The sequence below is a fragment of the Haematobia irritans genome, chromosome 2 (assembly GCF_050003625.1).
Source record: "Haematobia irritans isolate KBUSLIRL chromosome 2, ASM5000362v1, whole genome shotgun sequence".
NCBI lineage: Eukaryota > Metazoa > Arthropoda > Insecta > Diptera > Muscidae > Haematobia > Haematobia irritans.
Genome location: NC_134398.1, coordinates 141,488,944 through 141,633,122, shown reverse-complemented (window position 1 = coordinate 141,633,122; position 144,179 = coordinate 141,488,944). Strand labels below are relative to the sequence as shown.

General features: G+C 30.7%; 2 protein-coding genes and 2 long non-coding RNA genes across 4 annotated transcripts; 2 read left to right on the top strand and 2 right to left on the bottom strand.

Annotated features, from left to right (window-relative positions):
* Positions 1-24,157: 24,157 nt before the first annotated feature.
* Positions 24,158-24,995, top strand: LOC142226365 (uncharacterized). The gene is made up of 2 exons (XM_075296345.1): positions 24,158-24,551; positions 24,611-24,995. Exons 1-2 carry the CDS (start codon positions 24,451-24,453, stop codon positions 24,969-24,971), a joined length of 462 nt encoding a protein of 153 aa, XP_075152460.1. The 5' UTR covers positions 24,158-24,450; the 3' UTR covers positions 24,972-24,995.
* On the bottom strand, positions 24,573-25,991 carry LOC142226366 (uncharacterized). The gene is made up of 2 exons (XR_012719669.1): positions 25,015-25,991; positions 24,573-24,959 (listed from the first exon to the last, which is right to left on the bottom strand). It is a non-coding gene; the product is annotated as an uncharacterized LOC142226366 (long non-coding RNA).
* Positions 25,992-27,438: 1,447 nt separating this feature from the next.
* On the bottom strand, positions 27,439-106,077 carry LOC142226363 (ATP-binding cassette sub-family G member 1). The gene is made up of 7 exons (XM_075296344.1): positions 105,431-106,077; positions 64,390-64,507; positions 50,518-50,707; positions 34,795-35,625; positions 34,559-34,727; positions 29,408-29,508; positions 27,439-29,339 (listed from the first exon to the last, which is right to left on the bottom strand). The coding sequence occupies exons 1-7, from the start codon at positions 105,603-105,605 to the stop codon at positions 28,839-28,841; spliced, it is 2,085 nt and encodes a 694-aa protein (XP_075152459.1). The 5' UTR covers positions 105,606-106,077; the 3' UTR covers positions 27,439-28,838.
* On the top strand, positions 105,994-106,589 carry LOC142226364 (uncharacterized). The gene is made up of 2 exons (XR_012719668.1): positions 105,994-106,132; positions 106,198-106,589. It is a non-coding gene; the product is annotated as an uncharacterized LOC142226364 (long non-coding RNA).
* Positions 106,590-144,179: the final 37,590 nt, after the last annotated feature.

The following is a 144,179-nucleotide window of genomic DNA, read 5'->3' as shown; positions in this document are numbered from 1 at the left end:
ATAAACCGATCCCGAGATTTGGTTTTGGAGCCTCTTGGAGGAGCAAGTTTCATCCGAGTCAGTTTGAAATTTGGTACATTGTGCTAGTATATGGCCGTTATCAACCATGTCTAAATAGGTCCATATCGGTCTATAGTTATATATAGCCCTCACATAAATCGATCCCCAATCACACAAAAATTGGTCCATATCAAGTTCATAATTGTATATAACCCCCATATAAGCGACCCCCATATTTCAATTCTGGCTCTCTACGTACCGTGCAAAATTATTTGTAGACTTACCTACACATACCTTTTCTGCCTAATATATACCACGTATGGACTAACTCACAATTTAGAAAACGATTTAAGATACCACAACCCAAGTAATTCGATTGTGGATGACAGTCTTTCGTAGAAATTTCTACGCTATTCATGGTGGAGGGTACATAAGATTCGGCCTGGCCGAACTTACGGCCATATATACTTGTTTGTAACTGCTGTTTACGAAATTACATCCTGTCCTAGAAGAAAAAAATTAACTAAAAGTAAAGAAAAAAATCTTTGGCGCCAAATCTTGACAATTTTAATTATACAGTAGTGCATTCTTATTACTTTTGGGAATCGTTCGAGAATTTTCATTTGCTTTAGTTCATATTGAACTTATGTGTACGGTCATTGAACTTTATAACCACGTTTAGTTCATAAAATGTTTGAGACTTACTTAAAAAAAAAACGAAAATTTCATTGACCTGTGGAAAATTTCGCAAAAAATACTAAAATTTAACTACAAACAAATAATTTTTTTCTAATAAAAATAAGTTAAATTCAGCGTTAGTTTAACTACGGATTTTTTTTCTGTTTAATGTTCAAAAATGTTTTTTTATGTGTATACGGCAATCAGCACTGACCTGCTGATTTTAATAAACCACATGTGATAGCTTCTTCATGGTATGACTATTTATGTATTTAAGTAAGAGTGGAAAGTTCATCCCATAGTGCACAGAGGGCTCTGAATGGATCATAATTAAGATTTTTTTCTATAACGTTTCATTCCACACTATACGTGTGAATGTGTGTAGTGAGGAAAGAGAGAAACATTTTGAACTTTAGGTAGGGGTATGTGTGTATGTGTATCCGTACAATGATGCGTATATGTTCTTGATATGAATTCCAACTTGTTCTCGCCCCATATATATGGCATGAGTATAAAAGATACAAAGATAAAAATCGTACTTAGGGTTATATTTTGTTCTAGCCTTTGTCTATCCTTTCTTTTTTTTTTCATTCCATTGCACATATCTGTGATTTCCTTTTTGTATAAAGTTTCCAATTGTATCAAGCCCTCGGTCTTTGTGGTTGCAATCTTTCTTATTTTGGTCATGTAGAGCAAAGTTTAAAGAATAAACAATACATCCACTTTATAGAAATACTAAAATTGAACTGATAATGCACAGTGGTTAACATAGGAGTGAGTAATAAATTTAATATCCTAATATTTAATAATCGCAATAAGAATAATACCAATGTCCCAGCAAACTCTGGGTAAACACCGCATTCCAAGAGCTTTTGTCTCATACCCGTATGCTTGAGAATAACGAACAAATAGATGCTATACAAGATGATTGTTGTCCGAATCATCTTCAGAATATATATTTTGAATTAATTCTAATTCTTAAAATTTCACCATATATGGTACAATTTTCGTAACTGCAATTTGCTGTTAAAAATTTGTCTTAAAAAAATTATTTTTAAAACTGAGAAAGTCTCAGAGTTAATTGACAAACTGACAAAATCTGTTAATGCAATATTCACAATATTCACAATTTTAACAACATATGTAAATATATATAAGCAATTTTACTTTCTACACATTTTATTATTTGAATGAATACGTGCTGTATACAATCTTTTAGAACGTGACTTTTCATTCGCTATTTGGGACACTTAAAAGAATAAAGCGTTCGAGTATTTGTAGCAAATTTTAAATCGCTAAAGAATATGAATTTTAACCTAATTTTTATCGTAAGAAATATTTTTTGGTGTGCAATATTGCTTAAATTGGATTGTAGAGGATGACAATAATTCTTGCAGCGACTACTTGAATCGGTTCATTTTGATTCTTCGAGGCCATTTTCTCAACCTATTCTTCCTTAGATGATCTCCATTAAAGTCGCTCAACAACTTTCATTTGTCCGTCTTTCATTAAAGTTGCTTAAAACACCCAGAGGCCCTTCCTTAAAGAGGTCCTGATGAAGACGAGCTGTACTACCGCATATTGGATGAGAGCCTGAATGAAAAAGGAGCCCAGTATCTTGTATCTTCTTAAGGATAATGCAGGTCACTGGCACAGAAACTGTTACAAGTCTTCCGTAACTTTTGGGTCCATCTTTAAGGCCTATTCTTACATCCAGTAAAGCAATACGGTCACCTCCTAGGGTAAAATGTTATTCAGCAAGAAAATGTTATTCATAGAAAAAGATTTTGCCAAAATATTTCCAATTAAAAAGTTCATTGAAGCTGGAAACTTCTTCAATTAAAAATTCATTGATACAATTAACTTTTTAATCCAACTAGAAGCATTAATTTAGTGATTGAACATTTTCAATTAAAGACTAACTCAGTTAACAAAACTGAATAATGGAAGTTTTTCATTTTTAATTAAAAATTTATTTGAAACAAAATTTTTTTAATCAAAATAATACCACTAAGTCAGTTACAATTAACTTTTTAATCGGAAGACTAACTCAGTTAACAAAAATGAATGATGGAATTTTTTCATTTTTAATTAAAAATTTATTTGAAACAAAAATTTTTTATCAAAATAATACGACTAACCCCCATTTTCATGAAGCTCAGTTAGTGCTCCCTTAGCTAACGAAATTTTAAACCATACTATGAACATATCTGCCATCTTGCCTATATATTCCACATGCCATTTGGAAATTTAACTGCTGATAATTTTTCAGTTAAAGTTAACCGGAGAGAAGAAATTTGCAATTTACTTTCTGTTAACTGGCAGTTAAAGTCTAACGGAGCTTCATGAAAATGGCCATAAGTCAGTTAAAAAAGTGATTGGAAATAGTTACGTTTTTAATTAATTAATTGAGCAATCATCTAATTGAGTCAATATGGTCCAATTTTTGTGTGATTAGTACAAATTATAAATTATATCCCGAAAGAAGTAAAATCTGGGGGATATATATAATTATGGACCGATATGGACCAATTTTGGCATCGGATGAAATTTGCTCCTCCAAGAAATTTGCTATTCCAATAGGCTCCGGAGGTTACATTTAAGAATCGGTTTATATGGGGGCTATATAATTATGGACCGTTATGGACGAATTTTTGCATGTTTGTTAATGGCCATATTCAAACACAACATAGAAAATTTCAACCGAATCGGATGAAATTTGCTCTTTCAAGAGGCTCCGGAAGCCAAATCTGGGGATCGGTTTATATGAGGGCTATATATAATTTGGACCGATATGAACCAATTTTTGCATGGTTTTTATACCCTCCATCATAGGATGGGGGTATATTAACTTTGTCATTCCGTTTGTAACACATCGAAATATTGCTCTAAGACCCCATAAAGTATATATATTCTGGGTCGTGGTGAAATTCTGAGTCGATCTAAGCATGTCCGTCCGTCCGTCCGTCCGTCCGTCCGTCCGTCTGTTGAAATCACGCTAACTTCCGAACGAAACAAGCTATCGACTTGAAACTTGGCACAAGTAGTTGTTATCGATGTAGGTCGGACGGTATTGAAAATGGGCCATATCGGTCCACTTTTACGTATAGCCCCCATATAAAGGGACCCTCAGATTTGGCTTGTGGAGCCTCTAACAGAAGCATATTTCATCCGATCCGGCTGAAATTTGGTATATGGTGTTGGTATATGGTCTCTAACAACCATGCAAAAATTGGTCCACATCGGTTCATAATTATATATAGCCCCCATATAAACCGATCCCCAGATTTGGCATGTGGAGCCTAAAAGAGAAGCAAATTTCATCCGATCCGGCTGAAATTTGGTACATGGTGTTGGTAGATGGTCTCTAACAATCATGAAAAAAATTGGTCCACATCGGTCCATAATTATATATAGCCCCCATATAAACCGATCCCCAGATTTGGCTTGTGGAGCCTCTAAGAGAAGCATATTTCATCCGATCCGCCTGAAATTTGGTACATGGTGTTGGTAGATGGTCTCTAACAATCATGCAAAAATTGGTCCACATCGGTCCATAATTATATATAGCCCCCATATAAACCGATCCCCAGATTTGGCTTGTGGAGCCTCTAAGAGAAGCATATTTCATCCGATCCGGCTGAAATTTGGTACATGGTGTTGGTAGATGGTCTCTAACAATCACGCAAAAATTGGTCCACATCGGTCCATAATTATATATAGCCCCCATATAAACCGATCCCCAGATTTGGGTTGCGGAGCCTCAAAGAGAAGCAAATTTCATCCGATCCGCCTGAAATTAGGTACATGATATTGTTATATGGTCTCTAATAACCATGCAAAAATTGGTCCACATCGGTTCATAATTATATATAGCCCCCATATAAGCCGATCCCCAGATTTGGCTTGCGAAGTCTCCAAGAGAAGCAAATTTCATCCAATCCGGTTGTAATTTTGAACATGGTGTTAGTATATGATCTTTAACAATCGTGCCAGAATTGGTCCATATCGGTCCATAATTATATATAGCCCCCATATAAAACGTTCTCCCGATTTGACCTCCGGAGCCTCTTGGAGGAGCAAAATTCATCCGATCCGGTTCAAATTAGGAACGTGGTGTTAGTATATGATCGCTAACAACCATACAACAATTCGTCCAATCACACAAACATTGGTCCATATCGGTTCATAATCATGGTTGCCACTAGAGCCAAAAATAATCTACCAAAATTTTATTTATATAGAAAATTTTTTCAAAATTTTATTTCTAGAGAAAATTTTGTTAAAATTTTATGCGGTTCATAATAAAATTTTCATCATTGTCAAAATTTTATTTCTATAGAAAATTTTGTTCAAATTTTATTCGGTTCATAATCATGGTTGCCACTCGAGCCAAAAATAATCTACCAAGATTTTATTTCTATAGAATATTTTGTCAAAAGTCTATTTCTATAGAAAATTTTGTTAAAATTTTATTTCTGTAGAAATTTTTGTCAAAATTTTCTTTCTATAGAAAATTTTGTCAAAATTTTTATTTCTATAGAAAATTTTATTTCTATAGAAAATTTTGTTAAAATTTTATTTCTGTAGAAAATTTTGTCAAAATTTTATGTCTACTTTGTCAAACTGAATTAGATACGTATTGTATTGATCTTTTTTGATTTAATATAAACCACGTATGGACTTACATACAATGTAGAAGATGGTGTTAGGAGGTTTTAAGATACCTTGCCAGTGTTGCAGTGTTTAGAAGAAGTTTCTACGCAATCCATGATGGAGGGTACATAAGCTTCGGCCTGGCCGAACTTACGGCCGTATATACTTGTTAGTAGTCATATAGTTACACCACATGCCAAATTTAAACCGGATCGGATGAAGTTTGCTCATCCAAGAAGCTTCGGAGGTCAAATCTGCGGAATGGGTCTATATGGAGGCTATATAACAGGTTGGCTGATAACTCCCCGGTCTGACACATAGATGGCGTCGCTAGTATTAAATGCATATTATTTTTATATAGTACCAACCTTCAAATGATTCGTGTCAAAATTTGACGTCTGTAAGTCAATTAGTTTGTGAGATAGAGCGTCTTTTGTGAAGCAACTTTTGTTAATGTGAAAAAAATGAAAAAAAAAAGAAATTTCGTGTTTTGAAAAAATACTGTTTTCTGAAGGGAAAAAATACGGTGGAAGCAAAAACTTGGCTTGATGATGAGTTTCCGGACTCTGCTCCAGGGAAATCAACAATAATTGTTTGGAACGCAGTGGACGCTCGAAAAAGGTGGTTACCGACGAAAACATCAAAAAAATCCACAAAATGATTTTGAATGACCGTAAAATGAAGTTGTTCGAGATATCAGAGGCCTTAAAGATATCAAAGGAACGTATTGGTCATATCATTCATGAATATTTGGATATGCGGAAGCTCTGTGCAAAATGGGTGCCGCGCGAGCTCATATTTGACCAAAAACAACAACGTGTTGATGATTCTGAGCGGTGTTTGCAGCTGTTAACTCGTAATACACCGAGTTCTTCCGTCGATAAGTGACAATGGATGAAAAATGGCTCCATCACTACACTCCTGAGTCCAATCGACAGTCGGCTGAGTGGGCAACGACCGGTGAACCGTCTCCGATGCGTGTAAAGACTCAAAAGTCCTCTGACAAAGTAATGGCCTCTGTTTTTTGGGATACGCATGGAATAATTTTTATCGATTATCTTGAGAAGGGAAAAACCATCAACAGTGACTATTATATGGTGTTATTGGAGCGTTTGAAGGTCGAAATCGCGGCAAAACTGCCCCATATGAAGAAGAAAAAATTGTTATTCCACCAAGACAACGCACCGTGCCACAAGTCATTGAGAACGATGGCAAAAATTCATGAATTGGGCTTCGAATTGCTTCCTCACCCACCGTATTCTCCAGATCTGGCCCCCAGCGACTTTTTCTTGTTCTCAGACCTCAAAAGGATGCTCGCAGGGGAAAAATTTGGCTGCAATGAAGAGGTGATCGCCGAAACTGAGGCCTATTTTGAGGCAAAACCGAATGAGTACTACCAAAATGGTATCAAAAAATTGGAAGGTCGTTATAATCGTCGTATCGCTCTTGAAGGGAACTAGGTTGAATAATAAAAACGAATTTTGTTAGACCGGGGACTTATCAGCCAACCTGTTATGCCTGCGCCAAATAGGTAACAACTTCTTCGTACATATATCAGCAGTAATACTTTTACATGGGCGTCATGCCCAATGGAGGAAAGGACTTCGGTGCAAGCATACCAGCAGTCGAAAAATAAGTACTTCGTCGCAAACATACCACCTCTCTAAAAATAATAGGTTTACCAAACATAGAATCAAAAAGAGCGAGTAAGTTACTGCTCTCATATCTATTTATAGATTTTATTCTCTCTTATAAATTAGTTTCGTATTCTCGGTATTTTACTACCCCTTTCTCTCCCTCTGTTTATATTTATGGTACAATTTGTACTTTGAAAATCTCTATGGTGCCAGGAGGAATCGAACTCACACCTGTTGTTTTGTAATCCAACACACTATACCCTACTACACGGCATGGATTTATTTAATGACTTAAGAAAACAAGGGTATATTTTATTAGCATTATAAATTAATATGTTGCAATTTTTTCTGAAATGTAATGTTCGCTACTATTTACGATGCCCACAATCGCTAAAGAGGTTATTCCATTTAAAAATGTCAAGAAAAAGCAAATTTTCAACAAAAATTTAATTAATTAATATTTAATACGAATAAAAAAATAGAGTTTCAGGATTCGAAACCGGACCTCAAGATATGATTTTAATTACTGGTATTAATAAAAGGAATCACTTTAGGTATACACAGATAAGTTATTATTTTTAAATCACAGGTAATACTACAAGTAGTAAGTTTTTGATTACCGGTATTACTGGAAGAATCACTAGTGCTTACCGAGTTTTTGATGTGACAAGTTTCAGGTTGATAGCTTATTTCGTTCGGAAGTTAAGGTGATTTCAACAGACGAACGGACGGACGTGACTAGATCAGCGATCATTTCCTATCGAGGAAATTGTGTCGGAATCTAGAATAAAATGGGCTTTAAATAGCTTTGGACCATTCAAATCCCCCGGACCTGATGGAATTACTCCGGCGGAGTTACAGACAGTGGCTGAAAGAATTATCCCCTGGTGATATATAAACAAAGTGTAAACTTAGCATATATTCCAGAAAAGTGGAGGGAAACAAATGTCGTCTTCATACCTAAAGCAGGAAAAGCCTCTCACTCGAGTGCGAAGGATTTCCGACCAATCAGCTTATCCTCATTCCTACTTAAGACCCTGGAGAGGATGATAGACATGTATCTTAGAACTAGCGTGGATTCAGGTTTGCTCTCGAAACGACAGCATGCATACTCGAAGGGCAGGTCTACCGAGACCGCATTGCATGAACTGGTGAGCTTTATTGAAAGCTCACTATCTGTCAAAGAATACACAATCGTGGCGTTTCTAGACATCGAAGGGGCGTTCAATAATGTCCATCCGAGCTCGATATTAAATGGACTGACAACTCTGAATGTTGATCCAGGTATACTTAGGCTGTTAGACGAACTTCTAATGAAGAGACGTATTTCAGCCACACTAGGGCAAGCAAACATACAAAGGTATGTGAACAGAGGCACTCCCCAAGGAGGAGTTCTATCACCTCTTCTTTGGAATGTTGCTACACCCTCACAAAAAATCGCTTCTGTAACATATACTCCCAAACATATTTTGCTTCAAGCATATAAATTTTTGGGTATTGCCCAAACATTTATATATTTGATCTCTACCAATATATAATATGTTTGAAAGCATATTGGTCTAAACAATATATGTTTGGGTAGTCTAAGTTCCAAACATTTTGTATTTTTGCATCCAAATTCAATAATGTTGTCTTCCAAAAAACAATATGTTATTATGTGACCATATAATATGTTTGGAAACATTTTGCACCCAAAAATATTATGTGCTTAAAAAAAATTCTCCCAAAAAATATTGTGCTCAAAATTTTATTTATTTATTTATATATTTAAAATCATAATGAATTATGAAAATAAACAGGTAATATAGGTGCTAACAACATAGGTTTTCGACCTGAATGCTCAAAATTTTGTTTCTGCCTAATTGTATATTCCCCCACATCTTTCTCACTTCCACGAGATTTTTTAGTTCTTAGCACCTTTTTCTGTAATACAAACATTGTAGAAGAAATTATTCAATTTTATGATTTTTTTATTTTAAATTTACCTTTTGCCGGACGGGGATTCGAACAGCGGACCACACAGTTTGTAAGGATCAAAGAAGTAGCTGATCAATTGCCCAAGGAAAAATAAAATGTTAATTTTGTAATAACAAGCAACAACCAACAACTTAGTTCAATAACGCTCCCTGTTAAATAGCGCTCCAAGCTACTAAACACATATATGTTTATAGGCTATTTCTAAATTAATATATGTTTGCATCCAAGCATATTATATTTACAAACATTTTATGTCCCAAACATAATATGCTCTAACATATTAACATATATGTCCCAAACATGTTATGCTAGTTTATGAACATTATATGCTTGCACTCAAAAATATTGTGTTTAAAAATTTGTGTTCCAAACATATAATGTTTATAGCCAAACATATGAAAAACAGTCTTTTTCAACCGTGTATAAACAACCTTCTGGTTTCTCTAGAAAAAGAAAGGATAAAAGTGGTGGCATACGCAGATGATGTGGCGCTAGCAGTCAGGGGAAAATTCCCATCCACAATCAGAGATATTATACAGAGAGCTCTCTGGATGACTGAGAAATGGGCGAAAGATAATGGTCTTGGTGTAAATCCAGCAAAGACAGAAATAGTCATGTACTGCAAATATCGCAAAACTCCCAAGGTTAGGCCCATTTCCTTAGGGGGTACTGAAATTCCTTTTGGTGAGTGTGCAATATACCTTGGCGTTATTTTGGACAGGAAGCTGAATTTTAGGCTTAATATTGAAGAGAGGGCGAGAAAAGCCACGGTAGCTTTGTACTCGTGCAAAAAGGCAATAGGGAAAAAGTGGGGACTAAGACCAAAAATTGTGCATTGGCTATACACGGCAGTGGTTAGACCTATAATGCTATATGGTGTTGTAGTCTGGTGGCCGGCACTTCAGAAACCGACTTGTTTAGATAAAGTTCAGCGTATGGCGAGCTTATGTATCTCAGGCGCATTTAGTAAGACAGGAACAGACTCCCTTAATGTCATGCTACATCTATTGCCTTTAGACATTTTGGCCAAACAGTCAGCTGCAACAACGGCTGTGCGGTTGCGCGAGCTATCGCTGTGGTCGGAAAAAATGTACGGTCATAGTTCGGTCCTCAAAGTAATGCCAGATGTGCCTAACGTAGTGGATTACACCCTGGCAAAACCACTTTTCGACAAAGAGTTTGAAACTCTAATTCCCAACAGTGAGGCGTGGTGTACACAGACCCCGGGGAATAAAAGATATATAGATTTCTATACTGATGGCTCCAAATTGAATGGACAAGTGGGGTTCGGAGTATATTCTAAAGATCTGGAAATTCGAATAGCGAAAAGATTACCTAATCACTGTAGTGTTTTTCAGGCTGAAATATTGGCAATAAGAGAGGTGGTGAATTGGCTGAGAAGAAGCCAACAAATATTGGCATTAATATATACTCAGACAGTCAACCTGCAATAAAATCCTTGGACTCTGTGTTCCTTAACTCAAAAACGGCCATAGACTGCCGCAAATCTCTCAACGAGATGGCTGAGCAGTACAATATTCACCTAATATGGGTGCCTGGTCATAGGAACATACCGGGGAACTGTGAAGCAGATGTGTTAGCAAGGCTAGGAACTACCTTACATATTCCAGAGGAACTAGAATCTGTTGGTATGCCTCTGGCCACCTGCAAGCTCTTACTGCGTGAGAAGGCTGTTATGATGGCCAATATTCGATGGGAAAATTGCAAGGGTTGTAACGACACCAAGCAAATATGGCCCCATTTAAACTTAAACCGCACACTAGATATGCTAGTGTTCTCAAGGCGTCAGATAGCACTCCTAATATCTGCTACAACGGGTCGCTGCCTGATAGGCGAATTTGCAAAAACTATAGGTGCGAATTATAATGACTATTGTATAAGCTGTCATGACGTGGAGGAAAAGGAATCAATTAAACACCTCTTGTGTGAGTGTCCTGCTTTTTATGTAAGGCGTAAGCGAATTTTAGGAGCATATAGCTTTAGATTACTGGCTGACCTGGAAAACGTTAACTTAAGCAGTTTGTTAATGTTTTTGGAGCAATCTGGTTGGTTCCACAAAAGTAAATAATAGAGAAGGTTCAGTGGTTAAGACTAGAAGTGCCCATATGTAATAAGTACTTTTAGTTAAATGTGGTATCACATTGGACTGAATAGTCTAAGTGAGCCTGAAATTTAATCGGGCTGCCACTTTAACCTAACCTTAACCTAACCTAGATCGACTTAGAATTTCACCACGAACCAGAATATATATATTTTATGGGGTCTTAGAGCAATATTTCGATGTGTTACAAATTGAAAGGCAATAAAAAATATGTTAAATTAAGGGTTAGTTTAACTACGGCATTTTTTTCTGTGCATCCAAAACACACTGAATTTTGGTCACACCTTAAGTAGCGATGCTAATTCAGTGCAACGGCTGTTGAAATGGTGGACATCCGTCCTGTGGACATTCGCCCATATTAAATTCATCGCTTCTGCACCAATTTTACCCCACCGGATCCAAAAAGGACATTTTAACTACAGTTTTGGCGACGCCATTTTTGCAGGGTTATTGCAGATAACAAGCTGTTATGAAAATGAATTTGAAACTTAGTTCTTCATATTTATTTTATTTTTGTTTCATAAAAAAATCGACAAAAATATATTGGAGATTTTTGTGAGGAATTTTAATTAAAATTGGGAGTTTTTGGGGACGAAAGCGCTCTAATTTGGGAACAAGATCCAAAATAATACTGGCAACACTGATCGCTTGTCATAAATGCGGCTTTTTTATTTATTTAGGAAGGGGAATTTTGTTTATCTAAAATTTCATTCTAGAGGAAAACATGTTTTCTTTGTGTGTATGCATGAGTATGTATTCCATTCACCTACCTATCAAATATCGAGTGTAAAGAATGAGTTTATATATCATTCCAAAAGTAGTCATTTACGTTTTAGAACTGTTTTAATTTTGCCTTTTTGTTATAATTGCAAATTAACTACATGTTGCCCCATTTTATATTAAATTAAATTAAAAAACCATACAAAAGAAAGGAAACTTTAAAGAATTTTTGCAATGATATCATGCTTGTTTATATGCATGTGATTATTTTTGTAATTAACTAAATCGAAAGTTCATTGCAAACAAAGCACAGTGGAGGACATAGGAGAAAAATACTTTGAAGTTTAGCCTCATTAACTTTAGTTCTTTCTTCCTCTGATATCCCTAATTAGTATTGGATTTGTGAAATGTATTGCATTTGTGAAATGGAATTTATTTAAATTCACCCATTTCCTTACAAAGAAATTGCATATCCGATTTTTTTTTTCACTGGTCAACGTCTACATATAAGGCAGCATTTGTAACTAATCTGTGAGGTTGAACTTGTTTGCCTTAAGTCTTTCCTATAAAAAAAAAAAAAACAAAATCTCTAAAACTTGTTGCTGCTTGGTTTTCCTTAGAAAAGAAAAAAAAAAAAAACAAAGTTGACCATATAAGCAGGAAAGAAAAATCAAGTGCTCATGAACAACTACTCCTGCAAATGCTGTTTACGAATGTGTCCATAAATCCAACAGAAATTAGGTTGGTGGGAAAAATTAATGATCATTGTAACATAGCAACACAGTTCTCTTACAAATGGGTACAAAATTTTATTTTGCATTAAATTACAAGAAATTATGGTATATTATATGAAATGAAATATAAAACCTAAAATATAATAAATTGTAAATCTTCTTAATATTTAAGAGTAATCTAATCTTCCTAACACTAAATAAAAATATTGAAGTGAGGGCAAAGATGTCATGTCCTTCAAATACGGTTGCGAATTTAGCTTAGCACAGAAGATGCATTTCTCTGATATTAAGTTTTCAATAAAGTCTCTTTGTTCTTCTAATTAAGTGATTAAACTGTAAAATGGGTATCTTTACATGAAAGAAAATTTTGTGGAACTAATGTCAACTTGGCTTTAATATATCAGGAAATTCTTCAAAATTAATGAAATCGTCTTAAAACTATACTTACTCCAAATCTCCGTTTCTTTGACTCGGAATTCTTGATGTTTTGGTAAATTTTGCAGAATATTTTTCTTCAACTAAGAGGTACTTCACAATTTTTTTATAAAAATAAAAATTTTACAACAATATTTGGAAAAATAAAATGTTGACAAATTTTTCTATAAAATTATATTATGTGTATTTTATTCGTTTTAAGGATTACAATTTTAATTTTTTATTCCGAAGCCTTTGGTTAGGATTTATTATTACTTTGTAATACACCATGTGCGTCAATACTGCTGAAAAAAACAATGTTTGACAACATTTTCTATAGAAATAAATTATTGGCACAATTTTCTATAGAAATAAAATTTTTACTAAATTTTCCATAGAAATAAAATTTTGACAAAATTTTCTATAGAAATAAAATTATGACAAAATTTTCAGTAGAAAAAAAAATATTTCAAATTTTTCTATAGAAATACAATTTTGACGAAATTTTCTATAGAAATAAAACTCTGATAAAATTTTCTAAAGAAATAAAATTTTGATAAAATGTGCTATAGAAATTAAATTGTGACAAAATTTTCTATAGAAGTAAAAATTTGACAGCACAATTTTGACGAAATTTTCTATAGAATTGAAATGTTCACAAAATTTTCTATGGAAATAAAATTTTGACAAAATTTCTATAGAAATAAAATTTTGACAAAATTTTCTATAGAAATAAAATTTTGACAAAATTTCCCATAGAAATAAAATGCTGAATAAAAAATTTCTATAGAAACAAAATTTTCTATAGAAATACAATTTTGACAAAATTTCCTATAGAAACAATATTTTCTATAGAAATAATATTTTGACAAAATTTTCTATAGAAATAAAATTTTGACAAAATTTTCTATAGAAATAAAATTTTGACAAAATTGTCTTTAGAAATAAAATTTCGACAAAATAGTCTATAGAAATAAAATTTCGACAAAATTTTCTATAACAAAAAAAACAAAATTTTTACAAAATTTTGTATAGAAAAGAAAATTTTGACAAAATTTTGTATAGAAAACAACATTTTGACAAAATTATGTATAAAAAACAAAATTTTGACAAAATATTGCACAGAAAACAAAATTTTGATAAAATTTTGATATAATTTTCTTTAGAAATAAAATTTCGACAAAATTTTCTATAACAAAAAAACAAAAGTTTTACAAGATTTTGTATAGAAAAGGAAATTTTGTATAGAAAACAACATTTTGACAAAATTATATATAAAAAACAACATTTTGACAAAATCTTTCATAGAAAACAAAATTTTGACAAATAATAATAATAATAATAAAATAAACTTTTGGCAAAATTTTTCTATAAATATAAAATTTGACAAATTTTTCTATAAAAATAAAATTTTGACAAAATTTTCTATAAAAATAAAATTTTGACAAAATTTTCTATAGATAAAAAAATGTTGACAAAATTTTCTATAGATAAAAAAACGTTGACAAAATTTTCTATAGATAAAAAATTTTGAAAAAATAAAAAGAAATAAAATTTTGACAAAATTTTCTATAGAAATAAAATAAGGCCAAAATATTCTGTAAAAAAAATATTAAAAAATTTTCTATAGAAATACAATTTTGACGAAATTTCTACAGAATTAAAATTTTGACAAAATTTTCTATAGAAATAAAATTTTGACAAAATTTCTATAGAAATAAAATTTTGACAAAATTTCCCATAGAAATAAAATTTTGACAAAATTTTCTAGAAAAATAAAATGTTGCAAAATTTTCTAGAGAAATAAAATTTTGACAAAATTTTCTAGAGAAATAAAATTTTGACAAAATTTTCTATTGAAGTTAAATTTTGACAAAATTTTCTATAGAAGTAAAATTTTCATAACATTTTCTATAGAACTTTCTATAGAAATAAAATTTTGACAAAATTTTCTATAGAAATACAATTGTGACAAAAATTTCTATAGAAATAAAAGTATGAAAAAAATTTTTATAGAAATAACATTTTGATAATATTTTGTATAGAAATAAAATTTTGATAATATTCTCTATAGAAATAAAATTTTAACAAAAATGTTGAGAGAAGTAAAATTTTAACAAACATTTCTATAGAAATTAAATTTTGACAAAATTTTCTATAGCAATAAAATTATGACAAATGTTTCCGTAAAAAAAAGAATTATTACAAAATTTTCTATAGGATTCTATTCCTTTGACGAAATTTTCTATAAAAATAGAACTTTGATAATATTTTCTAAAAAATAAAATTTTGATAAAATTTGCTATCGAAATAAAATTGTGACAAAATTTTCTATAGAAGTAAAAATTTGACAATACAATTTTGACGAAATTTTCTATAGAATTGAAATTTTCACAAAATTTTCTATGGAATTGAAATTTTGACAAAATTTTCTATCGAAATAAAATTGTGACAAAATTTTCTATAGAAGTAAAAATTTGACAATACAATTTTGACGAAATTTTCTATAGAATTAAAATTTTGACAAAATTTTTTATAGAAATAAAATTATGACAAAATGTTCTATAGAAATAAAATATTGACAAAATTTCCTATAGAAATAAAATTTTCTCAAAATTTTCTATAGAAATAAAATGTTGACAAAATTTTCTATAGGAATAAAATTTTGATAAACTTTTCTATAGAAATAAAATTATGACAAAATTTGCTATAGAAATAGAATTTTGATAAAATTTTCTATAGAAATAAAATTTTGGTAAAATTTTCTATAGAAATAAAATTTTCTATAAAAATAAAATTTTGATAAAATTTTCTATAGAAATAAAATTTTGATAAAATTTTCTATAGAATTGAAATTTTGACAAAATTTTCTATAGAAATAAAATGTTGACAAAATTTTTGATAGAAATACAATTTTGACAAAATTTTTTATAGAAATAAAATTTTGTTGTTTTTTTGATTTCAGCTTAAAGCCATGCATTGACTAAACTTGAAGTGTAGCTTAACCAACAGAGGAAAAGAATGTTTGTCAAATTTATTTGGGCAAAGTCCTATAGAATGCAAGATGGTTGGATGGACGCACGTTTCGGAATTACCACATTCCTCATCAGCATCCTCTACTTGCAGCAAAACTATCAACCAATTATCAGAATAAATTCAGGCAGTTCACTATTTTCGGAAGGTTCAAGTGTGGTTTACTTTTGGGTTTAGTGAACTGCCTGAATTTATTCTGATAATTGGTTGATAGTTTTGCTGCAAGTAGAGGATGCTGATGAGGAATGCGGTAATTACGAAACGTGCGTCTATCCAACCATCTTGCATTCTATAGGACTTTGCCCAAATAAATTTGACAAACATTCTTTTCCTCTGTTGGTTAAGGTACTCTTGTAGTTTAGTCAACACAATGGTTTTAAAGCTGACATCAAAACAACAAATATGAAATAAAATTTTGACAACATTTTCCAGTGAAATAAAATTTTGACAAAGTTTTCTATTGAAATAAAATTTTGACAAAATTTTCTACACAAATAAAATTTTGACAAAGTTTTCTATAGAAATACTTTTTTGACAAAATTTTCTATAGAAATAAAGTAAGGCCAAAATATTCTGTTGAAAAAAGTTATTACAAAATTTTCTATAGAAATACAATTTTGATGAATTTTCTATAGAAATACAATTTTGATGAAATTTCAATAGAATTAAAATTTTGACAAAATTTTCTATAGATATAAAATTTTGATAGAATTTTCTATAGAAATTAGATTATAACGAAATTTTCTATAGAAATAAAATTTTGATAAAATGTGCTATCGAAATAAAATTGTGACAAAATTTTCTATAGAAGTAAACATTTGACAATACAATTTTGAGGAAATTTTCTATAGAATTAAAATTTTGACAAAATTTTTTATAGATATAAAATTGTGACAAAATTTTCTATAGATATAAAATGTTGACAAAATTTCCTATAGAATTAAAATTTTGACAAAATTTTTTATAGAAAGAAAAATTTTGACAAAATTTTCTATTGAAATATAATTTTGACAAAATTTTGTAAAGAAATACAATTTTGACAAAATTTTCTAAAGAAATAAAATTTTGACAAAATTTTCTGTAGAAGTTAAATTTTGACAACATTTTCTATAGAAATAAAATTTTGTCAAAATTTTCTATAGAAATAAAATGTTGACAAAATTTTCTATAGGAATAAAATGTTGACAAAATTTTCTATAGGAATAAAATTTTCATAAAATTTTCTAAAGAAATAAAATTATGACAAAATTTGCTATAGAAATAGAATTTTGATCAAATTTTCTATAGAAATAAAATTTTGGTAAAATGTTCTATAGAAATAAAATGTTGACAAAATTTTCTATAAAAATTTTTTTTTTGAGAAAAATTTCTATAGAAATAAAATTATGACAAAAATTTCTTTTTTAATAAAATTGGATGAAATTTTCTATAGATATAAAATTTTGATCAAATTTTCTATAGAAATAAAATTTTGATAAAATCTTCTATAGAAATAAAATTTTGACAAAATTTTCTATAGAAATAAAATTTTGTTTGGTAGTTTTTGGTTTTTCTCCAAATTGTGGTAGATTATTTATATGGTAAAATTAGGTTTAAAATCTACTTTAAATTTTTTTGTATAAAGTCTTCGGAATCCAGTTAAAAGTAACTCATTACTTTTAATGTCCATCCAAAAATGCTCTTCTAGAGATAGATTTAATTTTCACTTAAACAAAAGAAGTCTTAATGGAAATCTTTTAAACTTTTCTGCCTTTTTTCAAAGTTCAAATAAAAATCTTCTAACATGATGTGGAAGCACTTCCAGTCCCGACATACATCTACTTATCTCATCAAATATGAAAACTTTTTAAGTCGTTTACAATTTTCTATGTCGTCGTAAGATTTTCCTTTAATCTAAATCCATTGCCCTTTCCGATTTCTTTTGCTCCGCGATATCCATAGCTGTCATCAAGCCATTAGTAGTTCTTTAGCCGCTATGAGTGGCATGATAAAGTCAAATGTCTGGATGCAATTATAAACTGCCGTTCATCATCATGAGTTATCAGCATTTTAGGTTTTTCAAAAAACTCGTTTATGGTTTTCTAAGACATACACTTATGCTGAAAAAATAATAATAATTGCAACAAAAAAAAAAAAAAAAACACAACAAAAATCATAAAATAAGATTTTTCTTCAAGCGATTTCTTTATGGTCCATTTTGGTTGAGAGGTTTTCTTGGGCAATAATTCTTTTCGTAGGTTTTTGGGAGTAACCTTCAATATACGAGGGATCATTCTAAAATTGAACTAAACAATTTTTTTCTTATTTATATTGAATTGAATTGTAGTTTTGAAAAGAAATATTTGAAATGTTTAAATGTCGAAATCGGGCGATACATATATATGGGAGCTGTATATAAATTTGAATCGATTTCTTTGAAATTCAGTAACGTTCGTCGTTGTATCAAAAAACTCACCGTGTACCAAATTCATCAAAATCGGTTAATAAATGCAACCGGAATCCTGTGAACACCAAATACATGGACGGACACCAAGGGCTAGAGGCACATTTTTGGAAGATCAAAGTTATTATACCCTGACCACTATGTGGTTTAGGGTATAAAATACGCTACAGTGACTCGAACCTGGAGTTTCTCTGCTCCATACGCGTTAACAGTCACCTCAGCACATTGCCCCATCGACGAAGTTGTCATAAGAACATCTTACGAACGTTCATGAAATCGTGAACGCCCGTGAACGAAACCATGAACATTCCATTTCTTTTTTACCGTTTGTTCACGATTTTGGATGCATTTCAAGGTGCATGGTTAGGTTGGGTTAGGTATAGGGAAGTCCTTTATTTTAGGCTCTAAGTTACTATATACAATGAACCATTGTGATACCACGAATTTGTCTCATATCAATGAGTGCCGACCGATTCTAGGTTTAGCTCAAAGACTATAACTCTCAATTCTGGTTTTTTTACACGAATTGCTTCAACGAAACGATGCATAATGCTAAAATAATATTTGGCCAGTTGGAAGAAATTGATTGTAAACAACACCGTGAGAAGTTTACCTCTCTTGTATGGGTCGACAATAGTACAATCTTAACATTTTTCTTGTCTGGCGTTTTCATTTATTCACAATGTTTTTTAATTCGATTTGCACATGGCAAAACCTTAAAGCTACATTAATGTAATGGTTATATATCAATTGTTAAATTTAGACAATACCAAAGGGGTTATTGTCCATATATATGTGAGATTTTTTTTCATTTATTAACATTTCAAATTATTTCAAAATTAACTCATGACAGTGAATAATGCAATAACGATGCAAATAATTGAGCAACAGCCCACTGACTCATATGATTAACAAAACTGATTTAATGGCAATTCTTATCTTTAGAATGCAGTTTTAATTATTTTCTAATAACTATGGAAGGAGCAAAATATGAGGGCCATAAAAAGCTGTTAATACACAGATAAAAAATGTTTGTCATAAAATTGATGCTAAAACTAATATATGACTATTTTCTTAGAAACATTATCCAGCCTGTTGAAATTTTCTTTTCGAAGTTCTTTAGTTTATGGGCTAAACATGGATATTCATTGACTTTTTTTCTATACAAAATTGGGTAAAAATTTAATTTTTGTAGAAATCTTTGTCAAAATTTTATTTCAAAGGAACATTTTGTCAAAATTTTATTTCTATAGAAAATTTTGTCAAAATTTTATTTCGATAGAAAAATTTTTCAACATTTTATTTATACAGAAAATTTTGTCCAAGTTCTATTTCTATAGAAAACTTTGTCAAAATTTTATTTCTATAGAAAATTTTGTCAAAATTTTATTTCTATAGAAAATTTTGCAAAATTTTATTTCTATAGAAAATTTTGTCAAAATTTTATTTCGATAGAAAATTTTGACAAAACTTTATTTCGATAGAAAATTTTGTCAAAATTTATTTATACAGAAAATTTTGTCCAAGTTCTATTTCTATAGAAAATTTTGTAAATTTTTTTCTATTGAACATTTTGTGAAAATTTCGTTTCTTTAGAAAAATTTTCAAAATTTTTATTCCATAGAATATTTTGTCAAAATTTTATTTCCATAGAAAATTTTGGCAAAATTTTATTTCTATGCAAAATTTTGCCAATATTTTATTTCCAAAAAAATTTTGTCAAACTTTTATTTCCATATAAAAATTTTTGTCAAAATTTTATTTCTATAGGAAATTTTGTCCAAGTTATATTTCTATAGAAATTTTTGCAAAATTTTATTTATATAGAACATTAAAACCATACATTGACTAAACTACAAGTGTAGCTTAACCAACAGAGGAAAAGAATGTTTGTCAAATTTATTTGGGCAAAGCCCTATAGACTGCACGTTTCGGAATTACCACATTCCTGCAATTTTAAGCTGCAATAAAAACAACAACAATGCTTAAAGAACAAAACCAACAATAACAAAACAAAAAGAATGGGAAATTTTATTTCTATAGAAAATTTTGTAAAAATATTTCCTATAGTAAATATTTTTACAATTTTTTTTTTTTTATAGAAAATTTTGTAAAAACTTTTTTCTATAGAATATTTTGTCAAAATGTTATTTCCATAGAAAGTTTTTCCATATAAAAAGTTATGTCAAAATTTTATTAAAATTATATTTGTATAGAAAATTTAGTCAAAATTTTATTTCAATAGAAAATTTAGTCAAAATTTTATTTCTTCTCAAAATTTTATTCCTATAGAAAATTTTGTCAAGATTTTATTTCTATAGAAAATTTCGTCAAGATTTTATTTTCATAGAATATTTTGTCAAACTTTTATTTCTTTATAAAATTTTGTCCAAATTTTATTGCTATAGAAAATTTTGTCAAAAATTTATTTCTATAGAAAATTATGTCAACATTTTATTTCAATCGAAAATTTTGTCAAAATTTCAGTTCAATAGATTTTTTTTCTGTAGATTTTTTTGTCAAAATTTTATTTCTATCTCGTCTTTAATCGTATTATTAAATTAAGTGCTTTCAGGAATCCATATATCCGCCTGAAAGTATGCTAATTTTCAATTGGAATTTTTGAAAGGAGATAAGAAGTAATTTCCTCGGGAATTATCACATATTAGGATATGTTGAGATCCAATTACATCGTTTGTAAAAAACAAATATTTGTGCACTTATATATTTACAAGTTCCACTTGTCTCACTTGCTGCTGATCTAATTTATATGAGGCAATGCGAATAGCTAAAAGTGCATCAGTTTATAATTAAGAGCATGTTTAATGATTCTTTATGACTCAGTTATTTTAATTTTACTCGTTTTGATATTTCAACTGACACCTGTCGCTATCTGTATCATTATTGCTTCTCAACAATACTAGCGTAATATTTGCTTGCTTCATTGTACAACAAGCTTTTTGTGTTATTAACGATAATTATTTAATTAAAATAATTTATATACTATTATTGTAAAGTTCTAACCTTTCAAGATGTTTTCTTTTTCTGTAAGACATTTCCGTAAATTTATTGTATTCATTTTAAATTGCAACACCTTAAATCTTTGAAGCTGTGGGATTAATAATTAAGTTAACTCTCCGATGAATTGGAAATATATGTAAATATGAACAGTAAATATGCATTTCTAAAGTTGTTTTTTCATATGGATTAGGAAACAATCATATGGATAACGAGCAAATCATTTGCTCGTTATATAAAAGAAAATTAATAATAAATTAATAATGCAATTTTATTTAATATGAATTCTATTACCGTAGACTATTAACATATTGTGAAATCGTTTTCTTCTTGGAACTTGTTAAATATTTATGGATTTGAAATTCAATGAGTAATTGTCATATACATACAGTACTTGATGGATAAACTTCATAATGACTATGTGATTATAAGAGAAAGCCTAAAAGTATGCTTCTTAATTTTGTATTTGTTGACTAGCTATTAAAGAAAACAACTGTATCTAGTACTGTATAAACTAAAACATGGAAAAAGTACCGTATACAACAAAATTTGGAGCATCAACAGCAAAAACCAAACCTTAAATTCGTCCAGAGAAAAAGAAAAATACTAAAATAAGATGTTAGGTTAGGTGGCAGCCTGATGTATCAGGCTCACTTAGACTATTCAGTCCATTGTGATACCACATTGTGATACCACATTGGTGAACTTCTCTCTTATCACTGAGTGCTGCCCGATTCCATGTTAAGCTCAATGACAAGGGACCTACTTTTTATAGCCGACTTCGAACGGCGTTCCATATTGCAGTGAAACCACTTAGAGAAGCTTTGAAACCCTCAGAAATGTCACCAGCATTACTGAGGTGGGATAATCCACCGCTGAAAAACTTTTAGGTGTTCGGTCGAAGCAGGAATCGAACCCACGACCTTGTGTAGTCAAGGCGGGTATGCTAACCATTGCACCACGGTGGCTCCCAAAATAAGATGTTGATCGCACCATTTGAAAGTAAGGGATGGTGCATGTAGGTGAAACTATCGCGGATAAAATTTGGAAAGTGGGGAATTTAAAATAAAACAAGTAAGTAAAGTAGAAAGTCGGGTGGGGCCGACTATATCATACCCTAAACCACCATTACAGAATTAGTAATCATAAGCATTTGTGGGGTAAAATATAGGTCTGGGAGATAAACCGTAGTTGCATATTTAAGAAAATTAAGGGGTACATGTCTATGGGTGCTTTGTGTCAATCTGACTATAGCTCATAATCAATGTTGCCAGGGAAAATGTTCGGTTTACCCTACAAGGACAAAAAAAGTTCCCTACTTTCCCATTCATTCCCAAACAATTTTCCCTACTATATTTTTCGTTAAATTTAAAAAATTTTACAAAACAAAAATGGTTCTAACTACTTTATTATCTTAAAACATGAATATGCAACGTATATAACTTAGAATATAAATTTGTATTACCACCACGGTTGCCACAGTTGGTAGAATTCTACCCAAATTAGTAATCTTTTTTGTTAAATCTCTATAAAAATAAAATTTTGAAAAAAATTTCTATAAACAAATTTTTGTGAGAAATTTTTCTATAGAAATAAAATTTTGACAAATTCTATAGATATAAAATTTTGAGAAAAAATTCCACAGAAATAAAATTTTGAGAAAATTTTTTATAGAAATAGAATTTTGAAAAAAATTTCTATAGAAATACAATTTTGACAAAATGTTCTATAGAAATAAAATGTTGACAAAATTTTCTACAGGAATAAAGTTTACCACATATTGTTAAAGATCAAGCCTTGCCGGCTTCTAATTTCCTCCTCTAGAGCCACCAAAATAAATAAAGTAAAAATTATTACAAATTGTCTTCCTACGTCTACATTGTGGCCCTACGTCCCTACAAGACGCTAAATATTAGAAAAAAATAGGGAATTTCCCCTACTTCTAGCAATTGATATTGCGCCTACGGAGTTAGTATGCCACTAATATTGAGCCCATTATTAAAAAAGAGAAAATCGTTAAATTAGTGTGGGTAATAAATACAAATTTGTAAAAATCGAGCAATATTCTTATGTAAGAGCTACAAGTATGTATAAGCACGATCGGCTAGTACATCAAAATTTGAAATTTGAGTAACATTGGTTAATAAATAAGAGTAATATGGCCAAATTTGGGAAAATCGAGCGATGCATATATGGAAGCTATATCTAAATCTGAACCGATTTGGATGAAATTTTGCAGACTTGAAAGGCGATGGAAAAGATTACCTTTTGTCAAAGTTGGTGACGATCTGCTTGAAAAAACGCGCAACGTGACCCTATTTGTCGAAATCGGGCGATACATATATATGGGAGCTATATCTAAATTTGATCCGATTTCTTCCAAATTCAATAACGTTCGGTTAATAATTGCGACCGGAATCCTGTGAACAACAAATACATGGACAGACGGACGGACGGACGGACACCAAGCGCTAGATCGACTCAGGAGGTGATTCTGAGTCGATCGGTATATATTTTATGGGGTCTAAAATCAATATTTCTGGTAGGCACATTTTTTGGCCGATCAAACTTATTATACCCTGACCACTAAGTCGTTTAGGGTATAAAAATCGGTAAACTCGTTGGTGTGATTGAAATCGTGAGCGTGATTAATCTCGCGAGTGTGAGTGATATCAAATTTCTATCGAAGATTAGATAATGGCATAATCTTACAAACAGGGGGGTTACTCTGTATTGCGATACGAAAGCAAATGCGATGCGATAGCTAAATGCGTTAAGAGTACAATTCGGTACTCTGTATCACTTGCGCAAACGCTTTCGCAAAGTAAACTGAAAATATGGTAACGCTTTAGCAAAATAAAGCGAAAATATGACAACGCTGGCTGCACAATGTAAACAATAACGAAAATGATAAAAAGAAATGTCAAAAAATTGTAAATAAAAACATTTTAAACAATCTTCCGTTCGGTGTGTGTGTTTTTAAAACTTGCTAATCGTTTATAACAAAAACTAATAATTATGGATTCGATAGCGTTATGGTTTGAAGAAAATGAACATGAACGAATTACAAGAAGAATTTTGCGAGATCGGTCAAATATACTCTCCCTAAGTGACCACGGGTAAGAAAATGGAAACTCAAATTATGTGGCAAACGTTTTCGAATATTTCATTTTTATAGATTTATACAAAATTTTCGTCTTAATAAAGATGCGTTTATGTATGTATTAAACGCTATTAAAGACGACCTCGTCGTTCCAAATAAATCCACAGCCATTCCAACTCCAATAAAAGTGGCCGCTGCTTTGAAATTGCTTGGACAAGGTGGTTATCTACACCAAATCGGCCAAGACCATCTTTTAGGACTATCAGAGCAATCTATGTCGCGCTGCTTAAAAGAAGTTTGCGAGGTGATTGAACGAATACTTTGTCCCAAGCACATACAATTTGAGGTAACTGCGGAAGAGACCATAAAGTCTACCAAAGTTTGGAACGGACGTTGCTGTGTCTGTAACTTTTTTGGTTTTTCCCTAAAACAATAAACAATTTAGATACAAATATAAAAATTTAATTGTGCTTACTTACATATTTGTTACTTTGCGATTGCTATTTTGTTTGCGCACGATTTTTGCGATCAACGAACGAGTTTGACATACGCTTTCGCATTATAGAGTGCGGTGATGCCAGATTTGCGAAAACTAGATGCGCAAGGTAGATACGAAAACGAATTACTGAGTACCAATTACTCGATTCGCGACAATTTTTCTTACGCATCGCAATACAGAGTAACCCCCCAGATTCGAAATAGAAATGCGATAAATTTTTCACAACAAGTCAACATCGTGAGTGTGAGAAAAAACGATGGGCGCGAGCGTTTGTCACCAAAAAATCTCGTCGTGAGTAATCCTTTTAGAAAACCACCCCTCACGAAATTATTCACGATTACGAGGAATAAGTGTTAACTAATGACGCCTATATGGGACTGCTCTTGGGACCAGGTACAACAGATAAAGGTATGGGGAGTGTTAGACCTACATACTGAGATCCTATTCCTACGTCCTGTCAAGAGTACAATCATGTAAGCGAATGTGCCTACACATAATAATAAAAATTGCTTTGGATTTAAATTTCGTATGTAAGTATATGCGGACATAAACCTTTACATATCGTACCCAACAAATCAGCGATGGTATCGAAAATATAGACCTATAAAGTGGTGCAGGATACAATACGAGTATAGTCGGCCTCGTCCGACTTTAGACTTTCCTTACGTGTTTATACCCTGCGCCACACTGTGGAACAGGGTATTATACGTTAGTGCATATGTTTGCAACACCCAGAAGGAGACGAGTTAGACACATGGTGTCTTTGGCAAAAATGCTCAGGGTGGGCTCCTGAGTCGATATAGCCATGTCCGTCTCTCCGGCTGCCCGTGAACACATTTTTGTAATCAAAGTCTAGGTCGCAGTTTTAGTCCAATCGACTTCAAATTTGGTACAAGTATGTGTTTTGGCTCAGAATAGAACCCTATTGATTTTGGAAGAAATCGGTTCAGATTTAGATAAAGCTCCAATATATCTAATTTGCCTAATTAGATATATTATCTAATTTGCTTAAAATTTTGCACAAGAAGAATAATTAGTACTGTAGTTAAGTGTGCCAAATTTTATTGAAATCGGTTCAGATTTAGATATAGCTCCCATATATATCTTTCGCCCGATATGGACTAATACGGTCCCAGAAGCCAGATTTTTACCGCAAGTTGGTTGAAATTTTGCACTAGGAGTACAATTAGTAGTGTAGTCAAGTGTGCCAAATTTTATTGAAATCGGTTCAGATTTAGATATAGCTCCCATATATATCGTTCGCCCGATTTACACTCATATGACCACAGTGGCCAAACATTTACTCCGATTTAATTGAAATATTGCGCAGGGAGTAGAATTAGCATTGTAGCTATGCGTGCCAAATTTGAGTGAAATCGGTTCAGATTTAGATATAGCTCCCATATATAGCTTTCGCCCGATTTACACTCATGTGACCACAGAGGCCAATTTTTTGCTCCGATTTAGTTGAAATTTTGTACAGGGAGTAGAATTAGCATTGTAGCTATGCGTGCCAAATTTGGTTGAAATCGGTGTAGATTTAGATATAGCTCCCATATATATATATGTGTTTCTGATTTCGACAAAAATGGTCAAAATACCAACATTTTCCTTGTAAAATCGCCACTGCTTAGTCGAAAAGTTGTAAAAAGGACTCTAATTTTCTTAAACTTCTAATACATATATATCGAGCGATAAATCATAAATAAACTTTTGCGAAGTTTCCTTAAAATGGTTTCAGATTTAAATGTTTCCCATATTTTTGTTTTACTAACATTGTATTCCACCCTAAATAGTGCATTAGCCGACTTAAATTTTGAGTCTATAGATTTTGAAGAAGTCTATCAAATTCTGTCTAGATCGAGTGATATTTAAATGTATGTATTTAGGACACACCTTTATGACGGATGTGATATGGTATCGAAAATTTAGATGTACAAAGTGGTGCAGGGTATAATATAGTCGGCCCCGCCCGACTTTAGACTTTCCTTACTTGTTTTACTTCTAAATTAATTTCCCTAAAGGCGAGCATCGCAGATATCTCGAAATATTGGATATTAAATAAAAATTACAACTCACAAAAAGAAACTTTTTATTCCCATGCCTCAAATATAATTAAATTTTATTTCTATAGAAAATTTTGCAAAATTTTATTTCTATAGAAAATGTTGCAAAGTTTTATTTCTATGGAACATTTTTCAAAATTCTAGTTCTATAGAAAATGTTGCAAAATTTTATTTCTATAGAAAAATTTTTTTATTACTATAGAAATTTTTGTCATAATTGTATATCTATGTCAACATTTGGTTTCTATAGACAATTTGTGAATTAAAATCTACCAATAATTCTACCAACTGTGGCAACCGTGTATCTGCAATGTTAAAAAATCAATCACAATAACAAATTAGTTTTCTCCACAAAAAATATAAATTTTATTTAAAAATATTTTTATATATTCACATTTTACAATACTACAAATTTACAATAAATGTTACAAATGATTGGGGGAAAGGATTGGTCGTTGTTTTGGTATACAAAAAAAGAGGTTACATTATTAGGTACAGACCTATACTGGTAACATTTTATGAAGAATTATGTGAATGTGCAAAAACACGCTTAAATTTGACTTGATTATAGAGAATAGATATAGATCGCATATAAAAAATTGTAAATACACACTTTCCCTTAGACTTTATGATAAATATAATTAAATATATAGATTTACTAAAAAACGATTCTTTTTACCGAAAATTAAAAAAAAAAAAACACAGATACTAAATGATGACTTCGTATAACCTAAAAAAGTAATAATTTAGAATTGAATATTTTAGTATTTTTATCTAAATTTATTTATTTTTGTTTTTACAAAATTAATCGTTGTTTTGATTGACAAAATGACATAAAATAATCATCGATAGTAGAGGCAAGAAAGAATCCAATAAATCCACTCGAATGAAGCATTTATTATGATGTGAGGAGAGCACGAGAAGTTTTTGGGACTGTTTTCTCCCATTATATGTTGGAATGGAAATGAAGATGCAATTTGGTTTGAACTCAATTTCAAAATGCTTTTATTATTTTATTTTGGAGCATTTATTTGTCCAAAATGTAAAAAAAATCCGATTTGTTATAAATAAAAACATATTGTGATTGAAGGAATTTAAATACACCCATATTGTGATTGACTAAAATTAATACACATTGTGTTTGTATTTATAAATATATTTTTTATTATAAATAATTACATCTTGTGATTGGATCAAAATTAAATTCTATTGTGATTGAATGAAGTTCAATACACAATAGAAATTTAAAGGCCTATTGTGATTGACTTCAAATATCTATTGTGATTGAATAGTGTGTCTTCTCTAAGGCGTATCCTCCACATGGTTATGGTTTGCATATGATTGTGATAATGACAAAATGTTGGACGATTAATTTGTTCATCGTTGGCCCTAATGCTTCACACATGGAGTGGCTTAAAGCAATTCCCCTTGATCTACTTAAGGCATAATTTGGCATATTTTTGGTAATTCTGAATACAGAAATGTTCATATATAAAATTTTTGTTTCATATTTTATTTTTGTTTTCCATTAAAATCACGTTTCGCTTTCTGTTTTTTTCGCAACGAAAAAAATTCTTAAAATCTATAACAAAAAATCGAAAAAGAGAATTTTTGTTTCCAAAAATCCTTAATTTTGGTCTCATTCGCACAAAAAAAAACTTTAAATTAAAAACTTATAAATTCTTCTAAACCTCTAAAAAGAATAAAACCTTATAGACCCACTATTAGCCAAACACGCTTAGCGTGCTGTCTTCAATTTCCATTTCAAGAAGAGATAGGCCGACAATCTTAAAACTACAAAGATCACCACCAGGGCAACCACATCCAAAGTATAGCTGGCATTGACCATATCCAATTCCTCCAAGGTAGTCATGGGCGATTTAAAATGACAATAGGTTTGATAGCACTTCAATTTCTCACGACCAAAGCCATAGGTAGCCAAGGCAGTACCTTCGAACCCATAACGGATGTATGACAAATAGGTGATCCAGCGAAGATATACGGGAATTGCATCGAACGATACAAAGAAGCCCGAGAACAAGAGGAATGGTACAGACATCACAGGGGCCAAGAAGACACCGTTTTGGACATTCATGGCGGCACCCACTACCAAACCCACCGATTGGGCCACAAACGAGATCAGTAAACAGGCACCCAAGAACATGGAGAACCGCATTATTTCCCATGGTTGCGAGGTGAAATAGTAGACAATCGATACATAGATGGTACAGAATATAGCCTGGAAAGAATCAAACATAAAAACCGATTTATTTTGTTCATTGGTCTTTGCCAGAGGTTATAGCTTACTTGGAATGGTATATCCGCAACAGATATGGCCAGATAGTAGGATTTCAATGAATACCATCGATTAAAGTTTTCCTTTAGTAGCACCGGCATTTCGAGAGGGACTGAAAAAGAGAAAATTATTTGATAATCAATGAAAATGGTCACGGGAGTCATGAATTCCAAGTATTATGGGCCCACATTTTGATGATAATTTGTCAATTTGTTATTGATGACTGTTCAATGCATTTCTAGTAAAATTTGTTCGTCTAGCCTGTTCGACGCAGGTTACACATTGATAGGCAGCGAGAGCCACTCATTGGTCGGAATTCTAGAAGAAAGAATGGAAGTGACTTGCAAAGGAGAAATATGCCCCGCGTCCGAAACCACGCTCTGAGAATCGCAACAAAGAAACCTGAATATCACATACATCACGAGTTTAAAATGCTGAAACATGTGGACAAATTGCCCCTTCCCGACTGTCCAGAACCTTATTAAGTGTGGAAGAGTAGAACACCATCATCATGTCACAATTAGGACGAATCCTTCCGAACGGGTCACTCCTAAAAGAGAGACTATTCCATACGGATGCGATTTAAATGAAAATTCGGATCCTGATTAGATGTCTCTCTTGAATTCAAAATGGTCTGCTTTCAAACTTTGTTGAACCTTTGTCCACTTTCTATTGATACCTATTCACTGCCACATCTTCAAGAAAAGAAACTCCGCCCGTAATCACGGATCTAAATCTGGGTAATGCCAGCCGTACAGAGTCATTGCTCTTTTGAAAGACTTCAACGCCATTGGAATGTGGCACATGCCCTTCTTGCCTCCCCAGCACCTTAAAAAGTGAGGAAGAATAGAACACCATCATCGTGCCGCAATTAGGACGGATCCTTCGAAAGGGGCCACACCCAAAAGAGTGGCGGCATAAAGGAGGTACTGGTTCACACGGATGCGATTTAAGAGACAATACTGATCCTTATTGGATGTCTGTCTTGAATTCAGTGTTCTGGGTCCAAATTTTGTTGAACCTTTGTCTGCTTTCTATAGATACCTACTCACTGCCACACCTTGAAGAAAAGAACCTACGCCCGCAATCATGGGCATAATTCCAGGGCAGTTCTGCAGATTCATCTTAAGATCCTGAGGTGACATTTGATTGCCATTTCCATTTTAGCAAGCCAAGAACGTTGGGTGCAAAACCCATGGTATCAGTGATAACCGCAAAGACAATTGAAGTCTGGTCAATGACCTGGGAGAGACACAGCAGTTCAGTGTTCTGGGTCCAAATTTTGTTGAACCTTTGTCTGCTTTCTATAGATACCTACTCACTGCCACACCTTGAAAAAAGAACCTACGGCCGTAGTCATGGACATAACTCCAGGTAATGCCAGGGCAGTTCTGCAGATTCATCCTAAGATCCTGAGGTGACATTTGATTGTCATTTCCATTTTAGCAAGCCAAGAACGTTGAGTGCAAAACCCATGGTATCAGTGATAACCGCAAAGACAATTGAAGTCTGGTCAACGACCTGGGAGAGACACAGCAGTTCAGTGTTCTGGGTCCAAATTTTGTTGAACCTTTGTCTGCTTTCTATAGATACCTACTCACTGCCACACATTGAAAAAAGAACCTACGCCCGTAGTCATGGGCATAACTCCAGGTAATGCCAGGGCAGTTTTGCAGATTCATCCTATGATCCTGAGGTGACATTCGATTGCCATTTCCATTTTAGCAAGCCAAGAACGTTGAGTACAAAACCCATGGTATCAGTGATAACCGCAAAGATAATTGAAGACTGGTCAACGACCTGGGAGTGACACAATATTCCAACTCTGTCCCAGTACAGCAAACCTCCATTTGGAGTATGTTTATTTCCGGAAAAGAATCGATAATAAAAATGTACTCGATAGGACTACAAAAACCGCCGCAATGACAGAGGCATGGTCCTGGACCTACAAGTTAATAGGACGTTGTCATTCCAAGAAACCTGTGGAGTATATCCATGTCGAGTTCAAAATACTATCATTGAGGACACAATGCACCAGTCTGATTCGCCATCGCCTTTGGAAGGATACTTCTGAACGATCCAAACTTAAAGAGAGGCGGTAAAAAGGCGACACTGAGACTGGTTCCCTCTAAAACTGTTTAGGAAGAAATTCTAATCCTGAAGTCGCTGGTTGGTAGCGCGTGGTGCAAAGATCGACACATGTTCAAGATGCTGTGATTCAGGGTATGGAAGTATAGAACACCCTAACCATGGTTAATTGGTCATCGGTTGGTGGCAACGGGGATAGCGGACACAGGGGCCAACCAGACAGGTTCACACGCAAGAAGTTAACTGCTACACCTCGCTCCGGAGCCCAGTAATTCAGAAAGAATGTTCGAAATATGCTCACTCGTCTTGTATCCCAAAGTATCTCTGGCACACCATACCAATCCAATTGCCGATGGACACAACCAGTCCAGGTAGCGTGTTGCAGAATGAGTTCAATATGCTGCCATTGAGGACATAATACATCATACTGGCCCGCCAGCACTCTGGGGCGAATCCATCCGAACGAACTCCGGCCATCGGTACCCCGCAATCGAGAAATCTATAGAAACATCTTCCAGCACATGTCCGATATGCTATCAGTGAACGTATAGTACATCCCTAACATGGTTAATTGGTCATCTGATCGGTGGCAACAGCGATAATGGATACAGGAGGCACCGAGAATAGTTCACACGCAAGTCATTCTATAGGGACCTTAACAGCTATACCTCGCTCTGGGACCCACAACATGCCAATCAATCTCCTTATGGATATAACCAGTCCAGGCAGTGTGACGCGTGTTTTAAAAGTCTACACTGGCGCAGAATAGTAAACCTCTGACCTGTCAATTGCCTTATAAGTTTCTTCGTATGCACCCCAAGAGATGCGGGAAATGACTTACGGACCTTGTTTCTACCTTGTGGGATAATAGGAAATGAGGAAGCTGATGTTCTGGTTAAGGAGGGCGCTCGTGGAACGAATAATGTACTAGCGGACTTTTTTCCTCCACCAAGAAGGTGGTGGAGGTTGTAGGTGAAATATGATGAACTTTGGCGAAGACGCTGGCTCTCTCCGGATGGTTGCGAGCAAACCAAGTTGATATGGGATGAAAATAACCATAGGAACTGCGAAATTTTAATGCCGATGAACAAAGAGGAATTGCGGTCATTGATTGGCATCATAACAGGACATAACACATTTAGGAACACATGGTAAGAATAGGCCTTAAAGATGATGATATCTTTAGATGGTGCCTGGACCCGGAAGTTACAGAGGACACGTACCACTTCCTGTACCAGTGTCCATTATTATCCTTTAGAAGAAACAAGATACTGGGCTCCTTTTCCTTTCAGGCTCAAACAGATCTGCGGGAGTGCAGCTTAAGGAACATACTTACATTCATCAGGACCTCTGGTTGGTTGTTCTAAGATCTATTTTAAAGAAACCGAGCAGGTGGAAGTTTTGGGACTATTCCAAAGGGGACCGCATCGGAAGGAAGAAGATGAAGAGATAACATCGAGGAATCACAATGGACCTATATTGGTCTAAGTGGACATCAATTCAACACAAAATTGATGTCATCATCTACAACCTAACCTTACCTCGAAACTAGTCACACATAGCAGTGGTGGAAGTAATCTTGGGGTAATATACAAATGCTTGGGTACTGATTCTGTCCATATAATGATAGTGCGAATCATCCTCTAGCAGTGAAATAACTCGTTTCGGTAACGGGATCACTCTACTCACATTCCAGGCGTCAGAATGGTCTTACGTGGGAAATTGGTCCGATACTTAACTTCCTGTATGCAGACAAGCTTCAGCATGAGCATTGAATTTCCTTTGGGGCCCTACACCATGAAGGGTTTGTCGCTTTTTATGACGACGGTAATCAATTTCGAGATACTCTAAGATCTGCCGATTAAAAAATCTTAAGTATTGCTTGGGTTCCGTCAAAGGGAATTGCTTAATCTTACTGATATCCATTTTCAGGATTCCAGCATCAACAGGGTTAGCACGACAAATTGGTAGCAGCATAGCTGACGATGTCCCATATTCAACCAAGAGATACGTAACTACTTTTGAACCTACTTGGCTCATCACTAGATTACTCTGGAGTTCCGCAGCTTCAGATGGGAAATTAAGACGTTCATTATGCACTAGAACATGAAAAAGAGAGAGAGCGGTGGTCCACCCTATCGAAGCCCGGCGCCGTGGAGGCCTTCGCGCTGTTTTTTACGTCGGTACCATCGGCTGAGGAAACTCGTGGCGGTTCGCAGACTACACCGAATGCCTCTCCTTATCGCTCTATAACTCGAGATGCTCTAAGAGATCGCTTGCTTATTTCTTCGGTTCCATCCGCATCAAGTTATTTTGCTTAATGTTATAAATCTCTAGATCCAGTTCCCAGTTAATTTCGAGATGCAGTTCCCAAGGTCGAATTGATAGCAGAGTAGCTGACGACGACTAAGGGCTATATGAGTACCTATTAAATATACCCTACTCATTAAAGATCGCTCCGGACACAATGCTTGACCGTGGGTCCCATTTCTTCGGCTGGGAAGTTAGGACGTACCTGGCCTAGGATTACGAAGAGGGGGCGTGCAGCATTGATTACATCCCTAAATATCCTCACGACGACATTAACCTGAGAGATTGCGGTGGTGGCTCATTATATTGCCGATCGGTGTAATCTCTTAATACGTCCCAATTAGGGTGCCTTGGATTGATAAACGTCCGGTGTTCAGAGATTATGAAATGGGAAGGTCAGTCAATAAAAATAAGGTCAGTAATCAGAGAAAATACGGGTAAGCAGGTTATTTCATTTATCGGAATAGGAAATATAAAATTATATGTATGCAGTTATCCATAATCGCGCGGTGAACATTGATGGAGAATATTAGGCTGTCATAGCAAATTGGGTCCAGCGGGCATAGAGACCCTGCTAAGTTGCCTTTTTGAGATGGGAAAAATGCCTCAGAGTTCCATTATGAAATTAGAACATCAGATACATAGTTTTGGTCCTAGAGAAATTCTTCGTCCAAAAATGTAAATAGATCAATTTCTCAGTAATTGAAACAGTCCGTTGTCCTTCTATTATCCATCCCTTTAAAATATTCAATATCTATACTTACATGATAGAATTGTAATTGTCATGGAAGTGTACATCAAGAACAACATGTTGAAGAAGAGGAAACCCAAATTACTCAAGACCTTGGCACCATCATTACCAATATCATAATACAATGCACCAATAAGGAAGCCAACCAGTAAATGGGCAAACAAACGCAAGTACATAAGAGTCTAGAAAAGTAAAATGGAATCATATTCAAAGTGACTCTCAAATTTCAATCCTCCATTCATCACTTACCCAATCGCGGAAACTGAATAGAAGAGTACGTTTCAATACAATCCAAAATTGATGGAACTGTGAAGTGGGATAACGTTCCGGTGAGGTTATCTCCGGTGACAACAAAGCCGTTGTACAATTATCGGCCTTTTCCAATTCAATCATTGCATCGCCTTTCTCATTTGTGCTCACCACTGGTTCCATGGAATCTTTGGCTATGTCATTCACTAAATTCGATTTCAATATGCCATTGTTCAGCTTAAGATTATCCTCAAATTTTCCACCCGTTGAATTGGAGGCATCATTTTTATCCAAAATGGCTTTTAAATTTTGTACCTTCACCAAATCGTTGCGAGCCTTTAGACCAGCATAGTCAGCAGCTGAACGTATATCCTTACTACCATTATCGATGGCATCGACCAAACGTCTGGTATGATCACCATGTTCACCGCAAGCAACTTCAATGATATAACTGGCTGGATTGTGATAACTGGGACATTCCAAGTTCAATGTCGATAGGAACGGAACCAGCTGTTTCGTACTGCCCTGATATACACATTGGCCATCGGCCAAAGTATACAATTGATCGAACATTTCAAAGAGACGAGCCGATGGCTGATGAATGGTACAAATGATGGTACGACCACCCTCAGCCAACATTTTCAGCAAATTGATACACTGGAAACATGTGGAACTGTCCAAACCCGAAGTGGGTTCATCGAAGAACATAATTGGGGGATTATTAACCAATTCCAGGGCAATGGATAAACGTTTCTTTTGACCTCCGGAGAGATTGCGTGTCAATGTATTGCGATGCTCGCTTAAACTAAGAGTCAAAAGGATGTCGTCAATCTGAAATGAAGAGAGAGAGGGAGATATTAATCTCAATAGAGTAGTCATTTAAAGCGTCATCAACAAAAGAACTTAACATACATATGTAGGAAAATGAAACTTTGACAGCCTTATGCATGATACAAACTTGGTCATCGACATGGGATCCTTATCATTGAGACAAAAATAGAATCACGTTACACTCATTGATTTGACAGAAGATCTCGAATGGATCTTAGATCCTACTTTTGATCAACAGTTTCCCGAAATATCCCTATTGTATAGATCCTTACTATGGCTCTACAGCGAGCCATCCGATAGTAGGTTAATATTGAACTATCCAGCTACATTATTGAAAGATTTGCGGTTGTTTTTGAGTTGAGGCATACATACATTCAAGGAGTTGATTGCAACATAACTCTCAGAGTATATATTGAAGCTTAGACTATCTCATTGAGAGATTTACGATAGTCTATTCTAGTTTTAGAGTTGAGGTTTACATAGTTCAAGGATTTAATTGCAGCTTAACTCTCTGAGTCTCTATTGAAGTTTAGGTCATGTCGTTGAGAGATTTGCGACAGTCTATTATTCTTTTCGATCAGAGATACTTAGAGTCCAATGATTTTATCCCTACTATCTGGGTCTAAGTTTAAGCACTGATTGCAGCCCTCCCATCTGGCTCTACGTGTAAGTTTTGACACTTAATTGGAAGTGTCCCATTGAGGACTGAAAATGCTTTTTTCAGCTCATGTCGAAGCGTAAGTACTGTGTGATTGACATGGATTACAACCAACTTCAGGTTGCTATTATTTCTAAACCGCTCGTCTGGCAGCTGAGATATTTATTCTAGTGACAGTTTATTTGATTGTTTACAAGCTGACAGAAGCATTTTGATCTATTGCATTCAGAAATAAAGCTATTCGCGATGAAAATCAAACGTGATAGTGTGCTTGCGTTAGCATTATGTTAGAGTCCTCCAGAAATTAGATTGCTCGGTACCGTCATGCAGGCAGTTGCATCGGGTCCAAAAATGGTCTTAAAAATATATCAACAACACCAGAAATGATCCAAAGGCCAGATTTGACCGAAATCCAGGCCGCGGTAGTAGAAAACTTGCTCATGACCTGAACATATCCTGGGAGCGGATGCACTACATATTAAAAAAAACTAAAGCCATTGAAGATCTAAAAATTGCCAGAGCTCACCTAGGTACAACAAAAAGTTAGCCTGGCAAGAGCGAAGGAGTTGCTTCACTTGCACGAAAGTGACCAACTACGGTGTGTTTTTTACGGATCGTAAGGCATTCCGAGTCGAGTAGTTTGTGAACAAACAAAGACCTTGCCAAAGAGGTCAGCTGAAATCTGCGATTGGCCACCAGAACTCAAGCACATCCGATGGTAAAAATGTGATCCGCCGTAACGGTTGACGGAGACACCGTGGCCCAAGGGTCATTGATTCAACTATATACCAAAAGGTTTTTCAGCGGTGGATTATTTCCTATCAGTAATGCTGGTTACATTTCTGAGTGTTTCAAAGCTTCTCTAAGTTCTACGAAACGCCGTTCGGACTAAGAATAGGGCAGCACTCAGTGTTAAGAGAGACGTTGATCACTATGATTTCAAAATGGACTGAATAGTCGAAGATACGCTGAAATAACGGGCTGCCACTATACCCCACCTAACCTAACGACTGGTGGTCTCTCCCATTGACTGTGGGGTCAAAATAAATTCCGAATATTAGAGGAAAATATCCTAACCCCGGTATTGAAGTTCTGGGCAGACGGTCGTAGACCATATCTATGGTCTACGACCATGACTCGACTTGAAAATGAGGTTTACGCTATTCGCATCATTTTTACCACATAATGGCCACCAAAATCATTGGGCTTTTGTATCTTTTGGAGAGTAATTTTGGAGAGTAAGTTTGCCACTAACATTGAGATGACCGACACATCTCAAGACGGCTTCAGTAATGGGCCAAAATACCGCATTTCCCTTTCGTGCAGGCTTTGTCGGCTCCATTGACAATTCGTGCCAAAGTTAGCCAATTCAAACAATTCAAATATGATTCTAAAGCTTGATGTTATTTCCTACATTTTTTGCTTTTTAACCATAAAATTAAAAACAAGTATATACGGACGCAATTTCGGCCAAGCCGAATCTTGACCTCCACCATGGATTACGTAGAACATACATAATCGAATTACGTGGGATGGGGTAACACTTGCCGATGACAAGGTATCTTAAACTGTCTAAATATTGTCTTCTAAATTGAAAGTTAGTCCATATACAGAACGGAAGGACACACATTACTAAATCGACTCAGAATTTCACCACGACCCAGAATATATATACTCAGGAAAAAATTGGAAGTTATTCCAAAAACATTTCTTTTAAAGCGCATCTCGGATTCACCCATCGATTTTTTCCACTTCCGATGCAGTCCTTTTGGATCAGAAAGTATGCAATTAGACTATTTTATGTGAAAATTTAAGTTTTGGACAATTAAAATTCACAAAAAATAGGAATAGGCCGTAAGTTCGGCCAGGCCGAATCTTATGTACCCTCCACCATGGATTGCGTAGAAACTTCTACTAAAGACTGTCATCCACAATCGAATTGCTTGGGTTGCGGTAACACTTGCCGATGGCAAGGTATCTTAAAAAATCCTTAACACCGTCTTCTAAATTGTAAGTTAGTCCATACAGGGGATATATTACACAAAAAAAAATCCGATTAAATACTATATAATTCAGTTCGACAAAATTTTCAATAGAAATAAAATTTTGACAAAATTTTCTATAGAAATAAAATTTTGACAAAATTATCTATAGACATAAAATTTTGATAAAATTTTCTATAGAAATAAAATTTTGACAACATTTTCTATAGAAATAAAATTTTCACAAAATTTTCTACAGAAATAAAATTTCCTACGGAAATAAAATGTTGACAAAACTTTCTATAGTAATAAAATGTTGGCAAAATTTTCTATAGAAATAAAATTTTGGTAGATTAGTTTTGGCGATATGGACCAATTTTTGTGTGATTGGCCATTGGCTATATATAACTATAGACCGATATGGACCAATTTTTGCATGGCTGTTAGCGGCCATATACTAGCGTAATGTACCAAATTTCAACCGAATCGGATGAATTTTGCTCCTTCAAGAGGTTCCGGAGGTCAAATCTGGGGATCGATTTATACGGGGGCTCTATATAATTATCGACCGATATGGACCAATTTTTGCTTAGTTGTTAGAGACCATATACTGACACTACATACCAAATTTCAACTGGATCGGATGAATTTTGCTCCTCCAAGAGGCTCTGCAAGCCAAATCTGGGGGTCGGTTTATATGGGGGCTATACGTAAAAGTGGTCCGATATGGCCCATTTGCAATACCATCGGACCTACATCAATAACAACTACTTATGCCAAGTTTCATGTCGATAGCTTGTTTCGTTCGGAAGTTAGCGTGATTTCAACAGACGGACGGACGGACGGACATGCTCAAATCGACTCAGAATTTCACCACGACCTAGAATATATATACTTTATGGGGTCTTAGACATTAGCGTAGCTAGACAATTTTTCTAGGGGGGGCTATAGCCCCCTAGCTAAAAATTTATAGACTGAACTTATAGGTTCAATTATTGTTTTATTTCATAAAAAAGAATACAAAAATAGACATCAAAATAATATATAATAAAGCAACTAAAAGTAGTTCCACACTTTTCCCAGCAAAAAAAAATGGGATTTGTTTTAAAGGCACAACTTTAAAAGCACTTCCAAAAATGTCCTCACAAAGAAGTTAATTATATTAACTACACAGGAAGTTTTTTACTTCAGTTTTTTCATATTTTAATGCGTAATTTTTGTTTTCTTTTTTCAAATAGTTTAAAAAAAGAGTAAGAATAAATAGAATGGTAAAAATTATTCAAATTTTGCCACAAAAATGCTTAATCCATTATAGAAAAATCGATAATTTTTGAAAATATTCAAACAAGCGTTAGAATGCATTAAAAATCATAAAAAATATAAAAATTATTATAAATTAATGTTTCTTGAAGCTCGAGGTCTTTATAAATATTTATATAATTCTAACAAAAGGTCGACCAAAAATCAAATAAAAACGAATAAATAAAAATTATTTATTTGGGAAAATATCACACAACGATATGGATCACACCGTAAGAAGTGATGCAAATTTATTTCAACGGCTGTTGAAACGGTGAACATTCGTTCTATGACGAGTTCCTATTACATTCATCGCTTCTCCGCCAATTTTGCACCACTTCCGGACCCAAAAAGAACATTTTCACTTCTTTTTTGGTGACGCTTTTTTGCAGCATTATTAAGATATTAATTTACGAAAGAATAGTTTTAATACCAATTACTATTTTTTAATTAAGATGACTAAACCAGACTAAACAATATAATAAAGGAGCTTTACAGCCTGTTGATGTATGAATTTATAACCAAAAAACAGCTGTTTCTATGCATTTCAGTCCATCGATTGAACTCGCTCGACATACAGAAACAGGCTGTTAGTTATTCAACTAAACTATAAGTTCAATCACAGCTCTATTTCATAAATATCAGACTTCAAACATTGCCATCGGCAACTGCTACCACAACCCAAGTAATTCGATTGTGCATGAACGTCTTTAGCGGAACTTTGTGCGGTTGTATATACGTGTTTAATTTTTATAAAAATGTAAAATCGTAAATAGGTTTTCAAATTCTGGGGGGGGCTAAATTTTTTCTGGGGGGTCTAAGCCCCCTCCCCAGAGGCCTTCCTACGCTTATGGTCTTAGAGCAATATTTCGATGTGTTACAAACGGAATGACAAAGTTAATATACCCCCCATCATATGGTGGAGGGTATAAAAATAAATTTCATCCCCGCTGGGCGCTGTCACCGTCCCTATCCTATGGTGGAGGGCATGAAAAATTAAAAGAGGATATAAAAAAGCCACTCTGTATACATAAGCGAAACTAGTCCCATCCAGAAATTTTATTTTTTAGTTCTAATCTCGGGGTAAGTGGGATAATCAGGACTTTTCTATCAGAGAATTACAGAATATTGAATATCAGAACAGCGCTGCCGTTGACAATTTCTAAAAATTGGCGTAAAAAGTATCGCTAGACAAAAAAAAGTGAAGGAACATTTTGGTTACCCAACAAAAAAATTTGGAAGTTCTTCCAAAGGCTACCGTGGCGCAATGGTTAGCATGTCCGCCGTGCATACACAAGGTCGTGGGTTCGATTCCTGAAAGAGTGTTTGAATAAACGTCTGCTGCCTTTCCTGAAGAAACGCGGTAGTTCCGTACTGTTTTGGCCGGATTTGGCATCTTGCCATTACGGTAAAAAGGCCATGGAGTGGTACGCCGCCAATAACGTGCAGGTGGTTCCCAATGACAAGAACCCTCCCAACACGCCAGAGCTCCGCCCAATTAAGAAATACTGGGCTATTGTCAAGCGGAACCTAAAGAAGACCGAAAAAACTGCTAAGGACGAGCAGCAGTTCAAGGCAAACTGGCTTTCTGCGGCGAAGAAGGTGGACAAGGTGGCTGTACAAAATCTGACGGCAGGTGTCAAGCGTGAGGCCCGGCAATTCGGGCAAAGCCAAAAGCGAAAGCCTAACTGAATATTTTTCCTGAATTTTATACTAATTGAACTTGAAAAAGAAATTTAATTTGATTTTGTAAATAAACGATTTCACCGATTTATTTTCACCGTTTCCCTTGACCAAATTTTGACCGTATCACCCTTTAATTAGAGGGAATATTCCAATGCTTAAAAACTTTTTTGTTGTTTGCTCCAAGATGGGATTGAACCCATGACCCCTTGTATGCAAGGAAGGCATGCTTACCATTGCACCACGGTGGCGGATACGGGTACGGATATGATGGGTACGTCAACGAAAATTGGCTAGTGCGTCCAGTAAAATTATTTTGAGCAATTTTTCCATAGTGTTATCGAGCGAACATTTGTGACGCCTTAAAATATGCAATGAATAATGTTTGTAGTTGTTTTGACCCGGTTTGCCCATGAAGTGTAATTTCAAGAATTGAAATTAGCGATGAAATGGAGATAAAATGATTGTTAGGTTTTTAGATTTTATTAAAAAAATCATAATTTCATAGAAAACTTGTAAAATACATTTAATTTATATTTTACTTTACGTTTACGTTTTTCCCTAAATTTGAAAGCAATTACGTATATAATCTCTCTGTTGTCACTCAAAATAAAATAACCTTAGTGTTTTACTATGTAAAAAAACTAAATTTGCATTTCTTTTTATTTAAAATTACAAATTACTACAATTAAACAGACATTTTCTAGAAAAAGACACACATTCATAAATCTCAAAGTGAAACCGCAAAAGAAACAAAACAAAAAAAAACAAAAAACGTGAGCTGAAATGCTGAGATAGCCAAAGACATGAATATTTAATGGCATGACAACTAAATTGAGACACATCAGTGCTCAAGAAAGCCGAGTATAAACAAAATAAAATAAATAAATATCCAACTAAAATTTGGTTTGCCGACATATATTTCCGTTCATCTGTAAAATAATATCTGCTTTGCGGAAATATATTTTTTTGAAAATAGTTTGATGCTTATAAGCGTGTCTTGTTTTCTTTTTAGCGGCGGAGAATAGGAGACTAAGACATCCCCATAGCACTTCACCCTCTACATATTGAAGAGTTAAAGATAGACGATGTAGCCAAAACAAAAGATAAGAAGACAGCATGAGAATGGCAATTAAAAGTGTACGCATGCGCTTAGGGTATAATTTATAAAGCTTAATTTATAATTTTTTCGTTTTTTTTTTGTTTTTGTTTTTTTTTTTTTTAATTTGAAGATTATTAGCATAATTTCTTATTATACCCTACCATAGAAGATTATGGTAGATTTATTCAATTTGTTATGATTTACAAACCCAGCAAAAAACACAGAAATTTCTTTTTAAGAGCATCAAGGCATCCTCCATCATTTTTTTTTCAACAAAATAATGAAAATAAAATTACACCTGTCACCCCTGCGGGGATTTTAACCTGTGTTTGTTAACTTTTTCACTTCCATGGAGGTTCTTTTGAGAAGGTTTTGCAATTTACGAGAACTATCATTTTTTTAATAGAAAAATAAAAATAACAAGTAAGGAAAGTCTAAAGTCGGGCGGGGCCGACTATATTATACCCTGCACCACTTTGTAGATCTAAATTTTCGATACCTATATATAAAGGTTTGTCCCAAATACATTTATTTAAATATCACTCGATCTGGACTGAATTTGATAGACTTCGACAATATCTATAGACTCAAAATTGAAGACGGCTAATGCACTAGGGTGGAACACAATGTTAGTAAAAAAATATGTGAAACATCTGAAGCAATTTTAAGGAAACTTCGCAAAAGCAATTTTAAGGAAACTTCGCAAAAGTTTATTTATGATTTATCGCTCGATATATATGTATTAGAAGTTTAGGGAAATTAGAGTCATTTTTACACCTTTTCGACTAAGCAGTGGGGATTTAGCAAGGAAAATTTTGGTATTTTGACCATTTGTGTCGAAATCAGAAAAACATATATATATGGGAGCTATATCTAAATCTGAACCGATTTCAACCAAATTTGGCAGGCATAGTTACAATGCTAATTCTACTCCCTATGCAAAATTTCAACTAAATCGGAGCAAAAAATTGGCCTCTGTGGGCAAATGAGTGGAAATCGGGCGAAAGCTATATATGGGAGCTATATCTAAATCTGAACCGATTTGGCTGATATTTTGCAAGTTTTTCGAGACTCATAAAGTATTCGGATGTACGGAATTTGAGGAAGATCGGTTGATATACACGCCAATTATGACCAGATCGATGAAAAATATATATGGCAGCTATATCTAAATCTGAACCGATTTTTTCCAAAATCAATAGGGATCGTCTTTGAGCCGAAACAGGACACTATACCAAATTTTAGGACAATCGGATTAAAACTGCGAGCTGTACTTTGCACACAAAAATACACCAACAGACAGATAGACAGACGGACAGACAGACAGACGGACATCGCTAAATCGACTCAGAATTTAATTCTAAGCCGATCCGTATACTAAAAGGTTGGTCCTTCTTGCCGTTACATACAAATGCACAAACTTATTATACCCTGTACCACAGTAGTGGTGAAGGATATAAAAATATGGGAAACATTTAAATCTGAAGCAATTTAAGGAAACTTCGCAAAAGTTTATTTATGATTTATCGCTCGATATATATGTATTAGAAGTTTAGGAAAATTAGAGTCATTTTTACAACTTTTCGACTAAGCAGTGCCGATTTTGCAAGGAAAATGTTGGTATTTTGACCATTTTTGTCGAAGTCAGAAAAACATATATATGGGAGCTGGCACGCATAGCTACAATGCTAAATCTACTTCCTGTGCAAAATTTCAACCAAATTGGGCCAAAACTCTGGCTATTAGAACCATATTAGTCCATATCGGGCGAAAGATATATATGGGAGCTATATCTAAATCTGAACCGATTTCAATCAAATTTTGCACACTTAACGGCACTACTAATTGTACTCCTAGTGCAAAATTTCAAACAAATTGGGCCAAAACTCTGGCTTCTAGGACCATATTAGTTAATATCGGGCGAAAGATATATATGGGAGCGATTTCAACCAAATTTGGCACGCATAGCTACAATGCCAAATCTACTCCCTGTGCAAAATTTCAACAAAAGTGGGCCAAAACTCTAGCTTTTAGGACCATATTAGTCCATATCGGGCGAAAGATATATATGGGCGCTATATCTAAATCTGAACCGATTTCAATCAAATTTTGCACACTTGACTATACTACCAATTGTACTCGTAGTGCAAAATTTCAACCAGATTCCGCCAAAAATCTGGCTTCTGGGGCCATATAAGTCCATATCGGGCGAAAGATTTATATGGGAGCTATATCTAAGTCTGAACCGATTTCAATCAAATTTTGCACACTTGACTATACGACTAAGTGTTATGTTTGTACAAAATTTCAAGCAAATCGGTATAAAACTCTGGCTGCTGGGTCCATATTAGTGCATATCGGGCGAAAGATATATACGGGAGCTATATCTAAATCTGAACCGATTTCTTCCAAAATCAATAGGGTTCTATTCTGACCCAAATTAGGAACATGTGCCAAATTTGAAAGCGATTGGACATAAATTGCGACCTAGACTTTGATCACAAAAATGTGTTCACAGAAAGACGGACGGACGGACAGACGGAAAAAATTGGTGAGATTCTTCTTTTCTCTTTATTTTTTTATGAATATTAGGCATTGGTATCATTTAATGATCTCCTCACAATCAGCAAAAAAGCGTCGCCAACAAAGTAGTGAAAATGTTCTTTTTGGTTGATTTAAAGAAATCGTCCTTAAATTAACTGAAATACTGAATCTTTACATTTAAGATAAAAATGCTTCAAATATAGGCTAAAACTTATTTTGAGGATTTAGCATCTGTGGTTTAAAGTTTTTTTTTTTTTTTGGAATTAAGAAAATATTTGTTACTTCGAAGTATCCAGCATAATTTGGATTTTTAAACTGGAATTTGTTTGTACGTGAATAGGTTTATTTATATACCGGAAAAATAGAAAGAAAATTCGATAAATGAGTTCTGTATCCCAATTTTAATTTTATAGATCCTAGATTTAAAGCCAGATAGGTCGCAAAACAATTTCCTTATTTTAAAGAATCCGCATCTTTGGCTCGGAATCAATACTAAAATCCTTAAATGAAGGTCAAAATCTTTGTAACTTTTTTTGAGTGTGGGCTTGTCATAATACGGATGTCCATTATTTCAATAGCCATTGCACTGAATCTACATTACTTTTTAAGGTGTGATCCGAATTCAGTGTTTTCGATGTGAATTAGAAAATTTTTTAATATTTTGCCAAATAAACAAATTTTATAAGTTTTTATGAACTAGACAAGCGTTTTGATCTCATATATTTAAAAAAAAATCTAGAATGGATTTAGCATTTTTTCGACAACATTTAAACAATTTGTACCCTATTATTAATTCTCATTCTGCTTTTAAACTATTTGAAACAAAAAGAGTTAAAATTACCCATTAAATATGAAAACATCGATTTATAAAAAATAAAGAGCATCATTGGGAGGACATTTTTGGTAGTGCTTTTAAAGTTGTGTCTTTAGAACAACTTCTAATTTGTTTTTGCTGGGGTTTACAGTGACGTTTGTGGCCGAGTGTGCTACTTCACAAATTTTGTAGAGAAATAAACTTCTGGCATAATTTTCTATAGAAATGCAATTTTGACAAATTTTTCTATAGAAAAAATTTTGACAAAATTTTCTGAAGAAAAAAAAATTTAAAACAATTTTCAATAGATACATTTTGACAAAATTTTCTATAGAAATAAAATTTTGACAAAATTTTCTGTAGAAAAAAAAAATTGACAAAATTTTCTGAAGTAATAAAATTTTGACTAAATTTCCTATAGAAATGAAATTTTGACAAAATTTTCTGTAGAAAAAAAAATCTATACATATAACATTTTACAAAATGTTGTGAAAATAGTTTACAAAATTTTGAGAAAAAAAAATAAAATTTTGACAAAATTATTCTATAGAAATAAAATTTGAACAAAAATTTCTATAGAAATAAAATTTTGACAAAATTTTCTATAATAGAAATAAAATTTTGATAAAATTTTCTATAGAAATAAAATATTGACAAAATTTTCTATAGAAATAAAATTTTGACAAAATTTTCTATAGAAATAAAATTTTGACAAAATTTTCTTAGAAATAAAATTTTGACAAAATTTTCTATAGATATAAAATTTTGACAAACTATTATATAGAATAAAATTATTTTATAGAAATATTTTAACAAAAATTTTTTTTCTATACAAATAAAATTTTGACAAAATTTTGTATAGATATAAAATTTTGACAAATTATTATATAGAAATAAAATTTTGTTGTTGTTTTATGATTTCAGCTTAAAATAAAATTAAAATTTTGACAAAATTTTTTACAGAAATACAATTTTGACAAAATTTTGTATAGATATAAAATTTTGACAAAATTATTCTATAAAAATAAAATTTTGACAAAATTACTCTATAGAAATAAAATTTGAATAAAAATTTCTATAGAAATAAAATTTTGACAAAATTTTCTATAGAAATAAAATTTTGACAAATTATTATATAGAAAAAAATTATTTTATAAAAATATTTTGACATTTTTTTTTTTCTATACAAATAAAATTTTGACAAAATTTTGTATAGATATACACTTTTGACAAAATTTTCTATAGAAATGAAATTTTGACAAAATTTTCTATAGAAATAAAATTTTGACCAAATCTTCTATAGAAATAAAATTTTGACAAAATTTTCTGTAGAAGTAAAATTGTGACAAAATTTTCTATAGATATCAAAATTTTACCAAAATTTTCTATAGAAATATAATTTATAAAAACTTTTCTATAGAAATGAAATTTTGACAAAATTTTCTATAGAAATAAAATTTTGACAACATTTTCTATAGAAATAAAATTGTGACAAAATTTTCTATAGAAACAAAATTGTGACAAAATTTTCTATAGAAATAAATTTTTGACAAAATTATTCTATAGAAATAAAATTTTGACAAAATTATTCTATAGAAATAAAATTTTGACAAAGTTTTCTATAGAAATAAAATTTTGACAAAATTCTCTATAGAAATAAAATTTTGACAAAATTTTCTATACAAATAAAATTTTGAGAAAATTTTCTATACAAATAAAATTTTGACAAAATTATTCTATAGAAATAAAATTGTGACAAAACTTTCTATAGAAATACAATTTATACAAAATTTTCTACAGAAGTAAAATTGTGACAAAATTTTCTATAGAAATCAAAACTTTACCAAAATTTTCTATAGAAATAACATTTTTACAAAATTTTCTGCAGAAATGAAATTTTTTTAAAATTTTTCTATAGAAATAAAATTTTGACAAAATTTTCTATAGAAATAAAATTTTGACAAAATTTTCTATAGAAATAAAATTTTGACAAAATTTTCTGTAGAAGTAAAATTGTGACAAAATTTTCTATAGATATCAAAATTTTACCAAAATTTTTTATAGAAATACAATTTATAAAAACTTTTCTATAGAAATGAAATTTTGACAAAATTTTCTATAGAAATGAAATTTTGACAAAATTTTCTATAAAAATAAAATTGTGACAAAATTTTCTATAGAAATAAAATTGTGACAAAATTTTCTATAGACATACAATTTATACAAAACTTTCTAAAAAAAAATTTTGACAAAATTTTTTAATAGAAATAAAATTTTGAGAAAATTTCATATAGAAATAAAATATTTAGAAAATTTTCTATAGAAATAAAATTTTGACAAAATTTCCTATAGATATAAAATTTTTACAAAATTATTCTATAGAAATAAAATTTTGACAAAATTTTCTGTAGAAATAAAATGTTGACAAAATTTTCTATAGAAATAAAATTTCGACAAAATTTTCTATAGAAATAAAATTTTGACAAATTTTTCTATAGACGTACAATTTATACAAAACTTTCTATAGAAAAAAAAATTGAAAAAAATTTTTAATAGAAATAAAATTTTGAGAAAATTTCATATAGAAATAAAATATTGAGAAAATTTTCTTTTGAAAAATTATTTTTTACAAATGTTTCTATAGAAATAAAATTTTGACAAAATTTTCTATAGGTATAAAATTTTGACAAAATTATTCTATAGAAATAAAATTTTGACAAAATTATTCTATAGAAATAAAATTTTGACAAAATTATTCTATAGAAATAAAATTTCGACAAAATTTTCTATAGAAATATAATTTTGACAAATTTTTCTATAGACGTACAATTTATACAAAACTTTCTATAGAAAAAAAAAAATTGAAAAAAATTTTTAATAGAAATAAAATTTTGAGAAAATTTCATATAGAAATAAAATATTGAGAAAATTTTCTTTTGAAAAATTATTTTTTACAAATTTTTCTATAGAAATAAAATTTTGACAAAATTATTCTATAGAAATAAAATTTTAACAAGATATTCTGTAGAAGTAAAATTGTGACAAAATTTTCTATAGATATCAAAATTTTCTATAGAAATACAATTTATAACAAATTTTCTATAGAAATGAAATGTTGACAAAATTTTCTATAAAAATTAAATGTTGACAAAATTTTCTATAGAAATAAAAGTTTGCAAAATAAGTTTTTTGTTAGGTAGTTTGTTTTGGTAAAATTTTACCAAAATTTGTTATAATAATTTTGGCTCTAGTGGCAACCGTTTTTTAACCTTTTTGAAACCAAAACAGGTTAAAAACCCATTGCAAGTAAGAAAAAAGCGAGTTAAAAAAAATTGATTTAAAAGAACTGCGTACACAGAAAATGATGATGATTATGATTCAATCACGAAATTAATTGATCAAACTAATTTTTTAATTGAATGTATTAAATCACGAAAATGATAATTTTTTAATTGATTCAAGTTTAATTGATTGGAAAACTCAATTAATTTTTTGAATTAAAGACGTAACTATTTTCAATTACTTTCTTATCTGATTTGGTGTTTGTAGTTTGATTAAAAAATTAATTGTTTAAAATCAATTTTTATTTAAAAATTTTCATCACTTCTTTTTAACTGATTAAGTCTTCGGAGTGTGATTAAAAAATTAATTTATCAATTAATTTTTTAATTACAAATTTAAAAATGTTCAATCATTGACTTAATCAATTTAATGTTTCTAACTTGTTTAAAAAGTTAATTGTATCAATTAATTTAATAATTGAAACAAATTTAAATTTCAGCAAACTTGTTAGTTGAAAATATTTTGGTGATATTTTTCTGTATACACAGAAAAAAAATTCACGAAAATTTTGTTAATTAAAATCTTAGTTGAACTTTGAAAAATAATCACTTAAAAATTTATTTGATGCAAAAAAATTTTTAAACAAAAGTTAATCACAAAAATTAATAGTATCAATTAATTGTTTAATTGGATAAATTAATTTTTTAGTTGACTTTATATTAATTTTTTTAATTGTTATTATCATGTGCTATCCAGACAAGCGTTATAATGCATTAAAAATCATAAAAATTTTTAAAAATTATTTATATGTCAAAATATTACAAAATTTCTTAATTCACATCAAAAACACTGAATTCGCATCACACCTTAAGAAGTGATGCGAATTTAGTGCACCAGCTGTTGATATGGTGGGCATCCGTCCTTCGACAAGCCTATGTTAAATTCATCGCTTCTGCGCCAATTTTGCACCACTTCCGGATCCAAAAAGAACATTTTCACTACTTTTTTGGCGACGCTTTTTTTGCTGGGTTGGTGATGAGTATTCAAGATTCGGCCCGGCCGTATAAACTTGTCATTTTAGATACATTGATGTATTGACTGCTTTCTTATCTGCATAATATTTTAGTCATTCAGAATAAAACTGACCACTATGCCATAATGGCGAAAACCGCAGAAACCTGCTATTCTATTGCGTGACATGTTTTGGAAAAATACAGAAGCGACGTTTTTGTCTAGTAAGCAAAAACGAGTTCTTGTCTTTATAAATTTGAATATTAATTGATTAATGAAAATCTAAACAATTTTTTATTTATATAACTTCAAGATTCTATCTTCTTTTGTTTAATAATAATAATCATGGGAAAAGAGAAGAAAATAAAATGTGATAGTTATAGTAGATAATAATAATAAAATAATAATTATAATAGATAAACGATTTTTTTGTGATGACTAGGAAAATTATTTTAATTATATTTAGATTTTATGTTTAAAATAAACCAATCAAGAAAATATTATCATTACCACTTACCATGGATTGTTTTTCTGCTTTGGTGAATTTTTTGCTTAATTTTAAATTTGTGGCTACTGTCATGGCCTCTTGGACGGTTAAATTACCATGCAATTGATTGTCCTGCATGATATAGGCAGACAATTTACGGAAGGTACTGATGTTACGTTCATGTCCATTCATTGTTACACTGCCCTCAATGTTGCTGGTTCTGCAAATTGAAAATGAACGAAAATTTAACATTCAATACAATTGAATAGTGCATAAAATTACGAAACGAATTCAGTTCTTTTAGAGATTTAAGGCAGACTAATCGAAGGAGAGATCCTTGTTCAAACGTGAAATGTAGTACAAGTCAGTGTTACACTTTTGCCACTTTTTTTTGAGTGGTGGTACTTCTGTACCACTAAATGCTACACTGGTTACATATTTACATATTTTTTTATTATATTTAATTTTATAATGCATTAGTTGGTAAATTTTGATTCCACATCCTATTAAGATTACGGATGTGATTTATGTCTTTAAAAAAATTGAGTTTAACCCTTGGATAAGTGCCCTTTCAAAGTGCGGATTATCATAGCGGATTATGGAAATATTTTATTTTTATTATTATCTTCTAAAAACATACATTTCGTCCCTGTAATGGATAAATAAATGTTTCAAAAAAATATCCAATAACTAAAGGAATAAAAATTACGTTTCAAAATCAATGTTGGGTCACATTGACCCAAGGAGTGCACAAGGGTTATATTGCGACTACTGTAGTTGTTAGCCTTTTTCCCTTTTTACACATTTGAATTGCCTAGAAGTATGTAAAGCCAATATTCTGTAGTGGATAAAGTGAACTTCACCCACATTTGGTAGAATTCTACCAAAAATAGGAGATTTTGTACCGTCTGGTAGATTGGCACAATTCTTGAATTTTCGATAGATTGTGTTGCAAACACATTCCTCTCCCACTAAGAGGTACTTCAATTTTCTATATAAATAAAATTTTGACCAAATTTTCTCTATGAATAAAATTTTTGAATAAATTTTTTGTAGAAATAAACTTTTAAGAAATTTTTCTGTAGAAATAAAATTTTGATAAAATTGTTTATTGGACTATAATTTTGACAAAATTTTCTATAGAAATAACATTTTGACAAAATTTTCTATAGAAATAACTTTTTGACATAATTTCATAAAAAAAAAATTGACGAAATTTTCTGTAAAAATTCAGTTTTGAGAAAATTTTTCATAGAAATAAAATTTTAAACAATTTTTCTATAGAAATAAAATTTTGAGAAAATTTTCTATAGAAATAAAATATTGAGAAAATTTTATATAGAAATAAAATATTGAGAAAATTTTATATAGAAATAAATTTTTGAGAAAATTTTCTATAGAAACAAAATTTTGACAAAATGTTCTATAGAAATAAAATTTTGATAAAATTTTCTATAGAAAAATAAAATTTTGACAAAATTTTCTATAAAAATAAAATGTTCACAAAATTTTCTATAAAAATAAAATTTTCACAAAATTTCCAATAGAAATAAAAATTTGACAAAATTTTCTATAGAAATAGAATATTGAGAAAATTTTGTATAGAAATAAATTTTTGAGAAAATTTTCTATAGAAATAAAATTTGGACAAAATTTTCTATAGAAATAAAATTTTGACAAAATCTTCTATAGAAATAATCTTTTGACAAATTTTCCTATAGAAATAATATTTTTACAAAATTTCTTATAGAAATATAATTTTGACAAAATTTTCTATAGAAATAAAATTTTGAGAAAATTTTCTATAGAAATAAAATATTGAAAAAAAATCATCTGTAGAAATAAACTTTTGACAAATCTTCCTATAGAAATACAATTTTGACAAAAATTCCTATAGAAATAAAATTTTGACATAATTTTCATACATAAAATTAACAAAATTTCCTATAGAAATAAAATGTTGAGAAAATTATTGATAGAAATAAAATTTTTGAAAAAGTTTTTTGTAGAAATAAACTTTTAAGTAAATTTTCTGTAGAAATAAAATTTTGATAAAATTTATTGGAATATAATTTTGACAAAATTTTCAATAGAAATAACTTTTGACATAATTTCATAGAAAAACAAATTTTCTATAAAAATTCAGTTGTGAGAAAATTTTTCACAGAAATAAAATTTTGACCAAATTTTCTATAGAAATAAAATTTTGAGAAAATTTTCTATAGAAATAACATTTTGAAAAAATTTTCTATAGAAACAAAATATTGACAAAATTTTCTATAGAAACAAAATTTTGACAAATTTTCCTATAGAAATAATATTTTTACAAAATTTCCCATAGTAATAAAATTTTGACATAATTTCCTAGAAAAAAAAATAACAACATTTCCTATAGAAATAAAATGTGGAGAAAATTATTGATAGAAATAAAATGGTTGAACTATTTTTTTGTAGAAATAAACTTTTAGGAAAATGTTCTGTAGAAATAAAATTTTGATAAAATCTCTTATTGGAATATAATTTTGACAAAATTTTCTATAGAAATAACATTTTGACAAAATTTGCTATAGAAATAACTTTTTGACATAATTTCATAGAAAATAAATTTTGACAACATTTTCTATAAAAATTCAGTTTTGAGAAAATTTTGACCAAATTTTCTATAGAAATAAAATTTTGAGAAAATTTTCTATAGAAATAAAATGTTGAAAAATTTTCTGTAGGAATAAAATTTTCAGAAAATTTTCTATAAAAACAAAATTTTGACAAATTTTCTATAGAAACAAAATATTAAGAAAATTTTCTATAAAAACAAAATTTTGACAAATTTTCCTATAGAAATAATATTTTTACAAAATTTCCTATAGAAATAAAATTTTGACATAATTTCCTAGAAAACAATTAACAAAATTTCCTATAGAAATAAAATGTTGAGAAAATTATTGATAGAAATAAAATTGTTGAATAATTTTTTTGTAGAAATAAACTTTAAAGAAAATTTTCTGTAGAAATAAAATTTTCATAAAATGTCTTATTGGAATATAATTTTGACAAAATTTCCTATAGAAATAACATTTTGACAAAATTTTCTATAGGAATAATATTTTTACAAAATTTCCTATAGAAATAAAATTTAGACAAATTTTTCTATAGAAATAAAATGTTCACAAAATTTTCTATAGAAATTAAATTTTGACAACATTTTCTATAGAAATAAAATTTTGAGAAAATTTTCTACAGAAATAAAATTTTCACAAAATTTTCTATAGAAAAAATAAAGTTTTGACTAAATCTTCTATAGAAATAATCTTTTGACAAATTTTCCTATAGAAATAATGTTTTTACAAAATTTCCTATAAAAATAAAATTTTGACAAAATTTTCTATAGAAATAAAATGTTCACAAAATTTTCTATAGAAATTAAATTTTGACAACATTTTCTATAGAAATAAAATTTTGAAAAAATTTTCTATAGAAATAAAATATTGAAAAAAAATGATCTGTAGAAATAAACTTTTGACAAATTTTCCTATAGAAATAAATTTTTTACAAAATTTCGTATAGAAATAAAATTTTGACATAATTTCCTAGAAAAAAAATATTAACAAAATTTCCTATAGAAATAAAATGTTGAGAAAATTATTGATAGAAATAAAATTTCGACCAGATTTTCTATACAAATAAAAATTTACAAAAAAATTTTCTAAAAAATAAAATTTTGACCAAAATTTCTATAGAAATTACATTTAGAGAAAATCTATATATATAAAATTCCAATTATGTTTGTCTGTATGTTGCGGGTAAGCTCGGAAACGTCTGAACCGATGTACTTTAAATTTTCGGAGAACCTAGAGAGTGAACATGTGGTGAAAATAGGGTACCACATTTTTTGATATCTGTTGGGGCACAGGGAGGCCTTCGTCTTCTGTCAGTACATACATGGTCGGGGAGGGAGACCTCCTCTAAAACTGAAAAAAATCTAAAATTCTCCACTTTATTTGAAATTTACAAAGGCCGTAAGAAGCTTGAAGGAAAGGACTGTTCAGGGAAGGTTAAGGGTGCTATCCACTTCTGTATTTGTCGATGTTTGATCGGGGAAAGTGACATCCCCGTAAAAGATATAAGAAAATCTAACCTTCTCCGATTAGCTTGAAATTTACCGAGAACGTGGGAGAATGTGATTAAATCAATATTTTGATATTTGGTTGGAGAAGGGGAATAGTGGAAAATCTAAACTTCTGGGGAAACCACTGAGAGAAACTTTGAAACACTCAGAAATGTCACCAGCATTACTGAGGTGGGATAATCCACCGCTGAAAAATTTTTTGGTGTTTGGTCGAAACTGGGTTTGAACCCACGACCCTGCGTATGCATGGTGGGCATGCTAACCATTGTACCACGGTGCCTCCTCAAAACCATAATTGGGATAATTATTATTTTAATTAAAAATGTAAAAATGTTTAATAATTTTCTTAATTGATTTTATTTTTTAATTCGATTTAAAAAAAATTGTATTAGTTAATGTTTCAATTGATAACGTTTTCAACTTCAATCAATTTTTTAATTGGAAATATTTTGGTGATATTTTGTCTGTGGCCATTTCTGACCAAACATTAATTTTCCCACCTACTAACTGAATATTTTGCTTTATTGTAAACCTGTATTATTTATTTTCTTATCTGAATTCTAATAATTTGACACCATTGACATTGGTAATTTTGTGCTACCCCGAAAACCCATTTCGAAAAAGGTATATAAGTAACCATGAAATGTTTGTTTTTTATCATTATTTTAAAATATTGGAGAAAATATGGCAAGTTTCTTATCATTTTCTTTGGGCTAGTGTGTTTTTTTTAATTTTTTGTTTTTGTATGCGAATTTGGACTTTGTCCGCAGCACGCATTCTCAATCGCAGTAGCTTTCATTTCTGTTAACAATTTCGCTTGAGTTAATTACAAACAACATTTAATTACTACTTTATCGTAAATTACCTTGTCAAATTTGCAAAAACAAAAAATCAAATAAGATGAAATGAATTACAAAGTCAAGAAACTTTGTACTTTTACACTCTCTCAAAGCAACTTTTAAAAAACAATTTGTTTTTATTACAGCCAGTATCATCGAATGACGTCATCAATAAAATAAGTCAGTTTTAAGCAAAATTTCTTGAAGTTTCACACTCAAGAAAAAAATGTTTATTGGATTCCAAGAATTTTCACCTTCCATTAAGGATTTTGGTATTGAATCCGAACCAAGGATGGTGCTTCTTTAAATTAAATACATTTTTTAGGGAGCTATCTAGCCTTAAATCTAAAAAAATAAGATTAGCATACAGTTTTCATTTATCGAAATTTTATTCTAAAAATAAAAAATAAATTTCAGTTAATTTTTTTTTTTGAACTATACTAAACTTATAGTAAATATAAGATGAGTATGGGAAAATAGAGAGAAGCTTTAGCAACTGAGGCCATCAGCTGTAGTATTAAAATAAAAATAAAAAATTTAAATTATGAAATTCAATTCGAAGATAAATATGTTCATATTTTTGATATTTTTTAATTTAATATATTTATATTTTGGTAAAAAAAAAAAAAAAACTAAATTATAACACACCGAAAAAAATATCACCAAAATATTTCCAATTCAAAAATGACTGAAATTGTAATCGTAATCAATTAAGGAATTAATCGATACCATTAACATTTTAATCATATTAAATAAAAGTATACCAAATAATTATATTAATTATATATAAAAATATATTCAACTAAAAAATTTATTTGGAATTTTAACGAATAGTTAAATAGTTCAGGAATAATTATTTTCTATACTACTTATTTTTAGTTAATTCGTAAATTCATAAGAAAGTAAAAATTTTCATAAAATTGCCAAATAAAAATTTATACAGATACTTAAGAAAAAATAAATAATAATTAAATAATAAATTAATTGCCTCAATTAGAAATTTAATTGAGTTATGCTACCAAAATCTATTAAATTTTTAATAGAACCGATTAAAAAATTAATTAAAAGTGCCCAAGAAATCAATTAATTTTGTAGTCGATTATATGTTTATTTCTAATTAATTCTGTGATTTATCATTTTCGTGATTGAAGCAATTTCAATTAAAAAAATAATTGTATCAATTAATTTTGTAGCGTAAATTTAAAAAGATCTGGGATCAAACTTCCAAAGATTATTGTACTAAAAAATTAATTAATAAAAAAGTGGCATAATGTGGGATTATGGTAGCACAAAAATATAAAAAAATATGACATTTAGTGGTAGAAAAGTGTCAACGATAAATTTGTCACCCTTTTTTAGCACAATGGTAACACTTATAGGAACTATGCCAAAACGTGAACCAATACTCACATACTTGTGGTCCTTAAAACCCTCCAGATATCAATTTTCAGAAAAATCGGATAAACACAGGGGTGTGTAGAAGCAAAAAAAAAAACAAATGGGGAGATCGGTCTATATGGGGACTATAGAAAAACATGGACCGATAAACACCATATTCGGCGAACCTATTAGTGGTTTGAAAATACCACAAAATTGTCACGGCTATAGCGTGATTATAACAGATAGACGGACATGTACATAACGTCTTTGAGCTTCTCCCAGATCCTGAATATACACATATTCTCTATACAGAAAAAAAATCCCCAAAACATTCCCAATTAAAAAGTTGATTGAAGTCAATCAAAAATTAAATGATACAATTAACTTTTTAGTCAAACTAGAAGCATTAAGTCATAAATGAAATTATTCCAATTTTCAATTAAAAAATTAACTGATAGAATTAACTTTTTAATTAAACGCGGAAGGCTAAGTCAGTTAAAATATTATGGATTTTTTTTATGCCCTCCACCATAGGATAGGGGGTATATTAACTTTGTCATTCCGTTTGTAAAACATCGAAATATTGCTCTAAGACCCCATAAAGTATATATATTCTGGGTAGTGGTGAAATTCTGAGTCGATCTAAGAATGTCCGTCCGTCCGTCCATCTGTTGAAATCACGCTAACTTCCGAACGAAACAAGCTATCGACTTGAAACTTGGCACAAGTAGTTGTTATTGATGTAGGTCGGATGGTATTGCAAATGGGCCATATCGGTCCACTTTTACAACCAGGTTTGGCTTGCGGAGCCTCTGGGAGAAGCATATTTCGTCAGATTTGGCTGAAATTTGGTAGGTGGTGTTAGCATATGATCTACACTAACCATGCAAAAATTGGTCCATATCGGTCTATAATTATATATAGCCCCCATATAAACCAATCCCCAGATTTGGCTTACGGATCCTCTAAGAGAAGCAAATTTCATCGGATCCGGCTGAAATTTGGTACATGGTGTTGGTATACCATATACCAACAACCATGCAAAAACTGGTCCACATTAGTCCATAGTTATATATAGTCCCCGTATAAACCGATCCCCAGATTTGACCTCCGGAGCCTCTTGGAAGAGCAAAATTCATCCGATTCGGTTGAAATTTGGTACGTGGTGTTACTATATGGTCTCTAACATCCATGCAAGAATTGGTCTATATCGGTCCATAATTATATATAGCTTCCATATAAACCGATCCATAGATTTGACCTCCGGAGCCTCGTTGAAGAGCAATATTCATCCGATCCGGCTGAAATTTGGTACATGGTGTAAGTATATGGTCTCTAACAACCATGCAAAAATTGGTTCACATCGGTGCATAATTATATATAGCCCCCATATCACCCGATCCCCAGATTTGACGTCCTGAGCCTCTGGGAAGAGCAAAATTCATCCGATTCGGTATATGGTCTCTAACAACCATGCGAAATTTCAACCGAATCGGATGAATTTTGCTTTTCCAAAAGGCTCCGGAGGTCAAATCTGGGGACCGGTTTATATGGGGGCTATATATAATTATGGACCGATTTTGACCAATTTTTGCATGGTTGTTAGAGACCATATACCAACAGCATGTACAAAATTTCAGCCGGATCCGATGAATTTTGCTCTTCAAAGAGGCTCCGGAGGTCAAATATGGGGATCGGTTTATATGGGGACTATATATAATTATGGACCGATGTGGATCAATTTTTGAATGGTTATTAGAGACCATATATTAACACCATGTACCTGATCGGATGACATTTGCTTCTCTTAGAGGCTCCGCAAGCCAAATCGGGGATCGGTTTATATGGGGGCTATATATTATTATGGACCGATATGGACCAATTTTTGCACAGTTGTTAGATACAATATGCTTACACCACGTACCAAATTTCAGCTGGATCGGATGAAATTTGCTTCTCTTAGAGGCTCCGCAAGCCAAATCTAGGGATCGGTTTATATGGGGGCTATATATAATTGTGGAGCGATGTTGACCAATTTTTGAATGGGGGTCCATTTAAATGGGGGCTATACGTAAAAGTGGACCGATATGGCCCATTTGCAATACCATCTGACCTACATCAATAACAACTACTTGTGCCAAGTTTCAAGTAGATAGCTTGTTTCGTTCGGAAGTTTGCAGACGGACGGACATGCTTAGATTATATATAGATATATATAACACATCGAAATATTGCTCTAAGACCCCATAAAGTATATATATATATATATATATATATATATATATATATATATATATATATATATATATATATATATATATATATATATATATATATATATATATATATATATATATATATATATATATATATATATATATATATATATATATATATACACAGTCTTACACAAGTTTACATACCCCTGAGTTTTTAACCTTCCAACTAAACATGTTTCTGGTTGTTGTTTATAAACCACACTAAACAATTTTTGTTAAAAATTAACAAATACATTGTTTTTCAAATTATTTTACAAAAATTAAAGCATATATATATATAGTTTATAATATTTTATTATTTAAATAAAATACAAATTCTTTAATCGTATGTGAACTTGTGTGAGACTGTGTATATATATATATATATATATATATATATATATATATATATATATATATATATATATATATATATATATATATATATATATATATATATATATATATATATATATATATATATACTTTACGGGGTCTTAGAGCAATATTTCGATGTGTTACAAACGGAATGACAAAGTTAATTGCTAATGCTAATGAAATTTTTAATTACATACTTTTTGATGCCCAATTAAAACTGTAGTTAATACAATAATTTTCGTGGTTGAAGTCATTTCAAGTAAAAATTAATTGGATACATTAATTCTGTCATTGAATTAGAAAATTATTGTTATTACACATAGTTCGATGTATTAAAAAATGTAAACCCACCAGTAATGATACGTCAGTCATTACTGCCAGATTTCAATAAAATAAATCCCTGAGGAAGATGGAAATTTCCATGGAAACGTAGGATAAAAATCTAAAATAAATAATCTTTTATTTGCATAAAATCATGAGCTTGGAACTCTTGAAATCATAATAAACATAAGTCAATATATTTTGAAAAATTCAAGAAAATTTATTAGACATTTGGCTTAATAACGAAAATTACTTATTTTTATGGAAAAACTGGAAAAATATATTTAGTCCAATAGAAAGTTCAGGATGGATGCATTTTTTGGTAAATTGTGTAAGTTTAAGGAAATTCTGAACTATTGTGTCGGAAATTCAAATTTAGTACAAATTTTATAAATTATTTCGTTTCACTAAAGTAAATAAAAATATTTTAAAGTGAAGGAAACTTTCTCATATTAGAAAAATTTTAGCGAAACTTCAACAATTTCCAAAAAGGAGGATAAATAGCTTATGAAATTGTGATCAAATAATTAATGATTTCTTTTGAACTATTTATTGGATGTATATGACTTTAATCAAAGATAAATTGACCGGTTTTTTTATTAGGGTTTTACAACTGACGTTACTGATGGTCAATTTTCCTCCTAGTTCTCCAATAGGAATATACCCGTTCTTTTTGTTATTGTTATTGTTTTTTTTTTTTAATTGATTTATGACTTGCCCAAGGTTACAATTTAAGTTAATTGACTTTAGTGAACCAACGGTTGTTGAAAAGGTTGATAACCGATTTACTGATAAGAAACGAAATTCCGATTAAGAGTAAACGAATATTCTTTTGTTGCTTAATCAATTGCATTTATTTTCGAAAATCGAGTTGTTACAGGAAGATAGTGGAATTAACCTATAAATAAGTAATCATTTAAAGATCTGTTGAAATTGTAACAAAAGTAGATTCCTTTATGAATTACGAAATAAATTTGACACGAGCAAATCTATTGCAATTGAATAAGTTTCTAAGTTTATTTCGCATTAATTATTTAAGTATAATAATAAATAGTTTAATAATAAAAATAACCCAGAGAAAAACAAAGCAAAAAAATTTTTTAGATATTAATTTTGGTTCCGGAAGGGTAAAAAATCGGATCGGAAGCAATGCATTTTACATAGGCTTGTCATAGGGCGGAAGTCATCTTTTTAAGCGTATTCCGCATTGATTAGATTTTCTTTTCTATAAGAGAAAAGAACTCTCACAATTACCATACATCGATATGTTACACATTTGCTTAAAAAAAAAAATGCTGCACAATTATGCACTAAAATTTCTATTGAATTAAAATTTTCTATTGAAATACAATTTTAACAAAATTTTCAATAGAAATAAAATTTTGACAAAGTTTTCTATAGAAATAAAATTTTGACAACATTTTCCATAGAAATACAATTTTGACAAAATTTTCGATAGAAATACAATTTTGACAAAATTTTCTATTGAAATAAAATTTTGACAAAATTTTCTATAGAAATAAAATTTTGAAAAAATTTTCTATAGAAATAAAATTTTGAAAAAAAATTCCATAGAAATAAAATGTTGACAAAATTTTTTATAGAAATACAATTTTGACAAAATTTTTTATAGAAATACAATTTTGACAAAATTTTTTATAGAAATACAATTTTCACAAAATTTTCTATAGAAATACAATTTTTTTGTTGTTTTCGATTACAGCTTAAAACCATGCATTGACTAAAATACAAGTGTAGCTTAATCAACAGAGGAAAAGTATGCTTGTCAAATTTATTTGGGCAAAGCTCTATAGACTGCAAGACAGTTGGATGGACAGCTGTTTCGGAATTACCACATTCCTCATCAGCATCCTCTACGTGCAGCAAAACTATCAACCAATAATAATAATAAATTCGGGTAATTCACTAAACCCAAAGTGAACTATAGGAAAAAGTATTTTGACAAAATTTCCTATAGAAATAAAATTTTGACAAAATGGTCTATAAAAATAAAATATAAAAAAATATTTACGTGATAGTAAAGATTGCGCAACCAAAATTGTAGGAATTAAGAAGATATTAAGGACAAATTTCTTAAATCTATTGAATCATCACAATTTTTTATTAAATTTAGGACACAAATTTGGAAATTTGCGTCCCTCAGTTAAAGTCGTATATATTCGAACCAAGGCAAATTTCCCTTAAAGTATAGAAACACATTTTTGATTTAAAGAAATCATACTTAAATTAACAGAAATATTGAATCTTTATATTTAAGATAAAATCGCTTCAAATGTAGGCAAGACATATTTTAAGGATTTAGTATCTTTGGTTTAAAGTTTTTTTTTGGAATTAAAAGAAAAAAATAAACACATGTTTTACTTTGAAGTATCCTTTATAATTTGGATATTTAAACTGGAATTTGTTTGTACGTGAATAGTTTTATTAACACACAGAAAGAAACGAGAATGGAAATGCGATAAATAAGATCTGTATCCTAATTTTACTTTTATTAATCCTTGATTTAACGCCAGATCAGCCGCATCTTTCGCTCGGAATCAATACCAAAATCCTTAAGGGAGAGTCAAAATCTTTAGACCAGTAAACTTTTTTGAGTGTAGAAATTTTTCGATCGAAATAAAATTTTGACAAATTGTTTGATAAAAATAAAATTTTGACAAAATTTTCGATAGAAATACAATTTTAACAAAATTTTCGGAAGTAGTAAAATTTTGCGAAAATTTTCTATAGAAATACAATTTTTACATAATTGTCTATAAAACTCAAAACTGTTAGAGAAAAATTTCAATAGAAATAAAATTTTGAGAAAATTTTCTATAGAAATAAAATTTTGAGAAAATTTTCTATAGAAATAAAATTTTGAGATTTTTTTTTATGAAATTAAAAAATCGATGATTTGAAAGTGGCAAATGAAAAGAGAAATGTTTGTACAAAGATTTATTTCCGCAAAAGCCTACTATCATAAACCTTTTTTTGGAAGGTTCAAGTGTGGTTCATTTGGGTTTAGTGAACTACCAGAATTTGTTCTGATAATTGGTTGATAGTTTTGCTGCAAGTAGAGGATGCTGAGGAGGAATGTGGTAATTCCGAAACGTGCGTCCATCAAACCATCTTTGTCAAATAAATTTGACAAACATTATTTTCCTCTGTTGGTTAAGATACTCTTGTAGTTTAGTCAACGCAATGGTTTTTAAGCTGATATCAAAACAATAAATATGATTGAAGTACAAACCAACAATAACAAAACGAAAATTAAAAAATGTTGAGACAATTTTATAGAAATAAAATTTTGACAGAATTTTCCATGGAAACAAAATTTTCAGAAAATTTCATCTACACAGAAAAAAATTTCCGTAGTTAAACTAACGCTAAATTTAATTTATTTTTATTGGAAAAAATTTATTTGCTTGTAGTTAAATTTTATTATTTTTATCGAAATTTTCCACAACTTAATGAAACCTTACTTTTTTTTAAGTATGTCTCAAAATTGTATGAACTAAACGTGAGTATAAAGTTTAATGACCGTACACATAAGTTCAATATGAACTAAACCAAATGAAAATTTTCGTACGATACCCAAAAATAGTAAGAATGAACTACTGTATGGTTAAAATGGTCATGATTTGGCGCCATTGATTTTCTACTTTACTTTTAGTTAATTTTTTCTTCTATGAGATGATGTAATTTTGTGAACTGCAGTTAAAAAGTACAACATGGCATTAACATTTCCTGGTTTTAACAACGCTTTGTGGAAATCTCAAAATGTGGAGTTAAATTTAGTTCAATTTTCTTCCTATAAAACAGTTCACTTTTTTCGGTGTATATTTAATGATAGCCAAAACCTATTAAAATTTGCTATGTATTAAAATTTATTAGTTTTACAAAATTTTCTATAGAAATATAACTTTAAAAAAACGTTTCTATAGAAATACAATTTTGACATAATTTTCTATAAACTTAAAAAATGTTGAGAAAATTTTCTATAGAAATAAAAATTTCTAAAGAGATACAATTTTGATAACATTTTTAGTAGAAATAAAATTTCGACAAAATTTTCCTTTGAAATAAAATTTTGACAAAATTTGCGGTAGAAATAAAATTTTGAAAAATTTTCGTTAGAAATAAAATGTTGATAAATTTCAAAATACAAGTTTTTTAAGTTGGTAGATTTTTGGTAAAATTTACTTAAAATTTTGGTAGACTATTTTTGGCACGAGTGTAATTAGTAATTTCAATTTGTAAGCGTAATTTCAACAGACGGACGGACATCGGCAAGATCGGCTCAGTATTTCACCACGACCCAGAATATAAGGATATAAAAATAAATACACAGTCAAAAAAAAAAAACTTTTAATCACTTTCGATCTTTGTTTTAACAGAAGAAACTCAGCTTACAAAAGAAGTTTTCTTTTCATACTAAACAACAAATCAAAAATATTAGCGATGATAGTTGCATGGCTTGTCATAAATACGGGTTCATTTTCTGGTAAAGAAACTACTTCATAGCAAAAATTTCGTAGGCATTTTTTTGTTGTTTTCGAGTAGAGGGCGATTTAAATTAGCTTTATTTTAAACTTACTTGTAACCAGACAAAATATTGAGCAGCGTACTTTTACCAGCACCTGATGGACCCATAATAGCAGTGAGTTCTCCCGAACGTAAACGTCCGCTGACACCCTTGAGAATGGTTTTGGCATCTAGAAATGACAAAAAAAATGGGGAAAAATTCAATTTTATATTAGAAGAAAATATTTTTTAAGTAAATATTCGGCAAAAGTTTTTATATAAATAAAAATATTTTATAGAAAACATATATTATTTTTTTAATTTTTCTATTTCTTAAATTAGTACAAAATAAATAAAAAATGAGAAATTTTATAATAAGCAAAATTAAGCTAAATAAAATAAATTCACTTGAATACTTAAATTCTAATAAATTTATTAATAATTAGAAAACTCATCGGTAACGAAAGAATCAATTCGGTTGAACCCTCAATGATTCCGACTTTCTTATCATTTTAATTACACAGAAAAAAACTGATTCTATCATGAAATTAATTTATCCAAATATTTTTTTGTAGTAACCCAGCAAAAAACGTTTGGAAATTGTTCTAAAGACATAACTTTAAAAGCACTTCCAAAAATGTCCTCCAAAAGATGTTCTTTATTTGGCTACATAGAAAGTTCTTTTAATTCAATTTTTCCTACTTTCTTATCATTTTAATTACACAGAAAAAAACAGATTCTATCATGAAATTAATTTATCCAAATATTTTTTAATAATCCAGCAAAAAAGTTTGAAAGTTGTTCTAAAGACATAACGTTAAAAGCACTTCCAAAAATATACTCCCAAAGATGTTCTTTATTTTAACTACATTCTTTTAATTCAATTTTTCATAGCTCACTTTTTCCTATTTTTAATGGGTAACTTAAAATTTTTTTATTTTTTTTCCACTGTATAAAAATTGCGAATTTTTGAAAATATTTGAGGCAAAACGTTTCAGACAATCGTTAGAATGCATTAAAAACAAGTAAGGAAAGTCTAAAGTCGGGCGGGGCCGACTATATTATACCCTACACCACTTTGTAGATCTAAATTTTCGATACCATATCACATCCGTCAAATGTGTTGGGTGCTATATATAAAGGTTTGTCCCAAATACATACATTTAAATATCACTCGATTTGGACAGAATTTGATAGCCTTTTACAAAATCTATAGACTCAAAATTTAAGTTGGCTAATGCACTAGGGTGGAACACAATTTTAGTAAAAAAATATGGGAAACATTTAACTCTGAAGCAATTTTAAGGAAACTTCGCAAAAGTTTATTTATGATTTATCGCTCGATATATATGTATTAGAAGTTTAGGAAAATTAGAGTCATTTTTACAACTTTTCGACTAAGCAGTGGCGAAATGTTGGTATTTTGACCATTTTTGTCGAAATCAGAAAAACATATATATGGGAGCTATATCTAAATCTGAACCGATTTCAATCAAATTTGGCACACATGACTATATTACTAATTGTACTCCTAGTGCAAAATTTCAACCAAATAAAACTCTGGCTTCTGGGTCCATATAAGTCCATATCGGGCGAAAGATATATATGGGAGCTATATCTAAATCTGAATCGATTTCAACCAAATTTCGCACGCATAGCTACAGTGCTAAATCTACTCCCTGTGCAAAATTTTAACCAAATTGGACCAAAACTCTGGCTTTTAGGACCATATTAGTCCATATCGGTCGAAAGATATATATGGGAGCTATATCTAAATCTGAACCGATTTCAATAACATTTTGCACACTTGACTATACTACTAATTGTACTCCTAGTGCAAAATTTCAATCAAATTCGGCCAAAAATCTGGCTTCTGGGGCCATATAAGTCCATATCGGGCGAAAGATATATATGGGAGCTATATATAAATCTGAACCGATTTCAATCAAATTTCGCGCACTTGACTATACGACTAAGTGTTATGTTTGTACAAAATTTCAAGCAAATTGGTATAAAACTCTATATTAGTGCATATCGAGAGAAATATATATATGGGAGCTATATCTAAATCTGAACCGATTTCTTCCAAAATCAAAAGGGTTATATTCTGACCCAAATTAGGAACATGTGCCAAATTTGACGACGATTGGACTTAAATTGCGACCTAGACTTTGATCACAAAAATGTGTTCACAGACAGACGGACGGACGGACAGACGGACAGACGGACATGGTTATACCGACTCAGGGACCCACTCTGAGCATTTTTGCCAAAGACACCATGTGTCTATCTCGTTCCTTCTGGGTGTTACAAACATATGCACTAACTTATAATGCCCTGTTCCACAGTGTGGCGCAGGGTATAATTATAAAAATGTTTTATTTGGAAAAATATCACAAAAATTTCTTAATCACATCCAAACCACTGAATTCGGATCACACCTTAAGAATTGATGCAAATTCAGTGCAACGGTTGTTGAAATGCTGGCCATCCGTCCTATGACAAGCCCGTTGCTTCTGCGCCAATTTTGCACCACATCCAGATCCACAAAGAACGCTTCTTCACTAGTTTTTTAGAGACGCTTGGAAGTTAATCAAATAATTAAGAATTATTATTTATAATTATTATAACTTTGGAAAAAAATTATTGTCTTGTAATTTATATATGTATGCTTAGTTATGAATTTTCCGATTGCAACTATAGTTGTATTTTTCTTTGGATTTGAGTCAACAATTAATGAATTACAATGAATCAACAAAATTTTCAATTATATATTTAATTCGAAATACTTGTTTATTTAATTAAAATAATAATATCGGATAATTGATATTTTATTTAAAGATTTTCTTAAATGACTTAAATTTTAAATTTGATTTAAAAATTGACAACGATTTCAACTTCAATCAACTTTTAAATTGGAAATATTTTGGTGCGAATTTTTCTGTGTGGTGTTTTTTAATCGTCTTTAGTCATCTAAATTTGTCAAGTCAATCTTAGTTCATTGTGGAAAATTCGAGATCAAAAATGATTTTGATAACAATCTATGTGGCTTCAACTTTTGGTTATACCAGTGTTGTGTTGATGATGAAAATTTTACGCAATTTGCTATTTCCATGGCTACGCAAGTAATGGCAAATCAAGAAAATAACCGCTTCTAAAATATAATGACAGCACAAACAAAACTCTGTAAATGAAGTAAAAATAAAAATATCTTGGCCTTGTTTACAAATAGCAGAAATGGCTAAAAAAAAAAGACATTGCCAACAACTACTAAGTTGGTTTTGTAAACAGTCAAGTGTGAATATTTAAGACCATCATAAATGATGAACAAGACAAAACTAAAGAAACTTACAAGGGAAGACGTTACAATGATGTCTTACAGGTCATATAGTTTTATTAAAAATTTTAATAAAAAATATTTTTCGAAGCCTTTATAATTTTTTTTTCTGTATTTATATAACTCAAGTTAATGTCATAAGTGTTGGGGCAATTAAAATATAACATAAACTTCAAAAGACTTAATTGCTAAGAAAATATTAAATAATACAGCATAAAATTAATGGCGTTATTTTGCGTATTATAAAATATGAATATGTTTTTTATTTAAATTTACGAATCTATTTAACAAACAAACAATATAGAATATAGAATAACCCCATTAACCTTCATCTATATTTAATGAAATCCAAAACCTATTAAAATTTGCTATGTATTAAAATTGATTAGTTTTGCTATAATAACTATTTGTTTTTTTTTAATAAAATCGAATTAAGATTTGCAAGTTCCTTTTTATAAATTCAGATTTAAAATAAAGAGAAACAGTTATAAACAACCAATTATCTAAACTAATCAAACAGGTTAAAACTATTGTGAAAATATATCTTATATACACTCATGATCAATATAATAAATACACTGAAGAATTTTTTAGTAAATGCTTATATTTAAGTCAATGGTGTAAAATAATAATTGGACTGATATTCTGTAATCAAACTTATATAAAAAATTATAAAAATAAAAATTATTACTTTTTTAGTTTAGATTTTAAATTTCTTCATTCAAATGAACTTTCAAGCCATAAATTATAGGCCAAATGTAAAGGTTTTGAGAACGGATAACATCCATTCTATGACAAGTCCATGTCAAATACATTGGAGATTTTCACTACTTCCGAATTATTCCTCCATGGTAGCAGTTTTCGGACAAATTTGATGTTACTTACAAAAGCTGCACGCTCACAAAAAATCGCTTCTGTAACATATACTCCCAAACATATTTTGCTTCAAGCATATACATTTTTGGCTATTGCCCAAACATTTATATGTTTGATCTCTTCCAATATATAATATGTTTGAAAGCATATTGGTCTAAACAATATATGTTTGGGTAGTCAATTTCCAAACATTTTGTATTTTTGAATCCAAATTCAATAATGTTGTCTTCCAAAAAACAATATGTTATTATGTAAACATATAATATGTTTGGAAGCATTTTGCACCCAAAAATATTATATGCTTAAAAAAAATTCTCCCAAACAATATTGTGCTCAAAATTTTATTTATTTATTTATATATTTACAATCATAATGAATTATGAAAATAAACAGGTAATATAGGTGCTAACAACATAGGTTTTCGACCTGAATGCTCAAAATTTTGTTTCTGCCCAATTGTATATTCCCCCACATCTTTCTCACTTCCACGAGATTTTTTAGTTCTTAGCACCTTTTTCTGTAATACAAACATTGTAGAAGAAATTATTCAATTGTATGATTTTTTTATATTTTAATTTTACCTTTTGCCGGACGGGGATTCGAACAGCGGACCACACAGTTTGTAAGGATCAAAGAAGTAGCTGATCAATTGCCCAAGGAAAAATAAAATGTTAATTTTGTAATAACAAGCAACAACCACCAACTTAATTCAATATCGCTCCCTGTTAAATAGGGCTCCAAGCTACTAAACACATATATGTTTATAGGCTATTTCTAAATTAATATATGTTTGCATCCAAGCATATTATATTTACAAACATTTTATGTCCCAAACATAATATGTTCTAACATATTAACATATATGTCCCAAACATGTTATGGTAGTTTATGAACATTATATGCTTGCACTCAAAAATATTGTGTTTAAATATTTGTGTTCCAAACATATAATGTTTATAGCCAAACATATGAAAAACAGTCTTTTTCATCCGTGTGGCGCAAACTTATTTGGACAGTAAAATTTTATTTTTAGACGACGGTGAAAATGGAACATGTTTGTCACAACCATATTATTTTCTCGAAAATTATCTATCTTATTTCGACAACCATGTATTTATTTGCCAAGTAAACATCATTTTTGAAAAAAAAAAAAAAATGAAAATAACATTTTGCTTTTGAAACATGTTTGCGGGTGGTCATATTCTTTCTCTACGTGTGGAGGGTAAAAAATATGAAAATTTCTAAGACTAAGAATACATTAAGTATTCTCAAACCCTTTCTGGTAATATTAAAACCACAAATATAAAAAATTAATAATTTATTTAAATTAATTTCTACAAAATTTACTTCCGATTTGACCACATATGGATAACTCATTCATTTAGTCTGGCAATAAAATCACCGACATCGTCATCATAAACCAAACGACCAATGCTTCATCAACTTCAGCTGTTTTATAAACCAACCTAAACACAATAGTTCAAACTTATTATTCATACATAAATAGATGATTGGGAGTGATTAGTATTCCTACCAAATGAAGCGGAACCGGGTGGTTTGACCACCACTTCCAACGTTTACTCCAACAAAAAACATTGAACGGTATATTTGCATGTTCTTCACGAGTTTGTTATGATTTTTGTAAATTTGTTTAGGGTCTCTTATTAGTGGTCATGTGTTACCAAGAGCGATACACTGAGAAAAACACAACAACTTTATTCAGCTTGGTTGAATTAAAGTTTTCCTACTGAAAACTCTATTCAGCCAGGCTTAATTGAAGTTTTCTCATAGAAAAAGTTATTGACCCTGGATGAATTGAAGTTTTCTTATAGAAAACATAATTCAGCTAGGCTGAATTGACGTTTTCCTAAAGAAAACATTATTCAGCCTGGCTGAAATGGATCTTTTTTTATAAAAACATTATTCAGCCAGGCTGCATAGAAGTTTTCCTATAGAAAATTCATCCAGGCTGAATAGATATTTTTTTATAAAAAAAAATTACTCAGCCAAGCTGAATTGATCTTTTCCTATAGAAAACAATATTCAGCCAGGTTGAATTGGAGTTTTATTTATTTATTTATTCCTTTATTGTAATATAAAGCCTTCAAGGCCAATAACATTATTACAAATATAAGTAGTTTGCAATTCAATTACCTTCATAAGCAATGTACAAATAACGCGGCTCCCCAGCCATATATTAAAAACACAAAAAATGTTTACAAATATTAATATTAATAGCCATAGAGTTTACCTGTAAAAAACATTCAGCCAGGCTGATTTAAAGATTTCTTACAGATAACGTTATTCAGCCAGGTAGTATTAAATTTTCCTATAAAAACTCTATACAGCCTGGATGAAATGGAGTTTTTTTAATACAACATTATTCAGCCAGAAAGAATTTAAGTTTTCTTATACAAAACTCTATTCAACTATGCTGCATTGAAGTTTCGTTACGGAAAACATTACTCAGCTAGGCATAATTGAAGGTTTTCTAGCGAAAGCATACAGTTTACCCTACAGAAAACTCTATTCAGCCAAGCAGAATTAAACTTTTCCTTCATAAAACTCTATTCAGCCAGGCTGAATTGATGTTTTCCTACATAAAACTCTATTCAGCCAGGCTGAATTGATGTTTTCCTACAGAAAACTCTATTCTGTCAGGCTGAATTGAAGTTTCCCCACATAAAACTCTATTCAGCCAGGCTGAATTGATGTTTTCCTACAGAAAACTCTATTCAGCCAGGGTGAATTGATGTTTTCCTACTGAAAACTCTATTCAGCCAGGTTGAATTGAAGTTTTCCTATGGAAAATATTATTCATACTGGCTTGAATTGAAGTTTTCCTACAGGAAACCTAATTCAGCCGGGCTGAATTGAAGTTTTTCTACAGAAAACATTAATTAGCAACGCTGATGTGACGTTTTCTTATAGAAAACATAATTCAGCCAGGATGAAGTGAAGTTTTCCTAAAGAAAACATTACTAAGCCAGGATGAATTGAAGTTTTCCTATAGAAAACATAATTCAGCTAGGCTGAATTGAAGTTTTTCTCACAAAAACATTATTCAGCGAGGCTGAGTTGACGTTTCCCAATACAAAACTCTATTCAGCCAGGCTAAATTGAAGTTTTTCTAAAGAAAACATTATTCAGCCAGACTGAATTGAAGTTTTTCTAAAGAAAACATTATTCACCCAGTCTGAGTTGAGGTTTTCCAATACAAAACTCTATTCAGCCAGACAGTATTAAACTTTTCCTACATAAAACTCTATTCAGCCAGGCTGAATTGATGTTTTCCTACAGAAAACTCCATTCAGCAAGGCTTAATTGAAGTTTTCCTACTGAAAACTCTATTCAATTGAAGTTTTCCTATGGAAAACATTATTCATATCGGCTTGAATTGAAGTTTTCCTATAGAAAACAATATTTAGCTAGGCTGAATTGATGTTTCCCTATGAAAACAATATTCAGCCAGGCTGAATTGATGTTTTCCTAAAGAAAACATTATTCATACTGGCTTGAATTGACATTTTCCTATAGGAAACATAATTCAGCCAGGCAGAATTAAACTTTTCCTACATAAACCTCTATTCAGCCAGGCTCAATTGATATTTTCCTACAGAAAACTCTATTCAGCCAGGCTTAATTAAAGTTTTCCTACTGAAAACTCTATTCAGCCAGGCTGAATTGAAGTTTTCCTATAGAAAACATTATTAAGCCAGGCTGAATTGATGTTTTCCTATAGAAGACAATATTCAGCCAGGTTGAATTTATGTTTTCCTAAAGAAAACATTATTCATACCGGCTTGCATTGAAGTTTTCCTATAGAAAACATAATTCAGCCAGGCTGAATTGAAGTTTTTCTAAAAAAACATTATTCACCCAGTCTGAGTTGAGGTTTCCCAATACAAAACTCTATTCAGCAAGGCTGCATTGAAGTAATTCGTGAAGTACCTGGGTGTAACATTGCGGGCAAACCTATCATGGGATATGCACTTATCTGAAATTAAACGGAAGATAGCTCCTGCCATTGGGGTGTTATTCAAAATGAAGAATAAACTCTCCAAAAAGGCAAAGACTCTTCTTTATCAAGCGTTAATTCAGAGTCATTTAAACTACGCAGCAGTAATTTTTGCAAGCAGAAATACCACAACACTGAAAACTCTGCATCGACTGCAGAACAAGGCAATAAAGATTGTACATAAATTACCACAAACATATCCAACTTTTTCCCTTTATGCGGATGTGTGCAGGCCAATTTTGCCAATTCGTGGCATATATTTGTACCAATTGTTAATATATGTATTTAAATCTATGAATAATATAGGATATCGCACGGTGCAATATTTTCCAAATCAGATGTTATTTCATACAAGGAATCGCCATAACCTGAGAACGTCGCGTTGCAGACTTGAAGTCACGAAACAACGTATTGAATTCATGGGAGCTAGTGAATATAATAAATTACCTGACGAATTAAAGTCTATTACCAGGATATCTCAATATAAAGTAGCTATCAAAGCCTACATATTAAGTAAACTAGAAACGCTTCTTACCTAATTAAGATATAAATTATTTTAATTAAATTTAAACTTTAATTGAATTGATTTGTAAATAGTACATATAAGTAAATTGTTGCCAGCTCGTCTCAATAATGCCTTAAGGGCGCTGAGACCAACAAAGCATGGAATGTTAACTTTAAATGAAATAAAGATTATTAAAAAAAAAAAAAAAAAAAAAAAAAAGTTTTTCTAAAGAAAACATTATTCAGCCAGACTGAATTGAAGTTTTTCTAAAGAAAACATGATTCACCCAGTCTGAGTTGAGGTTTTCCAATACAAAACTCTATTCAGCCAGACAGTATTAAACTTTTCCTACATAAAACTCTATTCAGCCAGGCTGAATTGAAGTTTTTCTAAAGAAAACATTATTTAGCCAGCCTGAGTTGATGTTTCCTAAGGAAAACATTATTAAGCCAGGCTGAGTTGATGTTTTCCTATAGAAAACAAAAGAAAACATTCATACTGGCTTGAATTGACGTTTTCCTATAGAAAACATAATTCAGCCAGGCAGAATTAAACTTTTCCTACATAAAACTCTATTCAGCCAGGCTGAATTGATGTTTTACTACAGAAAACTCGATTCTGTCAGGCTGAATTGAAGTTTCCCCACATAAAACTCTATTCAGCCAGGCTGAATTGATGTTTTCCTACAGAAAACTCTATTCAGCCAGGCTGAATTGATGTTTTCCTACTGAAAACTCTATTCAGCCAGGTTGAATTGAAGTTTTCCTATGGAAAATATTATTCATACTGGCTTGAATTGAAGTTTTCCTACAGGAAACCTAATTCAGCCGGGCTGAATTGAAGTTTTTCTACAGAAAATATTAATTAGCAACGCTGATGTGACGTTTTCCTATAGAAAACATAATTCAGCCAGGATGAAGTGAAGTTTTTCTAAAGAAAACATGATTCACCCAGTCTGAGTTGAGGTTTTCCAATACAAAACTCTATTCAGCCAGACAGTATTAAACTTTTCCTACATAAAACTCTATTCAGCCAGGCTGAATTGAGGTTTTTCTAAAGAAAACATTATTTAGCCAGCCTGAGTTGATGTTTCCTAAGGAAAACATTATTAAGCCGGGCTGAGTTGATGTTTTCCTATAGAAAACAAAAGAAAACATTCATACTGGCTTGAATTGACGTTTTCCTATAGAAAACATAATTCAGCCAGGCAGAATTAAACTTTTCCTACATAAAACTCTATTCAGCCAGGCTGAATTGATGTTTTACTACAGAAAACTCTATTCAGCCAGGCTGAATTGAAATTTCCCCACAGAAAACTCTATTCAGCCAGGCTGAATTAAAGTTTTCCCACAGAAAACTCCATTCAGCCAGACTGAATTGAAGTTTCCCCACAGAAAACTTTATTCAGCCAGGCTAAATTATAATTTTCCTACAGAAAACTCTATTCAGCCAGGCTGAATTAAAGTTTCCCCACAGAAAACTCTATTCAGCGGGGCTGACTTGAAGTTTTCCTATAGAAAACCTTTTACAGTCAAATTGAACTGAAGTTTTTCTGTTGTAAATTTTATTCAGTCTGGCTGAATTAGGTCGCTTGTATGTAAAAATATATTTTTCCATGTGTACAAAACTGGTGCGAGACCTCCACCCGGCACTATTTGCATGTTTCGATGGAATTAAAATATCATCGTTGTCGTCACTACTGGAAATGGGGAAGTCACCATCGTTCATTATATTGATCACTTGGTTTTAACTTCCGCATAATGGAAATCAGAGTGAGAGATGAGTGAGTCGTCGAGTATCCATTGCTAACACCCTGCAAAAAGGCAATGTCATGATGGGGTTCCGAAATTAGAGAAGCACAATTGCTAAGCATTGATAGCCCCAAGTGTATGGCGGCTCATCAACTTTGGTTGCCATCTGTTTATTTTGAAATTACGAGCATGATTGACTATGTATGGTAGAATGTTGGAATTTATTGTGAATTGTTGTTTTGTTGTTCCCGGTGTTTTTCGTGAATTATTATTAATTATGTTTGTTTATAGTTGTTGTTTTTTTAGTTTTTGTTTTGTTTGACTCTGTTTTTTGTTTGACTATCGATTTTTTTTGGATACCTATGATTTTTGAATTTTAATTTTTTTTTTTATAGATTTCGGCAGACACAACATAAGGCCATTCAACTATGTCTAGAGTGGAGTTGATAAACGTCATCATGATGACTATAGATTTTTTTAGTTTTTGGTTAGTTTTTTTTTTACGTAGCACTTAATACGATTTGTAAACAATCGCTATGGGTTGACCATTTATATAAAGGTAGAAAAGTTGAAGAACTTTGTAAAGTCTAAAGAAAAGCTTTAATTTAGAAATTAGAGTACAGATGGTCTGAATTATGGAAATACTTTAATTCAGCCCTGCTGAAGAGGATTTTTCCTAGGAAAAATTTAATTCATACGGGCTAAGGTAGAGGTTTTATTAGAAAACTACAATTCAGAGAATTCAAAGAAAAAATTTTTTAGACAAACTAAATTCCCTTTTGTTTTAAAATATTTTCATAAAGAGCAAATAACACTAGGTAACAAATAACAAAATTTTCTCTGTGATTTGTTTCTAGCATATTTTTTCTTATTGATTTTGACCTACTAAACACGAAAATGAGTTTTAAAAAATTTTCTGTCGATTGGTTTTCGAGATACAATTTTTTGGAGGTACACCTACAATTTTGAGCATATCTTTCGTTTTCTTTGACCTTTTTGATCCTAATACTACTCAAATTAAAGAAAATTGAACCGTCTACAACTCATTCTCAGAAAATTTTCAAATAGGGTAAGTAGTTTGGATGTTGGCGGCTTAAAAATGTTAAAAAACGGCGTTTTTTAGTAAAAATGTGGCAAAATCAATAAGAAAAAATATGCTAGAAACAAATCACAAAACGACTGTTGGCTAGTGTAACATAAACCTGATTTTGTGACTAGTATTGCAACGATTTTAATATTTTTATTTAATTCAATACAAAAATTTTTAGCATCAACTTTAGTTTGTCTAAAATTTCGTTCCTCAGAAAAGAAAATTCTTCATTCAGTGTAGGAATAACTTTAATACAACATGGCTGAATTACGATTTCCACACTGAAAAAACAGTGAGCCCACCAAGAAGAAAACTTTTGATTAATTTTAGAAAATTTTGAATATTTTTAGAATTTTTTAACTAAACAGTATTACAAGCGCTGGCATCGCACCGATATCACAAAAATAAGTAAATCTTTTTCGACAAATTCAAGAAAATTTATTAGGCATAAATAATTTTTTTCACTTTCCAAAGAAAATTTTGTAGTTTGAAGGAAAAAATTGGAGTTCAAAATTGCAAGAATGTCTTTAGTGACATACGAAGTTCACAATGGACGCTTTTGTAGTAAAATTTACAAAATTGAGGAAATAATGAACTATTTTATGACAAATACGAATTTAGTAAATCTCTGTCCTTAACTTGTGTATAATTGTTTCCCGTCTTTTAGTTCATTTAACTAACGTACGCAAACAATTATTAGAGTAAATGAAACTTTCACCAAATATAATAAGTTCATGAACTAAAATATAGTTAATTTGGCTTTAGTGAAATAGTGAGTTCACTTTTTTTTGAGTGCAAATGAAAACTTTGAATAGTCTTAATTGTATTGGGGGTTTCTATAGGATAACTTTAATTAAGTTGTCTCATTATGTTTTAATTAAGTTGTGTAGAGATTGATTTTATTGTATGTGAATTGAATTCGTTTTTTTTTTTCTGGGAAAATGAATAATAATTCGATTAGTTTAAATTAATTTTTCCGTTCGAAAATTGTTCATAACGTATCTCTGTAAATTATGCGTATCAACTGAAATCTAAAATAATACAAAGTGTTACTCTATAATAGTGTTTTTTTTTTTGGTACCGGAATATATAATTTAATGCCCTTTTGATCAACTTATTTCATTAAACTACTGATGCAGATACGTTTTCCAAATACGTCTATTGTAGTTAGTGTCACGTTTTTGATAAGCCAATAAAAATTGTGCTTATTGACTTCATGTGAACTGACACGTACCTAGGAAGTTTGTATGAATTTACGTCTAGCTGAATAAAAGCTTAAGGTCAGTAACCTTTTGGAAATATAGACGATTTAAACACAATGTATTGTCTTATAATGCATATGAATAAATTGAAAATTTATTATCAAAAAAAAAAATATAATATACAATATTTATAAATAAAACAAATGCTATTTATAATAGGAAAAAATCTACAGGATATTGGTTCATCCACATTGAAGGAAATAATTACGTGATATTCAAATCCTAAATTTTTATATGCGAAATTTACAAAATATTAAGGACAAATTTCTTTAAAATAAGGAAAATTTTAATTAACGTAAAGTTTTATATTTTTGCTTCAAAAATGTTTTCATTACATTTAGGACACGAATTTTGAAAGTTTGCGGTATTCCCTTACAGTCGTATGTCTTGAAACTAAGGAAAATGTTCCTTTAGGTAAAGAAACATATTTTTGATTTCAAGAAATCGTCCTTAAATTAACTGATATATTGAATCTTTAGATTTAAGATAAAACGATTCCTATATAGGCTAAGATTTATTTTGAGGATTTTGCATCTTCTTTTTGGAATTAAGAACAAATTTTTTCTTTGTAATATATAATTTAGACTTTTAAACTAGGAGGTACAAAAACCTTTACAAATATATTGCAAAAAGAGAATAAAAATTCGATAAATGAGATCTGCATCCTACACCTAAAACAAAGTGAACCCACCGTGGAAGAAAATGTAGATTTATTTTAGAAAATTTTAACCAAAATAGTTTTCTAATTACATCATGTTACAAATAAGTTAATACTTTTTGTCAAATTGAAAAAACTTTCTTAAAAATAATTATTTTTTTTCAGTTGTTTAAGAAACTTCCATATGTTGAAAGAAAAAATTGGATTTAAAAATTGTTAAAATGTCTTTAGCGCTGTACGAAGTTCGAGGCAGGTACAATTTTAGTAAAATTTACTCATTTGAGAGACTTATGAACTCAATTTAAAAAAACTTCTACCATTTTAGGAAAATATGAACTATTTTATTTTTTTTAGCAATATTGTGCCCTATATTTGTATACAACTTTTTTTCTTATTTTAAGTTCACGTCATTAAAGTTAGCAAAAAATTATTCAAATAAGGAACATTTACTCATATTGTGCAAAATTTAACTAAAATCAAGTAATCTTCATGAATTAAAATAAAGTTCAGTTGGCATTAGAGCACCTTTTTTCTGGGTGTAATTCTAATATTATTGGTCTTAGATTTAAACCTAGATGGGTTTCTAAAAATGTCTTAATTTTAAAGAAGCTGCATCTTCGGAATCAATACCTAAATCCTTGATCAAAAATCAAAATCTTTGTACCCAAGTAAAAAAAATTTTTGAGTGTAGATTAGAACAAGTCAAATAATAATTCAAAACTATCACATATTGATTGAATTAGGCTCCTTCATACTTCATACCTATCACTTAACCCTTGTTTATCTTTTAGAGTTTTGTTGTATTTGCCACTTTACGAAAAAAATATTCTTAAAAGCAACTCAAGTATTTACTATGACTTGTTTGCAAATATTTGCATTTTTTGAGAATATTGAGTTGATAAATATTCAGAGTTATACACATATTTGCTTAACTTCGGTAAAAAAATGGATATATGTTGATATCATATTTAAGGCAGACAAAAGATCGAGGAGGCATTTCTGGCAATTATCAAATGCAAGATACATTTGGTATAAATTTGTTTACATTTAGTTTGACATGTGACATATCGAAGAATTTCACTTTTGACTTGCTGAATGACTTTAAACAACAACAAAAAAAAAGAAAAATATAAATAAATTTTCCTTGACTGGAAATTTTAAGGAATTTCACTTTTAAAGTTATTGTAATGAAAATGTGATTTTGTGTGAGCCATAAGGCTCTTGGTATTGATTTCGAGTAGAGGTGTGCACGTGACACGAAATTGTCGTGATTCACGAAAATTTTCGTGATTCGTGCGTGAGTCACGCTCATGGCAACAGCGTGAGTGTGCGTGAGCGTGATTAACAAACCAAAATGTCGTGCGTGAGCGTGAGTCACGAAAATAATATCTTCGTGAGTGTGCGTGAGTAACGAATTACACTCACGAAAATATTCCTGCTCACCAACATAAAACGCTTAAGAGTTAAATTCAATTACAATTTTAATGACACCTGGGATGTTAAGAGTTTAATGACACTCTCGATTTTAATAATGCTCATGTTTTCAGACACTTCGGCAAGGTAAATTAATCATAAAAACATTCGTGAGTCACGGTATTTTTCGTGAGTCACGATGTTTTCGTGCGTGAGTACAAATTTTCTTTTCGTGAGTGTGGATGAGCGTGAGTCCTACCAAAAAATATCGTGCGTGAGTGTGATTTTTCTGTTGTGAGTGTGCGTGAGCATGAGAAAACTATTACTCACGTGCACACCTCTAATTTCGAGTCGAGAAAATGCTTCTTTCAAATAAACACATTTGTAGGGACCAATCCAGCTTTAAATCTAGTATCATTAAAATTACAATTAAGATTTATACTTCAAATATCGCATTTTCATTAACTTTTTGCGATATTCAAACGCCAATTTAAAAAATAAACTTCTATCACAAATTTTGTTAAAATTTTATTTTTTGTAGAAAATGTTGTCAAAATTTTATTTCTATAAAAAAATGTTATCGAAATTTTATTTCTAAGAAAATTTTGTCAAAATTTTATTTATATAGAAAATTTTGTCAAAATTTTACTCCTACAGAAAATTTTGTTTGAAATATTTCATTTCTATAGAAAATATTTCATATATATTTCATTTCTATAGAAAATTTTGTCAAACTTTTATTCATATAGAAAAATTTGTCACAATTTTATTTCCATAAAAAATTTTGTACAAATTTTATTTCTATAGAAAATTTTGTCAAAAATTTATTTCTATAAAAAATTTTGTCAAAATTTCATTTCTATAGAAAATTTTGTCAAAATTTTATTCCTACAGAAAATTTTGTGCAAGAAATTTCATAAAAATAGAAAATAGAAAATTTCATAAAAATTGTATTCATACAGAAAATTTTGTCACAATTTTATTTCCATAAGAAATTTTGTCAAAATTTTATTTCTATAGAAAATTTTGTCAAAAATTTATTTCTATAAAAAAATTTTGTCAAAATTTCATTTCTATAGAAAATTTTGTCAAAAATTTATTTCTTGTTGTTTTTATTTCAGCTTAAAACCATACATTGACTAAACTACAAGAGTAGCTTAACCAACAGAGGAAAAGAATGTTTGTCAAATTTATTTGGGCAAAGCCCTATAGACTGCAAGATGGTTGGATGGACGCACGTTTCGGAATTATCACATTCCTCATCAGCATCCTCTACTTGCAGCAAAACTATCAACCAATTATCAGAATAAATTCAGGCAGTTTATTAAACCCAACAAAAACCACACTTGAACCCTCCGAAAAAAGGTTTTACATTGATAGCCGGCTTATGCCGAAATAAATTCGAAACAAACATATCTCTTTTCCTCTGTTGGTTAAGCTACTCTTGTAGTTTAGTCAATGTATGGTTTTAAGCTGAAATAAAAACAACAACAATGCTTAAAGAACAAAACCAACAATAACAAAACAAAACAAATGGAAAAAGAAGAGGAGGCACGCTCAAAATAAACCCAGCCATGTGAATTCAAATCGATGATTTGACAGTGGCATAGGAAAAGAGATATGTTTGTTTCGAATTTATTTCGGCATAAGCCGGCTATCAATGTAAAACCTTTTTTCGGAGGGTCCAAGTGTGGTTTTTGTTGGGTTTAATAAACTGCCTGAATTTATTCTGATAATTGGTTGATAGTTTTGCTGCAAGTAGAGGATGCTGATGAGGAATGTGGTAATTCCGAAACGTGCGTCCATCCAACCACCTTGCAGTCTATAGGGCTTTGCCCAAATAAATTTGACAAACATTCTTTTCCTCTGTTGGTTAAGCTACTCTTGTAGTTTAGTCAATGTATGGTTTTAAGCTGAAATAAAAACAACAACAATGCTTAAAGAACAAAACCAACAATAACAAAACAAAAAAAAAAAAAATTTATTTCTATAAAAATTTTTTGTCAAAATTGCATTTCTATAGAACATTTTGTCAAAATTTTATTTTTATAGAACATTTTATTAAAATTTTAATTTATAGAAATTTTTATCAAAATTTTACTTTTATAGAACATTTTATCAAAATTTTACTTTTATAGAAATTTTTATCAAAATTTTATTTTTATAGAAAATTTTGTTAAAATTTTATTTCTATAGAAAATTTTCTTAAAATTGTATTTCTAGAGAAAATTTTGTTAAAATTTTATTTCTATAGACAAATTTGTCAAAATTTTATATCTATAGAAAATTTTGTCAAAATTTTATTTTTATAGAAAATTTTATCAAAATTTTATTTTTATCTAAAATTTTGTCAACATTTTATTTTTATAGAATTTTTTTTTTTAAATGTTATTTCTATGGAAAATGTTGTCAATATTTTATTTTTATAGAAAATTTTGTTAAAATTGTATTTCTATAGAAAATGTTGTCAAAATTTTATATCTATAGAAAATTTTGTCAAAATTTTATTTCTATAGAAATTTTTATCAATATTTTATTTTTATAGAAATTTTTGTCAAAATTTTATTTCTATAGAAAGTTTTATCAAAATTTTATTTTTATAGATATTTTTATCAAAATTTTATTTCTATAGCCAAATTTCTCAAATTTTTATTTCTATAGAAAATTTTCTCAAAATTTTATTTCTATCGAAAATTGTGACAAAATTTTATATTTATAGAAAATTTTGTCAAAATTTTACATTTATAAACAATTTTATTAAAATTTTACTTTTATAGAAATTTTTATCAAAATTTTTATTTTTATAGAAAATTTTCTTTAAATTTTATGTCTATAGAAAATTTTCTTAAAGTTGTATTTCTATAGATAATTTTGTTAAAATTTTATCTCTATAGACAAATTTGTCAAAATTTTATTTCTATAGAAAATTTTGTCTAAGCTTTATTTCTATAGAAACATTTTTCCAAAATTTTATATTTATAGAAAATTTTGTCAAATTTTTATTTTTATAGAAATTTTATCAAAATTTTATTTTTATAGAAAATTTTGTTAAAATTTTATTTCTATAGAAAATGTTGTCAATATTTTATTTTTATAGAAAATTTTGTTAAAATTATATTTCTATAGAAAATGTTGTCAAAATGTTATATCTATAGAAAATTTTGTCAAAATTTTATTTCTATAGAAAATTTTGTCAAAATTTAATTTTTATAGAAAATTTTATCAAAATTTTATTTTTATAGAAATTTTTATCAAAATTCTATTTTTATAGAAAATGTTGTCAAAATTTTATTTCCATAAAAAATGTTGTCAAAATTTTATTTCTATAGAAAATTTTGTCAAAATTTTATTTCTATAGAAAACTTTGTAAAAATTTTATTTCTATAGAAAATTTGGTCAAATTCCGAAACGTGCGTCCATCCATCCATCTTGCAATCTTAGGGCTTTGCCCAAATAAATTTGACAAACAATATTTTCCTCTGTTGGTTAAGCTACACTTGTAGTTTAGTCATTGCATGGTTTTAAGCTGAAATCAAAAACAACAATAATGATTGAAGAAAAACCAACAATAACAAAACAAAACGAATGAAGTAAGAGGAAGCACGCACAAAATAAACCCAGCCAACTGCACTCAAATCGATGATTTGATAGTGGCAAAGGAAAAGAGATATGTTTGTACGAATTTATTTCGGCATAAGCCGCTTATCGTAAACCTTTTTTCGGAAGGTTCAAGTGTGGTTCACTTTGGGTTTAGTGAACTGCCTGAATTTATTCTGATAATTGGTTGATAGTTTTGCTGCAAGTAGAGGATGCCGATGAGGAATGTGGTAATTCCGAAACAGCTGTACATACAACCATCTTGCAGTCTATAGGGCTTTGCCCAAATAAATTTGACAAACATTATGTTCATCTGTTGGTTAAGCTACACTTGTAGTTTAGTCAATGCATGGTTTTAAGCTGAAATCAAAAACAACAAAATTTTATTTTTATAGAAATTTTTTATCAAAATTTTATTTTTATAGAAAATGTTGTCAAAATTTTATTATTATAGAAAATTTTGTTAAAACTAGGAATCTACCTCTTTCTGGGTGTCGCAAACATACGCACTAACTTATAAAAATTAAAGCCAGGAGTATGAATTTTCTTTTTATTAAAATCACAAAATAAAGAAATTTTCAGCAACCCAACTACACTGAAAAAAATATTGTCGTGAAGTCAAAGATTTCATGTCTTTAAAATACGAATGCAAATTTTGCTTAGCACGGAAGACGCAATTCTCTACTATAAAGTTTTTTTCCTTGTCCAAAAGTCGATAAACTTTTCAATGAAGTCGTATTATTCTTATAATTAAGTGATTTCACTTAAAAATGGGTATCATAACATGAAAGAAAAAAATTTTGGGCTAAGGTCAACTTGACTTTAATAACTCAGAAAAATTCCTTACATTTAACGAAAATGTTTTTAAATTTGTTGCCTTTTTGCATCTTGACTACAAAGCAAAAAATCGTTCAAATATAGGACATATTTTTCAACACTTCATTTTAAAGTCGTTTATTACTTGAAACATATCATAATTTCTACTGGAAGTCAAGTCTTAATTTGGAAAATAAAGTTGTCGTTAACTCGTTTTTAAAGGACTAGCATATGAAGAAAAAAAGCTGAAAAAGCGAAAAATTAAAATTTGCTTCCTAGAAGCAAATACACAAAACCCAAATTTAAAAGAGAATTGTGTCTTAAAAGTATCCTTACTTGTATTCTCCGCTTCTTTGGCTCGGAATCAATACCAATATTTTTAAAGTAAAGACAAAATCTTTGGAACCGGGCATGCTTTTTTTTCAGTGTAGCTTAAAATCAGGGCCCTATAAAATTATAATTTGGGAAGAGATCTCATTTATCGAATTTTCAGTTTAAATGTCCAAATCATATAAAGATTATATATTCGTTCATTTTTAGATTTCTTTTAATCAAAAATCCTTTTTTTTCTTATTTTAAGGAAAACTGGCTTTACTTCAGAGACATACAACCTTAACAAAATGTTCTAAATTTTAAAAATTCGCTTCTTTAATTGAATTAAAATTAAAGCAATAATTATGATTTTTTATTAAAAATATATTACACAAATTTGTCCTGTTGCGTAAATAATGTGTCCTAATATTGGTTGCATATCTTTTCATATTAAGTCGGCATTTTTTAAGTGTAGATTTAAAACTGAGTTGCTTCTTAAATTTTTTTTTTCATTTAAAAAAGTGGCGTTGTCGGCTCGGAATCAATACCAAAATCCTTAAGTGATGGTCAAAATATTTGGATCTAAATATAGTTTTTGCACTTTATGTGGGTTAGGTTAACCGAAACTATCCTAATTTAGTTTATTTCCAGAGGGTTATGGATTCAGTCCCAGATATCGGAAAATATAAAATATGGTCCAAGTTTGCTGAATAATTGACCTATACTCTTAAAAGAAAAATAATTGTCATCCGAAGCTTATCACGTTAATCTGGGATTCTTTGTAAATTGCCTCATTTAAAATTCCAAGAATAAATTTCCCTTTGTGATTATTCCAATTAAAAACAAAAAGATATTTGAATGGGGAAAAACTGCAACTAACAATAATAACACAATCGATGAATTTCTAAATAGATGAAGGTTGAGCTATCCATATTCATGGTAATAAAAATATTGATTTTCATTGTTCGTTGAGAATTGAGTCATATGTCCAAGAAGCCCTCCATCATTTGATGTAATTTCAATACAATTTTTACAGGGATTGCAATATGGATATGGTTCTACTTTTTGAAATTTTGAATTGTTAAAGATTTTGACCTTAACTATGACCCTATTAATTTATGCACAATTTAATTAAAACCGATTTATTTTCTATGCTAACAAATCTTGTGGATATTGCATTGTCTGCCCTTTTTTTAATTGACAAACAAAAAAAATTCTACATTTATAATTAATTATTGGAAATTGTATCCATGTGAATGTATATGAGCTTAAAACAATAAAGAATAATAAATAGCCTCCATCGGTTAAATTCTAGTCTCCCCTTTCCCTTCGAAGTATTAATTATTCTTTACATTCAAAATGTTTACTCTCTATGAGTTGTTTCACCACAGTGGTCCGAAATATAAATCAATGGGAATTGAATTAAATCTTACAAGCAGGGATGAAGAATTAAATTTTGTACCAATGAGAATAAAAGAGAGTTCTACTTGGGTTCAAATTGTACCAAATTTCAAAAATAATGGATTGGAGTATAGTAACCGAAAAATACATAAAAAATTATCAATAATCCTTAAAGAAACTGGCAGAAACCAAAAAACCATTCTTCAAATTTACCTTAGTTAGAGAACTTCACAATCAGAATACCTCACAATGGCTGACACATCGCTTAGCTATAACATGGCTTGACATGAGATATTCGTGGCAAATGAGTTCAATTCATTCTTTGATCATAACGAGACAAAATTCTAATTTGATTGTTGTCTAAGACTTCATCATATTTTCGTATGAAAATATTCAGTCAAACACAAAATTGGGGTTTTGAACCCGAATGGTTCGTGAAATATCAGAATGCTATCACACAATAAAATTTGGTAATAAGACATTCAATCAAGATCTGGCTCAGTATTAAGGCTTAGACTAAAGTTCAATGGAAATACTTCATAAAATCCAAAACATGTTTTCTTTTAATCCATTTTAGGATAAAGGAAAAGTGATCTATGTGGGTCCATATTTGGTGTCTTGAATATGTTGAATATATATTTTGAATTTAATCGTTCGAAATATTGTATTTGATTCCAGATTTTAAATGGACAATTTTATCCCATTTAACTGTAATTTGGTCAGTATCTAAAAGATGTGAAAAATTTGAAAAAAATATTATTAATACAAATTGTACCAAATTTGTCATTGAAGTACAATTGTACTTTTGGGAAATTGGCTGTACCAAATTTAGTACAATTGAACTAACTCTTATATCCCTGCTTACAAGTATTGCAAGGTTGGTAGAATTGGTACTTTTGTACTTTTTGAGTTAAAAAAAACCTGTGGTACTATTTTCAATTTATAATCACACATAACTATAATTTGGTCAGTATCTAAAATATGTTAAAAATTGGACAAAATTATTATTAATACAAATTGTACCAAATTTGTCATTGAAGTACAATTGTACTTTTGGGAAATTGGCTGTACCAAATTTAGTAAAATTGTACTAACTCTTATATCCCTGCTTACAAATATTGCAAGGTTGATAGAATTGGTAATTTTGTACGTTTTGAGTTAAAAAAAACCTGTGGTACTATTTTCAATTTATAATCACACATAAAAATTGATATATTGAAAAAAGTAGTTGTAATATTTTTTTTCAATATAACTCTTAACTGAATTTAAAAGAATATTCAGTAAAAAAATTTTTTTTCTATATATTTTTTTAACAAGAATCAGCTATTGAAATTAACTGAGACAATTAAATTTAGTTTTACTTGTAATTGGTGGACGATATTCTCATTTTTGTGAACATTTTACAAAATCAATTAATTTCGTTATTGCAACCAAAAAATAACATTTTCTGTGCTCCACTGTGCATCACAGTTTATAACCATGTGCCAAAGCTCGCACTTATTGCACTTTGTTCTTTGTTCATCATTATTATTAATACAAATTGTACCAAATTTGTCATTGAAGTACAATTGTACTTTTGGGAAATTGGCTGTACCAAATTTAGTATTGGTACTTTTGTACTTTTTGAGTTAAAAAAAAAACCTGTGGTACTATTTTCAATTTATAATCACACATAACTATAATTTGGTCAGATTCTAAAATATGTTCAAAATTGGACAAAATTATTATTAATACAAATTGTACCAAATTTGTCATTGAAGTACAATTGTACTTTTGGGAAATTGGCTGTACCAAATTTAGTAAAATTGTACTAACTCTTATAACCCTGCTTACAAGTATTGCAAGGTTGATAGAATTGGTAATTTTGTACGTTTTGAGTTAAAAAAAAACCTGTGGTACTATTTTCAATTTATAATCACACATAAAAATTGATATATTGAAAAAAAAGTAGTTGTAATATTTTTTTTTCAATATAACTCTTAACTGAATTTAAAAGAATATTCAGTAAAAAAAAATTTTTTTTCTAAATATTTTTTTTAACAAGAATCAGCTATTGAAATTAATTTGTGAACATTTTACAAAATCAATTAATTTCGTTATTGCAACCAAAAAATAACATTTTCTGTGCTCCACTGTGCATCACAGTTTATACCCATGTGCCAAAGCTCGCACTTATTGCACATTGTTCTTTGTTCATCTAGAGAATATACAAGCATGTCTATTATCAGACAAAAATTTCCTTATACAATTAATGAGGACATGCAATTATTTATTGAAAAGTATACCTTGCATACGACACAAAGGCAGAGTGTCGAAGCATGGGAATAATTGTCAATGGGAAGAAATTAAATATAACTAACGAAATGTATTATTCATACTCGTATGTTTGTCTCTCAATATTTTCTGAAGATTTCAATCAAAACTGGTTTGGATATTAATATTATTATTTGGATATTAATAGAAATATAACGGGCAAGTAAGGAATAAAAATTTGCAATATTCCATCCATTATTTTGAATTTACATCCACATTCACTGCTCTTCAAACGACGGACTTGATTGACACTTCACAACAAATTCTTTAGACATACAGAAAAAATAGCATCAACATTTTCCAATTAGAATTTTGTTGAATTTTAAAATATATTTAACTAATTTTTGTGTCTTATTTTGCGAAACTGAAAGATAAGTTTTCTTTTCTGAGGTGCGAAATTGTAGACAAACGACATTTTCTTTTGACTTTAAAAATGTTATTTAAAGGCAAAAAAATATTTGAGACAATCGTCGAAGCAGTTCTGAAAAATAGGGTTTATTTGTTTGCAAAATAAAATTTTGACCAAATTGTCTAAAGAAATAAAATTTAAAAAAAAATTTCTATAGAAATAATATTTTGACCAATTTTTTTTTTTTTTGAAATAAAATGTTGACACAATTTTCTATAGCTATAAAATTTTGACATTATTTTCTATAGACATAAAAATTTCACAAAATTTTTTTATAGAAATAAAATTTTGACAAAATTTTCTATAAAAATAAAATTTTGACAAAATTTTCTATAGAAATAAAATTTTGAGAAAATTTTCTATAGAAATAAAATTTTGACAAAATTTTCTATAGAAATCAAAATTTGACAAAATTTTCTATAGAAATAAAATCTTGACAAAATTCTCTATTGAAATAAAATTTTGAGAAAATATTCTTTAGAAACAAAATTTTGAGAGAATTTTCTACATAAATAAAATTTTGACAAAATGTTCTATAGAAAATTGTTGAGAAAATATTCTTTAGAAATAAAATTTTTAGAAAATTTGCTATCAAATTAAAATTTTGACAAAATTTTCTATAGAAATGAAATTTTGACAAAATTATCTATAAAATTAAAATTTTGAAAAAACTTGCTATAGAAATCAAATGTTGACAAAATTTTCTTTAGAAATAAAATTTTGACAAAATGTTCTATAGAAATAAAATTTTGACAAAATATTCTATAGATATAAAATTTTGACAAGATTCTCTATAGAAATAAAATTTTGAGAAAATATTCTTTAGAAATAAAAATTTTAGAAAATTTTCTATAAAATTTAAATTTCTATAGAAATAAAATTTATACAAGCTTTTCGATAGAACTAAAATTTTGAAAAACTTTCTATAGAAATAAAATTTTTACAAAATTTTCTACAGAAATAATATTGAGAAAATATTTTAAAGAAATAAAATTTTGGACAAAATTTTCTATAGAAATAAAATTTTGTCACAATTTTCTATAGAAATAAAATGTTGGCAAAATTTTCTATAGAAATAAAATGTTGACAAAATTTTCTATAGAAATAAAATTTTGACAAAATTTTCTATAGAAATAAAATTTTGACAAAATTTTCTATAGAAATAAAATTTTGACAAAATTTTCTATAGAAATAAAATGTTGACAAAATTTTCTATAGAAATAAAATTTTGACAAAATTTTCTATAGAAATCAAATGTTGACAAAATTTTCTTTAGAAATAAAATTTTGACAAAATTTTCTACAGAAATAAAATTTTGACAAAATGTTCTATAGAAATAAAATTTTGACAAAATATTCTATAGATATAAAATTTTGACAAGATTCTCTATAGAAATAAAATTTTGAGAAAATATTCTTTAGAAATAAAAATTTTAGAAAATTTTCTATAAAATTTCAATTTCTATAGAAATAAAATTTTGACAAACTTTTCGATAGAACTAAAATTTTGAAAAACTTTCTATAGAAATAAAATTTTTACAAAATTTTCTACAGAAATAATATTGAGAAAATATTTTAAATAAATAAAATTTTGGACAAAATTTTCTATAGAAATAAAATTTTGTCACAATTTTCTATAGAAATAAAATGTTGGCAAAATTTTCCATAGAAATAAAATGTTGACAAAATTTTCTATAGAAATAAAATTTTGGCAAAATTTTCTATAGAAATAAAATTTTGACAAAATTTTCTATAGAAATAAAATTTTGACAAAATTTTCTATAGAAATAAAATTTTGACAAAATTTTCTATAGAAATAAAATTTTGACAAAATTTTCTATAGAAATAAAATTTTGGCAAAATTTTCTATAGAAATAAAATGTTGAGATATAAAATTTTGACAAAATTTTCTATAGAAATAATTTTGACAAAGATTTCTAAAGAAATAAAATATTGAGAAAATAGTCTCTAGAAATAAAATTTTGAGATATAAAATTTTGACACAATTTTCTATAGAAATAAAATTTTGACAAAATTTTCTATAGAAACAAAATTTTGACAAAATTTTCTATAGAAAAAAATTTTGTCAAAATTTTCTATAAAAATAAAATTTTGAAAAAATTTTCTATAGAAAAATTTTGAGAAAATATTCTTTAGAAATAAAATTTTTAGAAAATTTTGACAAAATTTTCTATAGAAATAAAATTTTGACACAATTTTCTATAGAATAAAATTTTGACAAAATTTTCTATAGAAAAAACATTTTGAAAAAATTTTCTATAGAAATAAAATTTTGACAAATTTTTCTATAGATATAAAATTTTGACAAAATTTTCTATAAAAATAATTTTGACAAAATTTTCTACAGAAATAAAATGTTGATAAAATTTTCTATAGAAATAAAATTTTGGCAAAATTTTCTATAGAAATAAAATTTTGACAAAATTTTCTGTATAAATTAAATTGAGATAAAATTTTCTATAGAAATAAAATTTTGAATAAATTTTCTATAGAAATAAAATTTTGAAAAAATTTTCTATAGAAATAAAATTTTGAGAAAATTTTCTATAGAAATAAAATGTTGAGAAAATATTCTTTAGAAATAAAATTTAAACAAAATTTTCTAGAGATATAAAATTTTGACAAAATATTCTTTAGAAATAAAATTTTGACAAAATATTCTTTAGAAATACAATTTTGACAAAATTTTCTATAGAAATAAAATTTTGATTATTAATTTTGTTCGGCTTGAGGTAATAGAAACAATCGATTATTGATGTGTTTTAATATTTACTTCCAATATTTCGGTTAGTGCCACTAACCATCTTCTGGGATTTTGTATATGAGTTCGTGTGCTGCTGAACAGCGAACAGCAGCATCAACAATACTCAAAAATACGTAAATAAAATTGTGACAAAATTTTCTATAGTAATAAAATTTTGCAATATAAATATATATTTTTTTGTTTTTTAGTTTTTTTGTAAACTTTTCTCTAAATTTTGATACATTATTTTGGGCTCAAATGGTTTCAGACGGACGGATGCTGCTAGATCGATGGAATAAATGGTTTGATTGAACTTTGTATAGTTATGTCTAGCTTCACTTAGTCAGTTTCTTATTTTTTTATTACAATATGAAAATAATAATCATTTAAACATTTTTTGTGATGACCCTTGATTCTATATAATGTGTTTATATATAGTTTTTTATTACATAGCTTCAACTTTGTGACTTGAAAATTATTCACTCGAATTATCTAAAGTACAAATATTATTTTAATCACTCTTGTAGTAAAAATGTTTTATGCGGTGAAATGTCAAGAAGTTAAAATGAAACAGGGAAATGAAATAAGTTAAATGTTATATGAAATACCTGTACAAGGGTTTAAAAAGCTTATGAATTAACACAAGTATGTATCATTAAGCTGTTTTTTTTTTTTATACCCTGCACCACACTGTGGAACAGGGTAATATAAGTTAGTGCATATGTTTGCAACACCCAGAAGAAGACGAGATAGACATATGGTGTCATTGGCAAAAATGCTTTCGACAATTGGCAAAAATGCTTTCGACAAAAATGGTCAAAATACCAACATTTTCCTTGTAAAATCGCTACTGCTTAGTCGAAAAGTTTTAAAAATGACTCTAATTTTCCTAAACTTCTAATACATATATATCGAGCGATAAATCATAAATAAACTTTTGCAAAGTTTCCTTAAAATTTCTGCAGATTGAAATGTTTACCATATTTTTTTACTAACACCCTGGTGCATTAGCCGACTTAAATTTTGAGTCTATAGATTTTGTAGAAGTCTATCAAATTCTGTCCAGATAAAGTTATATTTAAATGTATGTATTTGGGATAAACCTTTATATATAGCACCCAACACATTTGACGGATGTGATATGGTATCGAAAATGTAGATCTACAAAGTGGTGCAGGGTATAATATAGTCGGCCCCGCCCGATTTTAGACTTTCCTTACTTGTTTTTAATTATAATTGGTTAATTTATAATTTGCAGTTCATTCGATGCAATATGGATACGAATGAATCAAATGTAGTTTTGGAAAAAATGCCTTTCACAAAAATTGAAATTAAAAAACTAATAAATAAAGCATGCCTACTACAGCTTAATATTTCAACTTTTTTTTAAATTAGAAAATATATACCGCCTCTCTACTTTTCCTACACAAAATAAGAATAAAAACTTTTTTTATTTATTGACAACGTGTTTACCAAGATACTTGTATTCTCATCTATTGTATTTTCTATAGGTTAAAGCTGTTCAAATTTGCATTATTTGTAGAAAGATTCTATAGCGATTGAACTACAGTCATAGAAACTAGAAAATGTGTATTTAAATAATGATTTAAGATAGATAGATTTAAGATAGTGGATTATTTAGAATTAATTTCAATTATTATTTCTTTCTTTATGTAAAAACAGTAAAAGTTCTTTATAGACTAGTTTGCATTCATAGGTTTTCATAAATAAATATCTAGATTATGTTGAATAAATTATTTTTAATTGTTTTTCTTATGAAGAGTTGAGAATATTTAGAATATAACGAAATAACGGAGTTCTAATAATAATAATATGCCATTCTTTATAATGTGTCAAGGTTTCAATAATCGTTTCCTATTCTATTTCCGCTGACTGAATGAATCTAATGAGGTGGTTTTATACTCTTCACCTTAGGATGGGGGTATATTAAATTTGTTTGTCTTTTTGTAACCCATCCAAATATTGCTCTCAGAGCCCAAATTTTAGGTTGGATATAGTGGCAGTTCATTATTTCAGGTATAAATGATTTTGTCAAAATTTTATTTCTATAGAAAATTTTATCAAAATTTTATTTCTATGGACAATTTTGTCAAAATTTTATTTCTATAGAAAATTTTGCAAAATATTATTTCTATAGAAAATTTTGTCCAAAATTTTATTTATGTAGAAAATTTTATCATAAATTTATTTTTGTAGAAAATTTTATCATAAATTTATTTCTGTAGAAAATTTTGTCAAAATTTTATTTCTATAGAAAATTTTGTCGAAATTTTATTCCTATAGAAAATTGTGACAAAATTTTATTTCTATAGAAAATTTTGCCCAAAATTTTATTTATATAGAAAATTTGGCCAAAATTTTATTTCTATAGAAAATATTGTCAACATTTTATTTCTATAGAAAATTTTGTCAACATTTTATTTCTATAGAAAATTTTGTCAAAATTTTATTTTTACAGAAAATTTTGTCAACATTTTATTTCAATAGAAAATTTTGTAAAAATTTTAGTTCTTCAGAAAATTTTCTCAAAATTTTTTTTTAGAAATATTTGTCAAAATTTTATTTCTATAGATAGATAGATTTAAGATAGTGGATTATTTAGAATTAATTTCAATTATTATTTCTTTCTTTATGTAAAAACAGTAAAAGTTCTTTATAGACTAGTTTGCATTCATAGGTTTTCATAAATAAATATCTAGATTATGTTGAATAAATTATTTTTAATTGTTTTTCTTATGAAGAGTTGAGAATATTTAGAATATAACGAAATAACGGAGTTCTAATAATAATAATATGCCATTCTTTATAATGTGTCAAGGTTTCAATAATCGTTTCCTATTCTATTTCCGCTGACTGAATGAATCTAATGAGGTGGTTTTATACTCTTCACCTTAGGATGGGGGTATATTAAATTTGTTTGTCTTTTTGTAACCCATCCAAATATTGCTCTCAGAGCCCAAATTTTAGGTTGGATATAGTGGCAGTTCATTATTTCAGGTATAAATGATTTTGTCAAAATTTTATTTCTATAGAAAATTTTATCAAAATTTTATTTCTATGGACAATTTTGTCAAAATTTTATTTCTATAGAAAATTTTGCAAAATATTATTTCTATAGAAAATTTTGTCCAAAATTTTATTTATGTAGAAAATTTTATCATAAATTTATTTTTGTAGAAAATTTTATCATAAATTTATTTCTGTAGAAAATTTTGTCAAAATTTTATTTCTATAGAAAATTTTGTCGAAATTTTATTCCTATAGAAAATTGTGACAAAATTTTATTTCTATAGAAAATTTTGCCCAAAATTTTATTTATATAGAAAATTTGGCCAAAATTTTATTTCTATAGAAAATATTGTCAACATTTTATTTCTATAGAAAATTTTGTCAACATTTTATTTCTATAGAAAATTTTGTCAAAATTTTATTTTTACAGAAAATTTTGTCAACATTTTATTTCAATAGAAAATTTTGTAAAAATTTTAGTTCTTCAGAAAATTTTCTCAAAATTTTTTTTTAGAAATATTTGTCAAAATTTTATTTCTATAGATAGATAGATTTAAGATAGTGGATTATTTAGAATTAATTTCAATTATTATTTCTTTCTTTATGTAAAAACAGTAAAAGTTCTTTATAGACTAGTTTGCATTCATAGGTTTTCATAAATAAATATCTAGATTATGTTGAATAAATTATTTTTAATTGTTTTTCTTATGAAGAGTTGAGAATATTTAGAATATAACGAAATAACGGAGTTCTAATAATAATAATATGCCATTCTTTATAATGTGTCAAGGTTTCAATAATCGTTTCCTATTCTATTTCCGCTGACTGAATGAATCTAATGAGGTGGTTTTATACTCTTCACCTTAGGATGGGGGTATATTAAATTTGTTTGTCTTTTTGTAACCCATCCAAATATTGCTCTCAGAGCCCAAATTTTATGTTGGATATAGTGGCAGTTCATTATTTCAGGTATAAATGATTTTGTCAAAATTTTATTTCTATAGAAAATTTTATCAAAATTTTATTTCTATGGACAATTTTGTCAAAATTTTATTTCTATAGAAAATTTTGCAAAATATTATTTCTATAGAAAATTTTGTCCAAAATTTTATTTATGTAGAAAATTTTATCATAAATTTATTTTTGTAGAAAATTTTATCATAAATTTATTTCTGTAGAAAATTTTGTCAAAATTTTATTTCTATAGAAAATTTTGTCAAAATTTTATGTCTATAGAAAATTTTGTCGAAATTTTATTCCTATAGAAAATTGTGACAAAATTTTATTTCTATAGAAAATTTTGCCCAAAATTTTATTTATATAGAAAATTTGGCCAAAATTTTATTTCTATAGAAAATATTGTCAACATTTTATTTCTATAGAAAATTTTGTCAACATTTTATTTCTATAGAAAATTTTGTCAAAATTTTATTTTTACAGAAAATTTTGTCAACATTTTATTTCAATAGAAAATTTTGTAAAAATTTTAGTTCTTCAGAAAATTTTCTCAAAATTTTTTTTTAGAAATATTTGTCAAAATTTTATTTCTATAGATAGATAAAGGGTGATACGGTCAAAATTTGGTCAATATAAACTTGACGCATTTCTTTCAATTTTGCATTTAAAAACCTGAACTCCCCTCATTTTGAAGGTGTGTGTGTGTAGAATGTTGCTCCTATTTTGATTTTGGAATTCACTCTTCATTTGTCAAAATGCCGTCCAAGCAAGAAGAGCAGCGTATCAAAATTTTGCTCGCGCATCGCGAAAATCCGAGCTACTCGCACGCAAAGCTGGCAAACTCGCTAAAAGTTGCCAAATCAACCGTTACAAATGTAATTAAAGTGTTTGGGGAACGTTTGTCGACAGCCAGGAAGTCTGGATCGGGGGGAAATCGAAAACCGGAAGCCGCTGAGACGACAAAGAGAGTTGCCGGTAGTTTCAAGCGAAACCCTAACCTCTCTCTCCGAGATGCCGCAAATAAGCTGGGTGTATCGTCTACAACCGTGCATCGAGCCAAAAAACGAGCCGGACTATCGTCTTACAAGAAGGTAGTGACTCCAAATCGCGATGATAAACAAAATACGACGGCCAAAGCGCGATCCCGGAGGCTGTACACGACGATGCTGACGAAGTTTGACTGCGTGGTAATGGACGACGAAACCTACGTCAAAGCTGACTACAAGCAGCTTCCGGGACAGGAGTTTTATACGGCAAAAGGAAGGGGAAAGGTAGCAGATATTTTCAAGCACATACAACTGTCAAAGTTCGCAAAGAAATATCTGGTTTGGCAAGCCATCTGTACCTGTGGCTTGAAAAGCAGCATTTTCATAGCTTCCGGGACTGTCAACCAAGAAATTTACGTGAAAGAGTGTTTGAATAAACGTCTGCTGCCTTTCCTGAAGAAACACGGTTGTTCCGTACTGTTTTGGCCGGATTTGGCATCTTGCCATTACGGTAAAAAGGCCATGGAGTGGTACGCCGCCAACAACGTGCAGGTGGTTCCCAAGGACAAGAACCCTACCAACACGCCAGAGCTCCGCCCAATTGAGAAATACTGGGCTATTGTCAAGCGGAACTAAAGAAGACCAAAAAAACTACTAAGGACGAGCAGCAGTTCAAGGCAAACTGGCTTTCTACGGCGAAGAAGGTGGACAAGGTGGCTGTACAAAATCTGATGGCAAGTGTCAAGCGTGAGACCCGGCAATTCGGATTTGGAAAAGCGAAAGCCTAACTGAATATTTTTCCTGAATTTTATACTAATTGAACTTGAAAAAGAACTTTAATTTGATTTTTTAAATAAACGATTTCACCGATTTACACGCGTTTTCCCTTGACCAAATTTTGACCGTATCACCCTTTAGATTTAAGATAGTGGATTATTTAGAATTAATTTCAATTATTATTTCTTTCTTTATGTAAAAACAGTAAAAGTTCTTTATAGACTAGTTTGCATTCATAGGTTTTCATAAATAAATATCTAGATTATGTTGAATAAATTATTTTTAATTGTTTTTCTTATGAAGAGTTGAGAATATTTAGAATATAACGAAATAACGGAGTTCTAATAATAATAATATGCCATTCTTTATAATGTGTCAAGGTTTCAATAATCGTTTCCTATTCTATTTCCGCTGACTGAATGAATCTAATGAGGTGGTTTTATACTCTTCACCTTAGGATGGGGGTATATTAAATTTGTTTGTCTTTTTGTAACCCATCCAAATATTGCTCTCAGAGCCCAAATTTTAGGTTGGATATAGTGGCAGTTCATTATTTCAGGTATAAATGATTTTGTCAAAATTTTATTTCTATAGAAAATTTTATCAAAATTTTATTTCTATGGACAATTTTGTCAAAATTTTATTTCTATAGAAAATTTTGCAAAGTATTATTTCTATAGAAAATTTTGTCCAAAATTTTATTTATGTAGAAAATTTTATCATAAATTTATTTTTGTAGAAAATTTTATCATAAATTTATTTCTGTAGAAAATTTTGTCGAAATTTTATTCCTATAGAAAATTTTGTCGAAATTTTATTCCTATAGAAAATTGTGACAAAATTTTATTTCTATAGAAAATTTTGCCCAAAATTTTATTTATATAGAAAATTTGGCCAAAATTTTATTTCTATAGAAAATATTGTCAACATTTTATTTCTATAGAAAATTTTGTCAACATTTTATTTCTATAGAAAATTTTGTCAAAATTTTATTTTTACAGAAAATTTTGTCAACATTTTATTTCAATAGAAAATTTTGTAAAAATTTTAGTTCTTCAGAAAATTTTCTCAAAATTTTTTTTTAGAAATATTTGTCAAAATTTTATTTCTATAGAAAATTTTGTCAAAATTTTATTTCTATAGAAAATGTTATCAAAATTTTATTTCTATAGAAAATTTTGTCAAAATTTTATTTCTATAGAAAATTCTGTCAAAATTTTATTTCTATAGAAAATTCTGTCAAAATTTCATTTCTATAGAAAATTTTGCCAAAATTTTATTTCTATAGAAAATTTTATCAAAATTTAATTTTATAGAAAATTTTGTGTCTATAGAAAATTTTGTCAAAATTTTATTTCTATAGAAAATTTTGTCAAAATGTTATTTCTATAGAAAATTTTGTCTAAATTTTATTTCTATAGTAAATTCTGCCAAAATTTTATTTCTATAGAAATTTTTTTTCAAAATTTTATTTTATAGAAAATTTTGTCACAATTTTATTTCTATAGAAAATTTTGTCAAAATTTTATTTTTACAGAAAATTTTGTCAACATTTAATTTCAATAGAAAATTTTGTAAAAATTTTAGTTCTTCAGAAAATTTTCTCAAAATTTTATTTTTATAGAAATTTTTGTCAAAATTTTATTTCTATAGAAAATTTTGTCAAAATTTTATTTCTATAGAAAATTTTGTCAAAATTTTATTTTTTTCCATTTGTTTTGTTTTGTTATTGTTGGTTTTGTTCTTTAAGCATTGTTGTCGTTTTTTTATTTCAGCTTAAAACCATACATTGACTAAACTACAAGAGTAGCTTAACCAACAGAGGAAAAGAATGTTTGTCAAATTTATTTGGGCAAAGCCCTATAGACTGCAAGATGGTTGGATGGACGCACGTTTCGGAATTACCACATTCCTCATCAGCATCCTCTACTTGCAGCAAAACTATCAACCAATTATCAGGTTGATAGTTTTGCTGCAAGTAGATATGTTTGTTTCGAATTCATTTGGCATAAGCCGGCTATCAATGTAACACCTTTTTTCGGAGGGTTCAAGTGTGGTTTTTGTTGGGTTTAATAAACTGCCTGAATTTATTCTGATAATTGGTTGATAGTTTTGCTGCAAGTAGAGGATGCTGATGAGGAATGTGGTAATTCCGAAACGTGCGTCCATCCAACCATCTTGCAGTCTATAGGGCTTTGCCCAAATAAATTTGACAAACATTCTTTTCCTCTGTTGGTTAAGCTACTCTTGTAGTTTAGTCAATGTATGGTTTTAAGCTGAAATAAAAAAACGACAACAATGCTTAAAGAACAAAACCAACAATAACAAAACAAAACAAATGGAAAAAGAAGAGGAGGCACGCTCAAAATAAACCCAGCCATGTGAATTCAAATCGATGATTTGACAGTGGCATAGGAAAAGAGATATGTTTGTTTCGAATTCATTTGGCATAAGCCGGCTATCAATGTAAAACCTTTTTTCGGAGGGTTCAAGTGTGGTTTTTGTTGGGTTTAATAAACTGCCTGAATTTATTCTGATAATTGGTTGATAGTTTTGCTGCAAGTAGAGGATGCTGATGAGGAATGTGGTAATTCCGAAACGTGCGTCCATCCAACCATCTTGCAGTCTATAGGGCTTTGCCCAAATAAATTTGACAAACATTCTTTTCCTCTGTTGGTTAAGCTACTCTTGTAGTTTAGTCAATGTATGGTTTTAAGCTGAAATAAAAAAAACGACAACAAATTTTATTTCTGTAGAAAATGTTATCAAAATTTTATTTCTATAGAAAATTCTGTCAAAATTTTATTTCTATAGAAAATTCTGTCAAAATTTTATTTCTATAGAAAATTCTGTCAACATTTTATTTCTATAGAAAATTTTGTCAAAATTTTATTTTTATAGAAAATTTTGTCAAAATTTTATTTCTATAGAAAATTTTGTCAAAATTTTATTTCTATAGAAAATTTTGTCAAGATTTTATTTCTATAGAAAATTTTGTCAAAATTTTATTTCTATAGAAAATTTTGTCAAAATTTTATTTCTACCAGAACATCAAGGATTCTGCCAATCTACCAAACAGTAGTAATCTACCATCTTTGGTAAAATTCTACCAACTGTGGCAACCGTGATGATAATTAATTTTTAAATTTCCTTGTCGACGAGAGATCGCCTCCGAGTAAAATTTACCAGAGAGAATAAAAACACAAGAGGACGAAAATTTCTCTTCTACAAAAACAACAAATATCAACCGTATAGATGTCGCACAATGCCTGCAGCGTTGGTATTACCGACGTTGCGGTCGAAGCGCTGTTTTGATAAATTGTTTATTCGTCCTCTTGTCTTTTAATTCTCTCTGGAATTTACAACTCCTCATTTCCCATTTATTGATAAATATCCATTTTCAATTATTAACCATCTGGCAACATTAACCAATTAAAATAAAAAAAATAATCGTTGCTATTCTAGTTAGAACGAAAAAGAAACGAATGAATATCCAAACAAACGAAAGAAGAGCAGCTTTGGTCAGATAGATAACCGAATGAGAGATACCAAATACCCAATGAGGTATACAAAAACAACAACAATAGCACGAATTTCTATGACGTATACATGCCACAAAACCAAAACAAGTACTACTCAGACAAAGAGCTAAAACTCGGTATGGTGGCAATATCAAAAATCACAAAGAATATTCGTTTGTTCACTTGATCGTCTACGTTTCGTATCAGAACAAAAAAAAAAAAAAAAAAACAAACACATGTGAAAGGGAAGAATGGCAAGAACAAATATAAAACAAAAACACAAAAATCATTGAATCAGAATGTAACAGGGATGATGAAAAACATTGATGAACAATGGTACTAAAAAGTGTACGATTTAAAGAAAAATGTCTTTGGCGCCATGAGAAGTTGAAAAAAGGAATTTAGTAGAAAATTTTTAAAAATCGACTCAAAGAATTGTAAAAATAGAAAAATGCTCTCAAATGATATTCATGTACTAAATAAATAAGAGCAAGAGCTGCCCGAAGCCCGAACTACCCAGACACGCTCCAAGGCAAGTGGTATAAAGATTGCTACATCAGCTTGAAGCCTTCGACGCCAAAATGGAGTGTTGATCTTTCTCCTGATTGACCTAGAGGAGATACGCTTATAAGATAGGTTACTCAAATCTTCTCAGTGTTGTCAGACGATTTTTAAAACTTACCTCAAATATTCAAAAATCAAAATTACTCTCGATCTTTTTCAAATACCCGCAAAATTTGTTTAGGAATATAAATGGGTACTAAATAGTTTTCCAAAATTTGTGAAAAATATTTTAGTGATAGATAAAAATTCAAGCTTCCAAGCTTAAATAATCAGCACCACCATAATGGTTTTCTTTGAAACCCCTTCGTTGTAGCGGGTTACTCGATAATACACAGTATTTCAGGTGGATTTGAAAAAACGTACTACCTTAAGAAGATCGGTTTGAATGAGACTTCATCAGATTCTGGATTTATAAGAAACATTTTTGTTTGAGTTTTAGAGCAATCTCAAACATCTCGTGTAGTCATGAAAGAAAATGATAAAGTAACGACTTGATTTGAAATGACTACCAGATGTAAAATCTAGAAATTTTACTTTTAATTTGGATGACCTGTGTGTCATCTATCCCCTCAAGAAGTGAAATCAGGAGATCAGTCTATATGGGGCCTAAACAAAACAGGGAGCAATACAAACTAAATTCCCCTCAAGAAGTGAAAACAGGAGATCGTTCTATAAGGAGGCTTACTAAAAAGGGACCGATAGAAACTAAATTCGACACAGCTCTTTGTAGACTTAAAATTAAATATTTTATGTTTTAAATTTCAGGCAAAGTACACCTATACCAAAACATGAACCAATGCAAACCATATGGGCATCAACCAACTCGGATAAAAATTGATGTTTGCAGTAGCGCATGAACACGCCACATCCAGCATACCTATTTTTGGACCTAAAATATCTGTCGATTTCCAATTTCAGCCAAATCGACAAAAACTACCTATATACCGAAATTCTATGGTATAAAAATAAAATTCAATATGTATTTCAATTTAAAAGGCAGGTAAAATAAAATAATTTAAGCCATAAATATTAAATCAAATTAATTTACCAGAATTTTTAAGTGAAAATACGGTTTATTAAGCAGAAAAATAAACAAAACAAAATTATTAATGTTTAACATAAAGGGTGATACGGTCAAAATTTGGTCAATATAAACTTGACGTATTTCTTTCAATTTTGCATTTAAAAAACACCCCTCATATTGAAAGTGTGTGTGTGTAGAATGTTGCTCGTATTTTGATTTTGGAATTCACTCTTCAGTTGTCAAAATGCCGTCCAAGCAAGAAGAGCAGCGTATCAAAATTTTGCTCGCGCATCGCGAAAATCCGAGCTACTCGCACGCAAAGCTGGCAAAATCGCTAAAAGTTGCCAAATCAACCGTTACAAATGTAATTAAAGTGTTTGGGGAACGTTTGTCGACAGCCAGGAAGTCTGGATCGGGGGGAAATCGAAAACCGGAAGCCGCTGAGACGACAAAGAGAGTTGCCGGCAGTTTCAAGCGAAACCCTAACCTCTCTCTCCGAGATGCCGCAAATAAGCTGGGTGTATCGTCTACAACCGTGCATCGAGCCAAAAAACGAGCCGGACTATCGACTTACAAGAAGGTAGTGACTCCAAATCGCGATGATAAACAAAATACGACGGCCAAATCGCGATCCCGGAGGTTGTACACGACGATGCTGACGAAGTTTTACTGCGTGGTAATGGACGACGAAACCTACGTCAAAGCCGACTACAAGCAGCTTCCGGGACAGGAGTTTTATATGGCAAAAGGAAGGGGAAAGGTAGCAGATATTTTTCAGCACATAAAACTGTCAAAGTTCGCAAAGAAATATCTGGTTTGGCAAGCCATCTGTACCTGTGGCTTGAAAAGCAGCATTTTCATAGCTTCCGGGACTGTCAACCAAGAAATTTACGTGAAAGAGTGTTTGAATGAACGTCTGCTGCCTTTCCTGAAGAAACACGGTTGTTCCGTACTGTTTTGGCCGGATTTGGCATCTTGCCATTACGGTAAAAAGGCCATGGAGTAGTACATCGCCAACAACGTGCAGGTGGTTCCCAATGACAAGAACCCTCCCAACACGCCAGAGCTCCGCCCAATTGAGAAATACTGGGCTATTGTCAAGCGGAACCTAAAGAAGACCAAAAAACTGCTAAGGACGAGCAGCAGTTCAAGGCAAACTGGCTTTCTGCGGCGAAGAAGGTGGACAAGGTGGCTGTACAAAATCTGATGGCAGGTGTCAAGCGTGAGGCCCGGCAATTCGGATTTGGAAAAGCGAAAGCCTAACTGAATATTTTTCCTGAATTTTATACTAATTGAACTTGAAAAAGAAATTTAATTTGATTTTATAAATAAACGATTTCACCGATTTACACGCGTTTTCCCTTGACCATTTTGACCGCATCACCCTTTAGTTCGTATCGAAGTCATGGGAATAAAAACAGATGTTGTTCTTGTTGTTTTTGTGAGTTGTGATTTAATTCAAATGTGTCCAATATTTCCAAATGTTCCCCGATGCTCGTCCTCAGGGAAATTACTTTAAACAAATAACACAAAAACATTCACCAGATATTTAAAAAATATATATCTCATAGGGATAAGTGCATTTAGAAGCAACTAAAATCTATAGGAAATTTTTGTACAATATTTCGATAAATGGTCCGTATCAATCTTAAAATTCATCCGTCTTTCTGCAGGCACTTTTATAATATGCAGCATCTCCAACGTAAATCTCCTTTAATAGTTGTTTTTTGCATAAAAATATCTACGTCCTTAAGGCTTGGTTTATGTCCTGTTAAAGTGCATAGTGCTGCAAGTACCTTCTTTTGCTTCAAGGGATTGTCAAAGACTTTCTGATCAGATTCAGTTTTCGTTTTACCAACATATGCTTTTTGACAAATATCCGAATCATTTCCATCGCATTTGATCTTATACACTACGTTCGATTTTTTCATCTTTCTTGATTTTGGATTTTGTCTTGCTCTACACGGATGAAAAAGACTGTTTTTCATATGTTTGGCTATAAACATTATATGTTTGGAACACAAATTTTTAAACACAATATTTTTGAGTGCAAGCATATAATGTTCATAAACTAGCATAACATGTTTGGGACATATATGTTAATATGTTAGAACATATTATGTTTGGGACATAAAATGTTCGTAAATATAATATGCTTGGATGCAAACATATATTAATTTAGAAATAGCCTATAAACATATATGTGTTTAGTAGCTTGGAGCGCTATTTAACAGGGAGCGATATTGAATTAAGTTGGTGGTTGTTGCTTGTTATTACAAAATTAACATTTTATTTTTCCTTGGGTAATTGATCAGCTACTTCTTTGATCCTTACAAACTGTGTGGTCCGCTGTTCGAATCCCCGTCCGGCAAAAGGTAAAATTAAAATAAAAAAATCATACAATTGAATAATTTCTTCTACAATGTTTGTATTACAGAAAAAGGTGCTAAGAACTAAAAAATCTCGCGGAAGTGAGAAAGATGTGGGGGAATATACAATTGGGCAGAAACAAAATGTTGAGCATTCAGGTCGAAAACCTATGTTGTTAGCACCTATATTACCTGTTTATTTTCATAATTCATTATGATTGTAAATATATAAATAAATAAATAAAATTTTGAGCACAATATTGTTTGGGAGAATTTTTTTTAAGCATATAATATTTTTGGGTGCAAAATGCTTCCAAACATATTATATGTTCACATAATAACATATTGTTTTTTAGAAGACAACATTATTGAATTTGGATGCAAAAATACAAAATGTTTGGAACTTAGACTACCCAAACATATATTGTTTAGACCTATATGCTTTCAAACATATTATATATTGGAAGAGATCAAACATATAAATGTTTGGGCAATAGCCAAAAATGTATATGCTTGAAGCAAAATATGTTTGGGAGTATATGTTACAGAAGCGATTTTTTGTGAGCGTGTAGAATTTATTTAATGTATTCACAAACTATAACTGCAGATGATTTAGAAACCTTCCAAAATTTGTAAATCACCTGCAGTTATAGTTTTTTTGGAAGTAAATAATTTAATAATTTCACTTGTAGGTAAAAATTATGACACCGTTTCACTGAATTTGCTTCACTTCTTAATGTGTGATCTGAATTCAGCGTTTTGGAAAAAAATCGTAATTTTTCTTGAATGTATTAGCATTTTTTTCAGCAAAATTTTTAAAAAAGGGTCTTATACAAAGTTGAATTAAAAGAACTTCCTATATAGGGAAAATAAAGCAAGTCTTTGGGAAGATATGTATGGAAGTGATTTTAAAGTTGTGCCTTTAGAACAGCTACCATTTTTTTTGCTGGAATTTTTAACTAATACAGCTTAGTTCAAAATTCCAAACGCAGATGGCAATCCGATTTCACAAATTAAGTAAACATTTTTGACAAATTCAAGAAAGTTTATTGGACAAAATTATCATTTTTTACTTGTTAAATAAAAATAAAAAACTTTTAACACATTTTTTTTCGAAAACAAGGATTGACATATAAACATGTCTAACAGTATAACTATCAGTACTAAAATGTTTACGCAAGTACTAAGTTTTCCCATCACTGATCATTTGTGTAAAGAACTTGGAATAGTTTGGAATTTACATGAGAATATGCAAAATGACTCTGAGGCCAATGGGTTCGATTAAGTTAGAAATAACAAGAACAAAAATTAAATTAATTAAAAGAATTAAATTAAAAAACATATTTAAATAGAAAAACTACTTACTGCTGCGATTGCCTTCCTTGACACGATAGGTCAAATTATGAAAAGCCAAATCCACGGCTGGACGTTTGGGAAGATGTTGTAGAGTTTTGGTTTGGACGGGCACAATTTGAGCCTTGACATTGCTCTGGCGGTTGTCACTTAAAAGATTTTTATTTAGTAAATCGCTTTCCACCATTTTGAAGATATTTTTTTCAAAGATTAACGTATAAGAAATAAAAGGTATTTCATTCAGAACCAAATCACAGTGACTTTTTTCGCACGAAGTAAAAACAACAAAATCTAAAATCTTTATCACAATAATTTATTTGTATTTTATAAGAATTTTTTCTTTGGATTTTATTTTGATATATCTTTTTCAATAAAAATTTATATTATAACCCCTTTTTATTTTCTTTGTGGCCAGTATCGTATTTTATTTACTTTACGGTTAATACGCGTTTTCTTTGTGTTTCTTTCGCCAGCGAAAAAGGAAAAAAATCACGACGTAATTAAAAGGGTTCTTTCAAGCGTTTTGTATTCTCTTATTTGTATCTGAGTTTAATTCGGAAAAGTCTTTGATTCAACAACAACCCTCTTCGTCATCGCACACCACAACACAAAGTAAAAACCCGAAGAACAAAGAAAGAAAAATCCAACCGCTTACACACACGGTGCGATCACAACTAATTTCTATTGAACGATGTTGTGTCGCTGCCTTGCTTGGTACTCTCATTCTGTGGTGGATACTTTAGCGATTTTCATTAATGCCTGCTTTTTTGTTATTGTAGCGGGCTCAGCTGTTTGTGGTGTATTGATATGGCTAGATTGCTTCTATGTGGATGGTGGATGGAGCTATTGTGTGTATATCTATATGTGTGCATGGGAGTGTGTGGAAAATGCCCCATGCTAGCAACAAAAACATAACCCACAAAAGGTGGTGGCAATCATTATCAGTTCATTCCCACCACTGTCTTATAGGTACGTCAATACTCGCCTGTTCTGATGAGAATTTTTAATGGCTATTTACTGGTTTCTTATTTTGGTTCTCTTTCTGAAATTTTTATTGGGTCTTCTATTTTTGTGTATTTGAAATATAGTTAGACATTTTGGTCCTATATTTATTATAGAAATAAAATATAAAAAATTCTTTGTTTAATTCCTATTAGAATATTCAAATGAACCTTGCTTGTGGCTCTCTTTTTTGTTTGCTTTGTGAGGGAAATAAGTGATGCACATGTAGCGCTTTTTATATTTGTTAGATAGAAAGTGAGCCTCAAAAATAATATTTTGAAAAAAATTTCTGTAGAAATAATATTTTGAAAACTTTTCTATAGAAATAAAATTTTGACAAAAATTTCCATAGAAATAAACTTTTGACAAAATTTTCTATAGAAATAAAATTTTGACAAAATTATCTATAGAAATAAAATTTTGACAAAATTATCTATAGAAATAAAATTTTGACAAAATTTTCTACACAAATAAAATTTTGACAAAATTTTCTATAGAAATAAAATCTTGACAAAATTTTCTATAGAAATAAAATTTTGACAAAATTTTCTACACAAATAAAATTTTGACAAAATTTTCTATAGAAATAAAATCTTGACAAAATTTACTATAGAAATAAAATTTTGACAAAATTTTGTATAGAAATAAAATTTTGACAAAATTTTCTATAGAAATAAAATTTTGACAAAATTTTCTACACAAATAAAATTTTGACAAAATTTTCTATAGAAATAAAATCTTGACAAAATTTACTATAGAAATAAAATTTTGACAAAATTTTCTATAGAAATAAAATTTTGACAAAATTTTCTATATAAACAAAATTTTGACAAAATTTTCCGTACAACTGAAATTGTGACAGAATTTTCTGTAAAAATAAAATTTTGACAAAATTTTCTATAGAAATAAAATTTTGACAAAATTTTTTATAGAAATAAAATTTTGACAAAATTTTCTATAGAAATAAAATTTTGAAAAAATCTTATATATAATAAAAATAAGTCGGGTTTTCCTTCCTGACGCTTTAGCTCCAGAACGCATCAACCGATTTCCACAGTTTTGCATTAGTTGGAAAGGTCTCGGGCTCCGTAAGGTTTATAGCAAAGAAAATTCAAGAACAGTTTCAACGGGAAAGCGGGAAAATCTTGCTTTATCTTACCATATCTGATGCAACTCCAGAACACACGAACCAAGTTCCATGGGTTTGCATTCGTTGGAAAGGTCTCGGGCTCTGTGAGGTTTATAGTAAAGAAAATTCAAGAAAATTTTCAACGGAAAAGCGGGAAAATCGTTTTTTTTTTTTACATACAGCACACATTAAAAAATTTATGATTTGAATTCATCGCAGTTGCTTTTGTTATAAAATTATTTTTATTTTACGTAGAGGGTAGTCATGTGGTGAAAATAGGGTACTTCATTTTTTGATATCAGAAGGGGGAGGGTCCCCTCCCCTTTGATTTGAAAAAGGTTTCATTTGATTTGAGAAAGGTGTCATTTGATTTGAAGAAAGTTTCATTTGATTTGAAAAAGAATTCATTTGATATGAGAAAGGATACATTTGATTTGAAGAAGGTTTAATTGAATTTGAAAAGGAATTCATTTGATATGAAAAAGGATTCATTTGATTTGAAAAATGATTCATTTCAAGTGAAAATGCTATATATGATCCCAGCATAAAAAGAGTTTCCAAAAAAGTAATTGGATCCCCAATTTGTGATCCGGAATTAGTGCAAACTTGGATCATCTCCAATGACTTTTACATGGGCTTGTCATGGGACGGAAGTACTCCATTTTTGGATCGTTGGACGAAGAAATTTTAAAAACTAAAAAATAATTTTTTTTTCAATTTCACTTTTTATATTTATCAGTAATTTTTGTTACAGTTTTATAGGAGTTATAAAGTTTTTACAAATTGAAAAACTTCTTAGCTTCCAGCTGGGGTTGAAATTGGGTCTGTTGGCACCATAACAGAACGCCTTAACACACTCAGTCACAAACGCCATTGAACATGATGCCTTAAAACGTCTATTCAAATGTTTGTGATATGAATCTAATATGACACCACGACATGACACTCTAACTACTTCCTAAGATGTTCTTTATTAGGAGTATTATGAATGGAAAAATAAAGAACGCAGTTCAAATCTCACCAGCTGCAATTTTTTGTTAAACATTTTTCTAAAAAAATATTTTTGTATAATATACACCGTTTTTATTTTGTTTTTTTTTCTGCATATATTTTTGTATAAAAATATTTTTTTCCATTAAAAATCAACAAAAAATAAAAATTATTGTAATTTGAAAAAACTTCTCAAAAGAACTTCCGTGCAAGTGAAAGGGGGGTATGATTTTTTAATTTTTTTTAATATTTTTTTTACTTTTTTTTACAGATTTCCTATTCTTTTTTGTGAAATTATATTTTGTAAATTAATTGTTCAAAACTTAAATTTTCACTTAAAACGGCCTAATTCCGTACTTTCTAAGACTTGTCCAAGAGGATTGCATCGGAAGTGAACAAAATCGATAGGGGATCCTGGGATGCGCTTTTAAAAGAAATGTTTGTGGACTTGTCCAAAAGGATTGCATCGGAATTAGAAAAAACTTGATGGCGGATTCCGGGATGCGCTTTTTTTGGAAGTGCTTTTAAAGTTGTGCCTTAAGAAGAACTTCCAAATTTTTTTGCTGGGTTGTTAAAGAAAAAAATTAGAGTTCAATTTTGCAAGAATGTCTTTATTGCCACACGAAGTTCAAGATGGGCGTATTTGTAGTAAAATTTACAAATTTAAATATACAATGAACTATTTTGTGAATTTAGTACGAATTTAGCAAATTTTTACGCTTCATTTGTGTATAATTTTTTTCCGTTCTTTAGTTCATTTAACTAACGTTCGCAAAAAAATATTAGATCCGAGGAAACTTTTCCAAACACAATAATTCCATGAACTAAAATAAAGTTAAATTGCCTTTAGTTAAATAGAGGGTTCACTTTTTTAAGTGTATAAATTTTGTAAATTTTTGTTAAAACTTTCTACAAATTTTGGTAGGTTATTTTTGGCGCGAATGCCAACCGTGGTCACATATCAGCCACCCAGAGTTCCCTATACGCTGTAAAAATCAAAGTAGGATTCAAATCTGAAGAAAATGGCATTAGCATCCTTACAAGGTATGGTATTTTTGGAAAATATCATCCGTCCAATGGACGGACCAATTGGAATTTTGTTGATTTTGGTCCATTTTTGTCAACTCGGTAATTTTTTAAAAATTTTCTATAGAAATAAAATTTGGACAAAAATTTCTATGGAAATTTTAACACAATTTTCTATAGAAATAAAATTTTGCCAAAATTTTTGACAGAAATAATAAACTTAAAAAAAATTGAATAGATACAAAATTATTCAAAAATTTTGTACAAGAAGAAAATTTTGTAAAAATTTAATATAAAAAAAGTTTTGACAAAATTTTCTATAGAAATTAAATTTTGACAAAATTTTCTATAGAAATAGAATTTTGACAAAATTTTCTATAGAAATAAAATTTTGACAAAATTTTCTATAGAAATAAAATTTTGACAAAATTTTCTATAGAAATAAAATTTTGACAAAATTTTCTATAGAAATAAAATTTTGACAAAATTTTCTATAGAAATAAAATTTTGACAAAATTTTCTATTGAAATAAAATTTTGACAAAATTTTCTATAGAAATAAATAGAAATAAAAATTTTACAAAATTTTCTATACAAATAAAATTTTGACAAAATTTTCTATAGAAATAAAAATTTGACAAAATTTTCTATAAAATTAAAATTTGACAAAATTTTCTATAGAAATACATTTTTTTGACAAAATTTTCTATAGAAATAAAATTTTGGCAAAATTTTCTATAGAAATAAAATTTTGACAAAACTTTCAATAGAAATAAAATTTTGACAAAATTTTCTATAGAAATAAATTTTTGACAAAATTTTCTATAGAAATAAAATTTTAACAAAATTTTCTATATAAAAAAAATTTGGACAAAATTTTCTGTAGAAATAAAATTTGGACAAACATTTCAATGGAAATTTTAACAAAATTTTCTATAGAAATAAAATTTTGCCAAAATTTTTTACAGAAATAAACATAAAAAATTGTATAGATACAAAATTATTCAAAAATTTTGTACAAGAAAATTTTGTAAAAATTTTAAAATAGGAAAAAAATTTTGCGAAAATTTTCCATAGAAATATAATTTTGACAAAATTTTTAGAGAAATAAAATTTTGACAAAATGTTCTATAGAAATAAAATTTTGACAACATTTTCTATAGAAATAAAATGTTGACAAAATTTTCGATAGAAATAAAATTTTGACAAAATTTTCTATAAAAATTAATTTTGACAAAACTTTCTATAGAAATAAAATTTTGACAAAAATTTCTATGGAAATAAAATTTTGACAAAATTTTCTATAGAAATAAAATTTTGACAAAATTTTCTATAGAAATAAACAGAAATAAAAATTTTACAAAATTTTCTATACAAATAAAATTTTGACAAAATTTTCTATAGAAATAAAATTTTGACAAAATTTTCTATAAAATTAAAATTTGACAAAATTTTCTATAGAAATACATTTTTTTGACAAAATTTTCTATAGAAATAAAATTTTGACAAAATTTTCTATAGAAATAAAATTTTGACAAAATTTTCTATAGAAATAAAATTTTGACAAAATTTTCTATAGAAATAAAATTTTGACAAAATTTTCTATAGAAATAAAATTTTGACAAAATTTTCTATAGAAATAAAATTTTGACAAAATTTTCTATAGAAATAAAATTTTGACAAAATTTTCTATAGAAATAAATAGAAATAAAAATTTTACAAAATTTTCTATACAAATAAAATTTTGACAAAATTTTCTATAGAAATAAAAATTTGACAAAATTTTCTATAAAATTAAAATTTGACAAAATTTTCTATAGAAATAAAATTTTGGCAAAATTTTCTATAGAAATAAAATTTTGACAAAACTTTCAATAGAAATAAAATTTTGACAAAATTTTCTATAGAAATAAATTTTTGACAAAATTTTCTATAGAAATAAAATTTTAACAAAATTTTCTATATAAAAAAAATTTGGACAAAATTTTCTGTAGAAATAAAATTTGGACAAACATTTCTATGGAAATTTTAACAAAATTTTCTATAGAAATAAAATTTTGCCAAATTTTTTTACAGAAATAAACATAAAAAATTGTATAGATACAAAATTATTCAAAAATTTTGTACAAGAAAATTTTGTAAAAATTTTAAAATAGGAAAAAAATTTTGCGATAATTTTCCATAGAAATATAATTTTGACAAAATTTTTAGAGAAATAAAATTTTGACAACATTTTCTATAGAAATAAAATGTTGACAAAATTTTCTATAAAAATTAATTTTGACAAAACTTTCTATAGAAATAAAATTTTGACAAAAATTTCTATGGAAATAAAATTTTGACAAAATTTTCTATAGAAATAAAATTTTGACAAAATTTTCTATAGAAATAAATAGAAATAAAAATTTTACAAAATTTTCTATACAAATAAAATTTTGACAAAATTTTCTATAGAAATAAAATTTTGACAAAATTTTCTATAAAATTAAAATTTGACAAAATTTTCTATAGAAATACATTTTTTTGACAAAATTTTCTATAGAAATAAAATTTTGGCAAAATTTTCTATAGAAATAAAATTTTGACAAAATTTTCAATAGAAATAAAATTTTGACAAAATTTTCTATAGAAATAAATTTTTGACAAAATTTTCTATAGAAATAAAATTTTGACAAAATTTTCTATAGAAATAAAATTTTGACAAAATTTTCTATAGAAATAAAATTTTGAAAAAAATTTTCTATAGAAATAAAATGTTGACAAAATTTTCTATAGAAATAAAATTTTTACAAAATTTTCTATAGAAATAAAATTTTGACAAAATTTTCTATAGAAATATAATTTTATAAAATTTTCAATAGAAATAAAACGTTGACAAAATTCTTTATAGAAATAAAATTTTGACAAAATTTTCTATAGAAATATAATCTTTTAAAATTTTCTATAGAAATAAAATGTTGCCAAAATTTTTTACAGAAATAAACATAAAAAAATTGTATAGATACAAAATTATTCAAAAATTTTGTACAAGAAGAACATTTTGTAAAAATTTTATATAGAAAAAAAAAATGCGATAATTTCCCATAGAAATACAATTTTGACAAAATTTTCTATAGAAAAAAAAAAATTTACAAAATGTTCTATAGAAATAAATAGAAATAAAAATTTGATAAAATTTTCTATCGAAGTAAAATTTAACTTTTAAATGAAATAAACATAAAAAATTGTATAGATACAAAATTATTCAAAAATTTTTTACAAGAAGAAAATTTTGTAAAAATTTTATATAGAAAAAAAAATTGCGATAATTTTTCATAGAAATACAATTTGGACAAAACTTTCTATAGAAATAAATTTTTAACAAAATTTTCTACAGAAATAAAATTTTGACAAAATTTTCTTAGGAATAAAATTTTCTATAAAAATAAAATTTTGACAAAATTTTCTATAGAAATAAAATTTTGTCATAATTTTGACAAAATATTCTTTAGAATTAAAATGTTGACAAAATTTTCTATAAAAATAAAATTGTGACAAAATTTTCTTTAGAAATAAAATGTTGACAAAATTTTCTATAAAAATAAAATTTTGACAAAATTTTCTATACAAATAAAATTTTGACAAAATTTGCAATTTTGGCAAAATTTTCTATAGAAATATAGTTTTGACAAAATTTTATTTTATAGAAATAAAATTTTGACAAAATTTTCTATATAAATAAAGTTTTGACAAAATTTTCTGTATAAATAAATTTTGACAAAATTTTCTATAAAAATAAAATTTTGACAAAATTTTCTTTAGAAATAAAATGTTGACAAAATTTTCTATAAAAATAAAATTTTGACAAAATTTTCTATAGAAATAAAATGTTGACAAAATTTTCTATAAAAATAAAATTTTGACAAAATTTTCTATTGAAATAAAATTTTTACAAAATTTTCTTCAGGAATAAAATTTTGACAAAATTTTCTATAAAAATAAAATTTTGACAAAATTTTCTATAAAAATAAAATTTTGACAAAATTTTCTATAGAAATAAATAGAAATAAAAATTTGATAAAATTTTCTATCGAAGTAAAATTAAACTTTTAAATGATATTAATTTAATTGGACAAATGGTGCGCTGGTACGAGTTTTGGTCGAATTGCGGAAAAATGTTAGTCCAAAATAAAAATTCATTGTGGCAACGCTGTTCCCAAATGTCAAGGGATGAACGAACCTAACTGGATTGTGTCAGAATTTCTCCATTATCACAAATATTTTGTGAGGGTTTCAGATATATATTGCTATGAGTTTCGAATGGAATGATAAAGCTAGTAGGTTGTGACTTTTGGAGAAAAATCTTTAAATCATTGAAAATACTTAAAAGTTTTGTCAGGATGTTAAAATGACTCATTTCGATATTTCCCTTTTTCGTGTTGTTAGCGCGATTCTTTTCTCAATTTCCAATATTAATTCTGTTTTTGTTCATTTGCAAAGTATTATATGTACGCGATTGCTCTGCCATGAACATTTGTTGATAACAGAAATAATTTCTGCTTTCAAATGCGATATTCTTTTTGTTGTTACTAGCTGTCGCAATTAAATTCGCTTTTATAATTACTACTTAGGGGCTGTTGTTGTTGTTCTTGTTGTGTGCGAGGAATTCTAAAATGCGCGGTTTTTTGTTTTGTTTTTTTTTTCTGTATTAGTAATGAACAAATGAACTTTGAACTGTAGTCAACAGGCAGGCAACCCATAACCGATAATGAAATTTTAGCGATCTTGAAGTACTAAATGTTGCTCTCTACTCCAACAACCTAAGATACCCCCTCACTGGCAATAATTATGACAAATCTACTTTTTCATTGTTCCATGACATAAAGTGAGTTTTAGCACTGCAATAAAGGTTTGTTTTTTAGCACAATGGAAATATTAAAATAAAAAAAAACCGCTAGAGAGCAAATTGCTGCAATCTAAGTCCATTACAAAGGGAAACAGTTATGAATAGGTTTAAATGGATTACTTCCTTACCAAGGTTATATCTAGCGAGCAAGACAATGGTAGGAGTACTGTATTCAAGTTCTAAGTTCTTTGGTAAAAAAATAATAAAAATCGGCCAACTAAATTGGTTCTCTATAATTTCCTTAACTATCTAATACCTTCATTAATGCGGGAAGCTTTTATTGAAAATAACTTTGAAATGACACTATCATTTTGGCGAAAATTCAATAACCCAGCGTCGCCAAAAACAGTAGTGAAAATGCTCTTTTTTGATCCGGAAGTGGTGCAAAATTGGTGCAGAAGCGATGCATTTAACATGGGCTTGTCATAGAACGGATGTCCACACACAAAAAAAAATTCTTTCCTCCCAAACGAAATTTTAGACAAACACAGTTCGTTTCTAATTTGCTTTTCGCTGTTATTTGGAAGAAAAGTATATACTGTTTGTGATAAACGTTTACTCTTTTCCAGGATGAAAAAACAATTTCATAAAGACTAACTCAAAAAACAATCTTTTCTGGCTAATTGCATTTTCCCTCACATCTTTCTCACTTCCACGAGGTTTTTTAGTTCTCCACCATAGGATGGGAGGGTATATTAACTTTGTCATTCCGTTTGTAATACATCAAAATATTGCTCTAAAACCCCATGAAGTATATATATTCTAGGTCGTGGTGAAATTCTGAGTCGATCTGAGCATGTCCGTCCGTCTGTTGAAATCACGCTAACTTCCGAACGAAACAAACTATCGACTTGAAACTTTGCACAAGTAGTTGTTATTGATGTAGGTCGGATGGTATTGCAAATGGGCCATATCGGTCAACTTTTACGTATAGCCCCCACATAAACGGACCCCCAAATTTGGCTTGCGAATCCTCTAAGAGAAGCAAATTTCATCCGATCCGGCTGAAATTTGGTACATGGTGTTAGTATATGGTCTCTAACAACCATGCAAAAATTGGTCCACATCGGTCCACTTTTACGTATAGCCCCCATATAAACGGATCCCCAAATTTGGCTTTGAGGGTCCTCTATGAGAAGCAAATTTCCCATATAAACGGATCCCCAAATTTGGCTTTGAGGGTCCTCTATGAGAAGCAAATTTCATCCGATCCGGCTGAAATTTGATACATGGTGTTAATATATGGTCTCTAATTACACATCGCACATCGGTCCATAATATTGTTACGAATTTGATAATTATAGATTTAAGTTTATTTAAATTAGTTTCCGTTAACTTAAATTTCAAATTGTAACGATAAAATTTCGTTATAACTTGTTGGAATCATCTATTCATTTTCTAGCACTTTCCTGAATTTCTTTTATGTTCTTTTGTTTGCTTATTTTCATGTAAGTTCTCACTCTCTTTGATAACAACCCCTTTGTTTTGTTATTTTGCATTCTCATTTCATCTCATTGTATATTGTCATTGTTTTTGTTCTTGTAGTAATGCTAGCGCATATCTATGTGAGTGTGTATGTGTTTGGCAGCCACCAGATGAATGACTTAATGGTCGTAGATCCTTCTATCATTGTCTAAGAATGTTCTGGCGTTGCCAGAATATTGTAGTGCTACCAGAATGTTCTCGAATTGCCACACCGTCATATATAAAAGCGCTCGCATGCTGCTAACGAGTCAGTCTTAATTAAAGCGTCAAACGAATAACTCCAGTGTGAACGAATTGTAAAGTGTGAAGTCATAGTAAATAAATTGTAGATTGTCGTTATTTAAAAGAACTGTGTTTTAATTGTCGGGTAATTAAAAACGCCTAAATATAAAAACGTAACAATATATATAGCCCCATATAAACCGATCACCAGATTTGACCTCCGGAGCCTCTTGGAAGACCAAAATTCATTTGATTCAGTTGAAATTTGGTACGTGGTTTTAATATATGGCCTCAAACACCCATGCAAAAATTGGTCGAAATCGGTCCATAATTATATATAGGCCCTATATAAACCGATCCCCAAATTTGACCTCCGGAGCCTCGTGGAAGAGCAAAATTCATCCGATTCGGTTGCAATGTGGTACCTGAAGTTAGTATATGGTATCCAACAACAATGCAGGAATTGGTTCATATCAGTCCATAATTATATATAGTCCCCATATAAATTGACCTCCGGTGCCTTTTGGAGAAGCAAAATTCGTACGATATGGTTGAAATTTGGTACGTGGTGGTAGTATATGATATTTAACAACTATGCCAAAAGTGGCCGTTAACAACCATGCCTAACTAGGTCCATATCGGTCTATAGTTATATATAGCCCTCAGATAAATAGATCCCCAATCACACAAAAATTGGTCCATATCAAGTTCATAATTGTATGTAACCCCCATATGAGCGACCCCCATATTTCAATTCTGGCTCTCTACGTACCGTGCAAAAGTCCATGTCGATTCGTAATTACATATAGACTTACTTACACATAACTTTTTTGTATAATATATACCACATATGGAATAACTCACAATTTAGAAAACGATGTTAAGAAGTTTTGAGATACCACAACCTAAGTAATTCGATTGTGGATGACAGTCTTTCGTAGAAGTTTCTACGCAATCCATGGTAGAGGGTACATAAGATTCGGCTTGGTAGTGTTGGGAAAGTAACGAGTATTTGGGAGCCACCGTGGTGCAATGGTTAGCATGCCCGCCTTGCATACACAAGGTCGTGGGTTCGATTCCTGCTACGACCGAACACCAAAAAGTTTTTCAGCGGTGGATTATCCCACCTCAGTAATGCTGGTGACATTTCTGAGGGTTTCAAAGCTTCTCTAAGTGGTTTCACTGGAATGTGGAACGCCGTTCGGACTCGGCTATAAAAAGGAGGTCCCTTGTCATTGAGCTTAACATGGAATCGGGCAGCACTCAGTGATAAGAGAGAAGTTCACCACTGTGGTATCACAATGAACTAAATAGTCTAAGTGATAACCTAACCTAACGAGTATTGGATTACAAGTACTCTACAAGTACTCTACAAGTAACCTAACCTAACGAGTATTGGATTACAAGTACTCGTTACTGACTAATTTTTTGAGTACTCGTTACTAGTAAAAGAGTACTCAATATCTTCAATGACAGTTTTTTTCTTCTGACGGTAAGTAAGTTGGAGGTTTGGAAGTAAAATTCTTGACTTCTTGGAAAATATTATTTGAAGTTTTCGAAAATCGTTTTATCAGTTAAAATAACACGAAAAGGATATATGGCTTCACCTTTGAAGAAAGTGAAAAATTTATCTGATTTCTTAAAAACGTTTGCATTTGAAAAAATTTGCATTGGGTGTAGGTGGGAGCTATAATTTAAAGCATCACATGGATCACGTCTCATTCGAATAGTATGAATAATAATGTCGTTGACTTCAGCTGGTTCAATCCAATTGTTTTCAGAGAAGGTACCCAAGCTTATTCAAAAACCATTGGAAATTTTCAACTTTGGGTCTCACGATAAATATGATCGCTAAATATTTTCATCCACTGTCAATGGTGGAAAATGGTGGATTTAAAAAGTTTGCAAATTGCAAGCATCAGTAATACACAATGCCATTTAGATATACCCTGACGAAAAAATACCAAATAGTGAATACGAAATTGGCTCTAAAAATTTGAATGATTGGTGAAAATCTTTTTCTATCGAGACCCATATATCTACAACACCACATTTTATAACACTAAAACAAAACTGGCTAATGTAATTTGCTTTTCTATACTGTTTTTAAATTTAAACAAGTAAGGAAAGTCTAAAGTCGGGCGGGGCCGACTATATTATACCCGCACCACTTTGTAGATCTAAATTTTGATACCATATCACATCCGTCAAATGTGTTGGGTGCTATATATAAAGGTTTGTCCCAAATACATACATTTAAATATCACTCGATTTGGACATAATTTGATAGACTTTTGCAAAATCTATAGACTCAAAATTTAAGTTGGCTAATGCACTAGGGTGGAACACAATTTTAGTAAAAAAATATGGGAAACATTTAAATCTGAAGCAATTTTAAGGAAACTTCGCAAAAGTTTATTTATGATTTATCGCTCGATATATATGTATTAGAAGTTTAAGAAAATTAGAGTCATTTTTACAACTTTTCGACTAAGCAGTGGCGATTTAACAAGGAAAATGTTGGTATTTTGACCATATTTGTCGAAATCAGAAAAACATATATATGGGAGCTATATCTAAATCTGAACCGGTTTCAATCAAATTCGGCACACATGACTATATTACTAACTGTACTCCTAGTGCAAAATTTTAACCAAATTGGGCCAAAATTCTGTCTTCTGGGGCCATATAAGTCCATATCGGGCGAAAAATATATATGGAAGCTATATCTAAATCTGAACCGATTTCAATCAAATTTGGCACACATGACTATACTACCAATTATACTCCTTGTGCAAAATTTCAAGCTAATCGGGATAAAACTCTGGCTTCTGGGTCCATATAAGTGCATATCGGGCGAAAGATATATATGGGAGCTAGATCTAAATCTGAATCGATTTCACCCAAATTTGGCACGCATAGCTACAATGCTAAATTTACTCCCTGTGCAAAACTTCAACCAAATTGGGCTAAAACTCTGGCTTTTAGGACCATATTAGTCCATATCGGGCGAAAGATATATATGGGAGCTATATCTAAATCTGAACCGATTTCTTCCAAAATCAATAGGGTTCTATTCTGACCCAAATTAGGAACATGTGCCAAATTTGAAGGCGATTGGACTTAAATTGCGACCTAGACTTTGATCACAAAAATGTGTTCACAGACAGACGGACGGACGGACATGGTTATATCGACTCAGGGACCCACCCTGAGCATTATTGCCAAAGACACCATGTGTCTATCTCGTCTCCTTCTGGGTGTTACAAACATATGCACTAACTTATAATACCCTGTTCCACAGTGTGGCGCAGGGTATAAAAAAGGAAGATATTATTAAAAAGTGCCCACAATTTTTTTTTTATAAAAGTAACGAGTAGTAACGAGCACTCGATTCAAAAGTAACGAGTAGTAACGAGTAGTCAAAAGTAATCAAAATTTACAACACTACGGCTTGGCCGAACTTACGGCCGTATATACTTGTTTTACTTACACTGTGTTTCACCGTAGGTCGTTAGCCAACTTAAATTTAAGTCTATAGATTTTATAGTCGTAATTTAGTTAGTAGTATATTAAGTTTTTGTGTTAAATTTGATTTTTTTTCGAAATTGGGCGATACATTTTACTTTGATCCAATGTTTTCCAACTTCTACGGGCGGAATTAGAATTAGATACACTCGGAAAAAAGTTCACGTATATCCAAAGATTTTGACATTCTCTTAAGGATTTTGGAATTGATTCCGAACAAAAAATGTGGGGTTATTTTTTAGAGATTTTGATAAAAAAGAATTTGTGTAATATTTTATGATCTAAAGCACTAATTTTTACCATTTCAGTGAATCGAAAGAAGTCCTGCGACTTAGAGAAACTCACAGGGCTGATTTCGAAAAAAGGACCAAAAATCAAATTTCTTCAAATGCTCCATTTAATTCGCAAGTGACCAACTATTGACCCCATTCATGGGAAAAATTCCCAATTTGGCGAAATCTCCAATACTGGCATATTTCGAAAAAAAACGCCAAACAAATTCCCCACATTTCGGTAAATGCCTCATAAAATCCCTAATTTGTCGTCATTTATGGGAAAAATCTGTAAACTGCGGTAAAAACCACAATACTGGGAGATTTCGAAAAACGTACAACAAAATCCCCTGATTTCTTTAAATGCCAAAAAATATTCTCCCCATTAACGGGAAGAAATCCAAAATACTTTTTGCAACCATGAACTGTAAGGACTAATTTTCAACAAAAAAAAATGAATAGGGAATATTAGTGGAAGCAATTGCCCATGTATTTAGTGCTGAACTAAAATAACCAGTTTCCCCTCTGGAAGATGAAGATCTATACGCTGCAAACCTTAATGATTGCTTTTAATAATTTTTGCCAACCTATTAGCTTCATTATGCCTGATTGTACGTACGATCGATCGTTTCTGACTGACGTACATTGTATTCCTTCATACTATCTATGTATCTACAAGTCCACCAGCCTACCTGCATCTAGCCCGTATACACTTATTTGACCATGACAGTGAACCTGTAACCGTTAAGAGAATCGGGTTTGTTTTTTATCATCTCGATTGGTAAACTGCTTTCTGTTTTGTTTTTTTTGTTTAATTTTTTTTTTTTTGAATTAAATATCAGGTTTTGGACAAAAAGGGCTTGTCATAAAATAAACCACTCGTGGAATGGGTTATCTCTGAGGGTAGTTAGTTGAAGTACATATAGAATTCCAATGAATGAAAACACAGATAGGAGCCCTGTTGCCAGTATTAGAGATTTTTCCCCAAATCGACAACATTCATGAGTTGGGAACTTGGGAATTTGGTGGGAAATTACCATAGATTTCGGGGTTTTGTGGGGAATTTTCGAAATCTGTTCAGTATAACAAATCAGTTTTAGAGTTATGATTTATTCGAAATTTTTACTTCTATATGCATTAAAAAAAGAACTTAAAAAAGGATAGAGAATCTTCAAAATAGAAAAAAAAACTTTCCTACTCTTTATTCCAGATCATTTGTTTGGGGCGAAGAGCTACTTTACAATTTACTTTGTTCCTTATTTTATTATACCCTCCACCATAGGATGGAGGTATATTAACTTTGTCATTCCGTTTGTAACACATCGAAATATTGCTCTAAGACTCCATAAAGTATATATATTCTGGGTCATGGTGAAATTCTGAGACGATCTGAGCATGTACGTCCGTCCGTCCGTTCGTCTGTTGAAATCACGCTAACTTCCGAACGAAACAAGCTATCGACTTGAAACTTGGCACAAGTAGTTGTTATTGATGTAGGTCGGATGGTATAGCCCCCATATAAACGGACCCCTAAATTTGGCTTGCGATTGCTCTAAGAGAAGCAAATTTCATCCGATCCGGCTGAAATTTGGTACATGGTGTTAGTATATTGTCTCTAACAACCATGCAAAAATTAGTCCACATTGGTCCATAATTACATATAGCCCCCATATAAATCGATCCCCCTATTTGGCTTGCGGAGCCTCTAAGAGAAGCAAATTTCATACGATCCGGCTGAAATTTTGCAGATGGTGTTAATATATGGTCTCTAACAACCATGCAAAAATTGGTCCACATCGGTCCATAGTTATATATAGCCCCCATATAAACCGATCCCCAGATTTGGCTAGCGGAGCCTCTAAGAGAAGAAAATTTCATCCGATCCGGCTGAAATTTGGTACATGGTGTTAGTATATGGTCTCTAACAGCCATGCAAAAATTGGTCCACATCGGTCAATAATTATATATAGCCCCCATATAAACCGATCCCCCGATTTGGCTTGCGGAACCTCTAAGAGAAGAAAATTTCATCCGATCCGGCTGAAATTTGGTACATGGTGTTAGTATATGGTCTCTAATGATCATGCAAAAAAATTTCCACATCGGTGCATAATTATATATAGCCTCCATATAAACCGATCCCCAAATTTGACCTCCGGAGCCCCTTGGAAGAGCAAAATTCATCCGATTCGGTTGAAATTTGGTACGTGGTGTTAGTATATGGTATCCAACAACCACGCAGGAATTGGTTCATATCAGTCCATAATTATATATAGCCCCCATATAAACCGATCCCCAGAATTGACACTCTGGTGCCTTTTGGAGAAGCAAGATTCATCCGATATGGTTGAAATTTGGTACGTGGTGGTAGTATATGATATATAACAACCATGCCAAAACTGGTCCATATCAGTCCATAATCATATATAACCCCCATATAAACCGATCCCGAGATTTGGTTTTGGAGCCTCTTGGAGGAGCAAATTTCATCCGAGTCAGTTGAAATTTGGTACATTGTGCTAGTATATGGCCGTTTATAACCATGCCTAACTAGGTCCATATCGGTCTATAGTTATATATAGCCCTCAGATAAATCGATCCCTAATCACACAAAAATTGGTCCATATCAAGTTCATAATTCTATATAGCCTCGATATAAGCGACCCCCATATTTCAATTCTGGCTCTCTACATACCGTGCAAAAGTCCATGTCGATTCGTAATTATTTGTAGACTTACCTATACATAACTTTTTTGTTTAATATATACCACGTATGGACTAACTAACAATTTAGAAAACGATGTTAAGAAGTTTTAAGATACCACAACCCAAGTAATTCGATTGTGGATGACAGTCTTTCGTAGAAGTTTCTAAGCAATCCAATGGTGGAGGGTACATAGGATTCGGCCTGGCCGAACTTACGGCCGTATATACTTGCTTTTTTACTATTGTGAAATTATTTCGTAAGGACTCGGGTCAAAGTGTTGCCCCCTCATCTGCGTACATAACTGCTTTGGAACTTTTATTTATTTCCAACTTTTATTTCTCGATCACTCTTTATACAAATAATTAATTCCGTCTCCTGGTTTTGCGGTTTGAAATCTTCATCTTATTGTAACTCGCAAACTGGTTAATAAAAACTGATTTTTTTCAATTTTTTAATGATGGCGGATTTTTTATAGTAGAGCGAGCCTAATCCTCTACTTTTTTTTCAAAAAACTTGCCAAAAATTTATTTGGAATTTTTTTGGTGAATTCTAAATTAAGTTGGAGATTTTTGGGAATGAAAGCGTCCCAATTTGAGGACAAGAGCCCAGAAAATACTGGCAACACTAAATTAAGTTGGAGATTTTTGGGAATGAAAGCGTCCCAATTTGAGGACAAGAGCCCAGAAAATACTGGCAACACTGGATAGGAGAACATAAAACGAAATTTACTTTAAGTTACCCGATATGAATGCATTCCATGGACTATCACACATATTTTAGAGGCCTTTTGTTATCAATGTTCCTCGATAACTGGGAAAGAAAATTAAAGCCAATATTAGGTTCTACAATGTTAAATTATGGCAGTTTTCTTATCAATGGTGTGCATGGTGATTTCAAACCTTACTAATTGACATCAGATATAGTAAAAAAATTGGAAGGTAGAAGTAATCGCGGTAAAATAAAAACTTGAAAAGAGAACTCCTATTATATTGAAGAAAGTGTAGTTCTAATAATTCGGATCCTGTTTAAGATATCCAGACATCATAAGCTTCGACTTTTCCTGATGAAAAATACGTTTCATGAAGACCTACTGGGTGGTGGCAATGACTTCAGAGTGACCTTTTTAAGTTTGGAAACAAAAAGGGTAGCTGAACTCCCCGGGTAAAAGAAAAATTGGTGGATCTAATTAGATATGATCGGATCTCAAAATTGGCCACTTTGGATCTAACCAGATATGATGAGATATAATTGGATGCAACTAGATATGACAAGATCTAACATCAGCTCTATCTGCATATAGGGCCATATATAATTATATCTAAGACATTAGATCTAGGCCAATTTTGAGATCTAATAAGATCTAATTCTATAGCAATTAGATATAATAATATCTTACCAATTTTCGGATCTGCTCAGATCTAATTAGATCTCTCAATTTTTACTCGGGTCAATAGAAGGATAATAATTTGCAGTACCTCTTCATAAGGGCGACATCTTGAACGTACGGTTAGTAGTGTGCTTGGGAGTAATCACACAAAGAAAATTTCATTGAAATTGAGCCAACGATATATTTTCATTGATATAACGAAACATTTTCATTAATACAATGAAAATATTCGTTAATAGCACGAAACGTTACGTTCATTAAGAGAATAATCTTTCTAATAACGAAAATTTTCGTTGTGTTAACGAATTTGTTTCATTGGCTCACTTTTAATGAAACATTTCGTTAATATACCAAACTTTTTCTATTAGTGCACACTGTCGAACAGGGTATTATAAGTTAGTGCATATGTTTGCAACGCCCAGAATAGCAACACACGATAGTGGATTTGGTAATATCGCTCAGGGCCAGCACCTGAGTCGATCTAAACTTGTCCGTCTGTCAGTGAACACATTTGTGTAATCAATGTTCAAGTCGCAGCTTTGGTTGAATCGAATTCAAAGTTTCTGTTTTGGATCAGAATATAATCCTATTGATTTTGGAAGAAATCGGTTCTGATTTAGATATAGCGCCCATATATACATTTCCCCCAGCACTCCCAGCAAAAAAATTGGAAGTTATTCCGCAAACATTTCTTTTAAAGCGTATCCCGGAATCCTCTATCAATTTTTCCCACTTCGGATGCAGTCCTTTTAGACAAAATCTTAGAAAGTACAGAATTAGACTGTTTTTAGTGAAAATTTGAGTTTGAACAATTAAATTTGGCAAACAAGAATAGAAAATCAAAAAAAAAGTTAAAAACAAATAACAAAAACAAGTATATACGGCCGTAAGTTCGGCCAGGCCGAATCTTATCTACGCCCCACCATGGATTGCGTAGAAACTTCTACGAAAGAATGTCATCCACAATCGAATTACTTGGGTTGTGGTATCTTAAAACTTCCTAACATCGTTTTCTAGATTGTGACTTAGTCCATACGTGGTAGAGAGCCAGAATTGAAATATGGGGGTCGCTTATATGGGGGCTATATAGAGTTATGAACTTGATATGGACCAATTTTTGTGTGATTGGGGATCGATTTATCTGAGGGATATATATAACTATAGACCGATATGGACCTAGTTAGGCATGGTTGTTAACAGCCATATACTACCACACTGTACCAAATTTCAACTGACTCGGATGAAATTTGCTCCTCCTAGAGGCTCCAAAACCAAATCTCGGGATCGGTTTATATGGGGGCTATATATGATTATGGACTGATATGGACCACTTTTGGCATGGCTGTTAAATATCACACACTACCACCACGTACCAAATTTCAACCAGATCGGATGAATTTTGTTTCTCCAAAAGGCACCGGAGGTCAAATCTGGGGATCGGTTTATATGGGGGCTATATCAACTGAATCAGAAGAATTTTGGTCTTCCAAGAGGCTCCGGAGGTCAAATCTGATGATCGGTTTATATGGGGGTTATATATAAATATGGATCGATGTGGACCAATTTTTGCATAAATGCTAGAGACCATATACCAACACCATGTACCACATTTCAGACGGATCGGATGAAATTTGCTTCTCTTAGAGGCTCCGCAAGCCAAATCGGGGGATCGGTTTATATGGGAGCTATATATAATTATTGACCGATGGCGACCAATTTTTGCATAGTTGCTAGAGACCATATACCAACACCATGCACCAAATTTCAACCGGATCGGATGAAATTTGCTTCTCTTAGAGGCTCCGCAAGTCAAATCTGGGGATCGGTTTATATGGGGGCTATATATAATTATTGACCTATGTGGACCAGTTTTTGCATAGTTGTTAGAGACCATATACTAACACCATGTACCAAATTTCAGCCAGATCGGACGAAACTTTCTTATCTTAGAGGCTCCGCAAGCCAAATCTGGGGATCGGTTTATATGGGGGCTATATATAATTATGGACCGATGTGGACCAATTTTTGCATAGTTGTTACAGACCATATACTTACACCATGTACCAAATTTCAGCCGGATCAGATGAAATTTGCTTCTTTTAGAGGCTCCGAAAACCAAATCGGGGGATCGGTTTATATGGGGCTATACGTAAAAGTGGTCCGATAACAACTGCTTGTGCCAAGTTTCAAGTCAATAGCTTCTTTTGTTCGGAAGTTAGCGTGATTTCAACAGACGGGCGGACATGCTGAGATCGACTCAGAATTTCACCACGACCCAGAATATAATAACTTTATGGGGTCTTAGAGCAATATTTCGATGTGTTACAAACGGAATGACAAAGTTAATATACCCTCCACCCTATGGTGGAGGGTATAATAAAAAGTGAAATTGGAAAAAATTTAGTTTTTTTAGGTTTTTTATACCCTCCATCATAGGATGGGGGTATATTAACTTTGTCATTCCGTTTGTAACACATCGAAATATTGCTCTAAGACCCCATAAAGTATATATATTCTGAGTCGTGGTGAAATTCTGAGTCGATCTAAGCATGTCCGTCCGTCCGTCCGTCCGTCTGTTGAAATCACTCTAACTTCCGAACGAAACAAGCTATCGACTTGAAACTTGGCACAAGTAGTTGTTATCGATGTAGGTCGGATGGTATTGAAAATGGGCCATATCGGTCCACTTTTAGGTATAGCCCCCATATAAAGGGACCCTCAGATTTGGCTTGTGGAGCCTCTAACAGAAGCATATTTCATACGATCCGGCTGCAATTTGGTACATGGTGTTGGTATATGGTCTCTAACAACCATGCAAAAATTGGTCCACATCGGTCCATAATTATATATAGCCCCCATATAAACCGATCCCCAGATTTGGCTTGTGGAGCCTCTAAGAGAAGCATATTTCATCCGATCCGGCTGAAATTTGGTACATGGTGTTGGTATATGGTCTCTAACAATCATGCAAAAATTGGTCCATATCGACCCATAACTATATATAGCCCCCATATAAACCGATCCCCAGATTTGGCTTGCGAAGTCTCCAAGAGAAGCAAATTTCATCCAAGCCGGTTGTAATTTGTAAATGGTGTTAGTATATGATCTTTAACAACCGTGCCAGAATTGGTCCATATCGGTCCATAATTATATATAGCCCCCATATAAAACGTTCTCCAGATTTGACCTCCGGAGCCTCTTGGAGGAGCAAAATTCATCCGATCCGGTTCAAATTAGGAACGTGGTGTTAGTATATGGTCGCTAACAACCATACCAAAATTGGTCCAATCACACAAAAATTGGTCCATATCGGTTCATAATCATGGTTGCCACTCGAGCCACAAATAATCTACCAAGATTTTATTTCTATAGAAAATTTTGTCAAAAGTTTATTTCTATAGAAAATTTTGTTAAAATTTTATTTCTGTAGAAAATTTTGTCAAAATTTTATGTCTACTTTGTCAGACCGAATTATATACGTATTGGATCGATCTTTTTTGATTTAATATATACCACGTATGGACTTACATACAATTTAGAAGATGGTGTTAGGAGGTTTTAAGATACCTTGCCATCGGCAAGCGTTTCCGCAACTTAAGTAATTCGATTGTGGATGGCAGTGTTTAGAAGATGTTTCTACGCAATCCATGATGGAGGGTACATAAGCTTCGGCCTGGCCGAACTTACGGCCGTATATACTTGTTTTTTTTCTTTTTTTAATTTCTTCATCCAATGCAAAGGATCCGTCCTATGGCAAGCCCATGTACAATTAATTGTTGATGATCCAAGGTTGCACTACTTCCGGATCTCAAATTGGGGTCCAAACTACTTTTTTTGAAGCTTCGTGTTTGCAGGTCTTATATGGTCCCAGAAGCCAGATTTTTACCCTGATTTCCTTGAAATTTTGCACAATGAGGACAATTAGTAGTAAAGTCAAGTGTGCCTAATTTGACTGAAATCGATGCTGGCCAAAAACCACTCAAGACAAAAAAGCGGAAGGAATTGAAAGTCGACGTTTTCATTTTTTTTTTTTTTGCAAAAGTCGGTAAGTCAAATTTTTCAAAAATAGTTGGAAAAAATGGATATGTCTAAAAGTCGACGTTGTGATTCACATTACAATTGCTACTCTGAAGATATTGAATAGTTTTTAATAAATACATGTCCCTGTCTTCTGTAGAACTGAATAAAAACCAATGAGTTTCAAGAACATTTAAATAGAAGTAATTCAAATCAGGGATCCGGAGCGGTCCATTTTTTTCGCTCCGCTCCGCTCCCGCTCCGGAGAAAAAAAAACCGCTCCGCTCCACGCTCCGCTCCGAGAAAAAAAAAATCGCTCCGCTCCGCTCCACGCTCCGCTCCGCTCCTCTTCGAGAAAATTATAGTACAAACATTGTATTATTTGTTCAATTGAGTTTTATTTTATTTAGAAAAATCGGGCGGTACATATATGGGAGCTATAGCTAAATCTGAACCGATTTCGATGATTTTTTGCACATATAGTTAGTGCTATAGAAGATTACATTTCGCCAACTTTGAGTAAGATCGGTTGATAAATAAGGCTTTTATGACCTAATTTGGCAAAATCGGGCGATACATATATATGGGACCTATATCTAAATTTTAACCGATTTCGATGAACTTTTCAGACATAAAGGGTGATACAGAAGATTATTTTGTGCTAAATTTGACGACGATCGGTTCGTAAAAAAGTGCAACGTGACCCCATTTGTCGAAATCGGGCAATACATATATATGGGAGCTATATCTAAATTTGATTCGATTTCTTCAAAATTCAATAACGTTCGTCCTTGTGCCCAAAAACACTCCCTGTACCAAATTTCATCAAAATCGGTTAATAATTGCGACCGAAATCCTGTGAACAACAAATACATGGACAGACGGACACCAAGCGCTAGATCGACTCAGGAGGTGATTCTTAGTCGATCGGTATATATTTTATGGCGTCTAAAATCAATATTTCTTGTAGGCACATTTTTTGGCAGATCAAACTTATTATACCCTAACCACTATGTGGTTTAGGGTATAATGACTTTAAAACAATGTGTTGAAACATTTTATTAATTTTGAAGATTTTTTCAGAAATATTAAATCCATTTTGACTTCATTAAAACGAAATTTGCATTCATGTTAGGATACACATTTTTATGTCGAATCATTTAGCAATAAGGATAAACAGACTTCATTGAAAAGTTTAGAGACTTTTAGACAAGGAAAAACTTTTTTTCAGAGAAATACGTCTTCTATTCTAAGCAAAATTCGAATTTGAAGCATGTGAAGTATTTGGCCTCCCGACAATATTCTTTGCGGTGCACCATCTACTATTTAATATGTGATAGAAACCAAATTTATGAAAATGGACCAAATTCTGTTTGGTCTGACCATCGGACCAAATTTAAAAATTAGAAATCATTGGACGAATTTTGGTCCGATCGGACCAAAACGGCAACGCTGATTGGAATTGAAAGTCTATACACAGAGTAGAAGTAACTACTCTCCGAAAGTTTTTTTTTGTTTTGCAACAGACGTAGAGAAGAGGTTTTGTTATATTTGTAATGTGTGTGTATATGTTTATGTTTGCAACAACCTCCATCGACATCAGTCCGTGGTATACCTACGAATATTCTTACTCAGATCTAGTGTTATTATTTCAACCGTCGAACGGAACGGACGTGTTTTTTAATAGCGGATAAAATCATCGTAATAAGTACCTACTACGAATTTCAAGTGTGGTGGGATATTAGGCCACCATGCAGAGAAATTCAAAGACATCCACTGGGTTGCTAACTTCAGGGCCCAGTGGACGAGTATCGACTGGAGTTATAGATTTGGGCAATGACCAAGAGTTAGGCCCAATTAGTCGACCTGTAGACGGGTCGACAGGTGGCGACAATTTGACAAGTCGGACCTTTTCCATGGTAACGGCATCAAAAGGAGGTAATCCCTCACGAAAGAGATTCAAAGAACGCAGAAATGCTTTGTTTATCCTAAAGAAATTAGGATCAGTCGACCCAAGCACGTTGTCGGCTAAACAAAGCGATTCCTTAAAATGGGCTCAAGGAATTCTTGAGGCTGGAAAAAGGGAACGATCACCGGATGAGCTGCCATCCTCCAAAAGGGATCAACGATCGTTTGCCTCAGTTGCTAAAGACAGCCTTGTGATGGCTATCATTAATAAAGGAGCATTGGACGGTATGGTTCCAAAGCAAAAATGGGGGGAAATTGAGAATGCTTTGTCTGGCGTCTACTCACAGGTGCTGGAAAAGTTTCCCGGCCCAGATCCTCGACACCAAGAGGCTGGTTGGTATCAAGGACGATTTAAGCTAGTCGCATTTGAGGACCAGAGGTCTATAGAATGTTTTAAAGCTGCTCTGATACTAATTGGTGAAGTTTGGGAAGGAGCTGCTCTAGAGTTAGTCGAGAAGAAAGACATACCGGCTAGACCAAGAGCACATGCGTGGATACCTGCAAACCCTCCTGACCATGAATCTATTTTAAATAGACTGAAACAATGCAATCCAGATCTTCCAACAGCTGATTGGAAGGTTGGCCGTTTGGATGAAGTGGATGGGCCAAGACGGCATGCAGTGTTTATATTGAACACTCAGTCTTTGCCACATCTAGCAAAGTCCCAGGGCCGTGTATGTTATGGCTTTCATTATATCCAAATGAAGGTGTATAAAAACGATCAGCTAAAGGATTCAGAAATGGACAAGCCTCTGTCTGAATCAGAAGTAAGCGGATCCTCTTGCGAAGTCGAGGGGGATACCAAGACATTTGAAGACATGGATAGATACAGTATGCGTGAGGAGGCTTCTACTGCCTCAGAACTCACCAAAGTTGAACCTATGGTTATTGCGAGAGTCACCGATATCTCTGAAGAGGACATTCTTGATGACTCGATTGAAGCGGCTGATGTGACGGTTGTTGAAAATCTCGATGGTCCTACGGATCCTCCAGATAAATCTTCATCATTGTAAGGCTGCATGTGCTGCCTTAAAAGTTCTCCTGATGAAAGGGGACATAGATATAGTTCTTATTCAAGAACCATATGTTTATAAAAACAAAATATGTGAATTAAGTACTCCGGGGTTCAAACTATTGCAGTATAGTGGTAATGATGTAAATCGAGCCTGTATAATTGCTAAAAACGAGCTCAACTTGTTTCTGCTCCCTTCAATGTGCAATACAGACACTGTCGTTGCCAGTTTAGAAATAGCCAAATGCAAATATTGGGTATCTTCGGTCTACATGGGACATGACAGGGAGATGCCTCCATATGCCGTTAAGACCTTAGTGGAGGAGTCACGGAAAACAAAGACGAAACTCATTATGGGATGCGATGCGAATGCACATCATAGTATATGGGGAAGTAGTGATACTAATGCAAGGGGAGAGTCGCTAATAGAGTTTATTTTGCGTAATAATCTGGTAGTTTGCAACAAGGGAGATGTCCCAACCTTTGTCACTAAAAACAGGCAAGAGGTTTTGGACATCACCTTGGCCTCGCAAGAACTGAATGAAATGATATCTGAGTGGCAGGTTTTAAGTGAACACAGCTTCTCAGATCATCGCTACATCAGTTTCAAATTTGATGTTCATATCACCAAGATCATATTTCCGCCAAATGTTAGGAAAGCTGACTGGAATAGGTATAGGGAATCGTTCAATATGATGATACCGGAAATAACAGAGACAAATATGAGAAATGTGCAAGATATCGAATTCGCAGTGGAGCGGATTACTAAGGCCTTCAACATCTCACTGAAAGCTGCATGCCCTAGAGGAAAGCCAAGGGGGAAACATCGACCACCATGGTGGTCTACGGAATTAAGTAATATGAGGAAATCCTGCAGGAAGCTCTTTAACAAGGCAAAGTCCACCAGAGCTTCTGAGGACTGGGACGCTTACAAGAAGATTCTGAGAGGATACAAGCGAGAACTGAGAAAGGCTCAGCATAAATCTTGGAATGCTTACTGCAGCAGTATTGAGAATACGTCCGAGGCTTCCAGACTACGGAAGGTTCTAGCATCCACCAACTCCGCTCCAGGTTTCATTAAAACATCGGAGGGCAATTGGACAACGTCCAGTGAGGAGACGCTGGAGGTACTATTGGACACACATTTTCCTGGAAATCAGACGGTTGAACCATGTACTGGCGGTGCCACAGTTGCTCAGCGGTCGTTTCCTGTCGAGGAAATTGTATCGGAAACTAGAATAAGATGGGCGCTAAATAGCTTTGGACCATTCAAATCCCCTGGACCTGATGGAATTACTCCGGCGGAGTTACAAGCTGTAACTGACAAAATTATCCCCTGGTTGTCGGTGATATATAAAGGATGTATCAACTTATCATATATCCCAGGAAAGTGGAGGGAAACAAAAGTCGTTTTCATACCTAAAGCGGGAAAAGCCTTTCACTCGAGGGCGAAGGATTTCCGACCAATCAGCTTATCCTCATTCCTACTTAAGACTCTGGAGAGGATGATAGATATTTATCTTAGAACTAGCATCGATTCAAGTTTGTTCTCGAAACGACAGCATGCATACTCGAAGGGCAGGTCTACTGAGACCGCACTACATGAACTAGTCAGCTTTATTGAAAGCTCACTATCTGTCAAAGAATACACAATCGTGGCGTTTCTAGACATCGAAGGGGCGTTCAATAATGTCCATCCGAGCTCGATATTAAATGGACTGACAACTCTGAATGTTGATCCATGTATACTCAGGCTGTTAGACGAACTGCTAATGAAGAGACGTATTTCAGCCACGCTAGGACAAGCAAACATACAAAAGTATGTGAACAGAGGCACTCCCCAAGGAGGAGTTCTATCACCTCTTCTTTGGAATGTTGCTATAAATAGCCTTCTGGTTACTCTAGAAAAAGAAAGGATAAAAGTGGTGGCATACGCAGATGATGTAGCTCTGGCAGTCAGGGGAAAATTCCCATCCACAATCAGAGATATTATTCAGAGGACCCTCCGGATGACTGAAAAATGGGCGAAAGACAATGGTCTTGGGGTAAATCCCGCAAAGACAGAATTAGTCATGTACTGCAAAGATCGCAAAACTCCCACGGTTAGGCCTATTTCCTTAGGGGGTATTGAAATTCCCTTTGGTGATTGTGCAAAATACCTTGGCGTTATTTTGGACAGGAAGCTGAACTTTAAGCTTAATATTGAAGAAAGGGCGAGGAAGGCAACTGTAGCTTTGTACTCGTGCAAAAAGGCAATAGGAAAAAAGTGGGGACTAAAACCAAAAATTGTGCATTGGCTATACACGGCAGTGGTTAGACCTATAATGCTATATGGTGTTGTAGTCTGGTGGCCGGCACTTCAGAAACCGACTGGTTTAGATAAAGTTCAGCGTATGGCGTGTTTGTGTATTTCAGGCGCATTCAGCAAGACAGGAACAAATTCCCTTAATGTCATGCTGAATCTATTGCCTTTAGACATTTTGGCCAAACAGTCAGCTGCAACAACGGCTGTGCGGTTGCGCGAACTATCGCTGTGGTCGGAAAATGGTTACGGTCACAGTTCTGTCCTCAAAATAATGTCAGATGTGCCTAACGTAGTGGATTACACTTTGGCGAGTCCACTTTTCGACAAAAAGTTTGAGACTCTAATCCCCAACAGTGAGGCGTGGTGCACACAGACCCCGGGAAATAAAGAATATATAGATTTCTACACTGATGGCTCCAAATTGGATGGACAAGTGGGTTTCGGAGTATATTCTAATGATCTGGAACTTCAAATAGCGAAAAGATTACCTAATCACTGTAGTGTTTTTCAGGCTGAAATATTAGCAATAAGAGAGGTGGCGAATTGTCTGAGAAGTAATGTTCCAAAAAATGTGGGTATTAATATATACTCAGACAGCCAACCTGCAATAAAATCCTTGGACTCTGTGTTCCTCAACTCGAAAACGGCCATCGATTGCCGCAAATCTCTCAATGAGATGGCTGAGCAGTACAATATTCACCTAATATGGGTGCCTGGCCATAGGAACATACCGGGGAACTGCGAAGCCGATGAGTTGGCAAGGCTAGGGACTACCTTACATATTCCAGGGGAACTAGAATTTGTTGGTATGCCCCTAGCTACCTGCAAGCTCATGCTGCGTGAGAAGGCTGTTATGATGGCAAATTTTCGATGGGAGAATTGCAAGGGTTGTAACGACACCAAGCAAATATGGCCCCATTTCAACTTAAACCGCACACTAGATATGCTAATGTTCTCGAGACGTCAGATATCACTCCTGATATCTGCTATAACGGGTCGCTGCCTGATAGGAGATTTTGCAAAAACTATTGGCGCGAAGTATAATGACTATTGTATGAGCTGTCATGATGCGGAGGAAAAAGAATCAATTAAACACCTCTTGTGTGAGTGTCCTGCATTTTGTGTAAAGCGCAAGCAACTTTTAGGAGCATATAGCTTCAGATTACTGGCGGATCTGGAAAACGTTAACTTAAGCAGTCTGCTAATGTTTTTGGAACAATCTGGTTGGTTCAACAAAGAAAAATAATCAAGAAGGTTCAGCGGTTAAAACTAGAAGTGCTTATATGTAATAGGTACTTTTAGTTAATGTGGTATCACAATGGACTGAATAGTCTAAGTGAGCCTGAATCTTAATCGGGCTGCCACTTTAACCTAACCTAACCTAGTGTTACCTAATTTCGCTTTTTTCCCCCTTTATTGTATAATAAATGTATATGCGCATTTTTCAACCAAAATTGAAACTATCCATAATTTTAATTAAATTTTCGAGAACTAATATCAGAAATAAGAGAATGCTAGGATATAGTACAATAGTAAAGCAAATATGAATGTCATTACACTGAAAAAAAGCATGCCCGGTTCCAAAGATTTTGTCTTTACTTTAACAGTTTGGGTATTAATTCCGAGCCAAAGAAGAGGAGAATACAAGTATGGATACTTTAAAGACGTAATTCTCTTTTAGATTTGGGGGTTATGTACTTGCTTTTAGGAAGCAAATGTTAATTTTTCATTTTTTTAGATTTTTTTCGTCAGTTGTTATCAAAATCCTTTAAAAACGAGTTAACGAGTTATTTTTCCATATTAAGACTCGACTTCCAGTAGAAATTATGCTATGTTTCAAGTAAAAAGCGTCTTTAAAATAAAGTGTTGAAAAACATGTCTTATTTTTTTAACGATTTTTTGAGATGCAAAAAGGAAACAAATTTAAAGACAATTTTATTAATTTTAAAGGATTTTTCCTAATTATTAAAGTCACGTTGACCTTACCTCAAAAATTTTATCTTTCATGTTATGATACACATTTTTAAGTAAAATCACTTAATTATAAGGACGGTACAACTTCATTCAAAAGTTTATTGCCTTTTGGACAAGAAAAAAAACTTTATTTTAGAGAAATGCGTCTTCCATGTTAAGCAAAATTTGCATTCTTATTCTAAGGACATGGAATCTTTGACTTCACGACAATATTTTTTTCAGTATAGAAAACTAAAAAATTAAATATAAATAAGATCGTTTAATTGCATTTATTTGACGTTCATTACAACCATCTTTGTAGTAATACGGGATGAAATTGATCGAAAGTACTGTTGTTACTTTTACAACACATACTAGAGATATATTTTGACATTTGCCGTTTTTTAAAACAATTACTAAAAAACACGTTGTGTTTTCCCCAATGTACGTACGTACAAAAATACATATCGTACATTTTTAACGTTTGCTCACACTACGCTAAGTACTAGCTAAATTTGAAATTACCTACACAGTGTAATTTCAAAAATACACATTTTATTCAAGTAATATTTTTATCGGAGCGGAGCGGTTTTTCATTTGGAATCCGCTCCCGCTCCGCTCCGGATTTTAGAAATGCCGCTCCCGCTCCGCTCCCGCTCCGGCTAAAAAAGGGCTTGCTCCGCTCCGCTCCACGCTCCGCTCCGGATCCCTGATTCAAATATCATAACCGCCAATCGATATCCAGCTAAATAACATCGAGAATTATATAAGAAATACCTTTCCTTCATCAAACTCGTTGGTTTTCTTTTTTTATTTTTTTAACTCGTAACAGAGTACAAACTAACAATTTATTTGTGGTCATTAATTATTTATTAGTTCCCCTGGTAATGTATGTGTGTGTGTATTTTATCATAATGAGTAATAACAATAAACTGATAATAAAATAATTCACATTTGTACATAAAAAAACACATTTTTACGATTCGCTGACATGTATTTTTTTATTAAGAATTTCGGACTTTGACATCTACTTTGAACGTGTTAGGCAACTACGAGCCCTGCATCATAAAAAAAGTAGAAAAAAATAATTATGATAAACAAAATTGAAATTATAGCACCTGTAAAACTGGACTACCAAGAACAAATTGAGGAAATTATGGCTATACCGGGAAGAAGGTGGTCAAATTCAAACAAATTATTTTAAAATGGATTTTCCTAATTTAAAAATAATTCATTCGTTTCGAAAAGAAATTCAATGTAGGATGAAATTGCAATGGCTACCTTACTATTATTTATAAACTTCAGACACTGATAAAAATATTTACCTATTACAAGACATTATGCAAACTAAATTTTAGAACACCAAATTTACACAACATTAAGGAAATTTAAAAATTAATAAATATGCATTGACTAAACTACAAGTTGAAAAACACTTGCTATAGAAATAAAATTATGAAAAAATGTTCGATAGTAATAAAATTTGAAAAAAATTTCCTACAGAAATAAATTTTCCAAAGAAATAAAATTATGACAAAATTTTCTATAGAAATAACATTTTGAGAATATTTTCTATCAAAACAAAATTATGACAACATTTTCGATAGAAATAAAATTTTGACAAAATTTGACAAAATTTTCTGTAAAAATAAAAATTTGACAAAATTTTTTATAGAAATTAAGTTATAACAAAATTTTCTATAGAAATAAATTTTTGATAAAATTTTCTATGGAAATAAAATTTTGACAAAATTTTTTATAGAAATAAAATTTTGACAAAATTTTCTATAGAAATAAAATTTTGACACACAAATAAATTTGACAAGTATACTTTTCCTCTGTTGATAAAGGAAGATAAAGGAAGCACGCTCAAAACAAACCAAGTCAACTGCACTCAAATCGATGATTTGACTTTGGCAAAGGAAAAGAGATATGCTTGCAAATTTGTGTAGGCAAAGAAGTCTATCAAAACCCTTTCTTCGGGAGGTTAAATTGTAGTTCAATTTGGGTTTAATGAATTACCCGAATTTATTCTGATAATTGGTTGTTTAGTTTTGCTGCAAGTAGAGGATGCTGATGAGGAATGTGGTAATTCCGAAACGGCCGTCCATCCATCCATCTTGCAGTCTATAGGGCTTTGCCCAAATAAACTTGACAAACTTTCTTTTCCTCTGTTGGTTAAGCTACACTTGTAGTTTAGTCAATGCATGGTTTTACGCTGAAGTCAACAACAACTATAAAAATAGTATTTCTATAGAAAATAGAAACAAAATTTTATTTCTATCGACAATTTTGTCAAAATGTTATTTCTGTAGACAATTTTGTCAAAATTGTATTTCTTTGGATTTAGTTTTTCAAAATTTTATTTCTATACAAAATTTTGTCAAAATTTAATTTCTATAGCAATTTTTTTTTTTTTAAATTTTGTTTATATAGAAAATTTTGTCATAACTTTATTTCTATAGAAAATTTTGTCAAAATGTTATTTCTATAGAAAATTTTGTCAACATTTTATTTCTTTGGATATTTTTTTCAAAATTTTATTTCTATAGAAAACTATCTCAAAATTTTATTTTTATAGAAAATTTTCTCAAAATTTTATTTTTATAGAAAAATTTCTCAAAATTTAGCTTCTACAGAAAATTTTGTCAAAATTTTATTTCTACAGAAAAATTTCTCAAAATTTCATTTCTATAGAAAATTTTGTCAAAATTTTATTTTTACAGAAAATTTTGTCTAAATTGTATTTCTATAGTAAAATTTCTCAAAATTTAGCTTTTACAGAAAATGTTGTCAAGATTTTTTTTCTACAGAAAATTTTCTCAAAATTTTATTTCTATAGAAAATTTTGTCAAAATTTTATTTTTACAGAAAATTTTGTCAAAATTTTATTTCTATAGAAAATTTTGTCAAAAGTTTATTTCGATGGAAAATTTTGTTAAAATTTGTCATTGTTTTATTTCTATTGCAAAAATTATAGACATTTTACTTCTACAGAAAATTTTGTCAAAATTTTATTTTTATCGAAATTTTATTTCGATGTAAAAATTTGTCAAAATTTTATTTCTATAGAAAATTTGTCAAAATTTTATTTCTATAGAAAATTTTGTCAAAATTTTATTTCTATAGAAAATTTTGTCAAAAGTTTATTTCTATGGAAAATTTTGTTAAAATTTGTCATTGTTTTTGTCATTGTTTTATTTCTATAGCAAAAATCCATAGAAATTTTGTCAAAATTTAGATAAAAATAAAATTTTGACAAAATTTTCTGTAGAAATAAAATTTTGACAAAATTTTCTATAGAAATAAAATTTTGAGAAAATTTTCTGTAGAAATAAAATTGTGACAGAATTTTCTGTAGAAGCTAAATTTTGATAGAAATAAAATTTTGAGAAAATTTTCTATAGAAATAAAATTTCGAGAAAATTTTCTATAGAAATAAAATATTGACAAAATTTCCTATAGAAATAAAATTTTGACATAATTTTCTATAGAAATAAATAAAATTTGACAACATTTTCTATAAAAATAAAATTTTGACAAAATTTCTATAGAAATAAAATTTTCCAAAGAAATAAAATTTTGACAAAATTTTCTATAGAAATAAAATTTTGACAAAATTTGCTATAGAAATAAAATTTCTATAAAATTTACTATAGAAATTAAAAGCGCACGGACGCACGTTTCGGTATTACCACATTTCTCATCAGCATCCTCTACTTGCAACAGAACCATCAACCAATTATCAGAATAAATTCAGGCATTTCATTAAACCCAACAATGGACCACACTTGAACCTCCCGAAAAAAGGTTTTGTATGAACTAAAAAGCATTTTAAAAACACTTAAATATAATAAAGCGCCTGGAGAAGACAGAATTCCGTATGAATTTCTTATGAATGCTACAGACAATTTCCATACACTCTTATTGAAGAAATATAATGAGTCCTTTGAAAGTAATGAAATGGATGAATCATTTTCCAAAACGATTATCTTCCCCATTCATAAAAAGGGAAATGTGAACGAGACGAGTAATTACAGGGGAATCGCATTTTCAAACTGCATTGTGAAAATTATGATGGGTATTCTCAATGAGAGACTTTCTAATTGGGTAGAGTCACAAAAACTATTGACGGAATATCAATGTGGATTCAGGAGGGGGTACTCAACTACAGATAACATATATAACTTAGCGTCAATCGTCAGCCTCAAATTCAAGGAGAAGAAAAAAGTATATTGCTTTTTTGTAGATTTCAAGGCAGCTTTTGACAAGATTGAGAGAAAAGCCTTAATATACAAACTTTTTGAAATCGGGTTATCTTACAAATTGGTCAAATTTATTGAGAAAGTTTATTCCAAAACACACTACGCTGTCTGGACTGGAGAACAGATATCAGAATACTTCGCTACAACAACTGGTTTGAAACAAGGATGTTTGCTCTCCCCATTGCTGTTTGCATTGTATATAAACGATATACATGATGAGCTTCAGGGTGGGTTATATTGCAATAGTATCAATATAAGGGTCCTGCTTTATGCGGATGACATGGTTGTATTGGCAGATGATCCAGGTACAATGCAGCAGATGATCAACAATTTGGAAAAATATTGTAACAAATGGAACTTAGAAGTAAACATGCATAAATCAGAAATAATGGTATTTCGGAAAGGTGGCAGACTAGGACAAAATGAGAAATGGTGGTATAATGGAGTTGAAATACGAGTAACGAACGAATACAAATACTTAGGTGTCGTCTTTACCCCAAAGATGAGCTTCACAAAGCATTTAGAAGAGAGAAATATGCAGGCGAAAAATGCACTGAATATAACATGGGAAACTATTATGAGAAATCCACAGATACACTTACCCAGCAAATGGAAAGTTTACCAAGCAGTATGCAGAGCGATTCAAAGTTTTCTGGGTTAAAGAACTCAAGCTAAAAGCACAGTACTTTAACATATGTTGGCCAAATATGGATAATATTAAAGAACAATGGAACATGTTTGGAAACGATCTATTAATAGCGATCAAATTGGATAATATCCATAAAAACCTGGAAAGAAAGAGTAGAAGTGGTCGGCTTTATAGAGACCTGAACTACTTTAGAGGTTTAGAATACATCTCTGATGAAAATTCTCTAGAAAATATTGGACTGATTTTCAGAGCACGATGTGGAGTAATACCATTAAATGGAAACAAATACGGAGCTACTGAGCAGGACAGACTTTGCAATATATGTAATTTGGGAGAACCAGAAACACTACAACACTTTTTAGGAGTTTGTCCCGGATTTAGAGAATTTAGACTACGATATTTTCAAAAAACTACACTGAACACGGCGGAAATTATTGGAATTCTGAATGGTGACTGCAGGGATGATTGGCTGAATCTAGTTAAATACCTGAAACTAGCGAATAACTATAGGCAATTTTTGGTAAACCAAGAAATTTAACAAGTAATTAATTTGTGGTGACAGACGTTTGTGCACAACATTGTCAATATTACAAATTCTTTGTTGAATCCCCGAAAAATTGTTATATAAATTATATTCTAAGCTAATAGTAATAATAATAATGTATTCAATAAAGAGCATTGAAAGAAGAAAGATAACCGGCTTATGCCGAAATAAATTCAAAACAAACATATCTCTTTTCCTTTTCTTTTGATTTGACAGTGGCATAGGAAAGAAGATATGTTTGTTTTGAATTTATTTCGGCATAAGCCGGCTATCATACAAAACCTTTTTTCGGGAGGTGCAATAAAAACAACAACAATGCTAAAATTTTATTTCTATAGAAAATTTTGTCAAAATTTTATTTCTATAGAAAATTTTGTCAAAATTTTATTTCTACAGAAAATTTTGTCAAAATTTTATTTTTACAGAAAATTTTGTCAAAATTTTATTTCTATAAAAAAATTTTGTCAAATTTTTATTTCTATAGAAAATTTTGTCAAATTTTTATTTCTATAGAAAATTTTGTCAAAATTTTATTTCTATAAAAAATTTTGTCAAATTTTTATTTCTATAGAAAATTTTGTCAAAATTTTATTTCAATCGAAAATTTTGTCATAATTTTTATTCTATAGAAAATTTTATTTCTATACAAAGTTTTGTCAAAATTTTATTTCTATACAAAATTTTGTCAACATTTTATTTCTTTGGAAAATTTTATTTTTATAGAAACTTTTGTCAAAATTTTATTTCTATAGAAAATTTTGTCAAAATTTTATTTGTTTAGAAAATTTTGTCAAAATTTTATTTCTATAGAAAAATTTCTCAAAATGTAGCTTCTACAGAAAATTTTCTCAAAATGTAGCTTCTACAGAAAATTTTGTCAAAGTTTTATTTCTATTTCAAATTTTTTCAAAATTTTATTTCTATAGCAAATTTTTTTCAAAATTTTATTTCTATAGAAAATTTTGTCAAAATTTTTTTTTTGAAAATTTTGTCATAATATTATTTCGATGGAAAGTCTTCTCAAAATTTTATTTCTGTAGAAAATTTTCTGATTTTTGATTTTTATAGACAATTTGGTCAATACTGTATTTCTATATGTAGAAAATTGAAGTACCTCTTAGTTAGAGAGGAAGATTTTGAAAAATCTACCAAAACATAAAAATTCTACCAATCTACCCAACATATAAACCGATTTCCCGATGTAACTTTCGGAGCCTCTTGGACGAGCAAATTTCATTCTATTCGGTTGAAATTTGGTACATGATATCAATTATTAGGCTCGACTTATTTTTTTTTTATTTACCAATTAATAGTTTTATTAAAAACATAAAGGTTTCAGTTCATTTTTTTTAATTGATTAAGTTTAAGTTTCTATTTTAAATTGGAAAATTTTTTGTTATATTTTTTCCTGTGTACCCGATATTATAGCTACCAATTTGAACATCTACGCGTATATCGTTACCCTGTACTACCCTCTATAAAGCCCCCGAATAGCTTCTCTTCGTGAACGTGTTTTGTTTATCTTGACAAGTGATTAATTCGATTAGAAACACACACCTGATGTTGTCAAAGTATTCCATCACCAAAACACTTCTACGACGATAGAATATTTGAATATAGTTTTGTTTTCTAGTTTTGCCGCAGGGCAAATAAAAATTCGTTTTCAATTAATTGATTATGGTGGTCAACGAAAAATAAATTTTATTTACTTTTTATGACGACAAATAATAGGCATGTAAATAATTTTTATCGAAATATTTGATATCTTTGTGGCTGCTAGTTTATGTAAATAATTTTACCCATTGTCGATCACTTGAATATGTATCGACATTTCTGCCATTTGATTACATAAGTATTATGAAGCTCTTTTATAATTTTGTAAAGGGTGATTTGTTAAGAGCTTGATAACTTTTTTTTAAAAAAAAACGCATAAAATTTGCAAAATCTCATCGGTTCTTTATTTGAAACGTTAGATTGGTCCATGACATTTACTTTTTGAAGATAATTTCATTTAAATGTTGACCGCGGCTGCGTCTTAGGTGGTCCATTCGGAAAGTCCAATTTTGGGCAACTTTTTCGAGCATTTCGGCCGGAATAGCCCGAATTTCTTCGGAAATGTTGTCTTCCAAAGCTCGAATAGTTGCTGGCTTATTTCTGTAGACTTTCGACTTGACGTAGCCCCACAAAAAATAGTCTAAAGGCGTCAAATCGCATGATCTTGGTGGCCAACTTACCGGTCCATTTCTTGAGATGAATTGTTCTCCGAAGTTTTCCCTCAAAATGGCCATAGAATCGCGAGCTGTGTGGCATGTAGCGCCATCTTGTTGAAAAACAAAAAGTTTGTTAGCATCGAACGATAGCGATCGCCATTCACCGTAACGTTGCGTCCAACAGCATCTTTGAAAAAATACGGTCCAATGATTCCACCAGCGTACAAACCACACCAAACAGTGCATTTTTCGGGATGCATGGGCAGTTATTGAACGGCTTCTGGTTGCTCTTCACTCCAAATGCGGCAATTTTGCTTATTTACGTAGCCATTCAACCAGAAATGAGCCTCATCGCTGAACAAAATTTGTCGATAAAAAAGGGGATTTTCTGCCAACTTTTCTAGGGCCCATTCACTGAAAATTCGACGTTGTGGCAGATCGTTCGGCTTCAGTTCTTGCACGAGCTGTATTTTATACGGTTTTACACCAAGATCTTTGCGTAAAATCTTCCATGTGGTCGAATAACACAAACCCAATTGCTGCGAACGGCGACGAATCGACATTTCACGGTCTTCAGCAACACTCTCAGAAACAGACGCAATATTCTCTTCTGTACGCACTGTACGCATTCGTGTGGTTGCTTTAATGTCCAATAAAGTAAACTGAGTGCGAAACTTGGTCACAATCGCATTAATTGTTTGCTCACTTGGTCGATTATGTAGACCATAAATCGGACGTAAAGCGCGAAACACATTTCGAACCGAACACTGATTTTGGTAATAAAATTCAATGATTTGCAAGCGTTGCTCGTTAGTAAGTCTATTCATGATGAAATGTCAAAGCATACTGAGCATCTTTCTCTTTGACACCATGTCTGAAATCCCACGTGATCTGTCAAATACTAATGCATGAAAATCCTAACCTCAAAAGAATCACCCTTTATAAATTAGTATTCACAGTTTGAATGAGCAGCAATTCATAAATTCTTCACATAAAGTAAATTTGGATTAAAATTAAGTCAAAGAAATGAGACAATGACAGAACTCATGACTAGCGATGTCCACAACAAAGGACATACCGAAACGACATCACACTCTATTTCTCGATGTTATTTTAAAGTAGGGGCTGTATGTAGATTACATACCCTATAAATATTTTCCATAAAAAAAAAATATTTACGTGATATTAAAAAGTATGTAACCTAAA

Bases quoted from the DNA above. Each gene is read 5' to 3' on its own strand.
- LOC142226365 (XM_075296345.1), top strand. From the start codon at position 24,451: ATGGATTCGATAGCGTTATGGTTTGAAGAAAATGAACATGAACGAATT. The intron at 24,552-24,610 runs GTAAGAAAATGG...TCATTTTTATAG, and splicing joins CTCTCCCTAAGTGACCACGG to ATTTATACAAAATTTTCGTC.
- LOC142226363 (XM_075296344.1), bottom strand. From the start codon at position 105,605: ATGGTGGAAAGCGATTTACTAAATAAAAATCTTTTAAGTGACAACCGC. The intron at 64,508-105,430 runs GTAAGTAGTTTT...TGTCATTTCTAG, and splicing joins CAAGGAAGGCAATCGCAGCA to ATGCCAAAACCATTCTCAAG. The intron at 29,340-29,407 runs GTAAGCTATAAC...GATTCTTTCCAG, and splicing joins TTGCGGATATACCATTCCAA to GCTATATTCTGTACCATCTA.